This window comes from Neolamprologus brichardi, chromosome 11, assembly GCF_056152115.1.
Source record: "Neolamprologus brichardi isolate AB-2024 chromosome 11, ASM5615211v1, whole genome shotgun sequence".
In the NCBI taxonomy this organism is placed as follows: domain Eukaryota; kingdom Metazoa; phylum Chordata; class Actinopteri; order Cichliformes; family Cichlidae; genus Neolamprologus; species Neolamprologus brichardi.
Genome location: NC_142114.1, coordinates 25,641,294 through 25,754,076, shown reverse-complemented (window position 1 = coordinate 25,754,076; position 112,783 = coordinate 25,641,294). Strand labels below are relative to the sequence as shown.

At 38.6% G+C, this 112,783-nt stretch overlaps 4 protein-coding genes across 7 annotated transcripts; 2 read left to right on the top strand and 2 right to left on the bottom strand.

Moving 5' to 3' along the window:
* Nucleotides 1-348: 348 nt before the first annotated feature.
* On the bottom strand, nucleotides 349-2,474 carry LOC118454230 (secretory phospholipase A2 receptor-like). 2 transcript variants are annotated; one of them, XM_035908086.2, is made up of 4 exons: nucleotides 2,199-2,474; nucleotides 1,065-1,409; nucleotides 832-929; nucleotides 349-673 (listed from the first exon to the last, which is right to left on the bottom strand). In XM_035908086.2, the coding sequence occupies exons 1-4, from the start codon at nucleotides 2,443-2,445 to the stop codon at nucleotides 578-580; spliced, it is 786 nt and encodes a 261-aa protein (XP_035763979.2). In that variant the 5' UTR covers nucleotides 2,446-2,474; the 3' UTR covers nucleotides 349-577. The 2 variants fall into 2 exon arrangements, with proteins under 2 accessions (XP_035763979.2, XP_087703955.1); XM_087847829.1 differs by having other exon boundaries at nucleotides 832-926.
* An 11,948-nt stretch (nucleotides 2,475-14,422) lies between these two features.
* Nucleotides 14,423-18,596, top strand: pkdc (protein kinase-like domain containing). 2 transcript variants are annotated; one of them, XM_006791819.3, is made up of 3 exons: nucleotides 14,423-14,731; nucleotides 14,816-15,200; nucleotides 16,433-18,596. In XM_006791819.3, the coding sequence occupies exons 2-3, from the start codon at nucleotides 14,830-14,832 to the stop codon at nucleotides 17,022-17,024; spliced, it is 963 nt and encodes a 320-aa protein (XP_006791882.1). In that variant the 5' UTR covers nucleotides 14,423-14,731; nucleotides 14,816-14,829; the 3' UTR covers nucleotides 17,025-18,596. The 2 variants fall into 2 exon arrangements, with proteins under 2 accessions (XP_006791882.1, XP_087704564.1); XM_087848438.1 differs by lacking the exon at nucleotides 14,423-14,731 and having other exon boundaries at nucleotides 14,788-15,200.
* A 281-nt stretch (nucleotides 18,597-18,877) lies between these two features.
* herpud2 (HERPUD family member 2) lies at nucleotides 18,878-28,151 on the top strand. The gene is made up of 9 exons (XM_087848437.1): nucleotides 18,878-18,981; nucleotides 20,005-20,375; nucleotides 22,056-22,133; nucleotides 23,880-23,981; nucleotides 24,298-24,461; nucleotides 25,314-25,439; nucleotides 25,598-25,927; nucleotides 26,129-26,234; nucleotides 27,294-28,151. Exons 2-9 carry the CDS (start codon nucleotides 20,229-20,231, stop codon nucleotides 27,483-27,485), a joined length of 1,245 nt encoding a protein of 414 aa, XP_087704563.1. The 5' UTR covers nucleotides 18,878-18,981; nucleotides 20,005-20,228; the 3' UTR covers nucleotides 27,486-28,151.
* A 16,051-nt stretch (nucleotides 28,152-44,202) lies between these two features.
* tbx20 (T-box transcription factor 20) lies at nucleotides 44,203-58,074 on the bottom strand. 2 transcript variants are annotated; one of them, XM_006791818.3, is made up of 8 exons: nucleotides 57,604-58,074; nucleotides 56,441-56,672; nucleotides 55,462-55,626; nucleotides 54,273-54,381; nucleotides 51,774-51,932; nucleotides 50,639-50,715; nucleotides 48,451-48,563; nucleotides 44,203-47,549 (listed from the first exon to the last, which is right to left on the bottom strand). In XM_006791818.3, exons 1-8 carry the CDS (start codon nucleotides 57,731-57,733, stop codon nucleotides 47,221-47,223), a joined length of 1,314 nt encoding a protein of 437 aa, XP_006791881.2. In that variant the 5' UTR covers nucleotides 57,734-58,074; the 3' UTR covers nucleotides 44,203-47,220. The 2 variants fall into 2 exon arrangements, with proteins under 2 accessions (XP_006791881.2, XP_087704562.1); XM_087848436.1 differs by having other exon boundaries at nucleotides 48,451-48,567; nucleotides 50,640-50,715.
* Between the last annotated feature and the right edge of the window lie 54,709 nt (nucleotides 58,075-112,783).

Sequence of the window (112,783 nt, the reverse complement as noted above, 5' to 3'; positions counted from 1 at the left end):
AAAAAAAAATCTAGAGGTGCATGACTGGGCAACACACAATAAAAACTGTGTCGCACAACACAGGATGTTATGTGATACATGACACACCCATGACACAAGCCACGTGGCGAGCATAAAAACAGCCTTAGGTGGAACTCGACTGAAAAATTGTTGAGCTGAGTCGTCCTGCCTTGAATTGCAATGAGTTAATCCAAGCAAGTGCTATTTGTTGTTTTCTCAAAAACAAATTTAAAAACTTTCCAATGCAAAAAAACAGTCATAAATGCACACGTAAGGACAGAAAAAAGATACACAAATATATATTCGTATATATATATATATATATATATATATGTAGAGAGAGAGAGAGAGAGAGAGAGAGAGACGGTGTATAACTTTTCATTATCATAGTGTACTTTTTCTTACACATAGTTTCGTTGGCAAATGTCTAATCTGGCTTTGCTGTTACGCACCAAAATATTCTAATCTGTAAAACTGTGTCTATACTATGTTCACATTGCTCTATGCTACTCCGTTAAAGTACATTTATCCTCCATATTAATCACTTCCCCTGATTTTTCTCTCTTCAGCCACTTCTTCAAGGCTCCTTGGTAAAAACTCTTCCATCAGATTGTTTTCTCCACGTTAGGCGAAAAACAGCAGTTGTGTTATAACTCCTTAGCTTCTGGTTCATCTATTAAACAGAAAATATTCATGTTTCCATTTACTATAGCAAAGCCATGAAGGTCCTAATGCGATGAAGTACTTTTTTCATGTCACAATCTAAATAAACATATATATGATATACTCAAATTTAACTGCTCATCATTAACAAAGATCTGTTTGACTTACTTGCTCCAGGATGTCTGCTTGCACCGAAGGATTACTTAGATCCAGCATTGAGTCCTGTGGGCTGATCCTCAGTTTAATGAAACTCAGCTTGTTCCCTACTATAAACACATGTAAACAGAGTTAGTCTGGATCCTTCATTTTACACATTTCTGTCATGGAGAAAGACATAGATATTTTTTTTCTATTTGAAATATAAATGTTATATAAATTTTCTAGTAAAGAGTTTTACTCACTGCAGTTACAAATGAATGGATGTGTTTCTCTACATGCCCTGTCTCCCCATTTACCAGATTTTACCTTCAACATAGCAACACAGTTTTCTTGGTCATTAGTCCGAACAAGCATGTCTGGGTTCCAGTATCTAAATGAGGAGTCAGTCTGGCCTGACCACACCCAGGGGTCTCTGAAGAGACCAACAAAAACTTCATTGCCATTGGCTACTTGCTGGACTATCTGGTACTCAGCATCATTCCTTAGACTGGTCAGGTCTGTGTAGTGTGTTCTGCAGTAATCCCGAGCAGCAGTCCAAACCATGCTTTGTGTGTTAAGGATGTACCGATCGGCACCTTGTTTTGTCGCTGCAAAGTAAAGTAGAATTAGCTTCATTGACTTTTCATTTCCACAAAATTCAAAGTTAAAACATTTGCTTTGTAGCAATGGTCCTCAGGTTTCAGCCAAGAGTGTGCAGTGTGTCCTGTAGTATTCCAGAGAATCAAAGCAAGACAGTTTTTATCTATTGACAAACTACGGATCAAAATAAAGAGACATTTTTTTAAATTTAACTTTAAACCTATCTACAAAGATTACAGTACTAATCAAAGAAGGATAAATAAGATTTGAAAATCAAAAAGTGCCATTACATTTAGTGAAACCAGTTTGAGTGTTTGGCACGAGCTTGATGCAATCACTGTATACACCACTTTTCATTTAATTATTACTTCTTATTAAACACTAACTCTTTTCCACAGCCTGTCTTTTGTCTTGTCTTGTCTCCTTCCTCCCTCTGAAAATTTACCTATTTGATGGATTTCCATTAAATATCAGAGACACATGCTAACAGGTAACCATGAATTTGCCAGGATTTGCTGGGTTGCAGGCAAGGGAAGGACACAAATGCAGGACTCATAGATGAGGCTCAACTGAAACAGTCGCTTTATTTCTGATACTCAGCGACCAGGAAACACTAAGCAACACTAAGACTCTAGAAGAGCGCACACACAGTCAGGTAAACAACAACAATGTGACAAGGAAAAGGGAAAACTGAGGACTTAAATACACACACACACACACACACACACACAAGCAAAACGGAACACAATGTACACATGATGAGAGTATGGCAAAAACAACTATTTAAAATGACTCACCATCAAAGCAAACTGAATATTTTTTGTCCACACAGGACAACATATTCAGTTTCCCGTTGCTGGAAGTTGCACAGTTGCTACTCGTTTCTGAGCTCCACAACAAGTAATTTCTTTCTCCCTCTTTGTAGAAGTCGTCGTCTGCCAGAGACCAGTGCCACCTGAGGGTCGTGCCTTTTGAAAGGCCAATCCACACAGCATCATCATATTTATCTCCGACAGCTTCAAGTACAATTTTCATCTCTCTCATGTCATTAATGGTGGCCAGGTCTAAACATTGCTCCCTGCAGATGCTCTGTGCTTCAGACCAGGTCTTTGGTGTTTGAAAGAAGGCAAACTGGGGCTGGAGGCCATGTGAAAATTGAAAAGACAGGCCTGTGGAACAGAAATATATGAAATACTTAATGACAAGTCATTATAAAACCCACTACTGTCAGTAGTAGATGTAGATGTTTATTGTAAAATTTGTCAAAATTTCAGCAACATGTGTACCAATAAAAATTAAGTCTAGAACTACAATAAAGTGGGATTATGAACACTGCAGATCTGCTTAACAAACACTTTAAGGTAGAAGATTCAAACAGTATGTTAAACCTAAAAACAATAGGAAAACCATGAGCTTAATTATCAGAATTTGTCAGATAGTCGCAATATATTTACATGATTAGATATTGTGTTATTATCCAGGTAATATCAATTGTGGCAGTCGGCTCTTTCCAGCAGTGCCTTGTGTTAAAGGGGACAATTTAAAGTAATGCACACTATGTTTTCCACAAGTGTAGGAAAAACATATTACAATTGTCCTAACTATTTTTAATTTCATTTAAATCCATATTAAACCTAAATAAATGGTGTGCTTTTTTTTTTTCACAGCAGTGGAATGGGAGTGAATAGGGGAACTACTGACTGAAAGACCCTGCAGGAGCATCCCCCCAAAGAGTTTCGGGTGAGCTCATTGTGAAACCTAGCCCCACCCTATCATGTGATTTCCTGAGGTCAGATGGCCTAGGGCAGGGGCCATCTGACCTCAGGAAATCAGGCTCCGGAGCCGCATGCGGCTCTTTTGTATTTATACTGCGGCTCTGGGTGGTTTGGGAAAATAAATTAGAAGTATTTAGCTGAAGTGTATTTTATTTGTGTTTAGTTCTTTTATTTTTAACTTGTAGTTCTAAATTGGAAGATTATTGTGATATTGAAATACAAAAATAAAATTATATTTTATTATTTTTCATCGCTCAGAATAAGGCTTCCGCAAGTGTGAAGCCGGTGTACGCCGTGCATTTATCGACACTTTCAACCCCAGGTATGCCAATTAGGGATTGTCGGATCCACATTATGTCAGCAGCTATTCTCCACCGTGAACTATGTCAAAAACACAGATGCAGTGGCGTGTCTTGAAATTTTTTGTTGGGGGGGGGCAGGTAGGGGCACAGACTTGAAGAAGGGTGGCAGATGTAATTGGCAGATAATGTTTAAAAAAAGTTCTACCAACTGTAGCCAGGTGGAAGTTCGATATTATGGGACATGCCACTGGATGGCGCTGTGTCTTTTGGGGTACCCCTGAGAGCGCAAGGGATCATGGGGATCTACAGAGACATTCACGGGAGTGCTAGCTTGCATTGGTTTTATGTGGGTGTGCAATGCCTTTTTTCGCTGCGTGATCTGTTTTGAATGCAAAGTGTGCAACAGTTAAGGCACCAGGAGTTGCTGCAACCAACTTCACCGTTCATCTCAGAGGGATCTATATTCCGTTTTCTGCTGAATTAATGCACTGTATGTATTTGAGTTCACACTTGTATTATACTATCTCTGTGGGTAAGAGGGAAATGTACCTTGTTAACTGTTTGATCTTGGCTCTGTATCTTAGCAGGAGAAGCCACTACAGTTATTTTTGCACTGCTAAGTTTGTTTTATTTATGTATGGGTTTATATCAGACACAAAATTACGCTAGACGTCCTTGAGTTCCAGATGCTGATAAAGTTGGGGAAATAACCTGCAGTAGCAGTGGGTTACCAGTGCACAAAGCTGTTACTGGATAAGAACTGTCTGTAACAATTTTAATGTTCTACAATCAATTTAAGGGATTTTTAAAGGCCAAACTTAATTGAGTATCTCACTTTTACAGTTACGTTTTAAGTTTACAGTGCTGTTCTGCTACTAGAATATTTTTACAGGTTAAAGTCACAGTTTTACAGTATTTAATGAAAATACTGTACTGTAAATGAATATACAACAAAAGCACTTTAAGCAAGACTACAATCTAAGTACCATAAACAATAACAGTAGAAATACCTCAAAGGATGTTACAGTAATACTGTAAAAGGATAATACAGAAAAAGTGCGGCGCAAGACATTCCAGTAAAAATTAAGTGAATGAGATCACAGTAGAACTACTGTAAAAGGAACTAAAGTAATGCTGTAAATGGAAAAACAGTGAAGATACTGTAAAGGAAAGTAAAACAATACTGTAAATAAAATATACAGTAAGATTACTGAAATTTGTATTTACATTACGTTACTGGCACTACATTACAAGTAGCTCCTGTCAGTTTCACAGCAACCTCTTCACAGTGTAACCACTGCTGCTACCATGATATTTCTTGGATATTAACAGGTTATTACGTGGTACGTTTGTTTGTACGGTCTTGTTTCTGCCTTGTTACCCTACTATTACCACTTCATTACTGAGCTTTAATAGAAAATGCTAAAAAAAAAAAAAAAAGCTACTTTTACTGAAATGCGCTATACACTAAGCTAAAGATGTTTGAAAGGTTGACAAAACTTTTAACATTATTTTACAACACTAACCTGACAGCAGCAGAAGATGCATGATCCCCGCCATAGTTGCTATTCTTCTGACAAAGTTCTGCTGAAGGTTCCTGTTATATGTGTATATATGTTTCCACCAGATACTATATTCTTTGTGCTAGTTTACATTTCTGATCCTGATCATGTAAATGTTTCTCATCTAGAATGCAAAACAACCCTGTTCTTTGGTTAATTTAATGTCAAGGTAATTACAGCATTATACAGGGTGGAGACTTTGTTACTGATGGCAATGCTCCTAGTTCACCAAGAATATATTTTTCTTTCTCTCATTGGAGGATTTGATTTAAATACCATACATCACTATACTAATACTGTATCTCATGCTAACATGTTAATTCATTAAGAGTTTTAATTTTCAGTACATAACTATGATTCCCAGATGGTGTTAATGCAGCAGGACTTATAATACATAGGTTCATACTACAAAATCAGAATAAGGATAATTTATTCTTCCCTAAGAATAAAAATCCACACTTTTAAGCTTAAATTTCAAAACTTACATTTAACTACTGATTTTATCTACTGTTCTGATTTTATCTGTTTTGATTTTATATACTGTTTTGTTTGTTTGTTTGTTTGTTAATTAGTTTGTTTGTTTGTTTGCTTGTTTTAATCTATTTTAAATCATGCTTTTTATTTGTTTTTGTTTCTAATGTCTCTGTAAAGCACTTTGAATCACCTTGTTGTTGAATTGTGCTATACAAATAAACTTGCCTTGCCTTCCCTAAGGAAATTATGTGGTTATAGTTGCTCCAACACAATAGAAATAGTAACAGACTGAATTAAATTAAATAATACAACATAATACAAAGTTTACAAAATATAAGAAATTGCTCTAATATATATATAAAGAACTCAGTTATAAAGTATAATTGAATATTACAGAGATATATATGGTGCATTTTACTCTAAACTGTAAACTATGAAACTTTGTTATTTGCACTGTAGAGCATGTGCAGAAGGGTCTAACTATTGCACTGTGTACATTAGATGGAGGAGTTGCCATAGTTGCCATTCTCCTGAAAAGTGTTCTGCTGAGGTTTCTGTCATTTTCTCTGCACTAGATACTATTAGTTACGCGCTTTTGCTTTTCAGATCCTGATCATGTAAATGTTACTCATACAGAATGTAAAACAACCTTGTTTTCTTTGTCAAGGTAATTGCAGTGTCCTCATCAGTGACAAAGGGTGGAGCTTTTGTCACTGATGCTACCAGTTTACAAAAAATTATCGTTTAGCATTCATCTAATTTCCTTCCCTCACTGGAGAATTTTATGAAGACTATATACTACTATATTAAATGATAATACTAATAACATACTATGTGGAAATATGTTAATTTAGTAAATAATTTTACATTTTCAGTACAAAAGTATGATTCCTAGATGGTGTTTGACTGGCAGAATGGCATACTATAAAACCAGGTACATACTTAATTTTTGGATGCATAATGACATCAATTAATAACTTTAATCATTTGAAAAGTGTCAGTATTTGCAGACCGCAGATAACTTGAAGCAGAAAGAGGACCCAAATGCAAAGGACACAGGAGGACAGGAAACAGTGGGTTTATACAGGAGCCAGAGAATCTATAAAATAGAGTAGACAATTATTATAATATAATACTAAATTATCAGGAGGAGAATAGAAGTCTGGAATCTGACTATTATCCAATCTGGTAGTGATTCATATCAATGTTTTTGATGTTGCGGAACAAGATGAGATGGGTTGGCTTGGTTGAAGAGGAGCAGAGAGTGAGGTTAAATGAAAGGAGGAATGAGAGAGTTTTGGTTCTCCTTGTTGTTGCAGAACTGTTACGTTCATTGAGGAATGGGACCGTGGCGAAGTCAGTGCTGGCCAATGCTGCCCTGCTGGCCCACCCGTTTCCGTCAGCGGAGTACGCATTGACCACTGACGCGTGTTCAATGACGATGTTGGGTTCATGTCTGGTGGTGAATAAAGTTGGAGAAAAAAGCTAGAGCTCCTGTGTCGTCTGTACCTTCACCCCACACGCTTAAGATTTCAGCTACAATTGAGTGTTATTAATAATAACACTTTCAGATCCCACTCGTCACTGACGATTTTGCCTTGGGTCCTTTTCAAAAAAATCTTTCCGCTATGAGGGGAAAACCTCCGCTCAGAGCAGCTGCACACCCAGGGGACCTGGGCACTTAAGCCGAAAAGCTTGTTCTCTTAGTGATGCTGGCTTCTTTTCAGTCTTTAGCCTGTTGTGATCACACTATGCGGATTATGAGTGTTTAATTATTCACAAATGTACTAAAAAATTATTTATCACTTTATTTATTTCAGACAGAATTAGTCCATACCATTAAAAACTATTTGTAAATCAAATAATTCAAAGCCAGAAAAGGCCTGAGATATTTATTTTATGAATACAAAATAGCAAATTAAACAATTATAATCAAATTAGTATAAATAATTAAAATAGTAAAAAGAAAAAGAAATCTTCAAATATTAAATTATTTTCTTTTTAAGTGAGATATGGGGTGATGCCCCACCCAGAATTAGTACTGTGACAAATTTACCTAATGTGTTTTGAAAATGATCTCTCAAGGATCATTACTTTTCTAATGGCTCTCGCTTGCTCTCCTTTTCATATCTCATTAATTCAAATCTTTCAGGAACTAAAGACATTTGTTTCTTTAGCCAAATCCAAATCAGTGTCATGTCTCTGCTCAGGACATAATTTTCAAGGATATATTAAGGACATTTTTTGCAAAATGTGACCAGTGCGACTTTTCCCCCTTTTATCTTTTCTTTTCAATAACATTAAACATAGTAACAATGAAACAATATGTAACAATGTGAAACTTAAACTAGCCTAGAACTAACCTAGATAAAGACTGGTTAAAGCAGTGGTTCTCAAACTTTTTTTGCTGGGCCCCCTTTGTTTTACAAGAAAAATATTCGCCCCCCCCGAATGAGATGAATTGCAGAATGGCAGATTAACAGTATTGTATTGTTATATGTGTGTATGTATGTATATATATATACACACACACACATATATATATATATATATACATACACACACACACACACACATATATATATATATATATATATATATATATATATCCTATATATATATATATATATATATATATATATATATATATCCTGCGCAGTATCTTAGCTGTTCCCAGGACTGCGCTCTTCTGGACAGAGATGTCCGATGTTATTCCCGGGATCTGCTGGAGCCACTCGCCTAGCTTGGGAGTCACCGCACCTAGTGCTCCGATTACCACGGGGACCACCGTTACCTTCACCCTCCACATCCTCTCGAGCTCTTCTCTGAGCCCTTGGTATTTCTCCAGCTTCTCGTGTTCCTTCTTCCTGATATTGCTGTCATTCGGAACCGCTATCTTACACCCTGCTGTTATGTGCTGGATTGTCTCTGGGGCATCTTTACACAGCCTGCACCTGGGGTCTTGCCTGGTGTGATAGACCCCAGCCTTTATGGATCTTGTACTCAGAGCTTGTTCTTGCGCTGCCATGATTAGTGCCTCTGTGCTATCTTTCAGTCCAGCTTTGTCCAGCCACTGGTAGGATTTCTGGATATCAGCCACCTCCTCTATCTGCCGGTGGTACATACCGTGCAGGGGCCTGTCCTTCCATGATGGTTCCTCGTCTCCCTCCTCTTTCTTGGGTTTCTGCTGCCTGAGGTATTCACTGAGCACGCTGTCAGTTGGGGCCAACTTTGTGATGTATTCTTGGATGTTCGTTGTCTCATCCTGGACTGTGGTGCTGACACTCACCAGTCCCCGGCCCCCTTCCTTCAGCTTAGCGTACAGCCTCAGGGTGCTGGACTTGGGGTGAAACCCTCCATGCATGGTAAGGAGCTTTCTTGTCTTTATGTCAGTGGCTTCTATCTCCTCTTTTGGCCAGCCTATTACCCCAGCAGGGTACCTGATCACGGGCAGGGCGTACGTGTTGATGGCCCGGATCTTGTTCTTACTGTTCAACTGACTCCTCAGGACTTGCCTGACCCTCTGCAGGTACTTGGTGGTTGCAGCTTTTCTAGCGGCCTCTTCATGGTTCCCATTCGCCTGCGGGATTCCCAGGTACTTGTAACTGTCCTCTATGTCTGCAATGTTACCTTCTGGTAGTTCAATCCCCTCAGTTCTGACTACCTTGCCTCTCTTTGTTACCATCCGACTACACTTCTCCAGCCCGAACGACATTCCAATGTCATTGCTGTATAGCCTGGTAGTGAGGATCAGTGAATCGATGTCTCATTCACTCTTGGCATACAGCTTGATGTCATCCATGTACAGGAGGTGGCTGACAACTGCTCCGTTCCGTAGTCGGTATCCGTAACCAGTCTTGTTAATGATCTCACTGAGGGGGTTCAGGCCTATGCAGAACAGCAGTGGGGACAGAGCATCTCCTTGGTAGATCCCGCACTTGATGGTGACTTGTGCTATGGGCTTGGAGTTGGCCTCTAGTGTTGTACGCCACATCCGCCACATATGGCGTACATATATATATATATATATATATATATATATATATATATATATATATACACACTAGGGGTGCAACGATACACAAAATGCCCGGTTCGGTTCGATACTTTGGTGTCACGGTTCGATATTTTTTCGATACAAAAAGCCCAGTGCATGGGGCTGGACGGCCAACACGTCAACAAGCTAACTGCGCTAACGCAGTAGTTCCCACCCATGTAATTGAGCATTGCGTGGCACATCCGACATACTGTTTTACTTTAGTCCATGACATGCTTACCTTCAGGGTCATACGTCACATGAAGACCAAAATAGTTCCAAACGCCAGATCTGAATGAGGGTGGGGGAGGTTCAATTTGCCATGTTGTTAACTTCTGTCTCGCTAGCTTGCCCTGCGCTCAGTGAATCTGCGTTCGACTACTCCGCCTAGGCTGCACTGTCGAGCGCAGATCCAGTGAGCGCTCAACACAGACAGCATCGTCAGAAGGAAAATTGATAAAATAAATTTAAAATTTTGTATTGTTCGATACATATGCGTACCGAACCGAAAGCACTGTATCGAACGGTTCAATATCGATAGGAGTATTGTTGCACCCCTAATATATACATATATACATATATATATATATATATATATATATATATATGCAATACAAACACATGATCAAAAGCAAAAGATTTGCATTGTGTTCTACTGGTAGTGCATTCATCTTTAATACTCCCCCGGTGAGGATGATTTTCCATTTGTGTGGTAATAATTTAATAAAGTCAAAGATTTTCATTTTTTTTACAGATGTTTCAGCCTGATCTGATCAGTGTCATTTGTAAGCTTTAGTAAAGTTTTTACTAATTGTCGGCCTGCCTGTTCTGTTATTGACCTTGTGTCAATCAATACACAACAGTTTATCCATAATGAACACCGTGTTCAAAGATAAGGATGTCCATAATTGCAGGTCGCAGGGTCCGATATTTAATTCCCACCTCCGGTAGAACTTCGACAGCATTCCGAAACAGGCTGAAGATGTTGAATCCAAATGGACCATGTTCTGCACCTCCATTATTTTGTATATAAATATGCAAATAGACTGTATTTACGTTTTTATATGTATGTATCTGTATATTTATTTTTTTATTTTCGATGTATTTATATGTATGTATTAAGTAATTTTATAATGCATTATAACATTTGATATATGAAGTGAATTGTTACAGTGTATTGTATGATGTTATAGAAAGTAGCCCAGAATCTTTTGTTTTGTTTGTTGCACTTATTTACAGTAAGAGGGTTACACAGTGAGGAGGTTTTGTGGTTAATTTTCTTTGTGTAGACTCAGTGTTCATGCAAATACATTTTGTATTTTGTATGCAAAACACACGCAGACAATGATTACAAATGCAAACCCTGTGAAGCTCATCCATTGTAAAATTTTACCCTTAAGCCTCCACTTCATATTGCAAGTGAGCTATGCCTGTATACAAATAGCACTGTGGATAAACTACTGGAAATATAAACTAAAGAAGTTCTGAATTTGAATCTGCTGCCCAGCTGTGGCTTTATGTGTCACTTAGAAAGGCCACAGACTGTGCTTCTGTGGATTTCCTCTCAAATACATTTATGTTTGGTTAATTTGTGATTTTCAATTATCTACAGCTGGAAAATGAGAATATGTGTTGTTATTTCTCTGGGTTAGATTCTCTGTTTTCACCCTGTCGTAGTCCGGTGACCTCATGATGTCAGCAGGTGTGGTCTTCACGTATATAGTTAGGATAATTGGTTAGTATATCCACTTAACCAATGCCCATTTTCACACATCATAGTCAATTTCCATACATACCCTCAGTCTTAATACTGTTATAACTGTTCTCTGCCTCTGCAGGAACCTTTTTGTGTTCATTTTAACCAAAATAAATTCTTCATTTACAAAGAGACCTTTAGAATTTTAGTTGCTTTCAGAATACTAACCGACTGACAGGATTATTGTATTCTAAAAATAAGACAATTGTTTAGTTTGTGAAGCTGTTACAATTTATTTTTTATCTTTAAGGCTCATATACTCATACTTATGTACCCCCATTATTTGATATTACACAATAACCTCAACATTTGTATTTGGATGTGTATTGTAGAATAGTTTTAGATTTAGACTGTTACACTCAAACACTAACAGATACGAACAGGGCAAAGCCCCTTCACTGAGGAATTTGATGGGGATGGTCTGCCTGGACTAGTGTTGGCACCACAAGGTACAAAACTTAAAGGCTGACTCTGCTAGACCAAAACATGTCTATAAATTCTGGTGTTTGAAAGTTTTCTCTCTCCCCAATTCCTTCCCTTTCTCTAACTCTACAGGCCAGACAGCAACATTGGATGGTTACCATGGTGGTGTGAGAAGTGTCGTCTCTTTATTAGGGAGATGTCCAAAAGGTGCAGGAGATGAAACGTGAGCCGGATGTTGGACCTAAAAATTCCCTCCAACTTCTGACCAATCATGTTAACATTCTGTTTTTACCCCACACATAATAAAAGTGTTTACTGCCTCGGTGGCAGCCTTTGTCTCAATGACGCCATGTAAAACTGATTTGAAATTCTAGCTGTTTGATAATAAATTTAGAAAACTTAGAATTTGAGCATATTTGTCTTCTCTCTCATAAAATGAAGCCAACAAAGCCAAAAAAAATAAAGCTGTCATGCATCTTTGACTGTGTGGACATGGGCTAAAGACAAAATTCTTCTTTGGTTGCAGGTCTTTTTGATCCTCTCTAAAATAGTTCCTGCTGTTAAAAACTGGCTGCAAAGCAACAACATCTCCAGTTTGTGATGAAAATATCTAGACAAATAATTCCCCCTGCACAGATCTCAGCATGCATGCTTTTTGGCCATTATCTTGCACCACAGAGCATTTGCATACAGTAAAATGGGTAATAAATTATGAGTCTAAATGACTTTGAAACATTACAGGCCAAAATGTTTGGAAAATGTTTACCCGTCTCAAAACTAGGTCAATTTTTAAGGTACTTGCCCTGTTTAGGAAGAACAGTTATTTTGCTCTGGCCTACTGAAACAATCCAGATGCCCAGCCATTGATCCTGAAAACAATTCTGCTCTTTTTTATGCATCTTTTCTTCTTATTTTGTCTGAGTACTCTATTTCATCAATTCAAAGTGGGTATGATTTGTATTTGCAGCGGGTAAAATATTGAACATGTCATAAATTTCTAAGTTAAATTTAAATAAATGTATTTCTAAATGTTCTTTTGACATGAAATTCTCACCAGATGTTGGTAACAATCTATGCAATGCACAAAGGGGAAAAAATCATACAATAGATGTCCATAAATTGTGTTATGTGTAATAATGAGAAATAACCCAGGGGATAAAAAGTATTGAACACGTGGAGAAAGGGAGGTGCAAAAAGGCAGGGAAAGTCATGACACCAGCTGAAATCTGAAATCAGCTGGTTCAGTCCCAGCTGATGACCTATAAAAAGGTGTCTCATTACCAAGGTGTCACATGAGAGACATCTTATTATGGGTAAAATCAATGAGTTCTCACAAGACCTGTGTAACCATATTGCTGCAAAAATACTGATCACATTGGTTACAGAAGAATTTCTGCTCTCAACCGCCATGGCCCTTCTGTATAATCACCACACAAGACTCCATTGCTGGAAAAAAAGCATGTTGAAGCATATTTAAAGGTTCCTGGACAACATTTAGAAAAGCCTGTGAAATACTGGGAGAATATACCCTGATCAGATGAGACCAAAACTGAACTCTTTGGATCCCATAATATACACCATGTTTGGTGGTCAAGAGGCACTGTATATGACCCCAGAAACACTAGTGAAGTTTGGAGGTAGTAGTAGTGAGACATTCTTGACTTTAAAAATAAATAAATAAATAAAAAAAATCTGCCGCCATTTAAAGATTATGGAGATAAAATGAGGGTAATCAACAATGATTCCAGACACACAGACCAGGAAAGTCTTAGTTGTGTTCAGAGAAAAAAAAAATCAAGCTGCTAGCATGGCCCAGACAATCACCTGGCCTGAACCCAATTAAAAATCTATGGAAAGAACTAAAGCTAAGAGTTCTTGTAAGGGGCCCACTGAACCTTCAGGATTTAAAGACTGTTTGTGTGGAAGGATGGGCCAAAATCACGACTGGGCAAGGCATGCGACTAGTTTTGTCAAACAGGAGACATCTTAAAGCTGTGATCATCAACAATGGCTTCTGTACAAAATATTAAATAAATTTCACAGTAGTTGAAAAATTTCAGCATCTTCAATACTTTTTCTGTGTGTCATTTCACATTATTACACATAATTTAATTTATAGACATCTGTGGTTTGATTTCTTTGCATGTGTGGATCAGTTGTTACTGACATCTGGTGAGAATTTTATGTCAAAAACACCTTTAGAAATGTATTTACTTAGACAGTTACTAATGTCTTCAATACGTTTTTTTTACCTGCTGTATATAGCAAGCATTTAATATTATTTAAATTAAATTGTATTGATTATTGTGTTGCTAATCTTACTCTTTATTAAATTTCATTAAGAATACACTCACACATTGCTGAGAGAAAAGAGATGATTATGCTGTTATAAAGTTTATTTGTTTTGTTTATATTATCAAAAAAAATAATATTTGATGTTATGTGCTTGAAATCTGGACTGCTCACAAACCTATAATAAAAACTACTTTATGCAATCACAGACGTATAATGGCTTCTCTGGGTTGCTAAGATTGCATCCAATTTTATTGTCCATGAGCGATAAGAACATTTTTTTATTGGATTCTTTGTGTGCACTCCAGTCCAGTAGGTGGCAGTGTTGCACACTTTTCGCGCGGGTTTCCTTAAATGCCGAATACTTCCTGAACCGCAGGACGATTGGGGGGTAGTAGGGCACAGGTGAGGGAACTGGTGGGGTTTCTGAAGGATATAGGTGTTTATGAACGAGTGTAGGTTTTTTTTTTTATACAAATTGTAAACTCACTGTCTGACCCATACTCCGGAACAGTAGAGGCGGTAATGCTCCTTTACGTTGGTTGCCAACCGCCGTTAAACACAAAGAAGAAGAAGAACCGTAGGACGATTTGAACCGTGTCGGTGTCCTGACACATTTGCGAGAAAATCGATATTATACTTATTCAGTGTTCAGTGAATCGTGTGGGTGAAACGAAACCTTTGGTGCTGCAAAAACTTTTAAGAATCAGGTGAGTGCGACACTTCAACAGAGACCTCCAGCAGCGCATACAAGGACGCTTTTTAAATGTTGCTAACTCTCCTCTTTCATTCAGCCGTAGCTGTGGAAATGAAACAGGAGTACCAGGACCTCATCCTGCAGGCATGTGATGCTTCATCTCTACGAGTCGGTGCTAAGATCCAGACCCTGTGGAGTGGTTATGGGGAGATAGTCCGGCTGCACCTGGAGGGCTGTGACCGGCCCTCCGTGGTTGTAAAACACGTTAAGTTTCCAGAGGAAGCCGAGCACCCCGGGGGTTGGAACACAGATCGATCCCACACACGTAAAGTGAAATCCTACCAGGTGGAGACACATTGGTACCAAAACTATTCCACCAATCAGAGCTGTCGCATCCCTGCCTGCCTAGCTGCCTGTTCCTATGGCGATGAGATGCTGATCGTGCTGGAGGATCTGGACGTGGCCGGTTACGATCAGAGGAGGTATAAGCTTAGAAACTCTGAGAAAAGCTTCAAAAAGCATGTGGCATAAAATCCATAAAGGTCTATGAAGTGTTCATGTTATTCAGATATACTAACCCCCACCCCTTCTCCGTGACTTGTGTATATTTGTGTATGTTTATATAGTATATATGTATACCTAAGCAGTCATGGCTGATTTCCCACCCATAGACAGCATAAAGCTAGTCTAAACGTGGAATTTGGTGAGTGAATCATCAGCTTAAATTGGCACTGAAGTATGATTCTGACCATGAAAACCACAGCTACCCTGCACCAATCCAGTACATTACTGCAGACTAAACAGTACTGCAAACTAACCAAACTAACCTTCCCAATCTGCACTATACTGTCTAGTATTTTTATGCAAACTTTAACCCCTGATTATTGGGCTAGATTATATCTACATATTTGTTTGCCTTTTTTTTTTAAATCTCCTCCTGTGAGCACTGGTGATGGCTACACCAATAGGATTGTATTTTATGTGGTACTGTTTCTTTCCACAATCGGTTACTGTTGCGAAGGAAAACAGTGACAGGAAATAATAAGTCCCTACAAACCTAAAGTAATGAACCTGTTTTGAAAGTGTAAGGAGCAAAAAAGGACATACTTCTGTGCTGAAATGTAGAGAGTAAAGGTTAAACTTCATTAGAAAAATAAATACTCAGGTGTAGTACAGATACCTGAAAATTCTACTTAAGAACTGTAATGAAGTGTTTTGTACTTGCATTACGTTTTTCCATTTTTCTGCCACTGCTGTGAGAGCGTGCAGTAAAACAGGAGGTCTGCATATAAACTATGGCTTGGCATTAATGCAGTAAACACTGGATTCTCCTGTAGACGTCAAAAATGTTCATAAATTGTGTTTTAGGTGAGGGAGGAGATAATTTAACTTTCTAAGGGCATCCTATTGTAATATTCATTTGTAATTTTAGGTCTGAAGGTGCTTTTTTTTATGTTTAGTTATTTTTCATTTTATTTCTGTTTAATGTAACTTAAACACTCTTCAGTTTCAGGTCCCTCATTTCCAAATTAACTGCTGAAAGAGGCAGAAGCTCTTCCAGGGGTTGTTTGACGTGTGTCTGAAAGGGAGTAGTTCAGATCAGAGCCTTTATTAGCCTGGATAGGTATATCCTTAAAGCCATGATAAAGACATGCCAAATAGTGAAACAAACATAATTTATGGTGGTTAAAAAAATATATTTTATTTTTTTTAGGATGAGCGTTACAGACAGGGAGATAAAGGCTTGCCTGAGCTGGCTTGCTCACTTCCACGCTCTCTTCTTGGGTGTGGCACCAGAGGGTCTGTGGCCTGTCGGTACCTACTGGCACCTGGAAACCCGGCCAGACGAGTTGGAAGCCATGGATGATGCTGAGCTCAAAGCAGCAGCAGGCGACATTGACAGGATACTCAGTGAGTGCCGCTTCAAGACCATCGTTCACGGAGATGCCAAATTAGCTAATTTCTGTTTTTCCCAGAGTGGGAAGGATGTGGCAGCTGTGGACTTTCAGTATGTGGGCGGGGGCTGCGGGATGAAAGATGTTGTATATTTTCTAGGAAGCTGTATGGAGGAGAGGGAGTGTGAAAAGAGGGTACCAGGACTACTGGACTACTATTTTTCAGAAGTAAAGCTATCGTTAAAAAAAGACGTAGACTTTCATGCCCTTGAGAAAGAGTGGAGGGAAATGTTTGCATTCGCTTGGACAGACTTTCATCGTTTTCTGCTGGGATGGAGGCCGGGACACTGGAAGATCAACCGATACAGTAAACAGCTGACAAAAGAGGTTCTGCGCAAGCTGAAACAGTAATCAGTAGTTTCCATGCAGCAAGTCTTCCTGGGATAAACACACAAAGCACCCAGGAAATCTGTAAACACCCATATCCATTCCTGTGTCATTTAATGAAGCATGCTTATCACGTCATTTGTGGGAAAATAAGAGTTGTTGAACTGCTAAGGCAGTTTTACTTTTCTACTACTGCAAATTCGGTGCCCAGATGTGAATTAATAGCAGCACTTTAAAATCAATACCACACATTACAAAAAGCAAGAAATATGGCTGAAAACATTTCTTGATTTTATTCTAGTACATGCAAAGATGTATTCAGTGGAAATTATTCCGCATGTGAAATATTTATGAAACACAGATAAAAATAAAGGCAACTAATAGCATTATTATTGTAGAATGTGGGGTATAAACAATCCTAAAGTAATAACTTCTACAATCTGTGCGAATATTTTGAGAAAGGAAAAACTCAATAATTTTGCGGCACTTGAGGAGGTGCTAAATACTTTATTGCTGGCTGTGTGGTTGGACAAAAGCATAACATTTTTTCCAAATGTGGTTTGCCTGTTAGGCAACTTACACTGCCCTCTGGTGGTGGAGTGATATTCCAAAGATCAGTCCTTTGTTTAAAAGGTTCATTTGAAGTAGGCGTGGAAAGATTGAAAATCTTACAAATAAAACAAATACACTTTTTAATTATTTTTTTTTAATCTAAAATGTCAAAGTAATGAAATGTAAGTCTCAAAATAGTTTTCTTAAAGATTAATTATATTACATGTTTTTCCACTTTTAGTAACCAAATGGTAAAGCAATACAAAACCATACTGTGTAAGAACATCATGTCACAGAGGACCTAAATTTGCTTAAAATTTACCAGACTGAGTACTAAATGTGGTGAATAAATTAAGATATTGCATCATATCATCAGCGAAGTGCAGCACCAGTGTTGTAAATTGTATGCACACGCAAATATGCTGCCATCTACATTTTCTATAGATATAAATAATTTAAACTAGGCTCTTTTTAGAGTTTATTGCACTGCACTTTGAAATAACATGGCTATATATAAAGCCAAAACCTGCTGACTGGGGGCATGAAGTCATTATTCATATTTATGTTTGGGGAATTAAATGACATTGCTGAAGAAAAAAAAAGCTCCAACCCTGCTTGAGTCATTCTTTGCTGGATGATTATGTAGTATTTTTTCTGACACTCATCAGACTAAACAATGTATGTCCAGTCTCCACATGTCCAATTTTGGTGATTGGTGCAGATTTTATCCTCAGTGTCCAGTTCTAAGTTGACAAGAGTGGCATCTGGTGCGGTCTGGCATCAACGGGGCTTTTTTAAAATTCGCCCAGGGAACTGCTGCTGAATGGCTGTTTTCTCTTTTTTGGTTGTGTAGAAAATCCAGATCAGCACCAACAACCATGCAATCATCAAAGTCAGTTAAATCAACTTGCTTTTTCATCTTGACGTTAGGTTTAAACTTGAGTTCGTCTTGACCACGTCTATGTGCCTAAATGTATTGAATCATTGTCATTATATACTTGCATTAATGACTTATTGAAAAGGCATACCTAATAAAATGACCAGGAACGAAATATTGGTTCTTATATTTATTGAGTCTGCGTGTTACTGTTGTCTGCTTTGAAATTACAATGTATATGGTCAACTTCTAAAACACCTTAATATCATAAGACTTTAAACTATACTAAACTAGAACTGTAGATTTTCAATTCTAAATTTCAAAGTGAAATCAAAAACACGAAACTATAATAACGTTAATGCGTATTTATTACTGCGGTGCAAGGTTTTGGTTTTGTTTTGTTTTTCTTTGTTTTTTTGATCAGCTGTTGCAAAGAGAATGACGTGTTTCCGCTCTCACACCCGACATTACAACAACAAGGCAGGCGAGCCGAGCTGGGACGGGGAGTCGACGCTGACTGACTGACTGACTGACTGACTGGAGAGTAAACAGGTACAAACAGAAAGCCCTCTGAGGCAACGTGTTCTCATTTATTATCGTTAGACCTTTAAATGTGCTGTCACCTTGGGAGAGGCTAGCTAGTGCCACCGAATTATTACCAAACCACAGCGACGCTAGCATTAGCCAAGAAGCTAACGGCGTTACCCTGGCTTCATAACCAAGGGTCAAAATAAAAGCCGAGTTGATCGGAGTGACCGGCCCAGTGAGGCTAGTTTGCTATGTGTGTTAGTGTGTTCGCCTGAGGATTGTACAGATAAGCAGCGTTAATAGCTCACCTAACTCTAAACCGTCAGGTTTAACCCGACTCGGTGTGGTTTATAGTTAAAGTTGCTTTAATTGTTCACTGTAAAGATGAGCCAACATGGCAGGTATCAGGAAGTTTCACCGAAACTCCCGACCCCTCCGCCTCACCTGCGGTTATTTTCGCTTGCGTATGCTACATTTTGTAGATACATTGCTTTTCATTGTGAGCCAGCTGTGAATTGTTGTTGCAGTGCGCTGGTGCATTGCTTATTACAGTATGCAAAAGTGAGCTTTTTGTTGATCAGTTTCCTCAGTTGCAGGAAGTTTGGGGCAGTGTCAGACAGGTAGGACAGATGGACAATTATAGACTGGTGACCTGCCAAGGGTCTACACCCCTTGACATTTTTGGATGAGCTCCAGCCTCGTAACCCTGAATGGTTAAGCTGGAGTTTATCTTTATTAATCATTTATAGCTTGTAAGTTAGTTTATTGATCCTATATTTTAAGAGTTTTTTTGGGCACACTTGGGGAGGGATTTAACTCTGTCACAGACATGGACAGGGACAGCTACAGTAGTTATCCCTTTAATACTTCTTTGAAGTTGACCTGAAGGATGACCACACAGATTTCCATGTTGCATGTGTGCTTAAAATTTAAATTTCAAAAAATAAAATGATAGATATTAGAAAAATACTTTATTTAAATAAAAACAAAATGTTTTAGGATAATGTGCAATCTATAAATGCTACTCTCTCTCTTTTTTAAAAACAGAAATCCAACAACCTGCTACCAGAAGAATTCCAACTCATAAAAGATCTAGAGATGAAGCAAATATTGTAAAAGGGGACCCACCAGCCCCTTACCTGCAGCATTGACTGTTTTTGGTGTTATACAAGTACCAGAATGGAGAGAATTTGAGGTAGCTTACTCCTCAGGACAGTCCTGAGTTGTGTCAGTGAAGGTTCCTCAGAGCCCACTTTCTAGTAATATGAGCCATGGACTCTGGGGCAGTTGATAGTCCTGTGACCTTGGTCATTAAGGCCCCCAACCAGAAGTATGAAGACCAGACCATTAACTGTTTCCTTAACTGGACTGTGGAGAAGCTGAAAAGTCACATCTCCAGTGTGTACCCCAGCAAGCCGGTGAGTAGCTTTTTGTCCGTCTGAAAGAAACCAGAATCATGATTATTTAGATTAATAATCATATTGTATATAATTTGAAACAGTAATTCATTTTTTCAGTAGGCTGCTTGACATTTATTAAAGGCATTTATCATCAGTTTACAGATATTAAAAAAAAAAACCAAGTAAAAAAAAAAAATAGATGTAAATGAGGTGATGTACACCATGTTGTCCAATAGAAAGAAAGGCCTGGGCTGCTGGTCCCTAGCAGCTTGCAAAATGCATAATAGAGTCTTTCCACAGGTCCAGTGGTTCAAATCTTGGTACAACTTTAACTTCCTCTAGATAGACCTTAGTGACCAAAGATTGTTTCTGTTCTGTTGTTCAAAGCTGAACTACAGCACCATTAAGTTTCACTATTAGGAAGAAACAAAAATGCGCTTTGTAAAGGAAAGGGATGTGCTTGATATATAAATACAACAAAAATAAGAGATGTATAGAAAAAATTAGTACAAAGAGCAAAGTATTTGTTTTTGACATTCTTTTATTTAATTCATTAATTGTTGACAGACAACATCTTCATTGAATCCAAGTGATTGCTGAGCCCAACCTCATATTATGTTTGATACAGAATAATCAGATTTTCTGTGGGGTGAGTTTTTGTGTGTGTGTGTGTGTGTGTGTGTGTGTGTGTGTGGGGGGGGGGGGGGGGGGGGGGGGGGGGGGTTCAGTTTATTAAAAGAATACATGGATTTAAAATTAAAGACAGGATGAAGCTTTTATGGAGGTATTCATATTTCAGCAGGCTAAAGAGCACAGCAGCAAGCACTGTGCTAAATTGGGGTTATATTTGTAGACTCGTGTTTCACCCAGAGGTGTGCCCCACTTTAAGACTGGAGTACTTCTCTAGTATTACAGATGATCCTATTGCACCAGTATGCAATACTACTCCCATGCAGACATTATCATTTGACCACTGATGTGATATTCCTGAAAAAGTGGAAACACAGTGATTCAAAGACAACTTTGCTTTGATTCTTCAGTGAAAATGAGGCAATGGCCTTTGAATTGTCTGTATTCCATCGCGGTCAAGTTGCTCTCATAAAACAGATAAGGAGAAGCGAAAGCCTTGTGAAGAACTGAATATTTGATTGTACACATCACAGGCTTTCAGTAGGCTTTGAAATCTAATCCAGCCCAGTACTCTCATTTAACCACAAGCCACCTAATCACTTTACAAACATGACAGGTTTGATGTCTCATACTTTGAGCTATCAGCTACCAAAAGGCTTTCTCAACTGGAAACAAAAACATGTTGATGTTGCTGCACCGAGCTATGAAGGTTAAAGGGAGCTGGTTGTGACAGAGTAGTAGCTGGCAGTGTTTCCATAAAAACATGTTTGTGGACGTTTGAGTTTAAGTTTACTGTGAGGGCTGTGTTTGCTCAGACGCTCAGTTCAAGCTCTGCTTGGTGTCTCAAGAAGAAGCCCAGCAGTTTTATCATCCTGCAAAGACACCTGCATCAGGTTACACTGTATAGAGGAGACTGGTGTGATTGTGTCAGACAGTGACCTGAATGCCTGTCATTTTCAGAATATTTAAAAGCATAATTAAAAAGAAAGAAAGAAAAAAAAATTACCCTCGCTCTGTGTGTGTATATATATCACTTCTTTGTCTCATTGTGTGATGTTTGTGTTTCAGCTGTCCAAAGACCAACGGCTGGTGTACTCAGGAATGCTCCTTCAAGACCACCTGCAGCTCAGAGATGTGCTTAGAAAGGTGAGAGCCACGTATCGATGAGTTTTTGGAAAGGGGATGTTAAGTTCCTGGGAATTCCTTGGTGAGAAAATATTGGATCTGGATCTTTCCTACAAGGGATCATATAGATTTCTTTAAATTTCAAGCCAGGTAGCACACAGCACACCTTGTTTTACAGTATAAACATTAACAAAACAAAGCATAAAGTAAAGTTCTCTGCATTACCTTTCATGAAATAACTTACCTTTCTTGTCTGACCTCATGTGTGTTCAGAGTTTGAATTTAAATTTTCAAAAGTTGTTCCAAAGGTCAAAACCGTGATGTGTCTTTACTCTTGTTGGGCTTGTAATTAGTGCCACAGCTGTCAGTTACTTTAGTATTTGACTATTCTATTATTGAGTAACCGGGTAAGAAATATGTTTGTCTTATTACTGAACAATAAAAATATAAAATGACCTACAACGTACATAAAACATCTTCCTAAAAAACCAAAACATTTTCTTAAATTCAAAGATAACTAATCACAAGTACAATAATCTCAAGCAAAAGAAGTTATACATGCAACGGAGCCAGTTCATAAATTAAAATAGGCTTTGCTTTGTCTTCTTGTAAGACTTTTTTATGAAACAGTAAGCAAAAAGGAAAGCAAAAATGTTTTGTTTGTTTTTGTGCTAGTGAGTGAGCAGGTATGTGTGTCTTTAAGCCTTTAAAGGACTACGTAGTGTCGGCAATGAAGAAAAACGAGCATATCAACATTCTCAGAGCTCAGGCTGACCTCGGCTTCAAAGAAATGTTTCCTGTTGCAGAAAACAGATGTCCTGATAGTGTAGATGTTTATAATTAATGTTTATTATAATTCAGTGTCCAACATAGCAGACGCAGATCAGTGGCCTGTGTCTGAGTTTTACTGCCCTTTCAAATAAGAAGAAAGAAAAAAAACTTTTATATTTTTAAATATTAATACAATTTAGCTGATACAGTTTTATTTATATTTTATATCAATTTAAATCTTCAAAATAATGTTACTTAAGCATTGAAAGAAATGTGTTCTAGTATCGTTGCAGTCCCACTTGTAGCCTTTGTTTGAACCAAATGTGAAACAAAAGATGAAAACTGAGATAAACTAATCTTTGTTTTCCTTCTTCGGGGAAATTTAAGAAGCCAACACTGCTCTCAAAGATTCGCGAATTTAAATGTGTTGAAACAAAGGTGGTTTAGATAAGTCGTTGATATGATTGCCAAATACATCCCCTGAGGTGTTTGGAGCTGTCTGCCTTGCTTCTAGAAGTACTTTGCTTTAGAAAACAAAACACTGAAACTAATTTATTAGTGATGTTTGTGAGTGAGCTGTCTCACACAGTTACAGTAGAGTAGTTATAGCACATTAAGTCAGAACAACATAATTTCCCTAGGGATTAATAAAGTATGTGTAAGCAATTTTGTAACTGTTGGTATTTAAGTAGCTACAAATCGTGTGAGGGGCTGATGGCCGTGCAGGAGGCATGTGTAGTCAGTTGTTCACATCCTCAGTAGTAGTTTAGCTGTTGCCCGTAGACATTTCCATCTGTGGGGGAAGTGAAACGGGCAGTCTGGGAAACAATAGCCGATGTGATGTGTGTCACCAACAAACGATGAGCATTGTCTGAATTCTGGCCATTTCCACTCTAATCCTTTCTTTCTCTCTGTGATCTGCTGGTGCCTTCTCCACCACCTTCTTTTTCTTCCTCCCACACATCTGGATCGCTCCCTGGCCTTGTCGACCCACAGCACGATGAATACCACATGATGCATCTCGTATGTACCTCTCACAGTCCCCCCGGCTCACCTATGCCTCGGAGTCCCTCCAGCACGACTGCTTCTGATTCCAGCGTGAGTAGATCAACACTTACTAACACAATTTATTCGTGCTTTTAATGTATTTTTACAGTTTTAAAAACTCTGGTAAGCAAATGTTTTTAAAAACATTTTATTAAACTGACCTGTCATAATTAAAACAGTTAGAGACTTATTCTGATTAAGATGCAATCAACTTTAACTGGATGTGTTTCTGTGATTTCCTGTAAAAACTATGAAAGCTGTTTGATTAGGCTGCAGCCTCCATGCTCCTCATCTTCTCTCAGGGCGAACTTGATCTTTTCTGTGTGTGCTTGATTTAATTATTGGTTTGTTATTGGTGTTCACACAGAGTTCAGAGAGCGCTGGGTCCGTATCTCCTGCCACCACACCAAATCAGGAAAGTCAGTCAGCCTCTTCATCCTCCTCCTCTTCTGATCCAGCGAGTTTTGATGGGCTGAGGTACCGCGGCGGCTTCGCCCAGTATCCTCAGAGCACCGCTGGTATCCCTCAGTGGTAAGCAAACAACACCAAGACACGAGACTGGGCTTTTTTTTAGCTCTAAATGAGCGTTTGTGGGTTTTTACTATACAGGAGAGGGGCAATTTTGAAAGCACTTTTTAAGTGCCGTGTATCAGGGTAGCACAAAGCATTCACAAGGTACTGCTGTCTGAACACACACAGAAAAATCAGCTTTGCCTAAATGTTACCACATGCACTTCACATTACTGTAACTCCTCAACAATTTTGGGCTAGAGAGAAAATTCAGATGGTTCCTGAAAGGCGATAATTAGTTTTTGATTTTGTTAAAGAAGTACAAAATATGTCCAGGCGGCCGACATGATACCTGGGAAACAAAAGGTTAAGCCAAAATCTCTGTGTTACCTGTTAGCTGACATAAGTCTTTGATTTTTTTTGTTTGTTTAATAAACAATAAAAAGACAAGTTAACAGGTTTACAGAGCAAAGAGCTATAGTGTCTTCTATCTGTTATTATATATTAATGGGAAAACGTTCTGACAGAGTCACATCTGAGCATTTACCCCCAAACTAATCCATGTCTCTTTAAATTATAGAAAATATAAATTTGTGCTAAAATATAAAATAAAATAATATGATTTAAAACAAGGGAATCACCACTGTATAAATAGAGGTCTTACAATAGATGTCAGCCAGATGCTAATGACATAAGTACTCGCTAAAGTTTTGTGAGATATTATGTTTGACATCAGGTTGAAAGCAGGTCTGTGGTTCTCAGAAGCTAATGGGACGACCCTGAAGATGGAACATCAGTTTATGGATGTGTGTCAGTTGTGCAGCTTTGTGTTGATGCCTTTAATAACAAATATGACGCCCTCTCCCTCCAAAGGCCCGATGCTGCTCAGGTTCCCTTTCATGGGGGCCTACCTGCCAACATGCCCCCCCACCCCATGTACATGCCAATGCAGATGCTGTGGTGGCAACAGATGTACGCTCGTCACTACTACATGCAATAGTAAGTGCAAAAACTGTCCTGCTATCATAATGCCAGTGACAGTTTGCCCAGTGACATATTTGTTAGACTACATTTATTTACTATGATTACTTCGCGTTTGTCTATTTTGTTTCCATTCTCTCTCCCTATTCTCCTTCTTTTTATCTCCATTTTCTCAGTCAAGCAGCAGTAGCTGCCTCGCAGCCTCCCAGCACCTCCCCTCCCTCCTCCCCCACCCCCTCACCCCATCAGCCTGCCCAACCCAATGCTGTGCAGCCACCACTGGGACCTAACGCGGCCCCCAACGCCTTGCCAGAGAACCAGCCGCCCAACCCCATCCAGATGAACGCTCAGGGCGGAGCCGTCCTAAATGACGACGAGATGAACCGCGATTGGCTGGACTGGCTTTACACATTGTCTCGCGTGGGCGTCCTGCTCAGCATCGTCTACTTCTACTCTTCTTTTAGCCGCTTCGTCATGGTGGTCGGAGCCATGTTGCTCGTCTACTTGTGAGTTAATTCTGCAGAAGTTGTAAAAACAAAAACGTATAATTTGCACTTTTAATTTTGACATTTTCACATCTGTGCTCATGACGGTGTACTGAATGTGTTTTTACTGCAACTTAATTTTCACCAATCATTTCAGTCAGTCATTTTAGATATATCTGTTAAAAACAACTCAAGTGTGTCAAGTGTGTGTCTATGTTTCAGGCACCAGGCTGGCTGGTTTCCCTTCAGGCCAGAGCAGCAAAACCTCAGAGGAGGAGGAGGAGTTCCACAGGAGGAAGCAGAGAGACACCAGGACATGCAGGAAATGGTGAGCTGGGCACTGTCTGTCACTGTTTTTCTGCCTTACTTTTCTAGCTTGTTGTTTTCAAAGACAAATATCAATTAAAATTTCTCAGACTGACAGACGACCTGATGAAGTTTGGCTGCATCACACCAAGTACACTCTGGACTGTTTCCCATCTTTGGAAGTCAATGATGATGTGCCAAAAATCAGCACTTGCCCCACTTGAAATATGTGCAGAGACTGCAGAATACTTTGCACTGTACTTTGAGTTTCTTGTCTTGGCCTGCTGATCTCTGTGCATTTCTTTGCTACCTTGATGTCTGAAGTGGATACATACAATGTGAAAATCATAATTTTTGGTATTAAATTATAGAATAGATTATAGATTATAGCTTTTACAGCTGATCGACAGCAGTCCTAGGATGATCCTTTACCTGTAAACAGAAAAATCCTTTGTTAAAAAAAGAATTTCAGATTGCTGATAATGTGACAACTCAAAACAAGACTGTAGATGTCACTAGATATTATAAATATCTTGGAGTTTGGCCAAATGAATGTCTTTTGTTTAAGCATGTAGCAGTTTAATTTCTAATATAAAACCGAGAGTTCAAATTTATTCTAACAAGGCCTATTTTTTTGTTGGAAGAAATAAAGACAGTTGTTTTTTAATAGGCAACTTCTTATTCACTCATATCTTTTCAAATTATTTCAGGTCTTTTCTGAGTCTTAACATGAGAGTACAGCAGAGAGATGTGCTGATAAAAACAGAAATGAAAGCAGGAAGGTTTCTGGGAAAATGGTTTAAGGAACTTGGCATTTCAGAGTGCTTTTATTCTCTGTTTCTTAACACTGACTACATCTTTAAGGTTTTTAGTGTTTCATTTGTGTACATGATGATGTGTCAAGTAAACATAAACTTGCAGCGCTTTATGCAACATAATATCCTGCCAACTCACAGGAAGAGCTTCCAAAATTTAAATGCTCTTACTGTCATTTTAAGGTGGAGTTTAAAGCAGTCAGTCCAGAATATGTCTGAAAGAGAACGTCTTTAATCTTTTTTGTCTCTGTTTGTTTGTGGCAAAGGAACGACTGATGGACGAAGGAATGGAGGACGATGACAGTGGCGAGGATGGAGGTGGAAGAGCGGAGGATCAGGGCCGGGCGGCGGCTGCTGCTGCCGTCCGCGAGCCGAGTTTCATTACAGTCGCGTGGTCCTTCATCAGCACCTTCTTCACCTCACTGATCCCCGAGGGACGACCCCACGCAGACAACTAGGTAGACCCCCTTGCTTCTAAAAATAATTCTTCTTCCTGCTACAGGAACCCCCCCCACCCCACATCTTTACTGGCCATAAATAACCTAAACGCATCTTCACACAATCCCATATGGTCAAATTGACCGAAGAGCCCGCCTAGCCTCCTGTCCTCAACCAATGAATGAAGTGTAAGAGCAGTTGCAGTGTGTTGCTGCAGTAATGGAACCTTTGGTAAAGTCATGTCAGTGCTGTGTTAATGGAGTAAAAGCTTCAGCAGTGAAAGTTTTTGTTTTTGTTTCATCGCTTGTGAATTCATTAAGACTTGGCGATGACGAGAGACGCTAAAGGGAGTTGTCTTCCATTTTGAGCTGTGATATGGTTATGCTTGTGAATATTTTATTTCATTATTTTTTTTTAATAATGGATGTGACCCAGAAATAAAAAGAAAAACAAAGAAAGGAATTTCCCTAAAATAATAGGGAAACGTTTCCTTAACAAACCATGGAAAACACATCCTCAAAGACATTTTCATGTATGCACACAGTGTGCATATAGACATTGCAGCTACTGAAGCACATTGTTTTCCCACTTTGTGTATTTTAAATATCTATTTACACATGTAAGTATATGCATCTTTAATTCCTGAATATATGCTTTTTTTGAATAAAAATCTTGCTGCAGTTTAATTTGCCTGCTGTGGTGTACTTTCTCTAGTGCGCAGTTGATGTAGTTCCACTGATGTCCAGCAGGGGGCGGCATTCACACGCAGATATTGTATCCTCCTCTTCTCGTTTCCCAGATTATACTTTTGCAGTTCCTTTCTTCCTTTCCTTCTTTCCTCACTCTTATTCCATCCATCAGAGATATGGGAGCAGCAGGAGTTGAGGAAGAGACATAAGGAGGCAACAAAATAAGACGCCCTTGTGCTTTGAAGCCGTCATTTTAAAGTGATTTCAGTAAAATATAAGTATACCAATGTATTATATGACCTCAGATGTCAGATGTGCTTACATATTTAAATCTATTTTGAATTAAATTTACAGTGTAGCATAATATGAAAGAATATACAGATAAAAAAAGTTGAAGGGTAGAGAGTTTGACTGAACATTTCAATCATAAATGACAAAAAAAAAAAAAGAATATAAAGGTTCTGTCTCTGAAAGCCTTTTCTGGCCAGGTTTTGTGCTGGCCTTTACAGCTGTGCGTCTCATCTCTTTTCCACACTTCCACAGAGGATGCATCCTTGATTATAGCTCTTCTCATCACTTTGTTCTCCAGATGCATTTTAAGATTTGAGATGTCCTTCAAAGATGGCGTCCTAAGCTCGATGTCTGCAGGAAGTCAGTTCTGATTTTTCTTCTGTTTGCTTATGTATTATGTCCCATCTTACACAAATTTTGTTCCCGCACTTAATCAGTGTGTGATTTCTGTTTCTGAACTGTTGTGCAAAATTCTTCACAGCAAAAAGCAAATTGTCAAAACTAGAAAAGGGGGTCAGATTAAAACACGAGGTAAAGACAGTACAAGACAGAGAGGAAAATTAAGATGCCTGACCATTACAAACCTCTCCAACTTAAAAGGTCAGTAGATATCTCAAAGCTTGTGAAATGTAAACAAGTACAAACACTTGAATCTTTTTCACGCATATTTTGCTGCCTGAACTTTCCTAAATGTTATCCCAACAGGAGTGCATGTGAGAATGAAAATATTAGCAGGTCTTTAACCTTTTTAATGCAAAGCCTGTGAGATGATGGATGTGACAGTAGATCAGCTGATATACTGTTGCATTCACAGTCTGGGTCCACGGTGGTAGTCTCTGCCTTTGAGAATGCTCTCTTTTCATACAGATGCTGATGGTCATTAATGGCGGCACCAATAATCTCACACAGTTTGGCAATCCAACCCTGATTCAGCAACTTAATCATAATGATACATTTACAGAGTGCATTTGTCCTGTTAACAGTGCTTCCTGTTTGCTTCCAGTGAACCTGAAATTGTAATGTTTTGTACAGGGGAATGCTCCATCTGGTCACATTTTACTGCATGCTTTTTTCTGACCCAGAACCATAACTGTACAGAAACAAGCAATAAATAAACTAAAACCCCTACAGTATGCAAAGGCAGCTTCAGAAGACTATATACTAAAAGTAAAAAGAAAATGGAAGATTTGAATACAGGGTTAGCTTGCTTCTGACTGCTTACACTACAAACTGAGCCTTCAGCACAGAGCGTGGCTTTTCCCCCAACTTTACCTGCTGAGAACTGCAGGCTTTCTGCATCTACAAATTTTAATGACTATCAGCAAATGTTTCGATTGCCGAGCTGTGTAATAAGCTTGCCCTTACAACAAACAGCCTAACACTGAATTAGGGGCTTGAAAGTTTAAAATTTACCTGGCTGAACATGTGCAGGCTGACACAATCCTCACTGATAGAGCGGTGAGCTGGGAAGCAGCTCAGACAGCGATGCACTTCAGAGAGTCCTCCAAAACCCCCTAATCGAATGACCATGGATTTTTGTGTAGTTGGGAGTAGAAGGTCCAATTAATTATGCATGACAGCGGCTTGACGGCCATTTGATTTTGTAACGTGCGCCCCCTCTGAGCCGCCGATCCAATCAGGTTAGGACGCACCACCACACACACACTTTCTCCTCTACGTCCACACAGGTCCGGGGTGAGGCTGAGACTCCCCTTATCAGTGGGAGAGATTTCTTTAAGAGGGTGTTTGGGGCCTTGTAGGACATTTCATCATCATAATAAGTCCTTGTTATGCAGCCGGCTCACTCCTGTTTCCCTGCTATCAGGCCTCGTTGTCTTCGGAGATTCAGCAGTTGGGCTGGACACCTGCCACAGCGGAGGGAGAAGAGATAGACTGAGTTCATTAGGTGAACAGGGAGGAGATGGAGAGGAGAGATGGAGTGTGACACCTGTGAGGATGATATGGGGATGCAGTGCTTTCAGTAAAAGTGCCTTGACTGAGCACATGCTGTAAATGTGGTACAGTGTGTTTAGGCCAGGTGTTGGTGGATGCATCCATATATGTCACACAGTGAAAAACACCTACGTTTGCTTTGCTGCTCCAGTAAATAACAGAAAATAACTAATTTCTGTTAATTCTCTGTAAATTTATCCTCAAGTTAAGTCACACGTTTTTGTAGGCTGTTGCAAACACATCCAAAAAACAACAAAGCTTGACTCAAAATGCTTTCCAGTCATGGAAGGTGGATTAACAATATATAAAAAACAGGTTGTGCAAGTTGATTTAAAAAATGGACAAGACGTAAATACGACAAAACTGATCTAGTTTTGTCATATTTGTAGTTTTAACTTCATATAGTGTTTCTGTCAGTTTCACAGCAAACGTAGCCCAACAACAGTAGGATTTTTTGGCTTTACTTCATAAACTGAATATCTTAAGCTAGTTTTTAAGAGGAACTGTGGGTGCATTTTACAGTATTTTATCACATCGGAAATAGTCTGAGTCTCAATTTCTCTTTTTCAATTTGGATAGTAAGGTCAGAATTTGACATAAACAACATGAAAGCATGGATCCAACCTACCTTATGATGGTGTCATGGCGTGTGGGGTATTTTTGGGTTTCTCAGAACCAATGAGCACGATTTACACCACAGCAACAGCAGAGTGTTGTTGCTGATGACGTTCATCCTTTTATGGCAGTGTTCCTCTAGACCTCTGGTGGATGCTTCTAACAGGATAATGTCACAAGGCTCAGATCATCATGAACATGACAGTAAGGTCACTCTACTCAAATGGCCTCTGTAGTCTCCAGATCTCAGTCCAATAGAGCACCTTTGAGATGTGGTGGAAAGGCAGATTCACATCATGGAAATGTTTGATGTTATCATGTCAATATCTATCAAAAAAATCTCTCATGAATTTTTTAAGCAGCATGTTGAATCTTGCCACAAAGACATTAAGGCAACTCTAAAGGAAAAAGGGGTTCCAACCCTGTAACAGCAATCGTACCTAATAAAGCATCTGGTGAGTATATATTACATTTGAAACTTCAGACTTTAGCCTCAGGCAGTTGCCAGAGGTAACTTTATATTTAGAGCCAATCAATATTACACCAATACTTATACCATATCAGCCATCATTATACAATAAATAAATAAATAAATAAAAAATTATACAGTCATTATTTATGAACGTTTCGCTAGTTTATGGTCAGACACTTCTTGATGCCGCCCTGCCTTTAGCTAATGTTGCCTGCTGTGCTTGTAAGACCACTAAAATAGTTTAATTTCATGTAAAGCATATCTGTCGATACTAATATACAGTATATGTGTGGTAGGCTAGCATATATGGGTTTCATTGTAATTATATTACATGTTAAGTGGATTTCTTTGGGTGTGTCCATTAATGCAAGTAAAACTTTGTGTCTTTTGGCCAGTGTAATTGTGCTGCTGTCGACTGTCAGAAGCACTGTGCATACAGGATATGTTGTGATTTACGTGATTATCTTGTGATTCAATTGGTGCCCAACATAAGTGCATCTACATCAGGAAAAAAAAACCCTTTGTTTTTGCATATGCTTAGAGCTCAAATTTGATATTAACTCTGAGTTTCACTGTACTGATCAAGGAGGGTCCCATACTGAGTATAATTCAATTTTCCTTTAATTTAACCAAATAGAAGTCTGCCTGAGATTAAAACCTTTTTCAAGAGAGACCCAACCAAGAGCACAGGACAAAGTCATTATTACAACTTCACAATAGATTGAACATATATGATAGAAACTTTTTTTTAAATGTTTTTCTGTTGCAGGGGTTGATGTTCAAAGTAAACATGATCATGTTAAGTAATGAGTTTAGTGGAGTAATAAGTAAAGTTTTTTCTACTATTGGTTTTGTAAAGGAGACCAGAGCTCTCTTATATGGTCATCTTGGGTACACAGATCTGAATGTGAGAACAGAAGCCCCGCCCACCTGCTGTTCAGAACTTCTGTTCAGGAGGAGGAGCAGGCAATGAGAAGTTCCCCAAGGAATAGGGAAGCGAGATGACTTATTAGCTTAATATCTATCCCTTTTTTTTTGAGACTTTGAGATATTTTGTCTCCCATTTTGTCTTTACTTCTGCCTGATTTTACATTCCTTGGTTTAATGCTGAATTGCACATATCTGTTTTCTTAACCGAGTTTTGGGGTGATGGACGCTATCCCAGATCACACAGGGCTAAAGTCAGGGTACACCCTGGAGATGTACACAGGCAACCACATCCTCTCACATTCACACCTACAGTCAGCAGTCAGTTTAGAGCCATCAGTCTCTTGTCATGGATTTACTTGCACAAGGTTAACATTCTTTGTGTAAATGTGAGATAGAGGTGGATGGATTGAGCCAGATATCGACAGTATCGATACCAACGCTGATATTGATATTGGACGGTACTAGCATAATATACGGTGGCCCTGAGAGGCCAAACGGACTGCAACGGAAATAGGAAAAACCGACAACAGAAATAGGAAAAAACACAAGGGAAGTGTTTCTGGGGACACAATAACCCGACGGACCAGTTGCAGGAACTGAAAAAATGGTAGGTGTGTTTTATCATGATTTATATAATACTGAGGACAGAGTTTTAGACTAATAGTCAGGCTAACACACTTACCTCTCATCTTTTCTTTTCTCACAAAACCGATAGATCCTCCACTTCTTTTAAGTGTCTCCCTGCGCAATTCTTAGCATATTTTGGTTCCTGCAACTGGTCCGTCGGTATTGTCTCCCCAGAAACACTTCCCTTGTGCTTTTGGAAATTGTTTTTTTTTTCAAATTTCTGGGTTTTTTTTCCTATTTCCGTTGTGTTTTGTGTGCTTTTGCATCATTTTTCTTGCCGGTGTTTTCTTAAGTTGCAGTCCGTTTGGCCTCTCAGGGCCACCGTAATAATAGGATCAAAACTATATTTCTATCCTCTAAGTTCAGTATATAGCCCAGTGAATTTTTTGGATTCATTATTAGCTTTGTTTAGAAATGAAAAAAGTACCTCAAACATGTTCCAAATGTGCAAATTGATGAGAATTCATCTCAAAAGGCAAAACAGACTGCTCTCTTCATAAGCTGGCTTCATAAGTGAGAAGTACAGGCAATACTGCCCCTGTATTTACTTGGTATCAGATCAATACTGAAGTTTGCAGTATTGCACAACACTAATGAGTTTCAATACATACATTTTTTATATAAATTTTATATAAATAATTTTTTTAGATATTTTTTTCTAATCCAATTTATTTGTACTTGTTTGTGTTTTTCTTTCAAGTTCACCCGATTTCTGGCTATTGTGTATCATTTTGATGTAAATGTGAACAGTTGTGTGGTGGGGTGTGTTTTGTGGCTGAGCTGCAGGCGAAGGGTGGAGCAGTGGGTTCAGGGGCAGTGCTAGGGGAGGCTGGATGTCACAGCTGACCTTCATCAATTCCATCATGTCTCTCCTATTTTAGTAGCATGCTGGGGCCCGAGGAAGAGAAGGAGTAGCAGCAACAGCTGCAGGCAAGCAACGCTGAGCTGGCGGTGAGGAGCTGAAAAGCACCGTAAGTAAAGCAGACTGTAAATAAAGTGCACTGCCATCACACTGCCCAGTGCTGGGTCAGGTTAAAACAGTTAAAAGGGAGTAAGTTATAAGCTGACTGTCATTTTGAGAGCTGCATTTTTATGATACAGAACATGATTTGGGTTTGTGAGCCACGTATTTCACAACAAATCTACACGACAGGAGGTGCTGTATTAGCAAAAGATGAAATGGCTGCTTGTGACGTTACCGTGTTGCATGTAGTAACAAGCAGTGCTGGTCAAGTTACTTGAAAAATAGTAATTAGTTACTAATTACTGATTACTTCTCCAAGAAAGTAATCCTGTTATTTCACTGATTATTTATTTTCAAAAGTAATTAACTACATTATTACTTCTATTTATTATGCATAATACAATTGAATCAAATGAAAAAGTCTCTCTTTAAAAATTGTTTTATGAGTTTTAATCTTTTAACTTTATGCAAACTGCATCAAGTAAAAATTAAATTATATGTTACTGTCTTTGACTTGAAGAAATGTATTTAACATTCAAACCTATTTTCTGCATATTCCACCTTGTAAAATAAAATAATGTTTTGTGTTTGCATTCACTCTTTCAAATAGATGCAAGTAAAACACAGCAAAAAATAAATAAAATCAAAGACTCAGCGTCAGTAAGTCCTGTCTCTCTTAAATCTACTGTCACCTGTTTAGCAGGAGTGGGCCCAGTGGAGGTTTGCCCAGTGCCACAGTGGTCATGTCAGTGGGGGGATCTGGGGGTTTCTCTGTGAATTTCACATTCCTTTGGCAGCGTGCTAGGTTGTTACGTCTGTTGCTGTCATAGACATTATACGCTCGTACGTCAAAGTAACAGTAATCTAATTATTTTTTTTGCAATAGTAATCCTTTACTTTACTAGTTATCTGAAAAAAGTAATAGGATTACAGTAACGTGTTACTATTAACGTGTTACTGCCCATCTCTGGTAACAAGTGGGAATTATCACTGCTCTGCTCTTTACTGTTGATGCTTTTCGTTTTCTCAGTTTGTGTTCTAAAATAATTTGAATCTGCTTTCAGGGAAGGCACCTCCTTCCCTGAAAAGAAGCTGGTGGAGACCAAAGCAGAGCTAAAATGGGGGCAATTATGACTTATGCGCATAAAAGTTAATAATTCTACTAATGGATGTCTAAATGATAACTAAAATCATTTTTTAAATTTTTTTTTTTACCCTCTAGTGAAGAACACTAAAACGACCTATCTATAAGAAGTAGGTCTTTTTATTGTTCTTTATATAGTCAAATCATATATTTAACCCTCCTCTTGTGTTTGCTTTCTGTTATCATCTCTTATGTTAACGGGTCAGTTTTGACCCGTGAATTAAATCAGTTATAAAATACACTAAAAACAATAAGTGATCATCCAATTTGTTTCTCATCTCTTGGTTATCATGTTAGGCTTCCTTATCCATGAAAATGTTGGTTTTAATACTTTTGGTGTGGGCCTGTGGGTGTTTTTTTGTCACTATACCCCTCGATTTCAATTGAAAAAAATTGTAAAATTAACCTCAAGAGAATCATATTAATAAATAAAAGGTTTTTGTGTTACCCGACTATTACTGAGGGGTATAGGACACATCTCTTAAATAAATCTGTTTTATTGATTTTTTTCATTTTAAGATTAATTACTAAAATGACATCTATGGTGTTACAGGTCAATTTCGACCCATAGATATTTACATCAAGAAAAGACAAAAAAAAAAGGTTGTTTTTTAGCAGTAGACCTTTAATATAAACTGAAAAAAAGAAAAAGTCCACTCCTCCTTTCTTTTGGTTATAGTCGTGGGTAATTGTGGGCTTTTTATCACTTCCCAATGATACAGCTACATCTTTGTGACGTTTCCTTTGTGAAGTTCTTGTCCGAGGTCATATCTGGTAAAAAATAAAATATTACAGCTGATATTGTGATCCTGCAGTCCAGTGGTCATATCGAGGACCACACATTTTCATTGTTTCTTCTCAGGGGTGCCACTCACAGCTTTGACTGTGAAAATCTGTACATTCCAGCCATAGTTGGTTTTTGCATCACAGGCTTCCCAGATTTTTCTGCCGTATTTTCCTGGCTTACTGGGTATGTATTGCCGGTAGGGGCATTTTCCTCGAAAAGTGGACAAGACGTTCATCCACTGTTACCTCTGGCCCTGGGATGAACATCAGGGGAAGAAGCTGCACCCATCTCTCCCAGACATCCCTGATGGGAGCAAGCTTGTCAGACCTCGGTCTGGTCTCAAATCTGAGGACTCCTGAATCAAAATTATATCAAATGTGTGAAGTGACATCGTTGCCCAGAAAATGATCAGATGTGTCTTTGTCTTCTGGATGATAGTCCACATTGTCTTCCTCCTAGAAACCTGCCCATCTGAATCTCTATGCTGCTCTGTGTCCTCTCCTTCATTTTCACCAAAAATATGATGCAGAACTTGGCTCACTGTGAATCTTCTTCTCATTTTTGTATACTGCAAATTGTAAATGTGCACTCTGGAAGTCACTCAAATGAGTGAATTCTTGACATGTCCCATCTTTATTTTGTTTTGTTTTTGTGCAGGTATACTGCAAAAAACACGCAAAATAAGAATCCCCTAAAGCTCATATGATTAGGAGAGGAGCTTGCTGTCAATGTTTTAGCTGACAGTGCACTTATGATTTCAATTTTGGCTTTAATTATTGCTTTATACTCATAATATTATACCTGGGTCGAAACCGACCCTAACAACACAAAGGTCATAATTTCAACTAGGGCATTTTATAATTTAGTGAAAATATATTTTTTTGTTTTATTTTGTAGAAATAGAGGTTCCTGACAAAGTCAAAAAGCCTTGATACAATAAACAAATGTTTGTGATTTGTTTTATGCATTTGAAATTTAAAATGGGTCGGTGCCGACCCTAACACGAGAGGAAGGTTAAAGCAATGCTACGCTTCAAAGTCACAATCGCCCATGTAAACATCGCTGTCGGGGTAATGTAATGGTATAAAATCCCTCTGAAATGTGGTGAAGCATACGGAAGAAGTCAGGTACTGTACTTACTTTTCTCATCTCGTAATGGCATTACTAAAACTAATATATCAGAAGAAATCTGGAAACCACTGCAGCAGCGTCAATGTCAGACTACATTTGGGAAACCTTTTGGCAAAATCATCTGCTCTTGAGCAGAAATCCAAACGTTTGTAGGCAGGAAGTGAAATTAGACTGTACTTTGTCAGGAATTCCTGTCGTATCCGTCTGTCCTCGGACAACTTTGCTTTCAAGGTGTATTTCCTCTAAAACAATTTTCCATTGTTTGCCAACAGGTTTCACATTTCACCACAAACTCTCCCGTGTGTTTGTGTCCTTTGTCCTGCCTGAAGCACTTTGCGGCCTGTTTGTTAAAAGCACTTTATCGCTAAATTTGACTTGGCACGTCTTGGCAGGAGAGATTGCAGCTGATGAGACTCCTGACCTGCAGATAAAGCATCCATTAAGTGTCTTGTCTGGAGCAATTCAGTACTCTTAACCTATTAGCATATTGTTAGCCATTTGTGAGATGGTGCAGCCGTGGATACGCACTGCTGTGCTGCAGCCAGTCACCACACCATAAAGAACCACCTCTCACTCTGCTGCTAAATGTCGTCTCCGACATTGTAATGCTCGCAGACTGTCCTCTGCCAGATGATTCAAATGACCGCTAAAAGCCAGAGGGAGGCAAAAAAGGGGTCCAAAATGCAAAATTGATGGAAATGACATTAGATTCAGCTCATGCTCCTCACTGTGTAAATTATGCCCCAAAATGGACTCTCTGGCCCGACTGTTAGCTCCAATTTGTTGGGCCATACCTCATGGTGGCTTGTCTTGCCCTTCCCTTCTCCCTTTAATCCAATCAAAGCCACGCTGGATGTTATTTATTTGTTTATTTATTTATTTTCAAAGGATGTAACCGATTCTTATCAAGGCAGAAGTAGGGCCTTCTTCCTGGTGAAACAGTGACTAACGTCCAGCCATCGATCCGTCAGTTCGTCTGCGGTGGCGGGTGATGCGTCTGGTGATAGAAGACTTTTTCTGCTTGTGTTTTTATGTGCGAGTGTGCAACGGAGTCATCAGTGCACACATTGTTTTCTTTTTTTAACGTTCTAGATTGCATTAAAAGATGTCAGTTTTGAGATTATTTCATTTCTCGCTTGTTTATTTTAATGTATTCTAGAAATGAAATGACTTTTTTTTTTTACACATTCAGGCATTTACCTCAAGCACTGCCATAAAGTTTGTCTCCTTAAAAAAACATAAATGCATGAAGTTGCAATTCTTTGATTTAAACTGACCTTCAGAGCACATCACCTCACAGGTGTTGCAAAAGTCGATTCACTACAGTAAGCTAATTGAACGACTTCTTGAGTGGATGTTTGTGTTCTGGTCTGTGGCAACCTTAACCTCCTCTTAACTGTTTAAAATTAAATTTGATATTGATGTCGGTACCAATATCGGCTTTGTTGGCTGATATTTACATCAGATATTTCTTTGTTGCTAGTGGTGAAGTGTTTAAACATAGTGTGATGAAGAAGATATATATATTTTAAAGCATTTAGATGTTTTAATAGATAATAATTAAAATTTAAAAACTAAAATTTCTTGGCTTCAGGTATCTGCATCATTTATTTTAACGTTTAGAATAAGTATGAACATCCGTTGCACCCTATTATCTTTAGATCAGCTGTTAATTAGGTCACAGTTTTGGTAAAACCTTAAATAATTTTCTAAAGATATTTTAAATACATAGTTACCCAATTCCTGCATAATATTTCTATTAACAATAATGGAAACAAAAATTTCACCCTTATGTCAGTTTTCAGTGTGTCTTATCAGGAAAAGGACACGTGTACATTGATTTAACAATGGTAGTAATTTCCTTGTTTTGTTCATGATGGCTAACTGCCATAGTCGCCTTGGACACTTGTTGAAAGTCCAATCAAGTCCAAATGCAGTGAAAGAAGCTCCAGAATGGCATAAAGCACACATTTCGCTGCTTTTTCTTTTTATGTTTGGTGTTTGTATTTATTATGAATTTAAAAGGCTGATTTCATGGAAGTAAAACATCACAAGTAAGAATAAACTCTGCTGCAGACAGTCTGCAGGATTTTAAGTTTGTACTAATTAGAGATGGGCAGCAATGCTAATTCGATTACTTTTTTTCAGTAATGAGTAAAGTAAGGGATTACTACTGCAAAAAAGTAATTAGATTACTGTTACTTTCCCGTAAGCACACTGCATTACTGCGTTTCAAAACTGTAATTTTGTTTGTGAGACTGTCTCATCACAATGACGTAGGAGCGTGCAAAGTCTGTGGCAGCAACAGACGTGCAGATTAACAATGGATAATATGGAGTGCGGGAGAGAGTACGACCATGCAGCATTTAAAGCGTGCACGTACTGACATTCCTTTGAGTTTGATTCCTTAAAAAGTGAGAAAAACATCAGTGTCCACTGTACACCCTGCATGGGAAGAAAACTTCTTTCTACAGCGAAAAATTAAACTTAAAATCTGAGCAAGCACCTAGCACGCTGCCAAAGGAATGTGAACTTCACAGAGAAACTCCCCGGATCCCCCCACTGACATGACCGCTGCAGCACTGGGCAAACCTCCACTGGCCCCACTCCTGCTAAACAGGTGACAGTAGATTTAAGAGAGACAGGACTTACTGGCGCTGAATGTTTGATTTTATTTATTGTTTGCTGTGTTTGACTTGCCTTTATTAAAAAGAGTGAGTGTAAACACAAAACATCATTTTATTTTATATGCTGGAAAATGCAGAAAATAGGTTGAAATGTTCAACAAATTTCTTCAAGTCAAAGACTGTTGCATGTATTTTATTTTTTGCTTGATGCAATGTGCATAAAGTTAAAAGATTAAAACCAGGGGCGATAGGATCAGAGCTTTGGGGGTGCTGAGCACCCAGAGAGCTGCCCAGCCAGGCAAGATAAACTTTACACGTCATGATGAGACTTCTTCCCCATATCTGTCAGTCCCTGCATCCTTAAATGTCTCCAGTTGTCCCAAGTTGTCTCTGAATGTCTTCTTGGTGCATTTAAACCCCTGTTCCTCCCTGTCCTCGTCGTCTGTTATCTTTGTCTCCGCTATCAGTCATCATAATTTTACCATCTCTGTGTAAGTCTGCAAATTTCTTTATTAAATCATAAGATTCTTAAATTCATCAAGTCTCTCTGTGCCTGGGTCCTCGTCACAAAACATGACATCACTGTTTTGTACATTTTAACACAATTTAATCCCCACATTTGTGAAAGAAAAGCAAAACACTTTTTTGAAAAGTCTGTAACAAAACCATCAAATCTGATAAAGGTTATTAAATGCTGCAAAAGAAGAATGGATTGGAATAAAACAATACATATCCTAACCTTAATTACTGGGGGAGAATAATGAATGACGCTCATAGTGAGTAAAAAGTAAACTGAGTGGATTTTTTGGATACATACAAAAACACTCCCAAAACAGCATACATTATTACAAATAAATTATTACAAAATATTAATTTAAAAAAACTATAAAAATGGAGGCAACTTTGCCTGTGGTAGAATGTATACAATGTATGAAAAAATCTTTACTGCAGATGCTAATTTTACTAATTTAATAATAATAATTTTGTGTTGTAAGATTTATGACTTTCATGCTTTCATAGTGGTACTTAGGAGAGCTTGACATTTTATCAGGTGGTACACACTGTAAAAAGTTTGAGAAACACTGATAAGCGTATGTGTGCTTTTGGAAAACATTTAAAGCTGCTGTACAGAATCTTTGAAACAAGCTTAAAACATTTTTAGAATATAAACAGAGCATCTGCTTCTCTTTACAGCTCCTCACTCCACCAGGGCTGTTTGGCACTTTCTGACAGTGTGCAAATGTGACGTACGTACTGTGGCAGTCATACAGACAACTGGACGGTCCAAAAGCTGGCCTACCTATTACTGGCTGAGGTTTTAGTAGAGTTGTGGCTGAACCACATAAAAATATATCATTAATTTTAATCTCCCCAATCAATTATAACGTTATGTTGGAATGTTGTTAAAGAGGGTCAAAATGTTTCAACCCAGTTTGTTTTGCAGATTCTGTATAGCAGCTTTAATATAGGGAGAACACAACTTCCAGATTGTGTGAGTTTCTGTTGTGCCTGTCACTGTTCCCTGTCTGTTTTCTTACCTGGTTCTTCCTAACCTTGTAATTTCTCCTCACATTCCCCTCTTTCCTCTCTACCTCTTTGGACTGACAATCATACACAAATAGATTGTATTCAATTAGATGAAAAATGATATTAATATGAAAAAATTCTATTAAGATCACTAATAAAAAGTCCTCTCTCAGTGTACTTTCAACCAAAAGGCAAATAACCACATGAACATCTAATAAAAGATAAATATTGAAACACTGATCCAATATTATTCCTGATTCATGGATCATTTGATTTTACACTTTTACCTGAATGTGGCTCCTTTTTTTGAAAAAACCTTCTTATATCCATTATGAACCTGGCTGTCTCTCTGTACACACACACACACACACACACACACACACACACACACACACACACACACACACACACACACACACACAACAGGTGTTCTAAGGTTAATGGGCATTCAGTCAGTTAGTATCCATTTTAAACAGGACAGTGGTAACAACAGTAGGCTACGAACAATTTTAAGTTTTAGATTTTAAATAGGCTGTAAAAATTTCAATGAGAGCAACAGGACGGCCAAATGTCGCTGATTTTACTACACGAGGACGGATTGTAGGGTAGCAAACATTGTCGGAAAACATGTTTTCAACGCTGCAGGTTACCTGGGTGTAATGTTTTTCAGCTAAAAAGAAACATGGTCTGATAACTACCTAACTATATAAAGAGTAACTCAAGGTTAAATGCAGCTAATATGTCCTGTTTTAAGCCAGGCACTTACACCTCCGCTCTGCTGCATCTCAGCCACTAGAGCGCTAGAGTCAGAGTAGGGGAGAGGTGAGCTGGAACAAACCATTTTAGGAGGGGAGGGGGAGGGGGGGATTTCTATACTTTTGTTGTTAAAATGTTACGTCTCAACCAAGTACTGTATGCTTTTTATATTTTTAGTGATTAAAACTCATAAAGCAATTTTTAAAAAGAGACTTTTTCATTTGATTCACTTGTATTATGCATAATAAATAGAAGTAATAAAGTAGCTAATTACTTTTGAAAATAATTTGATTCAATTTTATATGATGGATTGTGCAGAAATTGGGCTGAAAGGTCTATTGCTTTATTACGTATTCAGGTTTTTTTTATCATGTTTTTAAAAAGTAACTAAGTAATAAAGTAACTAATTACTTTTGAAAATAAGTAATCAGTGAAGGAACTGGATTATTGTTTTCAAGTAACTTGACCAACACTGGTCCTGATTATAGTTTGTATCATCTTAATTGTGCTTCATGTTTTTTCTTACCCTCTGCACCCAGATAAAGTTTTTATGTACTGCTATGTCCTGGTTTTTATCAGGGTGCCATGCTTATGAAAAGCAGGAAATACTGTAGTTTTTAAACATAGCTGAGATATGTATAACACCCAGACTGTTAATGCAGTGACCACTTTCATTTGTTTCCTAGTAATCAATATATAAATAAATAAACATACAGAATTATTCAAAATAAATTACACTTTTCTTTTTAAAGAGATGATATAGTGTGATTTTTTTAGCTCCTGCTTAGATCATTTATATCACCCATTTTTTTCTATACACTGCAGTCGGAGCAGGGCAGCAGCGGCCTGATGTTACACCACTGAATTAAAAAATCCCGCCCCCATTGTAAATATTAACTTCCCCTCCACTGCAATTTTGTGGAGGTCAGTTGAAGAAGCACAGATGTAAAGACTTGAATAAATGGCAGCTGAGTTTCATGTAGCTGCTTCAGATTCACTCCAGTTAACCTGTGGCATCAGTTCCTGCTAGCACCTGTGATCTGCTCCATGCTCCAAACTGTAACATAGATATGGTTTCATTTTACAATGAACACAATTTATAAACCTAAAATCAACCTAATGGCTTATAGTTTGGTATTATGGACTGGTAACATGGACTGAACCACCACTCACAACCACTAGCATTTTATATAGCCTCTGTAGAAATTATCCACATATCTCACTTATCTTAACTGCACTACTGTTTAATTTTGTGTAAATAATCATTCTGTACATACGATAATTTTTAATTCTACAACTGTTTATAACCTGCATAGTTCACATTTCTGTATAACTGTATATCTCATTTCTGTATAGTTTTTTATTTCATATTTATATCCTGTTCATAGCCAGTAGCTTGTACTCACTACAGCCTGTATATACTTATAGTTATAGAATATTCATAACATATTTCATACTGTGTACATTATAACATACCATAATAGACCCATTTCTGTAATATACCTACATATCTATATTATTGCTAATATATATTGTAATATATCTATATCATGGCTAAAGCACTTCTGGATGGATGCAAACTGCATTTCGTTGCCCTGTACCTGTGCATGTGCAATGACAATAAAGTTGAATTCTATTCTATTCTATTCTATTCTATTAGTTTGCCCAGTGTCACAGTAAAGTAAAGAGTTCTGTATAGAACTGAAATTGATTACCTTTCCAGTATTTAGAGATAAACCACAACACTAATAGAATGCAGTTAAATGCTGTGTTATAACTCACAGCCTTAGTTTGAAAATGTTAAAATTCTCATCATTTGCATAACCAAAACCACAAAGCTATTTGGTATTATCTGGACTTGTGGTGTTTCTGATTAGTGCAGCTGTCAAAGTGCATGAAGCTTCAAAGTTTCAGAGAGCAAAAAAAATACCATCAGCATTAAGTGAGGCTTGGATGCAGACTGACCACTAGGTGGTGATGCAGGATGGGCTGACGCAGCTTAAATCCTGATGAAGCTTCATTTGTTTTGTTTTTTTATACTGAACTTTTGTTTTAGCTTTTATATTTACTCTATTTCAGCATTACACAAACCTTTCTAAATACCTGATTATAATCTATTTTTTAAAGAAAAGACAAAGCATAAATATTTCATTCCATTACTGAGTATCTGTGATTTTGATCAAGCAGATGTAAATGAAAAAACGTCAATAAAAGGCGCTCAGTGTCTGGGTGGTGATATATATATATTTCTCATGGTTTACAAATAACTTTTTTTTGTTTGTTTTTTTAGATGCGGCATAGTACATTACACATTATTTCTATACAGCAGAATAAAATAAATATATTGCACTTAAAAATCATCAAAACACAATCTCACTGGGTGTATTTGGATTATGGCATTAAAAACAAAACAATTTCGAAAACAAATCAATTGAATTGAATTGAATTGCGACTCGGAGGTGTTAAACATTTACATCAACATGGAAATCACCATTCAGTGAACAACAGAAAAGGACTTTGATTTCCACAACACGTACATTTCCCCGTCTTGCTCACTACACAGCTGAGATAAAATCAAGTTCTGCTGCGTTAGGCTACATGTGATGTTAATATATGGCATGAGTCAAACTGGGACATTTACAGTGTTTGTTTAACCAGCTCATGTTGCTCTTTCAGCTTAATTTCAATCTTTTCTCTGTGCTGATCGCTGTGCAACTGCAGAGAAGTGTTAAAGGGAAACCTTTAATCAAAATACACAAAACAAACAAGCAAAAAAACTCCATCCATACCGCACATTTTATCAGTAGTGATGGGATTATTCTTTTTATTTTTTGAGTTCGTCTTTAAAATGAAAGTCTGTACCACAGCACAGGTTGAAGTAATCGAACTGTTAAGGTAAATCGTTTCACTTTTTGAGTACAAACTAATTTGATTTTTCTGGCATAAAGGCTCAGATTACATTGATGTCAGTCTGCATATTGGCCTGGATGGTTTATCATCAACTGCAGTTTTTAGGACTCAGTTATAGACCACAGATACTGGCTAAAATGACCTTGTTGTGTGTCATCAGAGCTTTTAAAATAAATGACTGTAACTGAGTGTGAGAGCCAACTTCCTCATTTCTGCATGCTTTAAATGAGACCCAAGAGACAAAATTTCCAGCTGTGTCTTGTCACCACATACACACATTCAGCCTCTGTAACGCCCAATGAAGACAGACCACCAAAAGGCTGAAAGCAAGGAGGAGTCTGGGTTTATATTTCTACTTTACATTTCACCCTGTTTTATGTGCCTTTTGATATAAAACAGACTACAGTGAATGAGTCGCAATTCAGCCCATTAGAGGCCAGTCAGAGTAGATTTATAAGGGCCACTCAACCACTTTCACTAACCTAAGCAAATTAATATACAGCTATTTAAAAAAAGGTGTCATTGAAGTGATTTAGTTAGAGTCCAGTCACTATACAAAGATAGTGAAATTCATCAGTCTGTGTGAAATCATTCTTAAATCGAACGATTTTCGTCAAACCAAGCGTACTTTCTCGACTCCACAGAGATGAGCAAGCACGACGTGTTGGATCGTTGGTTTCAGATGTCAAGGACAAGTCACTGAGCTACACTGTATGCTAAAGTAAAGTTGATCAGGTAATTAAAAAATGAAATGCTGAAGAACTCGACGTTATGACACTTCTATCACAGATAAACGTGGTGATTACGAGGCCATGATAGCTTTGGGTTATCTCCGCCTCTGTCTAGATAGTTTGCTGTTGGTCCGTGGTGGGACTTGTGTTAAATTCAAAGATGAATCTTAGATTAAAGGTCTGCATGTGTTTACCATGGACGTATTATAAGAACTGGGATAAATTGAAATGCCAAAAACTGCAGTTCCCCAAATGGCCACTTGAGGCTTGTTGCTAAAGTGAGTCAGTGCTGACCCAGGTTAAAATGCCCAACTTTACAGGAGAATTAAACAGGTTTACAGCCTGTGACAAAAACTGTTTATGGCCTCTGTAGCTAATTTCCCCTTTCATGACAACTGTGGTGCAAGTGAACTGTTATGTAACTCAACAGTTTAGACTGTACTTTGTCTTGAAGTTACACATAATTAAAAGTGTGACTCCTCTGAAGACACTTGAGTGCCATTTTTTTTAGGAATACTAAAATATAAGGAAAATTGCCTAAAAATGCCAAAAAGATCTTCTTGCTAGGATCTTTTTCAAATCACCTCTAGATCACTGATTAAACATTATTTAAACAAACGGCAATCATATTAACCTTCAGTTTCAGGTGTCTATAGAGATTTAAACGGGCACCAAGAAAAAAAATCAGCAGTAGTAGCATGTTATCCAGCTCTCTCAATACATCTGTGGTTTGAGCAACTTCGCTGCTTCCATTAACTGGTCCTTTAAACAAAGCAAAAACCACCTTTTCATTATTATTTTTTTGGCTCATATTTTTCCATACAAAGTGTGTATGTCTACTGCGGTCAGCATGCGTCCTATTATTTGTTTAACTCCACAGTGACAATTTTCCTATGAGTAAATGTAGCACGTTTGCCTTTGTACAATGCATTTTAACATGTTTTTTGACATTATTTTCGAAACACTGTGGGTGAAACAGTGTTAAGTTCTGACTTTCAACTGTACATATGGCTGGTTTTCTCCAAAACAGAGGAAACCTGAGATGGCTGCTCCGCCTTGATGACATGCTGAAATGTTCACAGACTGAGCCTCGGTGTCCATCCGGTGGAGTTGTGAGTCATTTTGGAGAACCACAGAATTGCCTGCCATCTTTAGAGCCGGTCGAGCCCCTGCTACCATTAGTGCCTGTTTAAGGGAAGACAGGGTTTTCTACTTGTTTCTTTAAATAAGTCAAAGATCCACTTTCTGTTCAAGAAGGGCCAAGATCAAACATGCTCCTGTTATCACCTTGCATTAGATTTTTTAGTTTGTATTGAGGTCACAAGTGTTTGTACAGTGTCTTTTAAGCATTCGTAGAAACCACAGGATCTGCTGGTGTTTCCGCAGGTCCAAAGGATGGCGCCACAGTCCTTTTTTGATTGGCTGTCAGTACACCTCATCCTCTTTATGTCACGACCGTCACCTCACTTACTGTAGGTGAACTATTTACAAAGACCGAAGGGAAAGATACAAACTGGATGAGGAGTGAGGAAAGAGCTTGATGCTCCGAAACACGGGTGAGTGTCAGAGCGAGGTTCATCCATCTCCTCTCCAAGATGGAGTCATACAAATGGTGTCATCACAGTGGAGGAATGGCGGAGTCCCTGGATGGCAGCATAGGGGCCCTGCTGGAAGTAGTGGTGGTAGCGTGGCATGTGGAAGGAGGGGAAAGAGGGGCCGCTGCCCTGCATGGTTCCAGCCAGAGCGGTGGGTGTCAGCGGCATGCCCAGTCGGCTGTAAGGGGGCAGGGAGCCCTGGATGGGGTGGGGCAGGGAAGCGGTGCCGGTTCCCATGGCCGATAGGGACTGTGGGTGCTGAAAACCTGAGAAACCTGAAGTCGTGGTGACCCAGGAACTCAGGGAGAGGTTATCTGAGGCGGTGAACGCTGAGCCTACAAGAGACAGATGAATGTCAGTTCAGTTGGGATACAAATAGATTTCAGAAACATAAATGTAATAAAACTGGATTTAAACCAACTTTAAATTCCTGTCATGGTCTCTGGGATTTTTGTACTACATCTGCTGTATTAGTGTTTTTCCATCTTTCTAGTTTCCCTGATCTACTTTATTCTCCTGTGTCTTTCATTATGTGTTTGTCTTCATGTCTCAGTATTAGTTATTTATACTGTGATACTTCCTGCTTTGTTTTAAAGGCGAGTTTCTTGTACTAGTTTTATTTTCTGCCTTTTTTGTTACTTAGCTGCTTGTTTTTTGGATTCCTGCTTTGTGTAGACATTGTAGTCTTACTATTTTCAGTTATTTTTGGATGTTGCATCAGCTAAAATGAAGTCCTCTCTCCTGACTCCAGACGTTATAAAGCTCCAAACACCCCCAAACAAACACGTTTACATTTAGTAGAAAACTCACAGATATTGGTCTTCATATCAATGCTATATCAAAATGTCATATTTGTCATATATTGTGTATATGACAAATAGCCTCTATATTATTTTTATTATGCATTTTGTAGTTCTTAGTTACTAATATATTTTCCAAGTATTTGTTCATTAGTAGCTGTTAAAGTGTTTTCTTCCCACATACACTCACTAGGTCATGTTCGGTTATCAGTGGCACTGTAATTATCCCTCAAATATTAGTACACCTATATTTTTTAAATGGTAAACTTCCTTAACTTAAATTGTAACTGCAGAAAATGATGAAGAGAATGATGAGTTTCTATTTTATATAGAAGATAAAAAAAAAAAAGGAAATGAAAGAAATCTACTGAGTACTAGCTTCACCAAATATGATGCTTTCACAGGATCTGTGGTGTCTGCATTTATGAGCGTTTACCTCTGGTGTGTGAGGCGTGTCCATCCTCACTCAGGTTCTCCTCGTCACCCGCGTAGGTTCGGATCGGCGACCGGGCGTATGAGTGCTTGTGGATCAGATTCTCAACACTTTCCCTACAGCAAAAGCCGAAGAGAGAGCCCCAAAATAAATCTCTTTTTGTCATTTTAAATATTTTTTTTTATTTGTTGAGATGCAGACTGAACAAAAAAGAAACTGTCACTTTTTTTTTTTATAAAACATAATTTCTAGAATATTTGATTAGGAGCTTAATAAAATAGTTGCAAAATAGTTTTGTTGAATAGTTTTGATAGAAACTTCAATTATCCATTAATGTCTGACAACATAAAACAGATACAACATCAAGATCAGAATAAAAAAAATTAAAATGAGTTGGGTTTTTCACCTATAATCTAATGTATAATGTTCAGGGGTTAGTGACACTGAAACTGACAGGTCACAGATTTATTTTTAATACCAGTGCAATTTTCTAGTATCTGCCTTTTGGTCCATTCTTTGTTTCTGTGCAGTAACAGGATTTTTCCTCTTTACGTGATGTTTTTTGGCAGCATGTCTAAGTGTGAATTTCCCTTTTGTGTATTTTAACGTTTGTGTTGACTGTGCATGTAGATTTTGGTTTGTGTGTGCGTCTTCTGTGTGTGTTTACTATCCAACAAAGTGCATTAGCTCATTTGAGTCTTGTCAGACAGCACTTCTCAAACACAGTGACACAAATTGTTGCGGGGGTAGTGAGTGTTCACGAGTGCGTGTGCATGGCTGGGTGGACAGGCAAGTGGTCTGCATCACGAGAGCCATGCGTTCACATTAGCAGCCCCCCTCCTTGCAGCCCTTTTGCCTCCAATTAGGTTAGGAAAGTGCAATATCTGTCAGCAGAGGAGTACAAATGTGTGTGTTTTTATCAGCGTCGGGCCCCTCCGGCAGAGGGGCCACCGTGAACTCCCACAATACGCAGCATCATGCGGGAGGCAAACAAGGAGGGGAAGAGGCGGGGCATGCTGGTTTCAATCAGTCATTGCAGCCAATTGAATTACAGTGTGTTTTAGTGCAGTGGCCGACTCCAGACTAATGTGATTTCTGCAGCTCCCTAAGATCAATTGATCTGGTCTAATTCACAGCCCTCAAAAAAGAGAAAGACAGAGGAGAAGAAGGAGGGAGGAGGAGTGTTTGTCTGGCTGTTTTTCGACAGTCTCTGTTTGGGATATTTGATTGAAGGAAATGGGCAGATGGTCTGATTTTGTCAGCTGATTTCGGCCGTAGTGCCGGAATCGGGAATTACGAGAAGTGTGTGTTTTGGCAGCGTTCATAAAAAAAAATCCTTTGGAGGGGTGATTTATAACTCTACGTGTGTGTGTGTGTATATATATATATAAAGGACAGACAAACTCTTCTTGTTCATGCAGAATATAGAGAAATGAAAATAGAACATATAACAAAAGGAAAAGCAAGATAAAAGGACTAAAGGGGGGAAGCACAAGTGATGGGGGAAAGAAACGAGGATGATAGCTGGGAGTTTCAGTGTTTAAAATTTGTTTAAGATAAGACAGACAGAAATGAAGAACAAAGAAGGTAAAGAGGGAGGACAGAAAGGGAAGACTAAAAGAAAAAAGAAATACAAGGGAAGGATGATCAAGAAGGTAAGCAAAGAGAATGTGAACTAATAAATAAAAATAGAGACGAGGAAGAAGAAGGATACAATACACAGACTAGAAAAAAACTGGAAAAGAAAAAGTAAAATGAAAATTTTAAGGAAAAGGGGACAATGAAAAAGGATTGAGGGGAATCAAAAAGGGAAAATAAAGAAAAGTAGCGAGACCAAGTAAAAGAAAAAAGACAAAACTGGGGAGAAATATATAAACTATTTTTTTTAAAAATGGATGAATGAAAATTAAAGCAAAGACGGAATAAAAAGTACAAGGGTTGTATGAAGACACAAGAAAACAAGAATAAAAGATGTGAAAGCAAGAACAGAAAGAATGACAGAGTACAGTATGTGGAGCATGGATTATCTGTTCTTCACTGACACAAACAGAGGGAAATAAACACTCCAGCATCTGTATTTACTAATGAGCAGCAACCCCGGCTATCTAACACTCCCCCCTAATCGTGTGTCTTATCCGCAGCGGTGGGGAGAGAGGTAAACAAACAGTGCAGGACCCAGAATCCCATGTACCTCTCCATGTCCGTCAGCCGCGAGGAGTCCCGGAACCCTTTGGCGAACGGGTTGCTGTCAATCTTCAGTTTGGTTATCTGGGAAAACACAGGAGCAGGAGAGTGAAACGAGTCAGTCAGGTCAGGTTTGACACCTCATTTTATTGTTTTTTTGAGTCAACATGTCTCTTCACATTGGTTCTCTGCAGCTACGACATCCACAGAAGCCCAAAGCACAGCCAGGTTTTAAAGCTATTTATATTTTTTAATGTCTGTATGCATGTCTCCTCTTTGTGCTACAAAAGAAGCAGTAAATAAAGGGACACACAGGAAAAGCAGTACAATTTCTCAGCTCTTATTTCATCGACACTTTTACAATTAAATTAATTAAATTCTAAATGACCAGATTTATTTATTTATTTATTTCCACCAGCACAGCACCAAAAGGTTTGCAGGTCACAATTTTAATCAATTATTTTAGTTTTATTGGGGAAAACTGTGATTTCACAACTAATTAAAAATCATAAGAAACATGATTTTCTTATAGAAATTCTGTTCTGGATCAACTTCACCTACTTACAAGGTGCACAAAGAAGGAGATAAAGACAGCAGACAAGCTATTCAGCACTTTCATTATGCAGAACAACTTTCTTGTTTGATTTACACATTCAGGCTAACGTCATGGGGTTTATTACAGATGAAATTTTAAACTGAATAGGTATAGAAACAACCAACTGTATATATGTCCAACACATACACCCACCAATGAGGCACTAACAAAGACGAGCTTTAATTACGGTATATGGTGTCAATCAAATAACAAAGTTGTTCGATATATTGTACTGTATATATTATTTACACTATACTGTCTTAAAGGCAGAAGTGGATGCACGCTTGAGCTTTTACCTGGTATCTCTCGATCTTCGTTAGGTCTAAAGTGCACTTTTAATCTCAACCTTTACCCTTTCCAAGGATGAGAAGTCCTTAAATTGCTCAGACAGCACAAATCGCTGTGCTGATAAGGCCCATGTGATACAATCAAAGGCTTCACTCTTAAATGGAGCTTGTGGCAATCTTTATAATTTAAAAATTTCATGGGAACCAGCAGCAGATTTTTGGCAGAGTCCTTAAGCCTGCAGGAGTCAACAATCACTCACCAGCTGGTTCTGGTAGGCTGTGACAGCTGTGAAGACAGTCTCAATGAAGACGAAGGTGCGGAACTCCTCAGATTTGAGATTGAGCAGCGAGGCAGTGTGGTCCTTCTTTTTTATGATGTGGACCCGTGGCTGGTATTTGTGCATGGAGTTGAGGATGATCTGCAGAGGACAAGAAGAGCAAGAATTAGTTTACAGTGAAATGTAGATGATGATGATGTGAAAGCTCACTGGAGTTAACAGAGTGCATCAAGATCAAGTTCAGATATATTCTATTCGATTATGTATTCTATCTCTGCACCACAAAGCACTATTATTGTCCATTAAAACATACCAGGGAGTCATACTGTCGCAGTGACTATTCATTGTGTGAACACACAAACTTCAGTTTACTTTTACCCAATCCAATTCACAGCCTTTGGCCGCTGGATATACTCGGCAATCCGCAAGCGTTCTATTAATGTGCAGCATAAAATAGTTCCCAAACATTTCATCAAAGTTACAAATATAAAAACCAAATTACACTGACATTTGTGACTCATTTTAAAAGATTTCCACAAAGATGATCACAAAATGATAAAAAATGAGAATTGACAAAAGTATTTGAGAAAAGATTAATTTGCATCATTTTAAGCATTTTGTATAAATTTGAAAGGCTATGAACACGGGGTGTGTAAAGCTAAATAAAGTGAATTTGTATACAAATTCTGGGTCTTTCTAATCTAGCCACTCCCTGTCATACTGTGGTTTATGTTTTATATATGTAATTTTTTATATGTACATTACATTTGGCTATGATATATGTTCTCTTTTCTTGCTTCTCTCTTTATTTCCTTACTATGAATTGTAGTTTTGGAAATTAAAATAAATGAAGTATAAAAAAAAGGTCACACATTACTCCAGTTTTGGCTTCTCTTCATTGGTTGCCTGTAAATTTTAGGGTTCATTTTAAAATTTTAGTTGTAACTTTTAGAGCTCTGCATGGTGAAGCTCCCCAGTATATCTCTGACCTGTTGAAACCTCATGCTTCATCCCGAGCACTTAGGTCTTCAGGTCAGAGGCTACTGGTGGTCCCACGTACTAGGTTTAAAACACGTGGGGATCGGGCTTTTCAGGCACTGGCACCTAGGCTGTGGAACTCTCTGCCGTTGTCTTTACGCTGTCTAGACTCTACTGACTCCTTTAAAAAGCAGCTGAAGACATTTTTATACAAACGGGCTTTTAATTAATTTTAACTTGTATGTCTGATCTTATTGTAAAGCACTTTGTGATTTTTATCTGTTAAATGTGCTATATAAATAAATTTTACTTTTTTTTTTTACTAAAAAGTATAATACAATATGAAAACACTGCTTCACAGTAACTGGCTCAAGTATTCATTGTCAGAAAAAAAGGTTCAAGTTAAGAAGCCCAGAGATGAAAAATTCATTTATACCTGAAAGTGATGTCTTCAAATTGGAAAACGTAATTTTCTGCTACAGGTAATCAACATTTTATGCCGAATATTTTTTATTTCATAGAATATTATGCACATAACTTCAGTCTTTAAGAGTACAAAGTTATATTTCTGCACCACTTTTTGTTGTTGTTGTTGTTGTTGTTGTTGGTGGTGGTGGTGGTGGTGGTGTGTGTGTGTGTTCATGTGGGCAATTATTCTGTTTATAAAGTAAAAAAAAAAGTTTAAATCGCTTTCTAAATTCTAAATATAATTTCATTATATTTTTGTGATATTTTAGTAAATTTCATGTCTTTATCGTTGCTGCTGACCTTTCAAATGACCAGACTTAAGCTGCAGTGTTACAGAAATAATGGCGGATGAGTATATAATGGGAATTTGTGTGCATTCAGTTTATGTGATAGCATGAGAGGAATTATTGGGGTAAGAAGCGATATTACTGTTATTTTTTTATTTTATTTTAAATAGTCTTGCAATGTATTCTTTTGTATATATTACACGTTGTTAAATGCATTATTTGTAATTATATGTATACACTGCATTATTTTTACTGCTGCATTCCACTGTTACTCGGCAGAAGAAAGAATCCGGCAAAACTAAAATAAATAAAAGGAGTGTAGAACCTTTTTAATTTTATGTGTTCATCACATTGTATATTTGTTTTGGAGACATCCACCTCAATAGATTCGATTGAGGTGCTATTTTTGGACGGAGAAAGTGCACACACCCTTTAAAGTAATAATTGCCGCGTTTCCCAGACTGTGCCCTTCTGTTGACTTATTAATGGATGACAGTTATTATTATTATTTTTTCGGCACTGTTCTGGTCTCTGCTTGTCCTTGCCATGATGATGTCAGTGAAGGGAGGATTAAAAGAACAATTTGCTTTAAGTCGTTTTTTTCCCCCTGAAATGAAGCTAGCTTAACTCATTTTCACGGGGTTTCGAAACACAAAAGCCTCCATGATGCTAGATAAATACTTGACGTGTTGTTTCGAGGCAAAAAGATGTGAAGAAAGAAAAGAAAGAAGAAAAATCAGGTGCTCACATGTCCGTGTTGGTCCAGTTCGTTGTTCGTCAGCTTCACTTTCTCAAAGGAAACCATTTGCTTCATCAGCTGCTCGCCGGTGAATGGAGAGTCTGGGTGGACGTACAACCTGCGGGGAAAAAGAACAGCACCTGTGATTGGCTGAAAGGCGTTCCTTTCCTATCCAATCAACGTTCAGAAAACTGGCAAATTAAGAATCGCTTAGCGACTAACCAATTAATTGAAATTACAATAAATACTGTGATGTAATAATCATAAAAATAATAATAATAATAATTGTAAGAATTTTTATTTATAATTATGAGGTTAAGTAGGCTTACTTTAACACGCCCTGTTTATAAATTCACAACAGCCGCTTGGTGTGAGATCGAATTAGCTACCCTACGTGTAAAACTACCACAAAAAGTCATTAATGCCAAACAGCATTACACCTCTGTCAGAATTTTTTTTTTTTTTACTCAGTATTATTATATGTTATGTTTATTTTATTTTGTAAGATTTAATAATTCCTAATCTCCCATTACTAGAAGTGTTTTTTTATATAATTCTCAAAAGTTTTAACAGGCTAACTATAGAAAAGTCGTTAATAAGCACACATCAATGCATTTTTTAATTGAACAGCATTTAAGTGAAGACTACAATCTTCATATGGGCTCTAAAATCCAGGTTCTTTGAAATAAATGGCTAGCTATGTAAATAAATAAATAAATAAATAAGAATAAATAGTTACTGAAAAGAGGCCTCCAAATGATCTCTTTCTTGAATCAAATCAATACAAGTCTGCTCTCCACTTTTTTACAAGTTGATTATATTTAGTTAAAGGTAAGACAAAATGTAACTGATTGTCAGGTTACATAAACAACAGCCTACCAGAAGAGAGTCAGCGGTGTCCATATTTTCATAAAGAATAAAGTTTGATATTGCAACTGAAATAAATCAGGTAGAAAACATTCATAAGTGCCAGAAAAGAGCAGAATTATTAGTGAATTGTTCTCAGGTTTTTCGAATATCCACCCATTCTTCCAACGTAATTACTGTCATTTGATCTAACTTGGAAAGTCGTTCAAAATATTGAAAATGTCTTTGGAATATTTTCATATTCAAATTCAAGTCTACACAGGGGATTTAAAAAAAAAAAAAAAAGGATACATATTTTAAAAAGAGACAGAGGGAGTTTAGGTCTGCATACCTGGCGGGGAGAGGGGGGTCGGCCTTGCCGGCTACCAGCCAGGAGGAGCGGTGGTAAGCGTATCGGTAGCGCTTGTTGTCCACTGGGACAATGTCCATCAGCACGATGTACTTGGAGTCCTGGTCCACCCCGGAGAAAGAGACTCGAATGGTTGGAAACATCCTCCTAATGGTGTTTTGTTAGAGCAGAAAGAAATAATTGCTGAGTTAGAACACTGGTCTTTCTAAATGTAGCGCTTGCTAAAAAGATAATAAAAATAAATAAAGTAAATGCACAGTTAACTTTTTGCCGGATATTCACAAACAGTTTGAGTTTTCAAGCCATACTCAGTGCAGGAATACAGCTCTGAATAGTGAATTATTAATTTACATTTGCTGGGTTTGAAGCTAGTAACGCCTCACCAATGTCCGTAAATGTGTTTAATGCAGTTCAAGTTTCACGAATTCGTTCACAGGTCCTTAACATTGCCTCACGTTTCCCTTAAAACTGCAACCATATATATATATATATATATATATATATATATATATATATATATATATATATATATATATATATATATATATATATATATATATGACCAGCTGCAGTGTCTGCCTTTATGTTACAGTAACCTGCGGTGTGTTGTTCAGGTGGCTCTTGGGTCAGTGAAACATTAGATTAAGGTGTAAATGTCCTTTCACAGCACCTGCGGGAAGTCATCAGATGTCTGCAGCTTCCTGCTGCTCTATCTACAGAAAAGTCAGACAGAGCTGCAGAGGAGCTTTATCCTAATTTTATTTTTTTAACTTTCAAAAGGCTCACAAAGAAGTTCCAAACAAAAATGAACCATAATTCATTTCTATATATTTCTCACAATATCGTCTTTTATTTTTCTCTCACCCGTCTATTTTTCTAATTTATTCTGTGGACGGATATATTTATAGCCTATTTATGGGACAATAAATAGGTTACATCAAAATATAAAAAATAAAATTACCTTCCAGATTTGGTGATGATCATCTCAGTACCGAGCTCGTGAAATTTGTCCCACAGCTCTTTGGTCTCAAGGCTGCACGAGATCTTCGCCATCTCCTCGCTTGGGATGCCTGGGTTGGTGGGGATGAGCGGCTCCGTGCACACGGCGGGCGCGCTGAAGTCCCCATGCCCGTCCAGGGAGGACAGGTCAGCCAGGGACTGCTGGTTGCAGGACGACTTCTCCACGAATTGCTCTGTTTTATTTAATTAAGGTGGATTTGTGGAGAAACAGGGATAATTAATCTCATTTGATTTTGATGTCATCAGGAACAACTGCAAGATTTTGTCTTAAACAGGGAAAGCAAATATGTAACCACAGTCTGCTAAAATATCCTGCTATGCTGTTGTGTTGCAGCATAATAAATGTAATAAATCTTTTTATTATAATACCTCATTTCTACTAGAGCGGCTTCTATCATGGATAAGGTCAAATAAAATAAACACATATCAGATCTGTAGAACACGTCTGTCGTTAATGAGAAGAAGCACAATTTACATTCTTACAGAAAATCTGAAAATTAAAGTGTAATACTTGTCTGACATGCCTGCTTTAAAAAAAATAAAAAGATATCTTGGAGAAGCAACTCGTCTTTTGATTCGATTGGCAAAACAAAATATAAAGAATTAAAAAAAGAAAATATACACTCTTTAAAATACAGGGAAATTAAATGTTGGAACAATTAATGCGCTGGGTGAATTTAGAGCCTTTTTATTTGCAATCATTTAAATATTAAAAACTCTTTCATTGAACACATTGGTTACTTTTTGATTAACGTATAGAATAAATTGCATGGATGTTTACTGTCACTCTATGTATCCTCGTGAATTTCCTTTTACATTTTACAGACTAGAACCTCACCTCACTGCTATCACAGTTCATCTTTATTTAATTTGTTTCTTCAGCATTTTCCTTTTATTATAACGCATTGTTATTTGTAAAATAGTGACTGATTTGTTTTACGGTTCCACATTTTTTGAGGTTACAAACGCCATTCGTTGATAAACTCGCTTTTATTATTGGATGTTTAACTGCATTTTGAAGTAAGTCGAAAGTGTAACCCCAAAACTAAACTCACGTTGAGCCCGTTTAAGTTTTCTGATTTAATTCTTCAATTCTTCTCTTACCCAGAGGCTTGATGGTGTTCTCCTCCGTCTCCTTGTCCTTATTGGGCTTCCCGCTGGACATCAGGGCTGCTATGGAGAAAGCATTTGCCCGGGATGAGAGCTGCGGTTTCGGGGATGAAGTGTACTCCATGTTGGTGAAGAGACTGGAACAGAATATTCCCCTTTAAATAAGGAAAAAATCCCCAGAAAGGCTTAACTCCGCCTGCTTCCAACTGCCAGCGACGTAAAGAAAAGTGTGCAGGGAAATACGCAAAGTTTCTCCTCGATTTCAGCCTTTCTGCGCAAATACTCAGCTGTAAAACTTGTCACTTCGGAAACGCTTGTCACTGCCGAGTTGAGAGTCTTGCTGGATGCATGGTGAGAGAAGGCGGAGGAGGGCTGACTCCACAGACTTGTGCGCGTCCTGCAGTGCCAGATCTGAGGCCGGCTGCTCTTTGGGACGCTTCACTCCGGCTCACCCTCCCCTTATAATTCCAGTCTGTCCTCCAATCGCTGCCTCTGTCTCCACGTCACAGTCCCACTGTCCCACAGCCACCCTGCTACCAGGCAGCCAATTAAATACCCTGACAGGGTTTCCTTTTCATGCCAAAGACCCCATATACAGAGAGAGTGTGGTTGGAGAGGGCTGATGTGAGATTTTTATGACTGTCTGTACTCGGGTGATGACAGAAGGAAACGACAAACATATGGTTCGGAAAATGTAATTCTTTGCTGTCATTGCACAACACAAAGGAAAGAAATAAACAGAGAAATGTACTTTATATTTGGAGCCCTCTCAAGGACCCCCACCAGACCACATGTTGGGAACCACAAACCCAAAATGTCAACAACAGAGATTTTCCAGGAGATGTTTGCCCAAGATGGAGCTATTTGATAATTAATAGCAGAAGTGAGATGATGAGGAAAGCTTAACATACACAATATCTGCTCCTGTCACAATTATGAATTGATATGAAAGAAACACTGAAGCATTTTAGTCACATTTTTTTAAGTGGTTAAAACCTTTTTGGGTCACTCTTTCTTTTGGATACTAACCATCCTTTTGAGATGACTGGGTGTTCCATATATTAACCCCTTCCTGCAGTGCTGCCTGGTGTGTGAACACACTCACTCACAATTCATTTATAGATGAAACTTCCTATTCATGCCAGAAGTTATAATTTTTTGAGTTATATAGTTGTTCTGTAATTTAAAAAAATCTTCCACAATGATTTCATTGTCTTACAGCTGAATCCAGCCTCACTTCAAGCTCAATAATTGTGGCTCTGTGTTGTTTAATTGGAATAACAGCTAGCACATCCAGCAACAAAAGAGTGCTAAATATGGCCCCAAACTACAACTGGAGAAGTTAGCGAGGTTTAAATATATATAAAAAACAAAAGCGTCAAATTATGTTGTTATTGCTGTTAAAGTTGAAACAATGAGATTATTATGATTTATAAAAGGAGTCAACGTGAACATGAATGAGAAATTTAATTTTAGGTGGAAATTAGCCCAAATTTAAAAATGTATTAAGTCTAATTTATTTTAAGTCTTTTTTATTTACTTGATTAGCAAATAATATCTTTGGCTGACTGCAGTGTAATACCCTTTAACGTTTCCAAATCCAGACAAAGTCCTCTGAACTGAACTCCAGTTTAACCAGGCGCACCAGTCCATGGATTTCTGCCATCATTTTTTGTGCTTCTGCTTTTCTGACACTGGCATAATGCCCAAGTCTTAATCCTAATTCTAACCTGAATTAAGAATGAACCCACCATCAGCCCTCTGAGGGTGCTTTACAAAATGGAACAACCAAAATGTCCACACTTTCCAAAGGTCTAAAACTTAAGACACTGGTCTGCACAAAGATAGCCTTAAGCGCACACACACAGGGACCTTACTGAGTGCTGGAGTTAATCCATTCTATGACACACACCAGTAATCACCTAATCTTGAACACACACAGTTTTCACGTGACAACAGGAAATTCACATTATTTTTAAGAGGCCCACCAGCAGGTCTACAAGTCCAGCCTGTAGTCTATACTGCAGGTCTGCCAGGCTCAGATCCCCTACTGTTATCATCTTATTACTGTCCTTAGTCACTCATTCAATTTTATATCAAAGAAGAAAGCTTTCAAGACAGATTAAATAAATCTTTTTTCTTTTATTTCCCTTGCTTTTAACTTGATAGGGACTGAATCCGGTCTAGACGTCACCTAATGGAGAGTGTTTATCAAGACAATTTCTTTTTTTTTCTTCCTGGATACACAACATCTTCACTGCTTGGTTCACTAGCAACCAATCACAGACCACTGGCAGCCACAGCTGAGCTCGGAAAACGGAGATTTCGAAGAGCACCTGAAAGCATCGTATTTCTGAAGCGCTGACTACATTTTTTTTTCTAAAGGTGTATCTCTTTCTCTCCTCTCTCAGTGTGTGCGCGAGTGTGTGTCCTCAATGTCACTCTCTCTTCTCTCTCAAAGATGGAGGCTTACATAAACACTGAGCCAGAGCTCTGCCGGGCAGCTAAACCCATTAGGAGACTCCTGAATGCAAATCCGCTGCTGCAGATATTTAATAAGAGACCTGGGCTGGCAAATTAGATTACCTTGCAATTGCTAGTGGATAATGTGCTAAAAGCTTTCCCACTTAAGCGTTACTCCTTACTGAATATTATTCACACTTTGAGGGGCCGGTGCAGCCTTAAAGAAGCAGACGGCCTGGAAGTGAGACACAGATGGTGGTTAGACTTGGTGCCTGAATACAAGATGAGTCACAGAGAAAACAGAAAAAAATGTCTGTGTGGCTGATTCAAAGCCAAATGACCCAAAAACCTGCCTCAAAATCTTGGGCCTGATTGAAAAAGCATTGTTAAGATTTACTCTTTATAAAGTATATAACCTGCATCAATGTTTAACACAGTTTTAACATCATTTTAAGATTAACACACACCCTCCAACTCTGTATTTAAATCTTTTCTGATCTTCACCAAACTTTACATTAAATATTCCCTAGAAATCTTATTACCTAAACATACGCGAGACACTTTCAATGTCCTAAACTGAAGAAGACCATTATGGCATTAAGCTTAAGGAACAAGCACACCTACACTGAGTCCATGTTTGTTCATATTTAGTCTTTCGGTAAACACACTTAACCTCCTAAGACCTGAACTCTTCCACAGCATGCATTTTTAATTTCTCTTTGATATTTGGGCTGATTGGGACCCGATGAATGTAAAAACAAAGAATTACCAGATTTTTTTTTTTTAATCTAATTTTTGTTTCTAAGAAAAATGAGAGCCACATATGAGGATATTTGTTTAACATTTCAATTGAACAGTAGCAGTATAATGTCCTCGTAAGTGGATATCAGACCCTTTTAGAGCAAAATTGAGTATTTTGGTCTAAATAACCCAAAATGTGATGTCCACATATGTGGACGCCAGGTCCTAGGAGGTTAAGTAGTTAATGTGATCATTTAAGACAACTCGAGTTGTTGCCACTTTAACTGAAAAAGGGTTGTGCTTAAATAACACAAACACTTTTTGTTTATAATTTTGGTTTGTTTGTTTTCAAGGTTTATGGACACATTTATTTTTAAAACATTTTCAGATCTGGATCAACTTCCTGTGTTGCTCTAGATTTGATTCATATCCTATCTCAGTTTATGAAATTCTTCATATGTATCTGTATTCTTAACAAAATTGGTGGTTTGCACCATGAGTCTTCAATCTAGTTGACGGTTTCCTAAACTGACTCCTCGCAGTCTGATAAAAATAAACATGGAGCATATTAATAACAGTGACATGGAGTCAATAAATGAATGAGGAACTTTTATACTTATTGCATGTTTGAGTGTAAAAACACACCTTTTTTCAGTGACTTTTAGTCATAAAATGTTGAAAGTACCTCAACAAATGTTTTCAAGGAAAGACTAAAACTGTCATTTCACAGGTTTCTTTAAAAATAAGAAAGAAAAAAATCCTTGACCCAATACAAGTGTTTGCGGTGCTTTCCTGCGACGTATCAGTGGCTGGAGATAACAGGATAGGTGACATCTCACCACAACGAGAGCCCCAAGCACTCAGGGATATGACAATGAAACCATCTAAACAATTATTCCTCGGGATAAATGGCCGCCGTGTGAAAAGGTCAGCAACAAACGACAGCCAATTCCCTGCAGAGTGGAAACTGAGTAAAAATAATCGCCCTGTGATTGAATTGAATCCTGGGACATTTGAGCCACAGTAATGAAATGGCTGTTGTTGTGACCCAACCCTTTCACCTCCCTGACGATTTTTTACCAGATTACAGGGCAGGCAGCAGGGGCGACTATTTGCCTACAGGAATATATTTAATATATGTGCATAGGTTTGTTTTGCCAATGTAAATCCCAATTATCACAGCTACTTCTGCATATTACATGTCTTTGTTCACCTACAGGGCCCGAAGGGGCACCGGGGGGGCTGTACAACCAGTCATAGCCACCGTTAATGGCTGTACTTTAACAACAGTGTGTATACCTTAGTGTGCAGCTTTTTCTAAACGATCTACTTTACATATATTTTATTATCTTTGTGCATCAAATTCCAAAGATGCTCTCAAACAAAGATGGTACATAATACAATACAAATACTACATACATATATTACATTGTTGTGTTGTACATTGTATACCAGTGAGTGGGCATGATCAGACGAGTTGTGCACGATCATCCATCCGAGCCATAACGAGCACTATATATAAGACACTATATAATGTGGATTGCACAACACTGGACATTATATTCCTCATTTCCAGTTAATATTTGTACAGCTGCTGTTATTGTGTGTATATATATATTTATATTTATATTTCTTCATACATTCTTATATATTTCTATACTGTGTATTTTGCTGTACAGTTATTTTATTTTCAACTTTAATTTAATTTATATATTTTATCTTATTCTTCCCAGTTAAATTTACCCTTTACCCTTCATTCTAATTTGTGTTGTACAGTTATCTCATTCTTAACTTAATTTTTATATTTTATTTTATTTTATTCCTTCCTGGTTAAATTTACCCTTTTTTATTTTCATATTTATTTCCTATCTTATTCATAGCCTTCTCTTTTTTTCTTTAGGTCACGAGCAGTTGTCCAAGCATTTCACTGCATATCATACTGTGTATGACTGTGTATGTGACAAATAAAAAAATTTGAATTTTGAATTTGAATTTGAGCATCCCTCCTTCTTTGTTAATGTTCTCTTTACTGTTTTTGACTAAAATTGACCAAGAATGTGTGGAAAACATGTGGTTAGTGAACATTTTTGCACCCATGCATTCGGATTTTTCAAATTCTCATTATTCTCTGTAGCATTAGAACTATTAATGGTCATCAGTGTTTTGAAAACCCTTTGGTACTTCAGGAGAAACTCCGCGCTGACACTTTTCGTAAGGTGATTTCGTCATTAAGGTGCTGTGGTTGACAGATGCAATGATAAACATGTACTGACAAGGAAAGTGGTATTTAAAAATTAAGATACATCTGCTATATTTATTACACTTTCTATAGATATTGCAGTAGTTTTGTAATAATATTTAACCACAGTAATTGTGGTAGATCTGTATTATTGAACAGCTAGTATGGCTATTATCTATTACAAAAACATATTGTAGAATATAGTTAGAAATTTCTTTTGAAAAGTAAAAGTCAGTGATGGTCACATGTAGTCTCCCAGTTTCTTGTTTGTTTAGATATTAAACCACTATGCCACTAGAAGTCAAGTATAGCCACCCACCTACTAATATTTCCATCCATCCAACCATCCATCCATCTTCTTCCTCTTATCCAGAGCTGTGCCGTGGGGGCAGCAGCCTCAGCAGAGAAGCCCAGACCTTCCTCTCCCCAGCCACCGCCTCTAGCTTGTCCAGGGGAACACCAAGGCATTCCCAGGCTACCCGAGAGATATAATCCCTCCAGAGTGTCTTGGGTCTGTCCTGGGGCCTCCTCACAGTGGGACATGTCCCAAACACCCCACCCAGGAGGCATTCTTGTCAGATGTCCAAACCACCTCAACTGGCTCCTTTCGATGTGGAGGAGCAACGGCTCCACTCAAGGCCCCTCCTGAATGGCTAAACTTCTTACCCTATCTCTAAGGAAGAGACCAGCCACCCTTCGGAGGAAGCTCATTTCCACCACTTGTATCTTGTTCTTCTCCCTATCCACAGCTCGTGGCCATAGGTGAGTGTAGGGACGTAGATCGACTGGTAAATTGAGTGCTTCGCTTTTACACTCAGCTCTCTCTTCACCACGACGGACCGGTACAATCCATCTGTCAATCTCCTGCTCTCTTCTCCCGTCACTTGTAAACAAGACCCTGAGATACTTAAACTCATCCCTGACCCGTAGTGGGCACTCCACCCTTTTCTGGCTGAGGACCATGGCTTCAGATTTGGAGGTGCTGATTCTCCTACTAATATTTGACCAAGAATATGTTAATAAAGGAAAGAGTTCTAGGGCTCAGTTAGGCGTAGAGACCAATCAGTGACCCCCGGCAACCTCCGGTAGCTGGTTGAAAAGTGGTTGCTGAAGTTTGTTAGCTGCAAAGAGTGTGGTGCACTAAAAAGCTTTGCTGTGATTGCTCTGATCATTAGAAGATTGCCGTGGTTGCACGGAAGATGTCGACCTGTCTGCACACACTTGCCATTTCCCCACAGAGCTGTGAAACATACAGAAATGCGAAATAAACCTGAAATCAAGAAATGTAGCTTTCAAAGTAAAAGTTGTGCCTCAAAAACAGCAACCAGCACATTTCAAAATACTTTTTACTTACAAAATGAACGTTTTTCTTTTTCCGGTTTACGTGGTGCTTTTCCCAGTTTCAGTACCGCTTGCCAAGTAGTTTGGGATTGTTTACAGACAAGTTGCATAAGTTGGACAACTCTTTCATGCAAACTACAGGTGAAGCAGCAGTTTTCTAACAATTAAAGCAATCTTTTTGATTAATACATTTTTTAGTGCTGCACTCTTTTGCTATTACTGTTACTGCTGACTACGGGCTACCATGGTTAACTGTTAGACCAAATAAATTTTCAGTTCAGCACTGTTTACCTCTTTATAAACAAATTGTATACTAGTGATTTCAAAGAACAAAAAAAACAAAAACAAAAAAATTTCAACAAATTAATTTACTCTCTTCCTCACTAACCTCCTCCTCCTTTTCGCTTACTGTTAACAGTCAGCTTGCTTCATTTTTATAAAATGTACATTTTAATAACCTGTTATAATCTTTATTTAAAATCTTAAGGATTATTACTTAAATGATACTTTCTTAATCCTGGCAATAAAACTGTTTTCAAGATAAGTAAATTAATGTAACAAATGTGCAAGGACTATTCAACTATTCACCTGAACTGTTTACAACTTACTTACTCAATTATGAAACTCTGTTCAGGGCCAGTCTCAACCATTAAAACCTTATTCTGCTTCTTTTAATTTGTTGCATGGTTCATTTCAAATAATCTCTGATAAGAATTCATCTTGCTCATGAGATAAGCAACAAGGCCAAAGCATGAAAATAATAATCCTATTGGAGTAGTGAGAGTTTGCAGAGAAGCAGTGGGGATGTTTTGCTTTATTTCAGTAACAGATCAGATCAGGTCACTTAGCACACATAAGAAAGCTTTGATCTGAAGCATGTCTTCACCAACATGGACTCTCATTCACCTGCTGTTGACTACACTTAGTCAGACCTCCACACACACATACACACTCCCACACCCCTACAACCTGAGGCATGCAGTGGTCGGTCTGTTGCCTCCGTTCATATGACTAATTAGACCAGCTTCACACTGTGCCATTCCTTTTGATGCTGATCCCTGGTGCTAATTGCTGCGTCAGTCCCGGGCCACAGCCAGGTTAAGTTCAAATGCAGGACCGACGTCTCCACTAACTTCTCTCTCCCCCTGCCCCTCCCAGAAGAGCTAAGGATAGAAATGAGTCAAGAATATACCAAGGCTACATATCCCACCCATTAGGTTTATTTATTTTGCATACATTTATTTACATTTGTATACATTTTAACAAAGATTTAAAAGCAGAGTTGGGTTTCAGCATTAGCTGGTCTTTGTAACAGTCTAAATAACTGCATTTTTTTTCCAATGAAATTTTGTATAGTTCCATGAAAATGAGAAAAAGGTGTTAACAAATAACAAAGTGATGATATTGAATGCATCACTAAAGTTTTCAAATGCATATTACAATTTTTTTTTCTTTTGGTGGGGGTGGGTGGTAGTGAGGGGGCATGGTTTGTCAATTTTTTTTCTACTCTTAGCTCTATATGAAGTCATTGAGAGCGAAGAAGCCCCACCTACCTGCTGTAACCAATCAGAAAAATGCTGGCCTGACAGATGAGAGAATAAAGTCTTCTAAAGACACCCAACCAAAGCTTGTTTGCCGGCTTAGTTAATTGATAAATACAGACTGAACTGTGAGTTGAAAAATAAAGTGATGTCAATGTGATCATGTTTTTTATGTCCAAACAGAGCACACTCTTCATGCTATGCAGTGTTGACTAGCAACAATTGAACGATGATCTATAACAGCGGTCCCCAACCTTTTTTGCGCCACGGACCGGTTTACGCCCGACAATATTTTCACGGACCAGCCTTTAAGGTGTCGCTGATAAATACAACAAAATAAAACTAGTACCGGTACCGAAAAAAAGAAGATTTATTCATAACACACGTGAAAAGACCCAGGAAAACCGAGTTAATGATACAAATGATAACAAAATAACGCTGAAAACCGATAAAAACCCTGAAAACCATACATTTCACACCTGAGCCTCAACTCTCGCGGCCCGGTACCAAACAACTCACGGACCGGTACCAGTCCGAGGCCCGGAGGTTGGGGACCGCTGATCTATAACACTGTATTTGCTACTATATACTTGCAAAATGCTGAAAATGCTTTTTCAAAACCATTTTCAAGCAATGATGAAAAGCATGTGAAGCATGTGCAGAAGTGTGCTATTTATATGCATTTGCATAACATCATGAAATTTTCCTACTTTTAACAAAACTCTTGGATCATAAAATAAACAGTGAAATAACTATAAGATAAATAAAAATAAAGATAATTGTAGGAGGGTGGGTGGCACTTTCATCACGTTTACTACTTTTTACAGACCACATTTTCATATTCATTGTACTGGAGAGTGTTAATACATAAAGTACGTTAATACATTAATTCCCTGAAGAACACTGCTGTAGCAGGAAGCTCACATCTTTGACTCTTTAATAAACAAGCAGGCTTTCTCTTAACCTCAGTCCAACCTTCACCCCTCCTTCCCCTGTAAACTCTGTTTTGCCCAAACTCAAAGGGATTACACTGGGCCTTGGTGAAGGATAGGTCAAACGAAAAGAGAAGGGGGTGGGTGTAGGAGAGGGATGAGGATGACGAATCATCACAGGGCCACAAAGTCACCTGCAAAAACTATTGAAGAACTAAATCTTCCTTTCTTTATTTTTTGTTTGTTCCTTTCTACACTGCCGGATCACAATTGATTGAGTCAGGCAAGCTGTATTTTTAATTACAGTTCTTGATTTAAAAGAAAAAAGACATATATGATATATTATGCAACCCCATTTACAAAAAACAGTTAGGATGCCTTTTAAAATGTAAATAAAAGCGGAATGCAATAATTTATTTTTTATTAATCTGAATGTTATTAAAACAGAACACATATCAGATGTCTACAGTGACAAAATTTTCTTTTTAAGAAACAATTAAAAAACTTTAAATTTGATGGGGACGTATTACTATTGACCACATTATGACTGTGCATCATCCCCCCTTCATTCCCTCTCAATGAAACAGTAGCTTGGCTTTTTATAATGTTCCAAATTCTTTTCATTTGGTGAAAGATCTGGACTGCAGGTAGACTGGTTCAGTACCCAGATTCTTCTATTGTGAATTCATGCTGTTGAATTAGATGAAGTGTGCTGTTTCAAAAGAGCTTGAAGTGAGGGCGTCAACAAGCCAGATGGTCCCTCTTCTCTTTATTAAGTAATTTTAGTGCCTAAATATATCTATTGACTGAAAGTAAAAGTTGAAAGCCACTAAAAAGAAAATAAAAACATCATCACTGTTGTATTTTTGACTCACTAAATAAGGCACATGCAGAGGACTGATCAGGTTCTATCCATCAATGTGCTGTAGTGCTGTTTTTAAGCACTAAAAAACAAGTATTATGCTGTATTGCTAGTGATACATAAACTCTGTCTTTCTGAAAGCCATTACACACTGAAATTGTGAAATTCCCAAGTTTTTGGATACAAACTTGTCATTCAATTTGTACACACAGACCCAAGGCTTTGCGACATCAAGACCAAAATCGACATCAAGCAATGATGAACTGGTCCCGATGTTTTTAAACAAGAACAGTAAGTAACTAAATATCTGGGTTCATTCCATTCTCATGAGAAGGCAGCAGCAAGGCGGATTTCATGGTTTAATCCAGCAGTTGAAGATGTATCACGGCCACTTCCGTACATATTTCAAGATCTCTGTGGGGCAACTCCTCAACTCCTGTTGGCAAAGTTGGGACCACATCTGAAGGGGAAAGAAATTGTAATAATTGTGTGTACATCTATGGCTTTAATTTACTTTTTGACCTTTGTGTCCGGGCATTGGTTAGAGCACATGTAACTAGTAACACTGTGTCAGTGAACATTTCAGTACTTTGGTGAATATTTATGGTTTTCTGTCATGCGACACTATGGACTGTGTATTAGCACATCAGTACATGTCTTTTAAAAAACGGACCTATACAGCAAAATATCAATAGAAGATTAAAAAAAACATGTGCTATTAACATTAGCTTATATTTGCTCAAATGAAATGAAATACAGACTGTCTTCAAGCCTGAAAAGATTTTGGGTCCATCCTCTATGTGCTTTTTGGAGCCATTTCCTCCATATGTCTCTACACGACTTTTGGACATTCTGCTGGTCAAACAAGTGTTAGATCTTTAGATGGGAATGTTTGACTGCACACTGCTCCTGAATAATTGAGGAGCTTGGTGGTTACAAAAAAGGCAGATTGATGCACATCTACAGGATCCTGCAGTGTTTGTCAGAAAGAGGGTGTGACAAACGCCAGAAGCAAGAGGTTAATAACACGCTTATTGCAACACCCGAACCCTTTTTGCAACATAGCAGGGACATCCAGAAGATTTTAGCAACAGGGGTGTGGTGCTAAAAGCTAACAGTGGGATTTTAGACATACACCCACTGCGCACCTCAGCCCTTTTATACATCTCTGTAAGAAACAGAACTGTAATTGTGTTGTGGTCCTCCAGACCGGATCGACCCTCTCAAACCTCCAGGGAGACTTTTTCTGAGATGTGCCAAGATCACATCTCTAAATATGGCCAGAGTGAGGGGGATTCATCCCCACATGTTAGACTGTAGACTTCACCTCCGTGTCCTTGTATTAGTTTGACCTCAACTTCAGAACTCCACACTTCAGCTCCACAGATTTTCACTTTGACAAAGAGAGAAAAGAAGATGTGCTCACTGGAACCTTCACACCAAACATAACAAGTCAAACTAAAAGTTAAGGTTATTTTACAACTTATTTTTCATGTATTTTCTGGGTTTAATTTCCTAGAGTCCCGATAAGCTGGTGTTGTGTTTACATTTTTTTGTTTATTTTAAAGTTGCAGATGATTTGAATATTTTATAAATATATAAAACTAATTTTAGGTCAAATTGTTACAAATTAATACTTATTACTGTATTTGAGGTTTCCAAGTAAGTGCAGTGCACATTTCAGCTAAAACTCACTAAAATCAACAAAATACAATACACACTTAACACCTGTCTTCATCTACTGTTCTGCAGATATACTGTTATGTGTCATATGTGTGTTGAAAAAGAGGGCGCAACAAGATGACAAAAGTCATCTTTTGAAAAGTCAAGGACAGTATAAGGTCGGCTTCTGATGCAAATTTTCAGAAAACTGAAAAGGGCAGAACATAAAAAAGTATTTTAGGGTCATACAGTTTGAAGAAATGTTTTTGGTACTATCACTGGATATTCTAATATGAGCCTTGCTTTTTATTGGAAAAGAATACGAGACGTTGTCTGCGAATACATTAGAAATACAACATTTGTACGCAATATGAATAATATATTTGTTCAGTTATTCAACACAAATATCCAATCACATGGTAGCAACTCAATGCAATTAAGCATGTAGGCATGCTCAAGCATGCGGGGGGAAAGGTGATTTAGGTGATTTGGGACTTGGTATGGTTTTTGTACCAAATCTGTTTGTCTAAGTATTTCATAAACTGTTGATCTACTTGGATTTTCCCACACAACTATCTTTAGGGTTTACAGATATTGGCAAAAAATAAATCCACTGGGCTCCAGTTTCTCTGGGAGAAAATGTTGATTTCAGAAGTCAGAGGAGAATGACTAAACTGCTTTGAGCAAATAAACATTACAACCAAGGCATCTATGAACACACACCATGCAGAACCTGCAAGCAGGTTCGCTTCAGCAACAGAAGACCACACCAGGAGCCACTCCTATGAGTTAATAACAGGAGGCTGAAACTACAATTTACATCGGCCAATAAAGCCTGGAAAACAGAAGATTACAAAATGTTGCCTGGACTGATTAGTCTCTGTTTCTGCTGCAACATCTGGATCGTAGTGTATTTGGTGCAAACAACATGAAAGCATGATCTGTTCTGCTCTGCATCAACAGTTTGGGTTGTTGGTAGTGGTGTAATTGCAATGGGGAATGTTTTCTTCACAATTTGTTCCCTTTAGTTCCAACTGACCATTGTCACAGCCTGCCTGAGTTTTGTTTCTGATCATGTCCATCCCTTTATGATCACACTATACCCATCTTCTGATGGCTGCTTCCAGCAGAACAACAGACTATGTCATGAAGCTCATTAAAAGTCAGATAACAGAAGTTTAATATTCAATCTGTATCAGTTAACAATTGTATGTGTGTGGTTATTTGTGTGTAGCTGTGTATTGGGGCAGTTGGGGCCAGCAGACTTGGAGAGCAATGGGATCTGAGGTGCTAACAACCAGCAAAGGCACCACATGTGCAAAGAGCCCCTGTTAGTTTGACTTTAACCTTTATCCAATAATCTCAACAACCCCGAGTACCCTCCCTTACCCATCACTCCTGTTCTCCTCCCCTATATTGAAGCTCTTCCACCTCTCTGAGGTTGCTTTGAAGATTTTTTCCTCAATTCACACATAAGTTTGTTTAAAACATAGTGTGATCTTAGAGTCAAAATTGCTTTAGTTTGCAGTGACTCTCTTTGGTTTCTGCAACAATGAAATCTTTTAATTCAATGCAATACTCTTAATGACAAATGTAACAAACAGGTGTCTTGTAAATTGTCACATAAACTGGAAAGTGCATGACTCCCTACCGACACTATCGAATGTCGTGTAGCCCTCCTTACCGACTGAAGAACTCACTCTGCAGAATACTCACCTGCAATCCTGTGTTGGTGCATTCCTGTGAAAGCTCACCAAGAAACTCACCAGCCTGTCCACCCTCTGCTGTCTCCCAATTCAGGCCAGAAATTGTGGTACACTGGTAACAATTCTTAGTCTACCCATCCTCTTTTGCCAGAACCCATTCCAGCTTCCAGAACTTAGACCTGGGGCTCTCTTGAAGAAGTATTAATGCAAAGTGGAAGCATTTAAGAACCACAGCAACTCAACCACAAAGTGGCAGACCACATAAAGTTACAGAGCGGGGTCACTGAGTGCTGAAATGCAAAATGCATAAAAGTTGCCAAGTCTCTGACTCAATAACAGCAGAGCTCCAAACCTCCTCTGGCATTAACATCAGCAGAAAAACTGTGCAGTGGAGCTTCAAGACATAGATTTCCATGGCTCAACAACTCCTGTGGGTATAATTTGTAGCTGGCTCTGTTCGTTATGTCCATGTAGTGTATTTCAGATAACCAGAAAAACATTAGCTAAATGTTCCCCAGAAATAAAGACCAAAAGATATTAGAGATATTATTAAAGTTCAAAATACAGCCAATTTTTTTTTTCATTTATTGTATTTTTTATAAGAATGACGTTCATAATCGTAAACTTGTACAAGCTTTTGGTTACACAAGCTTACATGGATTACATGTCATGCAGAAAAACAGTCTATAAACCATAATCTTGCAGTCTCTTAGCCTGAACACTGCTAGATGTGGGATTAGCCTTACTGCTATAATAACACTGAGGAAACTGGAGGTGAGCCAAACAGCCCCAAGAAAAGGTCTATTGTTGTTCAAGTGCTTTAATGCTTGGAATTATCTGTGCTTAGTAACTCCAAAATGCACACACATAGTGTCACACATGGGCACATGCACAAAGACACGTACAGACTTGTGCACTTACAAGCACAACATTGATCAATTCTTGCAGTTTTCACACAGTTCCCTTCGATTTGTTAATAACACACACACACACACACACACACACGCAGGTGCCCCTTACAGGGTTTTCATAGAGCGATCACATCTTCTTCGGTGTCCCAATCAATATTATTGATCCTTCTGCATTTAATCCTCATGTTTATTCTCTCCTGGTACATAACTGTTGAATTCAAAGTGTGAAAGACACAAAAAGCCTTCATTCTCTCACCTCCAGCAGCCGATATGTCAAAGTTTGCGACGCTGGTCGGGTTGTGATGTGATCCGCTTCCAGTATTTGACCCCATTAAAATGGCCGTCGCGGGTCAGAGTTCAGAAAGAGGATTATGGCCTCTTGCCAATGACCCGTTTGAACCCTAAAGGGTGCCACGACGGTAATTAGTGAATATTATTAAGATGAAGGGAGACATAATAGGAAGAGAAGAGGGCAAAAGAGGTTTTATGAGTGGCTGCATGTTAATCTTGAGCTATGCTAGCAGCAGGTCTGTTGACTCCACTTTGGCTTGAGTATGAAAAAGCTCAACAACTACAACATGGATGGATTAGCATCCCCAGATCCTCAAATTAAGCTCACTATGATGATCCTTTGGCTTTACACCTTTCGCCACCAGGTAAATTGTGAACCAATACTTTACGATTAATTATGTGCATCTCTTTAAGATGTAGCTGTGGTGTGTGTTTAGTGCTAATTCAGAATCAGAAAGACTTTATTTATCCCCAAGAGGCAAATAAGATACAACAGAGCAGCATGATGTTGAAGGTAAGGACAGGGCATAAACAGGCAATAAGAGTGAGATAATAAATACACAGAATATACAGTAATTACTAATGAGCAAATACCCATACTGTAGGTTAAACTAAGATGTTGAACATGGCAAAGCATGACAACACAGTGAGCAAGAGGCTCGGAATCACCAAAATTTTGAAAATGAACTTTATGTTTTATTCACTATGTCCCACATTGAGTGACTGAGCCCATACCCTCATCAGGATCTGATGAGTGATCAGTGAATAACACAAACAATAGTAATCGCATTACTTAAGTTTCTGTTAACAGAGCATGCCTGCATCAGTGCCATTAATAACAGCAGCATGTTACTATATTGCATTTTAAAATAGATGCTTGCAAAAAAAAAAAGTAAATAAATGTAACTTTTTACCCAATGTGCAAAAATTCTGTGTAAAATTGTAACTAAAATATAAGTATAATGTTTCTTCTTCACGCATTTTCTGTTTAAGTTACTGGTATGTTTTTTTCTTTGTATGTGGATGGCAAGATTTGACAGTACCATACATGGAGTGGCCCTACAAAGGACTGGCAACCTGTCCTTTGCCCAGTTACAACTAGGACAGGCTCCAGCACCACTGTGATCGCAAAGTGGATAAATGGTACAGAAAAGGGATGGATGCATCTTTTCATAAAATCAGTTAGCAAACCAAATCATAATTTAGTTAGCAAAGGTTTCATTCCAAGAGACTGATTTCAACATTTACTTTGAGATTTTCGTGAGTTTTATTGGAAAACACATTTTGTACTGACTTTTGTCAGAAAATTGAAAACTGATTTTCTTCTTTTAAGTTAAAGGAGATTTGTTATACTTTTACTTACTGTATCTGCTGTCACATACATACTGTTACAATGTTGCATCTTCATATAAAACATGACCAAAACTTCAAAGAATGAAGTCAACAATGCTCGTGGGCCAAAAGCTCAGACTTTAGACTGCTCTAAAGGCTTCGTTTCAGTTTTTTTTCTTTGCTTGGCTCTGTATGATGTCGATGAGAGGGGATAAACCTAAAAAGGTTGTCTCATTCGCATAGCTCTGATTGTGAACACAACAGGCCACCCCGCTGCTTTCCAAACATTCTGTTCAGCTAAAGCAGTGGATGAGTTGTTGCACAAAGACCCAGTATATGATAAATCCAATTATTTAGAATTTCGAACTATGCAATGCTATTGTTATAGAGTCCAAACATGAAAACTAAGCTAAAAATAAGCATGAGAAGGTCAACTTCTAAGAATATCTAAATGACTCTGACATGATGCTGTTCTGACAACAGAGAAGTTTTGTGATTTTTTTTATACTTTCATGTGATTCTTAATTTCATTTGCAATTATTCATGATCAGAATTGAGATTTAGATCTCCGAAAAGCTGAAGAGGATGCATAGAGACAAAGAGCAGAGATTCAGAGAGTGGGCAGGAGGAGGAGGTGAGGGGAACTTGACTGTTAGATAGGATGAGGTGGGGTTTGGTGGGGAGGGGGTTCTTCCTCGTGCCTCCAGTCAAGCAGAAAATCTCAGCAAATTAGTTACCGCGACGACTGCTGGTCGGGGAGCTTTCATCCAGCGCAGCAGGAGAGCCGCCATGGGATCTGGATGAGAAACACTCCTCCTAACAACATCTTCCCTCACTCGTGCTCCTCACCGCCCCCCTCACTGTCCAGCCATCCATTACTGTTTCCTGGCAGCGAGGAGGAGCAGCGGGATCATCGGACTGCTTGGCTGTTAAATGCCTCTCCAGCATTAGCACTCCTGAAGAGGTGTCATACCAAACACCAAACAGCTGCAAAGAACTGCTGTAACCTCTGGAGAGAACACTTGAATCTTTTTGTTTCTACTGTATATTCAGTTTCCAGTTTATTAGGTACGTCAAGCTAAATTTTAATGTTCAGTTTTTGTTTAAACTGTTATAAGAAAGACTAATGTTAAGATTTTCTCAGGAATGACTCCTAAAAGATCAAATGTTCGCATTTCTTTTTAAAATTTTATTTATTTATTTTTGGTGGTTGCAAACCTGGTTGAAATGCACCTAGGGTGCATGCAAAGTTGATGCATTATAATGTTAATTCTCCACAGACAAATCCACGTAACCTCAAAATAACACACAGGCACTCAGACATCCACACAGACACTCATTCTTACCATTTTGTGAAATGTACTTATATGGACCCAAGTGGTGTCTAGCAGACATGTGGAAAGTATAATCGCAGCCTAACTCTGTGATTTACAAAAGTGGAATTTATGGCTCAGCAGGTGTAGTCCAGGATGATGTATAGGGATGGGTATCGAAAACCGGTTCTTGTTGAGAAACAGTTCCCACTGTTTCAATTCCTTGGAATTGTTTGCCATTTTTGCAAACGATTCCCTTATCGATTCCAGTCGCCCCGAATGACGTCACCACGTTGCGGAGCGTCATTTACCTGGCAGGAAACACGGCGCCTAAGCGGATCAAACCCTCAAAACTTTGGTTATACTTTACGAGAACAGATGACAACAGGGCAACTTGCAATACTTGCAAAGTAGATATTTCATTTAATGGAGGAAACACTACGAATATGCAAAAGCATTTGCTCACAGAACACCCGATAACCTTAAATGAATGTCGTGTTTTTAATTCCGCTCCGGACTCGTGAATCTCAACCCAGCAGCAGCGGTAACGTTTGCACGTCCTCTCCCGTTAATGCGGCAGGTAAATAATCAACTAACAGTGCATATTATGTTAGCGCGATCTGCCTTATTACAAAACCTGCCATTACTGTGCATTTAGGTGACCATGATGAGAGAGACAGACAGAGTCTGGCTCAGATGCTGGCAGTTGTCGCTGCAGTCTACCGGTAGCGTCTCCTTTCAGGCCAGGATAGACGAATGTCACCGAGCAGTGACTAAGTTTGTGGTAAAAGGTTTGCACCCATTTACCACAGCAGATGCCCCGATTTTCGGTAAGTGGATGTGTCTAATTGTAGGCAGGGACATTACTGGATATTCTTGTGTAATTGCTACTGAATAATTTATGTTATACTTTGTTATTGCTACAGAAGAATATTTATTTTATTATTTTACATTTACAATTTTTTTTTTCCTGGGGACCCTGTGACACCCCATTGAAGAGCCGTAGGCTGAATCTCTTAAGATTCACTGCTGGGTTTGTAAGGCCATGTTACTCCTAAATTTCTATCTTGTTCAAAGAGAAGATATAAAACAAAGTTCTAAGCTAATCGACCTTAGTGTTCTCCTTTTTTAAAAAGAATCGATAAGAGAATCGATAAAGAATCGATAAAGAATCGAATCGTTAAACAGAATCGAAAATGGAATCGGAATCGTGAAAATCTTATCAATACCCATCCCTAATGATGTACCTGCAAAGAGCGGTGTTGTTAGTATATATATATATATATATATATATATATATATATATATATATATATATGGAGGGTTTCACCCCAAGTCCAGCACCCTGAGGCTGTACGCTAAGCGGAAGGAAGGGGGTCGGGGACTGGTGAGTGTCAGCACCACAGTCCAGGATGAGACAACGAACATCCAAGAATACATTGGGAAGATGGCCCCAACTGACCGAGTGCTCAGTGAATACCTCAGGCAGCAGAAACCCAAGAAAGAGGCGGGAGACGAGGAACCATCATGGAAGGACAGGCCCCTGCACGGTATGTACCACCGGCAGATAGAGGAGGTGGCTGATATCCAGAAATCCTACCAGTGGCTGGACAAAGCTGGACTGAAAGATAGCACAGAGGCACTAATCATGGCAGCACAAGAACAAGCTCTGAGTACAAGATCCATAAAGGCTGGGGTCTATCACACCAGGCAAGACCCCAGGTGCAGGCTGTGCAAAGATGCCCCAGAGACAATCCAGCACATAACAGCAGGGTGCAAGATGCTAGCAGGCAAGGCATACATGGAACGCCATAACCAAGTGGCCGGCATAGTGTACAGGAACATCTGTGCCGAGTATAACCTGGAAGTCCCGAGGTCAAAATGGGAAATGCCCCCAAGGGTGGTGGAGATGACCGAGCTAAGATCCTGTGGGACTTCCAGATACAGAAGGACAAAATGGTGGTGGCTAACCAACCGGACATAGTGGTGGTAGACAAACAGAAGAAGACGGCTGTAGTGATCGATGTAGCGGTTCCGAATGACAGCAATATCAGGAAGAAGGAACACGAGAAGCTGGAGAAATACCAAGGGCTCAGAGAAGAGCTCGAGAGGATGTGGAGGGTGAAGGTAACGGTGGTCCCCGTGGTAATCGGAGCACTAGGTGCGGTGACTCCCAAGCTAGGCGAGTGGCTCCAGCAGATCCCGGGAACAACATCGGAGATCTCTGTCCAGAAAAGCGCAGTCCTGGGAACAGCTAAGATACTGCGCAGGACCCTCAAGCTCCCAGGCCTCTGGTAGAGGACCCGAGCTTGAAGGATAAACCGCCCGCAGGGGCGTGCTGGGTGTTTTTATATATATATATATATATATATATATATATTTATACTGAGCTGAAATGACAACGAGTGTTAGTGTCCACTCCAGCCACTGTCACTTTATCTTTTTTTTTTGTGGTTCTCCCAATACTGGTGAACTCTTCATTTCACCTCTCAGCCAATCAAATTCCAACATACGTATACCTTGTCCACTATACGCAATTGGGATTTTGGAGGTCTGCACTGGAGCACACTGGTGGGTGGGTGAAAACCCTTTTACTCTCACAGTCTGAATGGAAATGTGCAGACAGACACATTTCCAGTACCATAAATTCAGATTTATTCACGGACCGCAGTGTGGTTTGTTTATTGCCCAAGGTTACCATTTTAGTTCAGTTTAAATTATACTTAGAATCACAGGTTATAGTTTGAGGGGATTTTCTTACTGACAGAAACATGTAAGAATCATAAATATTTATGTTACACAGGACTTTTTTTTCTGTGATAATTCAAAACCTTATTGAAAACTCCTTTCAGATTTATTATCAAAGGAACTAAGGTGATGCTGGCTTCCTGGTTGGGTTAAAGAAAGCTCTCACTCCTTCACTGTACTGAGGAGGATGTATTTAAATGTATTACTTTATACAGTAAGATTTTATTCACTGTAACCTTATTAATAAAAAAAATAAAATATGACTTATTTGATTTTTTGTAACCCCAGGACAGACAAACATACTTAAATGCATTGATGAACAGTGTGAAACTAGACTTAAAAATACATTTTGTTTCATTTTCAAATGTCTAACTCTATAATGTTAACCCTGTCTATGGCTTACATACTGCTGCTAAGAGACAATGTCTCAGTTTTACAATAATCAGTCAGGATTACAAATCAACAATGATATGTACAGTCCTTCATGCTTTGGACAAGCTTTGGCTTTATTTTCCTACAAATAAAACACAAATACCTTTGCTGACAGTCAGAAAAGCTTTGTGATTACTCTGATTTCTACTGTTAAAAAAAAACACTGATTCAGCCACAATTGTGGTGTTTTATGAAGTTGACATTTAATATATAAAAATATGTTACAGTGCACACATGTGCAAATAACCTTTAATGTAATATTTGAAAGCTTCAGTCTTAAGGGAAACCTGTGTGCACACTGTGTACACACTGCACTCTATGTACACACACTTTGTCTGCAGGCCTCTGGAGAAACACTAACTGTTAAGAACTGAGTGATGCTCATTGCTGCTAAAATCGAGAGAAGACTGAACATACACACTGTCCCGTCTTAATGGTCCCCCAACAATACACACACGACTTGTATCTGTGGCTGACAACAAATACACACTATCACATGTCCCTGCAGCCCACAAGTCTCGACACAAATAAAAATTATGTCCATTTTGTCAGCTGATGCATTTAACGCTGAGGAATGAAAATCAATCGCTACATAAAAATAATGTTTTATCAGGTTTTAAAGCATGCATGACTGATGTCTCCAGCTTCACTTTCAGAGATGTAAAGAAATGAATTAATTTGCCTCCTGAATTGAATTACTCCTGCCTTTAACTTGAATGACTTTAATGGTAAAACCTTACAGCGTCAGTTCAACACTGAACGTAACAAAAAAAGACAGACAAAATTCAATATTGTTTTAAAGACAAAGAAAAAATGGACATTATGTACAGCACTAAAAATAAATCAAGCTCGAGGCACTTTACACCAAATCTTTTGGCAGCAGTTATGAAAGAGGATAGACGGATAAATTTCTGTCTCATTGCTCTTCCGATAGCTTTGACGCCTATTTTTTAAGCAAATTATTAGGCATCACAAGCCCATTCACACTCAAACCGAAGACCAGACTGTCAGAAATGCAACTCAACACCAGTGTCATTCAGGTGCCACCACTTTATATTCATTAATCATTGATTTATATCCATATGTGACTTTGGGCTTGAGTGTAAGCACTACAGTTTCCCAATATTTGCACATAGTTTGTGTCTGAGACTCACCACACATCCCATTTTAAAGCATCACTACAATATTCACCAAATCTGTTTTGTGTAAAGGCCAAACTAAATAAATTGCCTCCTGTCCATTCTCAGCCAGCTGAAGTGTGGTACACCAGGGGAAGTTGCCAACCTGCCACAGAGCTAGCCAACAATAATCAGTTATGCTAATTTTACAAGTGATGGAGAAAATCACACAAATTTGCTTCAGCGTTTGGAAAGTATTCTTTAGGGAAAATATTAAATCCAAGTTATTTTGGTATAAACGCACCAGATGACATATTTATAGTTTGTAGTTTTGCCTTAGCCAAGCAGCAACCACCATGGCTGAAAATGTGTCCAAATGCTCACTTTAAGTTGGATCAGTAAGTTAAGTTAGTCATACACTCAGAGCTTCTGACAGCTGTCCAGCTGGTTATATTTTGTAACTGTATTTTAAAGCACTCCAGTTTAAACTGTTTAAGCTGTATGTATGTACTGTCGTGACAGGGACGCTCTGACCATGTTAGCGCTCTGCTGGGCTTCGTCTCATGGACTGAACTGGAGCCTTTGGCTGTGTTTGTGGTGTTACTACATTTTTAACGCACTTATGCAGCAAACAGCGTGGCTTTCTGTATGGGTAATTGTACTAAACTGTGGACTGTCACAAATAGGTTTGGCCTCTGGTTTTATTTCTAGTTATTAATTAGTCTGTTACCATCATCTTCTCCAAAAATGGGCACTTATGGCTCCAGCCAACAACGGCAATGGCCTTAATAACTGCTTTAAGACTTTAAAACGAGAGTCCCGACATAAATCCATCATGTTCATGTAGCTTATAGTCTCAGTCACAAAAATAAGGCCAATTTTAGCAGTGAAATAGCAGTGAGGATGCTTTTCTGCCCACCTTTTCTGTCACAGAGCTCGACTGTTGTCTAGAAACTGTAAAAACAGTAAAACGATAAAGAGAAAACTTTTTGTGGTAGAAATCCATTTTGTCAGTGAGGCTCGAAGGATTGGTGACTACTTACAAATAGTGTATTGAGTTTGTTAATGATGTGGCGCAAACGGAAGATGTAAACAAATCAACAGACGTCAGTTTTTTTCTGATGAAGCGTTGATAACTCTGTCATGACTTTGCCGGCCATTCCTCTGCACTGCTCAGAAGAAGGAGGTGCAGAAGGATGGAGTGATGATAGATAGATGTGGCCAGGGACTTCTGTTTCTCTGTGACCTTTGACCCTCACCCTGCCTCCCAGTCTGTCGCTGTTCGCCAGCAGCAGCAGCAGCAGCAGCAGCAGACTGCAATCTGGCAACTAGCATGATGATTGATGCTGGACTTTGTAGTGCACATGCACAGTAATATGGACTCTTTCGTGCTCAAATGTGACAAACGTGCAGTCAGGACAGATTTATGCAAACGTCACAAAGCAAATGTAAACACACTCCCAATTTTCAGGTCCAGTCTGTGAAGGTGTTGCTGGTAGAGAGGTCAGGTCTATGGGTGAGTGTGTGTGCTTGAGGATTAGCCCACAGACAGTCTGTCCCTGAACGCTCTGGCCTCCCACAGTGACCTGCTGACCCCCCACCCCAAACTCTGATATAACCTCAAAGCTGCAAACTGCTTGATCACAAAGAAGAGTCAGTTACACACTGAAGGCCAACTGCACTTTCACCACTTTAACCACTCGTTAATATGGTGAAAGCATCTTTCTAGTGAGGAAAAAAAAATCAGATTAAGCAAAAACTTTAATACTTGACATATCATTGAGGAGAATACGATCTTAGTGATAGATCCTTGGATCAAATTGTATTTTAGATTAGATTAGAGAGTATTATCACTGTCACCATGGAGTCAGAGAAAATGTGTTTAATAAACTATGATAGAAGAAGAAGCCTCTTGTAGCTGCTTCCTTTCCCACAAGTGGTTCTACTTGAAAGAAAACCCCATAAAACTCCTCTCTGTGTGCGAGCACCAAACAAGCACATGGACAGCTAACAGCTTAGCTAATTGTTAGCAGGTAGAGTATCCTGTCAGTTCATAGATAAACTATCTCACCAATCCTAAGAGCAGCCATAGAACCCATCACAGAGCCACAATTAGAGAACGTCTTAAATTAGCAAATAAGAGAATGCAACACCTTGTCCTCCCTTTATCAGCTCTACTCTGGCCATCATACTTCCCCCAACCCCAACTTGTTTCTAATCTCCTTCGTTAGATTCGTTCAAACTTTGATTTACTATTTAGATATTCCATTGTAACACCTTTGATTTCATTTTGTGTGTGTTTATAATGGTTTTTTTTTTGGTCATTTTCAAGTGAAATTAAAAACCTAAACAAAAAATAGTCATGATATAATGATAATAGCACCATTTTTGTAAAGATTACATGCCTCTTTCTTTTGGTAATTGGATATCAAAAGTCTAAACAGTAAAGTTAGAGAGACAGAATGTTTTTGGTGCAAAAATACTATAATAATAATAATAACAACCTAGTAATTGGCTATGCATTTATATTTTTTTTAGTATTCAACAGCCTTGTGGGCAGCTCAGTGTAGATCTGGTTGTGGTCTTCTGAAGGACTCGGCTCCTCTGCTTGTCTTATCTGAGCGCGCTCTGAGTGGTATGTAGCGCTAATAGTGATGGCCTGCTGTCCTCTCACCCTTTCCCAGGGAGGAGGGGTGAACTGGGCAGGTCTCAATCACTGTTTGTTTAAGACTGTGAGAGTGAAAGTGTCTGAACATCTTGTAAGAAAGAGAAAGTTGTGTTTGTGAGTCAGCCCATGTGGGTTTATTTTTGCGGAAGTGAAACTGAGTGTGTGTTATCTCTGGCTAGTTATTGAGCATTACAGTGTTTCTGTCACCGTCTGTGTGTCTCTGAACCTATGATTGTGTGTGTGTGTGTGTGTGTGTGTGTGTGTGTGTGTGTGTGTGTGTGTGTGTGTGTGTGTGTGTGTGTGTGTGTGCATGCTGAGTGGGACTAGCAGGGCTCTGGCCCATACTGGGATGACTGGGATGGTGTTGACAGTGCTTTGCTCTTTCCATATTTGTACATGGTTAGTGTGTTAAGATGCAGCCAAGGAGCTGAGAGATAAGGAGGGACGTCTGGACAGGGTGTATGTGTGTTTAACAGACTGCATGTGTGTGTGTGTGTGTGTGTGTTCACATAAGAGAGTTATATTTCTGATTTATTCTGACTGTTCTTTTGTTTTTGTCTCATTTGTTTGTCTGCTGTTTGACAACTATCTAAAGCTTAAGTGTAATGCTGTGTTTTGTATGGAAACTCAATGCATGGATAACTTCCTGTTTTTAGCCAATGAGGCGACAGATCTGCAGATTGTCATGGCACAGTGTCATTCCTGATTTTACAAAGAAATCTGGATAAGATGCACAAAGTTAGAAGAAAATTATTTTAGGAGTATGAAAGCAGAGGAACGTGTTTTGGAAAGAAAAGTGTGGTGGCCCGGAGAGGTTAAATGCACTGTAACTTAAGAAAACACCGGCAAAATAGAAAAATGTGGCAAAAGTGCACAAAACACAATGGAAGTAGAATAAAAACCTACAGAAATATTAAAAAACACCACAAAATCTCACAGAAAACCCCTCACAATAACGCGACTGAACAGAGAATCTCCATCATGTGTAAGTTGAAGTGATGTTAGATGTCATGAGTTGAATAGCTCCTTACTATTTTTATATTTTTATATTTTATTTTATTATATTTTATTATATTTTCTCCTACTGTATCATGCTGCTGAGTGACTGCTGCTCGTAAAACACATTTCATTGCAATGTTGACCCTGTGCTAACTTGCATATGACAAATAAAACTGAAAACTGAATACTGTGGCCTCAGTGTGCTCCACAAATCTAAAATATAAGCAAACAACATAATTTTATGGCAGTAGCGTGTTAGTATCTGCACCAGTATACTATTTAATCAATGAAACAAAGCTGTAAGAGGCGCTCACACATATTTTGCATTCATTTAGCCAAAATATTCCAGAAAGAATGACAGTCGTACTACACGTTTTCTTTTAGACTGGCTGCACCCTTCGCTCAATGCATTAAGCAGAACTCATGTACACTTCATTGTGGTAGAGCCTGCTGTGATTATAGCAGCGATCAGTCATGCCACTAGTCATGTAATTTGATTGGTTGGGAGCTACGCTGCAGCTTGAAAACTCCTCTTAACATTCTATTAAAAGCAAAGTGAAGCAACAGATCCACAATTCAATTTGGCAGTGCATGATGTCAGTCCATTCAAACTCAATGAGAAGTGACATTGCTGAACCTGGGCTGTGATGGCCAAACCCATGGCCACACTCTAAAGGCGGTAAGTCTTGTATTTTCATTCCTTTGTTTGAACACAATAACACGCTTTAGTTTCCAATAAGATTATTGATTGTTTGGGTACATTTGTTCTATTTGTAAGCGCGCACATTTAGTTTACTTATGTATGCATACCAGTTTATTACTTTGTTTGATTTTTGATTTATCCTTGTTTCTTTATTTGCTTCTTACCTGCCATCAACCCTGGGAGGTGCCAGACAAAAGATGGCTGCCAGGGTTTAGAGCAGGGGTGTCGAACTCCAGGCCTCGAGGGCCGGTTTCCTGCAGGTTTTAGATATCACTCTGGGTCAACACAATCAAGTGATCAGTTCATTACCAGGCCTCTGGAGAACTTCAAGACATGTTGAGGAGGTAATTTAGCCATTTAAATCAGCTGTGTTGGATCAAGGACACATCTAAAACCTGCGGGACACCGGCCCTTGAGGCCTGGAGTTCGACACCTGTGGTTTAGAGCAGGGGTGGACAACTCCAGGCCTCAAGGGCCGGTGTCCCTGCAGGTTTTAGATGTGTCCTTGAACCAACACAGCTGAATTAAATGGCTAAATTAGCTCCTGAAGTTCTCCAGACGCCTGGTAACGAACTAATCATGTGATTCAGGTGTGTTGACCCAAGGTGAGATCTAAAACCTGCAGGACACCGGCCCTCGAGGCCTGGAATTGCCCACCCCTGGTTTAGAGCCATTAAATACAAAGAGGGATAATTGGACCGCACCACCACTTCCTGCTGAAGGGGAGAATGTGTGCTTTCTTTAATTAAAAACAAAGTATTTGTACTTAATTAAATATTTGAATTTAGGGTTTAGTGTTTTTTTTTTTATTTTCTTCTTTGGTGTTTAGCTTATTAACAAACCAGACTATACTGCATTGTTTGTTATTTACAATTGTGCTTTTGTTTAGTTGCACCTTGTGTGTCACAGTGGTCTGATCAGCCATTATATATGTGTGTGTCATTTCATGTTTAGGTCAGTTATGTTTGTTTGTAGCAGTTGCTTGGTTTAAGTTTGCAGCCTTTGTCTGAGTTCAGCTTTGTTTCTTTGACCTCTTTTATGAGCTCAACATTTAATACTTTTGTAAATATGATTTTTTTTTTTGGGTTAAATAAACAGAAACCCTATTTTTCTAATAATTCCTGTGACTCCTGCTTTTTCAACTCGGTCCATCACATGGACACATGTTGGCCTGTGTGCGAGTACGGCCTTACTCAACTGCTTTATTAGACCTCTCTTTGGGACTGTATGTACAAACTGGGCTTTATTTGCCTCGCCTTTGAGTTTTGTTGTTGTTGTCAAATACTGTTTTTCGAAGACACCACCTGTGTCACATTTGGGCATGCATCCTTTGGTGGTGGTTACAGAACACTCAGGGTTCTGGTGATAGTGAGAAGGTAATGTGACTTTTAACTCGTACTTTATGAATGTGGTGAGTTGTTATGGGAAATCACAGTATTTTCCAGTGCCCACATCTATTAAGCATTTGTGGAAGGACAAACTGATCATTGGTTTAAAAAAAATGACACAACAACAGAAAACTCCCAACACAATATGTACAGGGATCACCTGCATCACAAATCAGAAACTTATGAGACCACCAACTCTTTAGTCTGCTAAAATGGATGTTGTAAGTCTCCAAGAGGGTCTCTTGCTTGCTTGGTAGTGGCATCAAGGGGCGCTATCAAGAGGGTAGGGATAGGGTTTAGTAACAGGTGACATCTGGTAAAATGGCGTTATATAACAGCTGGAATGACAACTCATGACATGATTGTCATGCTGTGCCCCAAAGCACCCCTTTATTTCACATCACATAATGAAGAATCGTGGTTATTTTCTATCATCACAAAATTAAACACATGTGATGATGCAGCTCTGCCCCTTAAAAAAAGCAAAGTAAATATTCTGCACTAGATCACATACTAGATTTCCTTCTACTGTCTGCTTCTAAAACGTGCACACATTTACTGTTCATTGTCCTTTTTGAAAGTTGAAAGAAATTTGACTGGACCTCACAGATACACAAAAGCGCACCCTCACACAGTATTCGGTTAATAATGAGAGAATACGGGAACTGGTCTTAAATGGCGGACATGGATCCTGGTTAACTTATTTACCCATCAGGCTCTGCTTCCTAAAGCCACAACTCTTTTTTTTCTGTTTTAAAAGCTTCTCAGAGTGATAAGCCTCCACTTCTCCCTCCCTCGGGATGGATGATGCTGTTGTCACGGCAACCTTGAGACAAGCCACCACCTCCAGACACACTTTCCCTTTTTTTTGGTCGAGTGATGTCATTCCAGACATGGAGACAGACAGAGGCGACAGCAGGACACAATAATGCAAACACGCTCACTTATCTGGACTTTTGGAGACATGGGTGTTTGTAGGGGACTTTGGCTGGTTGTGGGGCTGATAAAGAGGTCCTGGGTTCCTGAGCACAGGGGGTAGCCCCCTCACTGAGAGCTGACAGGACAGCCAGAGAGGATAAAAGACGCAGAGAAACCTCTTCAGGGGGCCAGAATTTCTTATTAAGATCAAAACTGATCACTGTCCCTGAATTTGAATTTATCTGAACAATCGAACATCAATTGAAAGAACATTTTCTGTTGCTTTGATAACTAATCAATCTTTTAAGCTGTTTTTTTTAAATATACAGTTTTCTATAACAATAATATCTTTCAGTCATTAAAATTATAGGACATCTGTTCAGCTAAACCCCATCTAATCATCACGTTGTAGCTGATGGCTGCTCAGGCTCGGGTTACCGAGGTAACGTAATTATCATCTCCTCAAATGGCAATCAGTGGTATATTTTGTTAGTCACTCGGAGCTCTCATCTCAAAGTTTAGAGATGTTTTCCTTGTCACTCATCTGTTTCACCTTGCCAGTGGTTTTTTTCACTTGTTGTATGGACACCTCTGTCATTTTATGGTCTCTTGTCATCACTCTGCCGCTAGTCACTTCCTGTTGCTGCTCTTTGCTTCCTGTTCCTGCTGCTAGCTGTTTCAGGATTCAAGCACTCTTGACTTTCTAAAAAAGACTCGGGCATTCCAGGTGACATTTTCTGACTTTATTTATTATACTGGGCTAAAATATGTTCTTTTTTTAAAAGTTTCATTTAAAATTTAGTAGAGCTCCTTAGTAGATGTCTACTAGACATCTGGCTACATCCAGTTTGTATAGTTTTAATTGTCACTAAATCTGCAGACTATAATGAGTGACAGAAGGTTATTCCTTTTAAAATGTATTGAAAACAATACAAACTGTAAGGGCGAATAAATAAGTGTGCATATTTAGAAACTATCATGTTTTCCACAGTGCACAATAGCAGCAGGTGTCTCAGTCTTCTTAGAATGCTAATTTTTGTTAACACTTAGTTGGGGTCTGCTGGGTTCAGTTATCAGCTTTCCTGTGGATGATAAAAGCGTAACGCCTGTGAACAGCAGTTCCTGTAACAGACCTGCTGAAGGATATCTGCTGTTTATCTCGCTGATAGGCCAGACTCCAGGAAACAAGTGTTGAGAATAGCATCTTATTTTGTCATTTCACACAGACAGCCACAGGCACACACATTAACAGAGGACAGAGTGATCCCACAGGTGATGAGCAACAAGGAGGCTGCTGACTGAAAGCAGCACATCAGACTGTCAGCCTGTGTTTGTTCAAGGAAACCAGAGATATCGAGAGGAAATGTAAAAAAATAAAAAAATAAGCAATCAGAAAATAGACAACACAGCAAACATTGTCTTTTACAGGGACATTTTTCCATTTAATTTCTAAATAATTCTTTAAAGTATGCTTAAACCAGAGATATATGGTCTGTACCCACTTAGCATATTGTTAATACCTTTTTGCATTTTTAAAAGCAAAATGTCAGCAGTATTATGATGGTATTGTCTCTCATATAACCTAATTATTAGGTTCACTGTAAAAAGCATATGCTCAGTTTATAACATTTAATGTACATTCATCCATCCTCAAGTGTTCCCCTGAATGAAGTTTGGTCCATTTTCAGCATCTTCTTCTCCCACATGATTGTATTTGTCTCTTCCCATTGGAGACTCTCACATTAACTTTTATTGAGGGAAAAAAAGCTAATGTTCATCCTCTAGCTTCACAATGCTAATGTGATTATGTGTACCTAACCATAGTTCTGTAGTTACCCACCAGGTAACACACCATTATATGCCAACTAAGCCAAAATCAGAAACTCTACAAACACTGCTGCTGTTTAAATATCTGTCTTCATTTATGTCCAAAGTGATAGCAAAGTTGTGCATTTTAGTAATTTAGAAATTCGTCAGTCAGAATGGTGTATCGGCTTTAGATGGAAACTAACGAGCTAACGAGCTTCCTGCTAAAATTTAACTGCGTACGAACTTTGTAAATCCTGTTTTTCAAGGATACCTGGATGTTAAACTTTGTTGTGACACCTGGGAGAGCACTGACCATTTTATTGAAGGTGAAAGAAATCAGTGTTTTACTTACTAGCGGATATGCATGCATGTGTTTAGCATCTGCACAGTGCACAGCCACCTTTGTAACCAAGCTAGCTAGCATTAGCCAATAACTTGAGTTATGGTCAGAACACATTTTTTATTATTTATTTTTTCTAACATTTGTGTTTGTGTAACTGTTTGTAAAGTAATTGATTTGTTAGAAAGTTATAATTTTTTTTTTTTTTTTTTTTTTTTTTTTTTACAAATTTACTTTCTGGCCTGTTATTTTTCTATTTCCAAAAAGTGAAAGTTTATTTAACCGTGACTTACTTAAGTAATGAATTATTAGCAAAATGCTAAATGTGTTTCTTGCCTTGACTTGTACAGTAGAAGGTGGTGAGATGCAATGATAAACACAGACTGTAAAGACAGTTTGATAAAAAGCACTATTGATTTGAAAAAACAAAAACAAATTTGAAATGTTTCAAAATTCAAAAATTACCAAAAACTTTAGACAGATTGTATTTCTGCATTTCTGTTTAAGTGTATTCATTTTATCAGAGTCTGGGATGACTTAGCCTTAAGAAAAAAAAATGTCAGACTGCTGTTACTGTTTTGTGAAAAACTGGGAAACATAAAATTGGTGTGAGGTCAAAACAATGACAGATGACGAGCTAGGAAGGAAAGGAAGTGAGGAGAAGCAGTAGTGACTGTCCCTTTGTCCTGAAGGTGGAAACAAGGTTGCGTGTTTTTCCCACACTGGTGATAGAGCTATCTGTGTCAGTCCTAGTCATGCAGGCAGTGCACCCCTCAAGCTCCACCTCAGCCCTGCACAGCTTACAGGCTGTCCTCAGGAGGAGCCAGCCAATAAAGATAAGCTTGACGGAGGAGCCAGCCAATAAAAGATAAGCCTCAGAGGAGCCAGCCAATAAAAGATAAGACCTGGGGCATGTCTGTGACTTCCTCACTGATCTTCCTTTAGCAGATACAAGGCACCGCACTGATATGTCTGGCGTCTCACTGGCATCCACAGAGAAAGCAAACATACACTGCTCACATGGAGGTGTTCAAGCAAAGAGCAAGGCCTATCTGAGGCTGAACCTGAATCAAAATTCACGGTCTTATTTTCATCATTCATATCAGGTATAATGAAAGGTTTATGACTAAGGTCGTTAGGCATAGTTCTTCAGACAGGATTTTAAACAAACTGGGACAGCATCTTTACCTCAGCAAGAAATGTATACTCCGTAGTTCGGAAGTTTAAAGAGTAAACTTTTAAGTCACCAAATATCAATCCTTCTTTCTGTATAGCTAAACAAAGCTGGAAAGAAGAAGAAGGTATTACATTGCTGGATCCTTATTGACATGGCAGTTTTATTATTACACAGGCACTGAGAAACCAACCTGCAGCCTAGAGCTGAAATAATTAGATTCAATTATTTCAGCTCTGTGACATTTACTTTCCAAATAAAGACTAAAACCTTGATTTGATGTTGTTGTTTACACTCTTACGGGGATAATTATGACATGCACCAAACAGATATTCCCAACCCCTACAGAGTACAGAAAAGTATATGCAGACCCTCTAATAATGAAACAAGGGCGTGTAGCTGCTTTGGTATCGGTGCTCTGTTTCAATCATGATGCCTTAACGCCTGCAAAGTCAACTTTATTCACTATTTAAGATTTACTTATTTACTTATTGTAGGAAAAGTAAGAAGACTGCATTCAAAAGAAATACTTATTTGTAATTGATTGATGCCAAACCTTTAACTGTCATAACCTTCAAAGTCTATATTTTGTATAGTTAGGTGTATCAAAAATTGTTTACATCATTGCAGCATTATTAGTTTGTCCCACATTATCCCATACAAACACACCCTTTGCCCCAAATAAACTTTGTTGGGCATGGTCACAGTGTTTGAAAACTATTTTTGTACTTTAACTTTGTTAGAAAAAAACAGCTGTATGTCAGGGGACATAAACAACAAATTACGTCAACATAAGCTAAAACTGCCTGATTTGTGAGGGTCTCTGTGCATGAGTGAGGCCACTGGACAGACTGATGGCTAACCTTAAATTGACTTAAGTAATGCAAATTTCTGACAAATGTGTGATTAATTCAATTGGCTTTTGGGACCCTTTGGGCTCTGGGTATTCAGCCTTGCCTTTATGGCATTTTTCAATTTGATGCACAAAACTACAAACAAATCTTGAATCAATAATGAAAATTATCACTACACGTATGTAACCTTTTTCAGTTTTTAGATTTTGTTTTTCTCATTTCTTGTGATTTACCTTTTTACTGTGAATGAGGTCAACTTGTGAATGAGTGAACTAGAGGACGAGTTTTCATGTGGTCACATGTGGAAACTTTTTTCTTACTCTGATTATGATTATTCTGTGAATAAAAAAACAAATGCAGTTATAAAGTGAGTCTTTCAGAGCTTCTACTGAGGCCATTTCACTTAGCCAATCGGTTTCCAGATCTCTTACATTTCCGCTGTTTTTTCTTTTCAGTGTCTGCGACGCTGAGCTGACCAGATTGCCAGGACTTTTGAGATTTATCAGACAAACCACAGAAAATGCCCTGTGTTTTTTTTTCTGCATTTATTGACTTGTTTTTATATATTTTACTCCTGCTGCGAATGGGTGGCCTGGCAAAGGAATCTACAGAACATTTGATAATCTGACAAATGTTTAATAAAAGCATTTTTCAATGCGCTTTATTTTTTCTAATGGCCACTAATGGGAAGTATACATCGGACGTTGGCACATGAAGACAGAAGAGACGCTTTTGAGCCAACAGAGATAAAATGTAAGTCCTGCTCTGTCTCTCTCACACACACACCAACACACACACCTCCCTTATAGCACCCTCAGTGAGCCCCCCTGTTCTCTAGTCGCTAATGACGGACAGCTGAAGGCACACTCCCAGGGCGCCAATCAAATTTGCAGGCCTGTAATTGGATTACGGCGGGCAGGGGGGAGGGCTTTTATCTCTCCCTCTCTCTCTCTCTTGTTTGTACTCTCGTCTGCGGGTGAATGATGGACAAAAGAGCGGCCTGTCAACGTCAACTCGAGACTGACCGAGTATGTGTGTGTGAGTCTGTGTGTGTGCTCATGAAGGTTTGGAGCCAGCCATGACAGCTGCTGAGTGTACTAACATGACTTTGTGAGTGTTTTGGGGTTTTTGCGTGTGCTCTCTGTGTCTGTGTAGAGCTATTGTAGATGTAGTTGTGTGTCTTTGTGTGTGTGTGTGTGTGTGTGTGTGTGCGCGTGTGTGTGTGTGTGTCAGTTTCAGACAGGCAAAGAGCTAAATATCACTTAGCTCATTGCCTCGTCTCTGTTGCCTTTTCACCAGGGCTCAACACCAGAACGGCACAAAGGCCGCTGTCTGCTGGCCAAGTGTCCTGAAGCAAAAGAGATGACAAATCACAGACACAATAGAGCGAACAGCCACTGCAGAAAAAGGCTGACGGAAGAGGTCTTTTTCAAGAAATTTTATTTGCTTCCTCAGTGGAAGAGCATTATAATGCAGGAGAGCATCAGAGATTACTAGTTTAACAGGTTAATTCAGACTGTATAGAAAAATATAAAGAATAGAATATGAGAAGAATACATTTGTAAGATTTAGTCATACAGAAATAAATTACTTACCTTTCGGCATTCACTTTTTTGCTTTACTGTCTGATAAGAAAACAAATTGTTCTGAAAAATGATGAAAAAATAGAAAACTCAGATAGATACAGTTTCCCCAATGAGACTCTGTGTTTCTGTAAAAGTAAAAAAGAAAGAATTGTTGAACGGCAACAGTAATGTTTTATGTTAGTTGTTAGGACAAAAAAGTAAACTGAGGAGTCTGTGCTTTGTAATGTGTAACACTGATGAAGCGCTAATGAATTAATACAGGCTAGGTATTGAGTGAAATATTATGGTCACTGTTAATCAGAAGATTTAGGAATGCTACTGGAGCTGATGGGCAGTAATTAATAAATACACACAACACAAAATGCTTTTGCAGGTACCATGTATTTAACCAAACCCCAAAGAAAAATAACAAGAAAAGAAAAGGAAAACTTAAATAATCACTCCTGCTGCAGCTATTCAGTTAATCAAAAACACAGTGGGGGTGCACAAAGACAACTAAGCAAATTCTTCTGGCTTATTCCAAGCAATATAGAAAACAGTTCCCCATAAATAACACATGTTAACATCAAAAACACTGATCCACACTGAAGTCCATGAGTTTTATCTGAATGTCCATGAGAGATGTCCAAGCGCTATTGTCCATAAATAGGGGGAATGGTGTGTATGATTGTGGAAATCAGTGTATTTGGAAAATGGGGACAGAGCGTCGTCTTTAATAGCTTCCTACCCAATCAGTGGAAGCTTCAATTGCAGAATGAGTCCTGCTCCTAGCCGTTCATTGGCTCGCCATCCTTTTTCATACCCAAAAAAGGGTTCACCTGGCCAATTCCGTTCTGTTCAGTGCACAACAACACTATGGCTCTGGCTCACAGTAATCTGCAACAGCTCTGTCACCTGGCTTGCCTCCACGCATCTGACAGGAGGAAGCCGGGACAGGCTTACTATGACCCACATGCCATCCGATTGGCTGAGCAAAGTCATGTGGTTGGAGTCATGTACCTGCAATGCATTCAATGGCGGGAAATAAGTGCAGGATTTTACTCTGGGTTACAAATGTGTTACCCTGAGCACAGCACAGCTCCTCAATCAGCAGCTGGATTGGCTTTTGGTGATTGTCTTTGCTCGTTATCATATCAACTTCCCACAATGTGACTATAAAAAGATTTGCGTCCCCACAACATAAATACGAGCCGTCTCTTTCACAGTCATAAATGGTAACTAATATATTTTTTCCATATGAATACTGTCCATCAGTCAGATTATAAAGCAGAGAGATTATCTAAACAGGGTAATGGTTCAATTAGCTGCCTGTCACAGCCTGAGGCTTCTCACACACCCGTCCTCTCAGCACTACGTGTGTGTGTGTCGCTGTTACTGTGACCATAATGACCATCTAAACAACACACAAATTGTGTTGTTTGGACACACACATACACAGTGCAGGTCCTTCCACAGAAAACAGACACACTCTACATAGAGACATAATCCAGACTGCAGGTGTATTTTTACACACGCTTGTCAATTAACTATATGTTTCATGTTGTCTGAATCTGACTTCCTCTTGAGGATGAGTTCCCATATTGTGTGCACATAAAATTAAACATATTCACACCTTAAAGTAGATACTTTATACTTTTACTTTCTGATAAATGTAGTTGCAATTTTTTGTTTTAAACATTTGAACATGTCACTTTTGACAAATTGGGAAATTTTAGTGGGCAGGACCAATCAAGATACAATAAATAAATAAATCTTACTACTAGTCATTAGTCACATCTCAGCCATATTGTGACTTCCATAGTTTAGTTATCACATTTAGCTCACACACAAAAGATCCACTATAAATCCACTATTCACTATTTTTACAATAATAATAAAGTTTTTCCTCTAGCAAACAATCAGAATCTTTCCTCCAATCATGTCCACTCAGCAGATAAAATGGTCTGTATTACTGAATCATACATGCATTTTTCCATAAATACATGGATTATTTATATTTACCAACACCCTTTGAAATTTATTAGACCTTAAACTAATTTCTGTTTATTTTTAAGTGAAAAAATGTATTTAACTGCATTTCATTTAGTCTACAAATATGGAAGGCCTTACTTATTGCTCTTTTTCGGCATAATTGAGTGAGACTTTACCCACCATCGCTTTATTCACCACCTAGACACCACCATGCTTTTTTTTATTGATGCAAAACTCAGAAAAGTCAATCTTATATCAATTAACTGTCATCGGGAGCAATGTGAACGCATGGCCGACTCGGTACCCATTGTGCTGTCAGCATCAGTGGCTCTGGAGATGCTCCGGGTGGGAACATTCTGGAAAGGCACGCTCCTATCAGCACTTTCACACGGTCTCCTGTCACCTTCCTCAGCTGACACCTGTGAAGCAGCCAGAGCCAAGAGTGTCACGGTGTGAAACAGACCTGCTAACTCATGTTAGGTTGATTAAAGGCTGCAAGGATCAGATCTGTTAAACGTCCACAAATATCTGCAAACAGGGAAACCGTCCATCATTACTCATAAATTACTTCTGACATTTCTGACCCACTTACCTGTAAGGTGATGGGAAGGCAGGTACTAAAATTACCTTCATGTTACCAGAAGATCATCTGCACACTAGAGCAGATGACTCTTTAAAAATTATTTAACATTAAGGTGACTGTTGTTATGATTTGGCGCTATATAAATAAAATTGAACTGAAATTGAATTGATAAAGGCAATACTATTGATGACTGCTTTAAAGCTACTGAGAGACTGAATGGTTGTTATGAGGCGGGAAAATCATTTGACATGCAAGAGTATTAGAGATGTTATAAGTCGCAGGGGAATAGTTTTAAAACTTTAAAGACATTTAAACTGAGATGTGTTTTTCATTCACATGACATGCTGGAGGGTGCTAAAAGATGACCACAATCTAATATGTGGGTCACCAGTCAACTAATGTCTCATTCAAGGGTACGTTAGTGGTGGTAATGATGAAGGGGAAGGTTTTTCTTCCAAGTCTTGATCACAGCAAAAATGTCAGTAAAAAATAAATAAAATGGATTATTTTAGTCATTCATGTTTTCCATTTACCAAGAGGAATAGGGATGGGTATCGAAAACCGGTTCATGTTGAGAACCGGTTCCCACTGTTTCAATTCCTTGGAATTGTTTGCCATTTTTGCAAACAATTCCCTTATCGATTCCAGTCGCCCCGAATGACGTCACCACGTTGCGGAGCGTCATTTACCTGGCAGGAAACACGGCGCCTAAGCGGCTCAAACGCTCAAAAGTTTGGCTATACTTTACGAGAACGGAAGACAACAGGGAAACTTGCAATACTTGCAAAGTAGATATTTCATTTAATGGAGGAAACACTACGAATATGCAAAAGCATTTGCTCACAAAACACGCGATGACCTTAAATGAATGTCGTGTTTTTAATTCCGCTCTGGACTCGTGAATCTCAACCCAGCAGCAGCGGTAACGTTTGCACGTCCTCTGCCGTTAATGCGGCAGGTAAATAATCAATTAACAGCGCATATTATTTATGTTAATTATGTTAGCGCGATCTGCTTTATTACAAAACCTGCCATTACTGTGCATTTAGGTGACCATGATGAGAGAGACAGACAGAGTCTGGCTCAGATGCTGGCAGTTGTCGCTGCAGTCTACCGGTAGCGTCTCCTTTCAGGCCAGGATAGACGAATGTCACCGAGCAGTGACTAAGTTTGTGGTAAAAGGCTTGCACCCATTTGCCACAGCAGATGATTTTCGGTAAGTGAATGTGTTTAATTGTAGGCAGGGACATTACTGGATATTCTTGTGTAATTGTTACATTTATGTTATACTTTGTTATTGCTACAGAAGAATATTTATTTTATTATTTTACATTTACAATTTTTTTTCCCCGGGGACCCTGTGACACCCCATTGAAGAGCCGTAGGCTGGATCTCTTAAGATCTCACTGCTGGGTTTGTAAGGCCATGTTACTCCTAAATTTCTATCTTGTTCAAAGAAAAGATATAAAACAAAGTTCTAAGCTAGTCGACCTTAGTGTTCTCCTTTAAAAAAAAAAGAAAAAAAAAAAAAGAATCGAATCGTTAAACAGAATTGAAAATGGAATCAGAATCGTGAAAATCTTATCAATACCCATCCCTAAAGAGGAATGAAGAAAATTAGGGCCACGCAGATAAACAGGCTTAAAACTCGGTCTGAAATACATTGAACGTCTTTATCTTGATGTTTTGGTGTTCATGATGTTATTTTTATGTTTCTTTGTGTATGTGAATGGGAGAAGGCAGACAGGGCGTCTGGATGTTGCTGAGAACATCCAGAGCCCTCCAAGAGCAGAGTGCCTGTCCCTCAACCACGCCGGCTCTGAAACATACTCAAGACAAGTTAATCCTCCAGAGCTCGACTTTATCTGCACCCACCCACTCTACACAGCCCCCTGACTCCTCCACTCCCTGACCGCCTCTCCATCTCCATCCCAGCCTCTCACTCACACGTTCCCCCCGCCTCCGATCCTCTCCTCCCGCTCCATGATCGATCGCGTACTTTGCTCGTGCTCGTTCAGCCCTCCATTTGTTCCTGCACAGATTATAAACGCTTCCATTCCTCAAACTGTCCACATCCACTTCTTGCAGCAAACATCTTTATGTGGTGTAACTGAGTGGATCCTGGTTCAGCTGCATGTTTGACGTAAAGGCTGCTATTTTTCCTCTATTTTTACATCCATACTTTATGATTTAACCCACCCTGCGTAAAGCTGTAACGATGAAAGCATTAAAGATTTGAAAATAATCTAGCATGTTTGAAGCATATTAAAAAATTGATCAAAGGTGAAAATAATGCTTAAGGAAAAGAGCTCAAAGAAGATAATATGTCACCAGTATTCTCTGGTTTCATTGGGTAGTGTCTTCAGTCACTCACCTCGCATGTCCTGCCCACTACGCGTTACCAAAACTTTTTTTTGCCCGTAGTCACATGAAGTTGTCTCTTGTCGCCTCTTTGCCATGAATCGCTTCCAGTGTGTATGCAGCTTAAAGGAATTTGATGATGCCACCAACATTTAAATCAGTTTCAGCCATCTAGCTGGTGATCTGTGGGTTAATCAACCAACATTTAAATCAACCAACATTAAAATCATCACAAGTTAACGCTGATGCTTATTTATTCATCATAGGCATGAATCGTGTGGTAATGAATGATTTCTTTGAACAAATTGAATGGCTTTAAAAAACAAGAAATTGGGTGCACAAAGTTTATTTGGGATTTTCTCCCTTTAACTCATCCCTCAAAATTATACATAGAGCTCCACTGATATTTGGTCTAATGTTTCTTAGCAAGTTGCACTTTGGCTTGGTGGAGTTTATTCATACAGGTTGGTTTTATAGCATAGATCCAGCTTTTAAGCATATTGCACAAATTTTCAGCAAGGTTAATGAGAGGGCAATTTCAGAAATGCAATGTTAGCCCACTTTTCTATTCCAAAATCAGTTTATATGTGTTTGGGGTCATTGCCATTGATGGCTGTCACTGGAACAACCCAACTCTGATAGCTAATGATTTGAGGTAAGTACCGCTGCCAGTAAAAAAGAGACCCCAGAGTATGACGCTACCACCACCATGCTTGACAGTTGGCACAGTGTTCTTAGGTCCAATCCTGACCTTAACTAAATGTTTTTAAACATCTAAACACAACTATATATTTATATCCACTATAAAGCAAAAAAGTTCTTTACTAGTCATTTAACTCAAGCTGAATACCAGTCGCTTCCATGACTCATCAAGTGATGTCATTGACTGGCCAGTTGGTGGCATGGCGTCACAGCGTCACATTTTTGGATCGGTTCAGCTCACTTGGAACCCTGGCTGAGCAGGTACTGAAAAAGTACCTAGTACCAGGTACTACCACATAATGAAAAACCCTAAAAACAATTGTCAAATCAAGTCGGGCTGAGGGTTTGAAGGTTGTATGTTCAGTGGCTAAAACATGAGATGCATACACCAAACACAACTTACTGAAAGATCTGCTGTGAGCACTTAAGCAGAGAGTTTTAATACAGAGCTATGATTAGTTAAAAACAAAAAAACAAACACTTTTTCGTTACTAATTTTGTATGTTTAGAGATAATTTTATACTCCAACCTTCATCACCATGTTTCCTTACACTTTGCCTGATGACAGCATATCAAAGATGGATGGCTTGATTAACAGCATGGCGATCCAAATACAGGTCACATGAACTGGTGACCTGTTTCTCTGCAGAGAGCGCTGTTTGTCAGCGCAGACTGGCTGGGATACAGAGCTCAGCCTCAGACACTCTCACACCATCCCAGAGCTGGATGCCTGAGGATTAAAGTGTGTGCTGAGAGGTCGATCTGTTTTGTTTCTCTAATGCGCTAAGTACTTTGGAGCAGCATACTTAGCTGCATGTTTGGAGAAAAAAAGTGTGTGTGTACAAAATGTGGTTTTCATGAGATTCATAAGTGTGTGTGAGCCTATTTGTCAGGGTGTGCGCTGGAGTGTTTTTAAATTCTGGGCTGACTGAATAAGTACCTGGGAATCGTGCTGGTAATAAATACAGTGAGGCTTAAGTGTGTGTAAACATGTCTTCAGTACCAGACTGTGAAATGCTCTCCTGTGGAGAGATTAAGATGGGAAAATCAAGTAAATTTAAAGCCATGTATGTCTAACTCATCCATGTGAGAAAAGCCATAATAAAACTAACAATAAACTGCCATTAAACATGACAATATATTTCTTACTGTTTGGTTTCAGACCTGTGTTCATCCTGATTTGTTAAATAAAGGTAGGCACGTTTTACTGAGACAAAAATATAAAACTGTTTAAGATAAATTTTCACCTGTCATTTCTTATTTAGGATTAAAACACCCTGTGGAGATTTATCTCAGATGATGATGTTTATCAAATTCCTAGTGAGGATATCTTCTAGATATATTTTGACAGGCAAGCAGGAGTGGTGATTCATAAATACTTTTAGAAGTATTTAATTCTAAATTTTTTAGAAGCGAACATGAAAAAAGATGTTATAATAACACATCTCAGTAATAGCACCACAGACTTCTTTGTGATTGCCAAACTTTTCAAAAGTATGGGTTCAGGAGACACGCACCCTCTGTGCTTTTAAAATGGGTCTTAAGCTTTCCTTTTAATTTTGAAAAAGCCTGTAGGTATAGATCAGGTTGATCAGGTGATCTTGAACCATAGTTTGAGTTATGTTTTTATAGGCACAGGCTGTCAATCCTTGGACTCGATCTGGTGTCTTCCTCTGTTCCAGTTTTATGTGAATTGATGATAACAAACCTTCTGAGGTAGTTGGTGTCTTCTGACCCATATCTCCTGGGCTAATTACCAATAATGACACCGATTCAAAGGACTGATAACATAAAACAAAACCAGTCATGGCCAGCCCGTTCTCACTCCCGAGGCGTAACATGCCGACGTTTTGTCACGTCCCGGGGCGTTCCTGAGGAACGCAAAAGGAGACCTTCGGCGTTCTTATGGTACGCGGCGGGTTATGGCCGAAATCCAGTGCAATGACGCTCCCACGGTAATAGACGTTCCAGCCCTGTATTCCAGCCCTAAACCTAACTTTATCCCTAGCCCTAACCATAACCTTTTTCCTGAGGTTAACCAGGACTTTAATGATGTTAAATAGCGTGTTTCTAAGTGATTTGAAGAAAAAGAGCGAACATGTGTAGATTGAGTCCATACGGTTCTCATATTTCCTCGTTTTTCCGAGGTCATCATTTAGGAACTTGGTGGGTAGCCGAAAACGTAATATGTTGACGATTTGTCACCTAGCGGAAAATGTTACGCTTTGGGAGTGAGAACATGTTGTCATGGCAGATGGCTCTTCCCATTAAAAGGGAGTTCTTCCTCCTCAGTGTTGCCACCATAGCCTTAGTCCATAGCCATACTTTGTGTCAGGCTTCATTATTTAGGCATCATCAACTTGGTGCTGCTTTCTGCAGATGCATAGTTATTCAGTGCTGACACTACATCTGTCCTCCAAGAATAACAAATTAGCTCGAGCTTTTATTATTTAAAATTTGCTCGCTTGTAACTTTGTTTCAACATTTTTAACTACAATATCGAGAGTACCTGGAAGACTATGGGCAATATGTATAGTATAGCATAGTTAAAATTTCCCAAAAAATAATCTCCTGTCCTGCTGCAGCTTATGGTGCACCAACAATTTATGCTACAAATCTCAGAAAAAGTTTACTATAACTGCTTAGAGTCACTCTGACATTTTATTTTAAAGACATATAACAATGTGTAATGCTTCTGGGTCATTTGACCCAGATTTTGAGTTTATGTTTTTTTGTGTGTTGTAATATTTGGGTTTTTTATGTTTTTTTTAGTATTGAGTTCTCTTTATTGTTTAGTTATATTTCCGTTTCCCGTTGTCTTGTCGAGATGTCTTGTGTCCCCTTCCTGTATGTCATTCCATGCCTCCCCTGTCGGCCATGTTTATTCCATGTTTCCCCAGCTCGTCATGTCTCTCTCTCTTGTGCTTTCTCGTCCCCTCTCTGTTGTGTTCCCTCACTCCCTTTCTCATCTGCCTTTCCTCCTGTGTCAAGCTCATGTGTCAGTCTACGTCACTATGGTTCCTGTTTTATTTTGATAGTCTTGTGTTTCATGTTCGGTGTGTCTAGTTTTGCTTCCCCTGTTTGCATCATGTTCATGTGTTTCAGCTGTGTTTCCCAGCTGTTTCCATTCCCCTCGTCTCCTCTCTGTGTATTTAGTGTGTGAGTTTTCTGTCATTTGTTGTTGGTTTGTCTGCTGTGTTACGTCATATTTCTGAGCTTCCATGGCTCCTGGTAATCCCGTGTTCAGGTTCTTATCATGTTCATTTGATGTTCTTTGTCCTGTGAGTTTTCCATTTAGTTCCTCCCAGTTTAGTCCTAGTTAAGTTTTGCTTTAGTATCCACCTGCCTTTGTTGTTACCTTCACCCTTCCTAATAAACGGCTCGCCTTTTGTTAAACTGTTCCTGCCTCAAGTGTTTGCGTTTGGGTCCACTGACAGAAATACAAGGTCTGCCACCGCAGACCCCTGACACAATGTAGAGTTGTTTAGCAGGGAATTATTCCCATGGACTTAACGGAGAAAAAAGAATAGCAGGCAAAAAAAGAAAAACACCGTACAGTGGTGAAAATTAGGTGGATTAATTTATTCATTTCGTATTTATGCACTCACAAATACTCGCCCTCAGAATCCACTGATGACAATTAGTCGTGCACTTGAAAAAATGTGTTTGACAATCTGATGGAATAATAAGTTCGTTTGAGTAAAATCATCCTGTTCCTGTCTGTACAGCTGTACAAGCTCTGTGGCTCCAGTGTCATCTTTATCTCTTCCCCGCAGGGCCTGATCCTGAAGATCTTTGATCCATTCAAGGCATTTACAGTGTCAAGGTGCAAAGTGGGCTCCCATTCTCACCCAAATCCTCCCAAAGCTCCCTTCTCTTTCCCGTCCAGGACTTTGGAGAAACAGGCCAGTCTCCACAGGTGCAGCCTGGAGAGGATGACAGCCTCTCTTTAGCAGAGCTTAGCTCCTCTTGTGTGGCTTTGAGACTCTCAGCCAGTGGATTCCCCGGGGCCGTGGCTGCAGTTACACCCTCAACAACACAGACACTGTTTAAATCCATAGAGATGAATACCAAAATGGTACGTATGGCAATTTGTGCTGCAATACAAGAGACATGTTTATGGTCTTTGAAGTGTGAGGATCAGAGGATGCCAGCAGCTCTCGCTCAGGGTGTTTTCTTTAAAACTGTCTGTTAACACCACACCGACGTGCTCACAGAAGAGGTGCGAACACCAAGGTATAACCTGAGTGATCAAAGGTAAAATAGTTGGTTAAGTCATGGCTTGTCAGTGATGTCAGTGAACATCAGCATTGTTAAGCATGTAGCCACGTATTCAAGCCCATTGTAGCAGGTCTTCAGAGAGGATTTAATTCATCTGCCTTTTCAACACTACAGTGGTTGGCCAAAGAGTCCAGTCCAGCCTCTTGGATGGATTGGCAAATAGTAAAAATCACAAAGTTATTTTATTTATTTATTTTAAGGTATAAGTTGTATAAACTGAAGAGCCTGCCAACACAGTTCTTTCACAAGGATTTTTTTTTTTTGTGAATGGCAGCAGACTGACAGAAAACAGACAAATTGAGACAGGCTGAAATTGCATTTATTTTTCATAACATAGATGATTCATTCATTGCATGTTTTATTTTTCTATAAAAACTTCATAATTGAAGGAATGGAATTTTTTTTATAGGTTATTATAAAGTGATTTCTATTGGTCAGACCCCCTTAAGAATCAATTGGGCTGCATGTAACCTCATTAAGTCAAATGAGTTACACACCCGTGACTCAGTGGATTGTTTCTTTTGTTAGTAATAGTCAGACTACACCCAAATATTCAAGTTTCCTTGTTTTTTTTTTCTTTTCCAGTTTAATTTAGTTAGTGATTATTTTCTTTAAGGCTTTCAAATGTAAGCAATAGAACCCCCCACTTCCTCTTATTTCTCAGTTTGTACATCTTTGATTTTAAATTGAAATTTTAATTCCTTTTACCAACAATGTGAGTGGGCAAGCTGAGGAAGAGGCAGAAATGGGATATTTTTGAAAAGTCTGCAGAGCCACGAACTTATAGCAATATCTGTTAAGTTTAGTAGCTTGGCTACTGAATATCATACCTGTGTCACGTTCCTGGGTCTGTTGACCCAGCGTTTTGAGTTTTAGTTTATTTGGATGATATGTTTGAGTTCTTTAGGGTAAGTTGTTTATTAGTTTCCCTTTGTGTTTTCTACCGCTGTATTTAAGTTTCCCTCTCCCTTTGCCCTTTATGTGTTTCATGCTGCCTGTCTTATGTTGTCAAGTTTATATTGTCTTGTCTGCGTCACATGTTTCATGTTTTATTTTGAAGGTCTGTGTCCTATGTCAGTATAGTCAGCTTTGCTTCCTTTGTCTCGTTATGTCAGACTAGTGTCAGCTGTTTCCCCATGTGTTTCTACTTCCCCTAATCACCCTTGTGTGTATTTAATCTGTGTATTTCTGTTCATTCCTGGTCAGGTCGTCTGTTGTTCACACCAAGGTTTCCAAGTTTCATGTCTAGGTTTTTCTTGTTGTTTATTTAGTTCTCCCAGTTTAGGTTGATGTTAGTTTACTTCAGTTTGCCTTGCCCTTTCTTTGTACCTTTTTACCAGCCTTATTAAACGGCTTGATTTTTGTTAATACTCAAGCTTTGGTCCAAGTTCCTTTGTGTCTGCATTTTAGGTCCACTCTTCACAATTAATACAGTCTGCCACCGCCAGACTGTGACAACCTGTACATTAAAGTCTACTACAATATTTTATATATCCATCCATTCGCTTCCGCTTCTCCTTTTCAGGGTCGCGGGGGGCGCTGGAGCCTATCCCAGCTGTCATAGGGCGAGAGGATGGGTACACCCTGGACAGGTCGCCAGTCTGTCGCAGGGCCAACACACAGGGACAGACAACCATTCGCGCTCACATTCACACCTAATGGCAATTTGGATTTTCCAATTAACCTATCCCCACAAGCTGCATGTCTTTGGACGGTGGGAGGAAGCCGGAGTACCCGGAGGGAACCCACACAAACACGGGGAGAACATGCAAACTCCACACAGAAAGACCCCGGCCTGATGTTGGAATTGAACTCAGGACCTTCTTGCTGTGCGGCAACAGTGCTAACCACCGTGCTGCCTATATTTTATATATATATATATTTTTATATATATTTTATCTATTCTTAAAGCTCTCATTTGAGCAACTTTTAAGTGTATGAACACAAATCAACCTAAACAACAGACAGTGCACAAGAAAGGTGAAGAAGAGAGTGCAGGCAGGGTGGAGAGAAGTGTCAGGGGTGACAAGATGGCAGTGAGGCCTCTTACAGTATGATGTATGGTGGCACTAACAAATAGACACAAGGCTGACTTTGAAGTGACAGAGATAAAAATGTGGAGATTTTCATTGGGAGTGACCTGAATGGACAAGATTAGAAAGTTTAAGGACAGAAAGTTTTAACACACATGATCATCTTAAAGAACTGAAATTACTTATGAATACAAACCTTTGTTTAAGCCTCCTCTTTCTATGTTGTTTTTTTGAATAGTCAAGAAATACAGCGTGCTTATTTTATGTGTCAAGGTTAAAAGCACTTCCAAAAAGAATGCACCTGTGGATCCTTGACTGTCACTCATCTGACATTCCTCCTCTTTCCTGCATTTTAGGTATATAGTAATCCTTCACCATGTCTGAGACAGCTGCTGTGTATAAACCGCAGTGGACCACTCCAACACATCACAGCAGTGCAGCAGCAACTTAATCCTGTGCCCACGTGTTTTGTTTCCGAGCTTTCGTGTGCTAACTCAGCTTACTTGCTGTTCTTTGAAACATCCGCTCTTTCACATGTCTGTCCAGTGGCACTTCCTGTGCTTGCCTGTTCAAGACTAACCTCATGCAATTGTAATAAACCCTTTAATAGAACATAATAACAGACGCATAATTTTCTATCTACAGTGATCCTTCTCTTCTATAACACTGCAGCTTTAAATACAGGTTTCGAGAAAAATGCTTCAAACTGCTGTCTGTTCATTGCTGTGATATCATGTAGACGGTATGTTTGTATCCCTTTCTCCTGCTATCTCAAACTACATTCTTTTGAACTTATTATTGTATACACTTGATTTCTCATTCAAAAGAAAACAAGATCTGCCTTTCTTAGTCTGCTCCCATTTGAAGTGAAACTTAAACTTGACTGTGATTGGTTACAACCAAGCACAATGTTGGCAGAACTAGATAACACTCAGGGCCAGACCAAATAAAGACTAACCGTCTGTTAGCATTCCTTGCGTTTCTTGATACACCCCTACCACACACAGACATTCCTCTGAGGTCTTAGAAAAACCACAAACACAATGTTATTATTTTTATTTTCTACCATTAAATTAAGTTTATACATTTATGTGTTATTTAGGTGAGTTTCTGACCATCTGAGTCATTACACAGCACATGAGAAAACAGGCCCCCAGCTGAGGTGATGTTACGCAGAGCTCAAAGGAACACAGTGGTATCACAAATATGCATACAAAATACTGGAGTGTATGCTAACAGAGATAATGGACAAAATAACATGAACCTGAGGGGCAGCGTAGTAGAAATGACAGAAATGTTCAACATAAATAAAAAATATGCTTGTATTTCACAGGCCTGTATGCAGAACCACCTTTAGCAGCAAGAAATCAGAGTAACTGTTTTCTGTATGACGCTATCAGTGTCTCGTATTATTGTGGAGGGATTTTGGTTCACTCTTCTTTACAATGTTACTTCAGTTTATTGAGGTTTGCAGACATTCATTTATACAAGTTCTCTTAAGGTACTGCCACTGGCATGAGATCTGGGCATTGACTGACATTGATTTCTTGAACTGGAAATTATTTGAGACACTATGAATGTAAAAGGTTAATGGCGTTAAATAAAAGAGTAGATTCAGAGAGACAGAGAAACAATGCTTCTTGTGGGAAATTTAGAACACATTCGAGCCCCTGATCTCCAAGTTTTGGTTGTCTGTTCTTTGTTGGGGTGCAATACTATACATCATTTTAAAATCACGTTGCAAATCTGAATAGAGAATTAAATTCTCAACACTGAAAATTTTATATTTTACTTTAAAGAAATTTCCACAGTTTCAGATCTAAACTATAGATATTTAAAGCTTGATTATCAAGAGATTTGATTTGTTACAGAATGAGTTAATGTGATGAAATATCTTTGTTTTAAGCACACCCTCAATGTTTCTCTCATGCATTACAAATTTGTAAAAAAGTAACTAAATTATATTTGAGCATGTTACACATCGTTTTGATTTGCTATTTAAAGCTAAGTGAAGGATGAAGAAAATAATGTCTAAATATTGAACTTCCTCTATTAATGATCATTGACAAAAACTGTTTTTCTCATAAAATATATTATCAGTGTGTTATCAACACTCAGTGTGAGATTTACATTTTTTGTAGAGGTCCTAAGATCAGTCCTTGTGGCACTCCAGTTGTACAGATTCTTTGTGATCACTAGATGTTATTGATTTGAACAGACTGGGTGTGAGTTTTACTAAATATTGAGTTATTTAGGTTTGTTAGGTAACTAACAAACTTTGTTAGGTTATGTTAATTAGCCAGTTACTCTCTTCTGTATGCATCCCTCTTGTGTAGCTCTTTCCATTTGCCAGTTTATTTTGTCCTTTCCAGTCAAGCATGCATGTTTTTTACTGATCACTGCCTGTTTTGCAACCATTCATTTTTGCCTCTTCCCTGCAGATATGATGCATAGTTTGTCTTTGACAATCCTTTAATTTTTCTCCATTGCCTGATCTTTTATTACTTTGACTTCTAGATTACCTTGGATTTCTAAAGTTTACTTTGTGTTTACATGATGTTTTACAAATGATATTGTGACATTTCAGTGCTTGCATGAAACGCAACCTTACATGAAACACATCCATCACTGGAATTCATCTTATATGAAATTCATCTAATACATTAGAAATGATGGTTTTGACCAAATTGGAGAGTATACATAAAAATAAGTGTGATTAAGCCATACTATGTAAACAGCAATGTTTTCTAAATTGGTGTAAAACCTTAAACTTGTGTAACGTGAGGGTTCGCTATGTGGTTTGGAATCTCTCTGAATGATTAGAAACAGCAAGATGAGAACGGATAACTTTCTTAGCAGCCTCTTTACTCTCAGCACACAGCAACAACAACCAAACACGTCCAGTGCACAGCCCTCATGAATACTTCACTGGCCACTATAATGCTATACTTGTATCAATGCAGGGAAAACAACTAGACAGATTCAACACATACTTATTACTGCTTTGAACATGCATGTGTTAACATTCAGATGTGTAAACATGTAAATATCAAAACATGTCACCACCAAATGGGTACATAACTAGCTCTGTAATTCTTGTACGCACCTCTTTGTGTATCAAATGGCATATAAGTTTACTTCTACACTTCACACTTCCATATTTTAGGTTTACACCAGTGCATGCATGTTCAAAATTAGAAATCTATTAAAGTTTCAACTTTTACTCTACCTGGCGTGTTTGGGTAGGCTTTATTCTGTCATTGACTCATTTGACAGGAAGTAGATCATCAGTTCTTCCTGTTTGAGGCAGTGTTGACTCAGTCATGTGGATTTTAAACTGCTTTGACTTTTCAGCAAAGATGAATGAGAAGTTTGCACTTTCAGGACAAAAGCACTCGAGTGGGAACCAACATCAGCGCAACACTTTTTCTTCCTTAACAAAACATTGTACAGCAAACACAACAACTGGCAGCAGTAATAAACCATCAGGCCAAGACGCACACGCCCTCTCACACTTTCGCTCAGTCATGCCATGGGAAGTGGGGCGCTGTTTGTGTTAAGCTGTTGTTTTGCTTGTGGCGTGTTTTATGGGTGAATGAGGAGAAGATCAGCTTCCTGTTCTTCGAGGTCCAGACCACCCAGCCTCCAGAGTAAACGCTAGAGATGTTTTACCATAAAACAGCTCAATTTGATTTTAAGATCTATAGTGGGTAAAAAGTTGAAAACAAAAATATAGGACGCTACAATACTATGAGTGGGTAACTGTTTCAGCTAGTGATGCAATCAGCAAATTGCGATTTGTTGCTTAGTTGTGATCATTTAACCAAAGTAAGGAATGTGGTTTATGCAACAACAAGTTTATTGCAGTAACATGGCAAAAGTTCAAGAATGACCTTCTGATAAAAAAAAACATTCCATAATTTTGCAAAAAATGGACTCAAATTATGTTTAATTTTGTTAATTTACAATAACAAATAGACAAATAATGTTTTGCTTCTTGTGGATAGCCTTAATAATTTTCAGAAACCCTTGAATTATGATTTTTCCCCCCGACAGTTGGTTTGGACAGTTCTCTGTACTCACTTAAATGTAATTGTAATAATAAAATCTCAGAGTGGCACCATAAAATCAACAGCCCAAAGCTGAAAATCATCAAAAGTACTGAAAGGAAACTATACAAATTCATACATTTGAATTTGATGATTGTAGTTTCTGTCAACTTCAAGTTTTTACTTTTTATTTAAGTTTTACTGCACAGAGTGAGTGTTTTTTAATAGCTTTGACAGTACCTTTGAAAGCCTTTACTTAGTCTGCCTCTGTGTAAGTATTTACTCAGATATGCAGAATGACATTATAATCAGTCACAGAAGAGGAAACAGGGAATCCATCAGCTAGTCTGCTAACTTGGCCACCAGGGGAAAAAGCCAGTTTTTGGCTGTTTCGCCTGGAGTTGTAATTTATGCATCTGATAGCCGGGTCTGCTCTGTCTGCTGTTAATGAATAGCTAAGTCATTTTCAGATGAATATTTCATCATTTCAATCCCTTTCTTCTTCTCCACTTGAACTGTATTCCTATAAGGAACCAAAGACTACTTGTGACTGGTCACCAGAACCAGCCAAACCAGAAAGGTTCCACTGCCAAAACTCAACAGAGTCTGCATATTCATATGCAGATATCTGCTTGTACAGATTTTAGCAGTGTCCAAGAGACTCGCTATGTTCCCACAGTAGCCCAGAGTTGGAAAACCAACATGCATGCGTAAAACAGTGTTATCCTTGGTTTGCAATCTCACACAAGATGCTACAGAAGCCTAAACTCCTGCAAAACATTCTCATTTGTTGTCAAGGTGGCCCAGAGGACAGTATGTACATGTGGGTGTGAGTCATGAGTCTGAGCTGATTGATCCAGTGATCTGGAACCGTGGTAAACTGGACCATGACATTTGTATCATCATGTGCCTGCAGTTCTGTGTTTCTGAGTCTATTTTAGTGGTCTTTAATCCCCCAGAGAGTCACGTTCTAGAGCCAGCTCTGTACCCTTTTTCCTTCGGTCACCAAAAACAGCATTTGATGACATCATCAGATAGGGCTATTCTGGGATTGTTGGTGACCAGCAGTAGTGGTAGTAGTGTGACGTGATGTTACATCAGTCTTGGAGCCAAAGAGTTGCTGGGCTGCTCAGGATCTGGCTCTGTGAGGCCACAGCAGTGTTTATGGAGCCGGGTTAAAGATTAGGATGACTGCACACACTCTCCCTGGGTTTCCACTGGCAGACTGAGCACTCCACGCTCCCCTCCTCTTATCGTGGGCCTGGAGACCAGAGCAGTGACACTATCTACAGATGCTGGGAGGATGTGTGTGTGTGTGTGTGAGAGAGAGAGAGCAGCAAAAAAAGAGAGAATGAAGTGCTAGCGGCAGACTTAAAAAGGGTCAGCGTGTCAGATATGGCTGTCGCCAGCGCCGTCATACCTCGGAAACTCCAACGCAACCCAGCAACAAGGGAGGGCTTCATCACAGTGCTTGGTCAATATTCAGCAAGCGTGTTTTGGGCAATGACCTCATATTGTCAGCTTTGAAGATGGAATCAATTTGAGTGAGAAATTCGACAAAACTAGAGTTTCAATTGTTTCACGCGAGATACAAAAGATAAAGCAAAGCCTCGACAGTCAGATTATATATGTTCACATATTATATGGGATTATGTATGTATGTATATATATTGTACAGTAGATGACCACCAGTATATGTGTGTATGTGGTTGATAAGGAGTGCTCTGATGGCGCCATGTTGATCCTCCTCTCAGCAGTGCTGCAGCAGTTCCCATGCTGTCTGCATCATTTAATGAGTACGAGAGGATGTGTGTACTTATATTGTTTTTTTATTCACTTTAAGTAGCTTTAAATGGGAAATTCAGACTCATTTGACAGTTTATATGTATATATTTTTCAAAGTATGATAAGTCAATAACTAAAAAGACAAAAAAGCACCAAAGAATATGTAAACCAATGATGATGATAAATACTTTTATATAATAATATGATGTGTCTAAATACTCTAAAGGATATTTGCAGCTCTCCAGCTTTCAGCTGCATCATAATATGTTTTTAAAAGTAACAATTTTTTTTAAATTACAATTTCTAAAACTTAAAATGACTCTTTTCTCTTTTTTTAACAAATCAGCAACATTAATGGCTAAATGCATTCATCGTGGTATAAATACTCTAAGTTGTCTTTTGTATAGTCTTAAAATGTAACAATTTTAATCTGATGAATTCTGCAGGACACTGATTCTTGTAAGTACCCTCACAAACTCTGTCTTAGTGGGTGTCAACATTTCACTAGAAGGTGTTCCTGTCATGCATTGCCATGGCTGACAAGTAGGTAGCACTTTAAAATAGGGAAAATAAATAAAACAAATGTGTATATGCGAGCTGTTCCTGAGTAACTCAGGACTTTACAGAAAAAAAAATAGTATTGAATTTAAAGACCGCTGACTTATAGAATTTCAAAATTACTTTGGTGGTTTGTTATGTAATTAAGTTTAAATTAGTATCACTTGCCTTACTTAATAATGTGTCACTGAACTTAGTGGTTGACCCTAGCAGTAACTGATGACGATGAAAGGTTAACTCAAACAGGAAAGAGAACAAATTTGGAACATTACTAAGGTAAATTGATGTGCTATATGTGCCATGTAAGTATATACTTCTGCCTACTCCTTTTCAAACAACTGCATGGAATGATTTTATGAAACGTTGGTGAATGTATATGTTTGAAATAGAACTGAACTGAACTGAACTGAATTGTACTGTGTGTATTTTATTGGTTTTTCATCACATGAGTTTACTCTTCTATATTGGAACTATTACATTGCTCCTATTAAATGAAAGGGAAATAGTAAAGTATAGTAAAGGGAATGATACTCCCAAGAACAAAGTTCAGAAGTTGAATTTGAGGAATTCTGATTCTATAACCTGAAAACTGTTTGATGTTATTAACATTTAATGGCACTGTTATAAATATATTTCATATTATTATCTAAATTAAAATGCTGGTAATGCTAAGTACATAATTTGTGCACTGCACTCTAAAGAGTTTCCTTGTTAGCAGATATATTGAATGTTGCTTTTTTTGTCATTTAATTTTTATAAAAATTCCTAAAATTGATATTATGATTTATTTATCTTATTATTTATAACATACTGGTGAATATTTTTTGCCCAGCAGATCCTGCAGTAAGTACATCATGTGCACAATTTCATGATTGTTGCAGGACAACTAAAACGTTCTAGTGTCTTTCTTAAAATCATGTATGTGTGTATTCTCCAGAGAGCGGCATTCTGATACTATTGTTGCTGAAATCTAATCTTTGTGTGTTGTACTGGGCTGTGTGTGTGTGTGTGTGTGTGTGTGTGTGTGTGTGTGTGTGTGTGTGTGTGTGTGTGTGTGTGTGTGTGTGTGTGTGTTGTGGTTTGGAGGACATTGTGCTGAGCTCGGGTCTTCAGCAGCCTCTTTCTCCATTAATGCTCCATTAGCCAAATTAGAGGCCTAATTGGGAAGGCGAGGAGAGCTCTCTGCTCTTAAATGCAGCGTGTGTGTCACTGTGTGTGTGTGTGCGCGCGTTGGGCCGTTTACTGTAAACATTCAAAGGGACTTTATATTTTAGTCCACAGGGCTGTTATCAGCAGGACTTGTGAATGGATAAAGGTGCAATGCTGGATGAGAAATGTTGAGCTCTTTGGTTGAATATTGGATGCATCAGAGCTTTGACGACAGTCACTGATGCTAATGGACTGACCCTGAGCTTTTAAAGGGGCGGCTGCCGCCGATTTGATTAGCAGGTTATTAGCTAATTAGCCCGCAGCCACTTAATGTGCTTGTTGCCCTCCAAGCTTGCTGGTGGGAAGGTAAACTGGAGGAGACACAAGGTGAGTGTGTAATTAATTAAACGATGTGTGTTCTGGGTGTGAGTGCGCATGCAAATCTAACAAATTTTAGATTTGAACTGAAATTGTGTAAGTAACTTTTATTTATTTAGTTTTGTCCATCAGGGAGAATAAAGTCAGATGCAAGAACATCAAAATGCAACAAAAATCTGATTTTATTCCATCTTTATCACATAATCTAGTTCTGAAATACCAACTTAGGCAGGTATTCCTTGTTTGATTTTTGTTCCTATAATTTAGGAACAACCCTTTCCAATCAGTTGCAATGAGTAATCAGCACAAAAAATAGGACATAAATTTTAAGAGTGTATCAATGTGTGTGTGTGTGTGTAGAATCTTTCATGTCTTAAGCTCAAAGGTTATAACAACAAATATTCTGACTGAAACAATATCAAAACTGTATATTTTAACATTTTAAAAAACAATATTGTGTAGCCTTACAACTTGGGGATGCATCCGGCAATAAAACAAATCCAACTCTGCAGCTCACTTTGAAAATATGTCGCTGTGTTGTCCCTCTCTGCTCCACAACTCACCACCTTCTGTGTTTGGGATTTTTTCATCTGTTGTTGGAAATGACGAATTAAATACTGTAACTTTACCACTGTTATACAGTCAGTTAAAACAATTACACTACAAAAGTGTGTTTAAACAAACTATTAACAATCAAGTAATTTACACCCATTTAAATAGAAGTATGTCTAAATATATCACTTATTCCAGCAAGATCAATTCATGCTGTTATTCTGTCATATGAAGATTTTTTAAAGTTGTAATTAGCAAGAATCCTTTGAACTCCACAAACATGCAAACGTGAACTCCGTGCATGCGCTTCTTAATGGGCAGGTGCATGTTGAGATATGGCCTTGAAAGTGAGGAAGTTTTGCTCACATGTTACAAGTTAGAACATGTCTACACAGAAAGCAGTTTGCTAAACGTGCTCTTTAAGCTACATAAGTAGCACAAAGATGTACAAACATGCTGAGATCAGTAGTTTTTGAGTCACTGTTGAGTCCTGAATAATTTGTCTTGATACTTAATAATTGCGTCTGCCCACATACATCTGTGTGACTGTTTGTGTTGATAAGAAAGGCACCAGTAAAGCCTGAGTCTGTGTGAAATTTCCCAGACTTAACTTGTCTGTTGAAAGTGCTCTAAAGTAGTTGGCAGACACAGCCCCGCCTGTGATAAACTGTAAATGACCGAGAGTTAGTTTAACCTAATCC

Excerpts from the sequence above, each read along its gene's own strand:
- LOC118454230 (XM_035908086.2), bottom strand. The coding sequence starts at position 2,445 with ATGAGAGAGATGAAAATTGTACTTGAAGCTGTCGGAGATAAATATGAT. Across the intron at positions 1,410-2,198 it reads ATATTCAGTTTGCTTTGATG|CGACAAAACAAGGTGCCGAT; the intron begins GTGAGTCATTTT and ends TTTACTTTGCAG. Across the intron at positions 930-1,064 it reads TCCATTCATTTGTAACTGCA|TAGGGAACAAGCTGAGTTTC; the intron begins GTGAGTAAAACT and ends ATGTGTTTATAG.
- tbx20 (XM_087848436.1), bottom strand. The coding sequence starts at position 57,733 with ATGGAGTACACTTCATCCCCGAAACCGCAGCTCTCATCCCGGGCAAAT. Across the intron at positions 54,382-55,461 it reads GACCCCCCTCTCCCCGCCAG|GTTGTACGTCCACCCAGACT; the intron begins GTATGCAGACCT and ends TTTTCCCCGCAG. Across the intron at positions 50,716-51,773 it reads CAGCCTACCAGAACCAGCTG|ATAACCAAACTGAAGATTGA; the intron begins GTGAGTGATTGT and ends GTGTTTTCCCAG.
- herpud2 (XM_087848437.1), top strand. The coding sequence starts at position 20,229 with ATGGACTCTGGGGCAGTTGATAGTCCTGTGACCTTGGTCATTAAGGCC. Across the intron at positions 22,134-23,879 it reads TCAGAGATGTGCTTAGAAAG|CACGATGAATACCACATGAT; the intron begins GTGAGAGCCACG and ends GTCGACCCACAG. Across the intron at positions 23,982-24,297 it reads CGACTGCTTCTGATTCCAGC|AGTTCAGAGAGCGCTGGGTC; the intron begins GTGAGTAGATCA and ends GTGTTCACACAG.
- pkdc (XM_087848438.1), top strand. The coding sequence starts at position 14,788 with ATGTTGCTAACTCTCCTCTTTCATTCAGCCGTAGCTGTGGAAATGAAA. Across the intron at positions 15,201-16,432 it reads GCCGGTTACGATCAGAGGAG|GATGAGCGTTACAGACAGGG; the intron begins GTATAAGCTTAG and ends TATTTTTTTTAG.